A 131,569-nucleotide genomic window follows, 5' to 3' on the forward strand; every position below is an offset into this window, starting at 1 on the left:
TGAGTCCCACTAATGTGCACCATGGGGAAACTAAGGAGTGGGTGACACATGCTCCCTCATGCCGCGCCACTCCCCTGGAGGAGCCACTGGGCTTCAGTTGTCCCATGACCTGGCCTGCCCAGGGCACAGTCAGGGGAATGGGGCCCTGGACAGGCTGTGTCCTGGGGCCATGGGAGCCTGGCAGCTCCTCCAGAGGTGGAGGTAGGTGGCTCCCACTGCTGCACACACTGGGAGGAGCCGGGGGAGGGGAGCACATTCCTGCCCTGAACTTCCTCGCACCATGCCCCTGCACAAGCCACCAGGCTCTGATTGCCCCCTGGCCCAGCTGTTCACAGTGAATGGGGCACCTGGCCATACCAGGTATGTGCAGTGTGTGGCATGTGGCTAGGTGTGTGTGGCTGGGTGCATGTGGCATGTGGCTGGGAGCATGCATGTGTCTGGTGTGTGGCGTGTAGCTGGGTGTGTGAGGCAGGTGGCTGTGTGGGTGGGTGTGGTATGTGGCTGGGTGGATGTGGTGTGTGTGGCAGGTGTGTCGTGGGTGATGTGTGGCCTGGTGAGGGTCCGAGGTGTTGGGGGGCATACGGAGCCGAACACAGAGCGGGTTGGGGGAGGTTGCACACAGCCAGACACAGAGCAGCGGCGGCACAGGGTGGTGGGTGGTGGTGCTCTGTCCCTGCCTCCCACCCGTCATTCATAATGGACACTTGGCTAGTAAATAAATGGCTTCCTGCAAATGCCAGGGATTGCATTGAGTGTCTCAGGTGGTCTGTTTTGATACTACATTCCTATATTCCTATTTTTAAGCTACCACACTAAATTCTTACGTGAACATACGAGGCCAATATCATTTGCATGTGAGCCTGTCTGATTCATGGGTGGTGCTCGGGGGCAGTACGCAAGATGAGACTCATTTCCCACACACTGAAACTTTTCAGTCCAGATTGGCCCTTGTCCTTCTCCAAAGTGAGCTCCTCCTGTGATGGATACAACTGCTCCACATTGTAGCTCATTACAAATCACACTGGCAGCTTTAGGATCAAGGTGGGAATCACTGACAGTAGCCCAAGTGTGTCCAAGGCTTATCACCAGACGTCCTGAGCAGGCATTGTCACCTTCAATCAGCTGGGGCTGTGTGTCACCTAGAGTCAATCAATCCATCAGTGAATATAACACTGAAACCCCTTGCCCTCCATTTCAGCTTTTAGTAAATGCAGATAATTTTTTCAAAACTTTTGCATTCAAAAGTGTTTTAAAAATAGGGAATTAACTGTCCATACACACATTAATTAATTTTCTACTTCTCAATTATTTAATTTTTAACCAATCACGAGGGATAGGGCACATGACTATTTTATTACTTTGTTTTCTGATTAATTATTCTGATATTGCGTATTACACTGTTACTAATTGTTAACAAGAAGTTTTGTGGTTTCCACTTTCAGTTGAACAGGCAACAGCTTTAAATAATCCTACCACTTAAAATCAAGAAAGAATGCAGTAATTAAGGCAGAAGCAGGAATTAGAAAAGCAAAGAGAGGAAGAAAGACAAGTTGTACTAGCTACAAACTAAAAGCTAAGGATCTACTCTTTCACTCTCTTGCAACGTGAATGATTTGTACTTGTGAAAAGTTATGCACACCCTCATTGCCAATTCTAATAGCAATGTGAGCAAAAGAGTTATGGTTTGGAAACACTTCACATTCATTTTGCACAGCTGAAAAAAACTGCATAAGGCTCCAAGGAAAGAAAAATTCAGTCTTGGTATTGGGAGAAATATTCTAACAGCCAGAGTGATTGTGGAAATGAATACCCAGATTGGGAGGTAACCGTAACACCATTAGATGAGTTATTTGAGTTCAGATAAAGCTCTTGGGAGAAAACGAACATCAGGATGTTGTAGTTGCACCAAGGAACTCTCTACTACTACTGCTTTGCTTAGTAACCTGCTTGCTCAAGTTCCCCAGGACAGCAATGAGGAAAGCATGCATCAGATTCATGCATTATCAATGTAACAGAATTATACAGAATTCCAGTACAGATTCTCTGAAACTAAATACTGGGAGCATCTACATGTCATGCTACATCACCACAGTGATGCACTATGTCACCGTAGTGACATGCTACACCAATATAACGACAGCGTACATCTACATGTCACTGGCAACTACTTAGCCATAGCTACACACTCCCTAATTTTAGTGCATCACAAAGACAAAGTACCTGCTAAACCTCACCATGCAGCATGCTCATGGCACAGTGCAGGTGTTCACTGTGCCATAAGGCAACATGTAGACGTGTCCATGATACAATTTAGTTGCTCAGATACAATAGCTTTTGAAATGTAAACAATGTTTCTGATTTGAAATGGAGTAAAAACCTATAAATGGTAAATAGTAAATATGGCATCGGGAGAAGTGGGCTTAGGTTAGTCAAGGGATTCTAAAGACTTGGATGTCCTCATTCTCAGTGAGCATAACAGTTATAGGAGTTGAGGATATTTACCCACTTTCCTGTTGTTTCAGAAGGATGAGACACGTTCTTTTTTCATTCCCTTTTCTTCCATGGCAATTTCCTGACAGGTGGAAGGATGGCTAATTCCTTACCTGAGCATGTGACTCCAGTATAGAAAGAAGGAGGGCATGCTGACTCCAGAGTGTAGGAAGTTATCTTGCATTCCGCTCCTGTTGTCTCATTACCATGACAAAGTATTCCTGTAATTATGTACGGTCTGGAATCCTCCACAAAATGGCTGGCGTTGTGGATACTCACTGCTGATCCACACCCAAGTTCTCTGCAAATTACTAGAAATGCTTTTATAGATGCAACAGGATAACATATTTTCATCAAGTAATCGCCAAGTTTTGCTTCCACTCTGCCGGCACATGGACTGCTACCATTGATAAGCTTCACTCCACCATATACACCTTCAATTAGAGAAGCAGAACAGAATTACAGAAGAGCACATTGAGTCATATCCCCTAGCTATTCTTATCCAAGCTCATTAAACGCTGGTTGCCAAACAGAGTTTTAGACAAATATCAGTGGCGTATGGCTTTTGTCATTCATTTCTAAATCAGTTTCCTGGATTTTTTAGTGTATTCACTATGTCTAATTTAGTTCTGCTAATTTACTCAGTTACTTCTGCCTGCTTCCTGTGGCACATATGAAGTAAGCACAGTATATGGAAACAGCGGTTTCTAATGCTTTGCACAGCTCAACACTGAAGTTGCAAGAAGGGACCATGGAGGGGCCGATGTCAGCCCCCATCCCCTGCCTGCTCCCCCAGCCCCTTCAACCTCCCCCCACCCTTTCAGCCCCCGCATGGCTGCCCCACCTGCCCCAGTTCCCAGTACTTAAAAAAAAAAAGCCTCACTCACTAGGTGCTGCCAGGCAGGAGGGCAATCCCTGCTGTCCCCGACTGCCCCACACGGCATAGGGGGCTCTGTAGTAGCCCCCTGATCCCCCTCTCAGTCCCCCAGTACCCCCACAGGTGTCCTGCCCAGATCCAGATCCAGCCCTTTAAAGGAAAAAAAAACAAGAAAAGCTCAGGGATGGACCGCTTCTGCAGCAGCCTCAGGGCTTCGGGAGGCAGGAGCGGTGAGTCAGGCATGGGTCTGTTTTTTTTTTTTAAACAGCCAGAACCATGATGGGCATGGCAGCTGTGTGGGGGGCTGGGGAAGCAGCAGGGGGTCAAGGGCTCATGCAGAGCCCCCCATGCATCATGAGGCATTGGGGTCAGCAGGGATTGTCCCCCCACCTGGCAGCATCCACTGAGTTGGGCCTTTTTTTTTTCCCCAGGAGCCAGGAGCTGGGGAGGCCAGGGCAGCCATTGCCAGGCCAGGGAGGATGGGCCTGGCTGATTCGGCCGAATTGATTTGGGACAGTGATTGGAATCACTGAATCGAATCACTGTTCCCTGAATCGGCTGAATATGAATCCAAAGTGAATACTAGCCACTTTGCACAGGCCTGAAATCATCCTCCCAATTTACTCAGCTCTGGTGTGACCACAACAGGAGTACTGCATCCAGTATTGGGTCCCCTCACTTCAGGAAGGATGTGGAGAAGCTTGAGAGAATCCAGAGGAGAGCCATTGATATGATCCAAGGCCCAGAGGGAAGGCCGTATGAGGAGTGGCTGAAGGACTTGGGACTCTTTAGTCTGGAGAAGAGAAGGCTTAGAGGGAACTTGGTGGCAGCCTACAATTACATAAGATGGGTACGTCAGGACCTGGGAGAATACCTGTTCACCGGAGCTGCCCAAGGGATAACAAGGCATAATGGCCATAAATTCCAGGAAGGCCAATTTAGACTAGACATAAGAAAAAAGTTCTTTACAGTGCATGTGTCCAGGGTCGGGAACAAACTCTCCCAAGAGTGGTGCAACCACCTACTCTGGACTCCTTCAACAAACAGGTGAATTTATTTCTTGCCGGGGTCACTTGATCCCAGCTGACTTCCAGCCCATGGTGTGGGCTGGACCTGATGATCTCATTAGGTCCCTTCCAGCCCCGAATGTCTATGAAATCTATGAAACGACTAATAGTTTGTCCCACGCTATCATGGGATTCTCTGGTGTGGGACCTCCAAGTATCCCACAGTGCATTTTTTGGCCCCAAACCTGGCCCCTCTTTAACTCTGTCTGGTCACACTGGTCCTGATCACAGCATTTGAGTACCCAAAGATAGCCACTCCCATTGCCATCTGGGTCAACAAGAAGAATCAGTGGGTACTCTAGTCAAGCCACTGAACAAGATGGTAAGTGGGACTGCCCCGTGGCCTCTGGGCACACATGTCACGGCCCCTGGGCAGACATGTTCCTTGTCATGGGACTACAATGTCTAAGAGGGCCCATACAGATGCTGCAAAAATCATGCACCAGCAGGTCTCAAGCATGGATCTATCTCAACTTACAGGTGACCCATCTCCATTTACAAAGTCACAAAGTCACAACTATGGTTCTTGCAGGAGCTGGGAGGCCACTCCACTTCCCAGGGCAAGGGCAGGACCTTCAACTAAGATTCCTCCTTGCCCATGCTTTTACTTGGCCCACACTAAAGAAGAGCTACTTACCGTTACCCAACTGTCATATACTAAGGAACAAAAGGCTGGGAGAGAGTGACACCAGTCCCTAGCAAGGCTGAGAAGGCTGCACTCCCTTGCAGCCTCAAGCTACCCCTCCAAAATCCTTTTTGTCATTTTGGCCCAATCAGGTACTGTTTTATCCATTTTATCCTGTCTTTCTTACATATAATGTATCAGACTATTGATGTGCAAATCAAACTGCAACTTTATCTTTATTTCTATCTTTCCTGAACAAACGGGTTGTATCCTCCAATCTCTGCTTTCCAGTCATGATGATTATTTTATGACAAGTCTATTAACTCTACACTTATCATTTTATATCCTGTATCACAGTGTATCCAGTTTCCCAGGTTCCGAGTATTTGTATACTAAGATTTCCATTCTTTCTTTCTTTCTTAGTTTAGCTACAGATTAGCTACTTTCAGCTCCAGAGGGAACAGAATTAGCCTCATATAGGTGTTCCTGTTAATCCAATATATTCCAGTTTTCAGAGAATTGAGTATAAACATTTTAAACTCCCTATTTCTAGCTTACAAAATTTGAATGTGTTGATCTCAACAATCTGGATTTCCAACACACACATACATACCCTTGTTAATGTTATTTAATACTTAACTAATTCACAGCAATGGCAAACAATCTTTTCTTGTAGTGGTGCTTTTCCTGCATGCGGTTGCTGAATTCTTACCTGAACAGTTTATTCCAGCAAAAAAAGAAGAGGAACATGTTGATTCTGGATACAGATCTGATATTTTGCACTCTGCAAGTGATGTCTCATTACCATGACAAACATCTCCTACCAGCAAGTATGGTTTGGAATCTTCTTTGAAGTGGGAACCATTACAGACACTCACTGGAGGTCCACAGCCCACCTGGTTGCAGATTACTGTAGCATGGCTCCATTGAGAAGCTGTAAAACACAGCTTCATCCACTGACCATTATACTTCACTTCCACTAGCCCAGAACAGCGGTTTATTCCATGGCTCAGCTTCAGCTCATTAATTGCACCTTCAAATAGAGAATCAGGACAGAAGAATTAATACAGAGGCATCCCATGCAGATCCAGGGAGGTGATCCTTCCCCTCTATGCAGCACTGGTCAAACCACAGTTGGAGTACTGCATCCAGTTCTTGGCGCTGCACTTCAAGAGGGATGTGGCTAACCTTGAGAGGGGCCAGAGGAGGGCCACTCGCATGGTCGGGGGGCAGCAGGCCAGGCCTACGAAGATAGACTAAAGGGCCTGAATCTATTCCGTCTCCACAAGAGAAGACTGAGAGAGATTCTGGCGGCTATCTCTAAACTCACCAGGAGGGACCATCGGAAAATAGGTGAGGCTCTGTTTCCCCAGGCACCTCCTAGGATAACAAGGAATAATGGCCACAAATTGATTGAGAGCAGGTTCAGGCTTGATATCAGGAGGTATTACTTTACCATTACGGCTGCCAGGCTCTGGAATAGGATCCCAAGGGAGGTGGTGCTCTCCAATACCTTGGGGGTCTTCCAGAGGAGTTTGGCTAGATATCTTGCTGGGGTATTATGATCCCAGCACTCATTCCTGCCCAGGGCAAGGGGTCGGACTTGATGATCTGGTCAGGTCCCTTCTGCTCCTAGAAACGGTTTAATTAAAGAGTAGACAGTGACATCCCTACAGCTATTGTTAACAGACCTGGTCAAATAGTTTGTCAGCTGTGGTACTAGGAAAATGTCAGTTGTTTATAGCTTTGTGACACATTTGCAAATGCAATTAATTGGAAAGCAAGTATTCTTGTTTTAAGGATATTTCATTTTAAAATGGACTTAAAGGATTTGTTTGTGGCACCACATACTGCACAGCCATGCTCGTCTGGACACGGCCATAGGGCATGCCCCCACATGCAAGGGCTTGTGCTTGCAGTGGCAGAAAAAGGAGCAGCACACATTTGTGCTGCTCCTTTTTGCCTCTGTGCACATGCTTGAATGTGTATTTTAGTATGGGGCCAAATGCCCCACTTTAACGTATCTGCTGTTTCCTTGCTTTTCCCGGCTTCTGGCATGCTGGAGGACACGAGCGGAACTAGAGGAGGAGAGATGCTCTGGCTGGCACCCAAAGCATCTCCCTGGAGGACTAAGCCTCCATGTCTGCCAGTTCACACTCCTGGGCTGTGCATCACAACACTTTGTTCTGCTATGCTTTTTTTTCACTATTGGGATTTTCTGGTAGCAAATTTTGCCCCCAGACTACAAATCTGAAGCTCAGGTTATGTTTTAGTGTACCAAGCATGCAGTTTCTTGTGCCACAAAGAGGTCTGTGGCACCACACACTGAACATGCCTGCATGTCTGGAGCCAGCCCTATGTTTTAGAAAGGGACAGCAATTCCGAAACAATCCTGTGCTCAGCGCTTCCTACTGGCTAGCTCTAGGTGCCCAGTGAGGAGGCATTCTTCAACAGTCTCCAAAGAAAATTAATTTCCTCTATCAACTCTAGAGGAAAGTTCGAGATCCAGCCCTGCTTCCTTGAATCCCATCCCTGGGGCCAGGACCATTCTGCAGCTATAAGCTGAAGGAACCTGAGGGTGCATATAAATATAACATTTCAAACATGCCGAAGTAGAATAGTGCTCTTAACATTTGAAATGGAGAGTTTCAGCTGCAGATGGGCACGCATCCCCCTACCACAGCTTCCAGAGGGCATGCTTTACAATTGTCACAGCTGCATGAGTAGCAATCAGATGTCCCAAAGGAACTGCGAGTATGCTTCTGTAGCCATCATCTCCCAGCGTGCATCTACATGTGCTATTTATTTGATGTCGGCTTACTGCACAATAAATTACTGCACAGTAAGCCTCCCTGAGAGGACATCTACACATGCTCCCTCTTGAGAGAATATTTGCTCAGCCCTGCTGTGACCCCCTGCAACAGCCAGGGGGAGTTCCAGGCTCCCCTCAGTACTAGCATGGGGGCTGGCAAGAGGCATGGGCCAATCCCAGCAGCCATAGGGACCAAGAGAGCTTTGCTGTCTTCTAGCAGTAGCTGTGTCCTGGCCCCATGCATATTTGGAGGGGGCCTGATCTGCATGGCATTGGGAACAAGCTGCCCATGAAGTGGGCAAGGCTCTCCTGGCCCCAAGCTCATCTGGACACACAGCTGAGTGCAAGGCCCCTGCTGGGCAGGGCTTACCTGCCTGGCAGGGGGTTGCTGAGAGCTGTCCTGGGTATGAAAGCCAAGCCCCGCCCACTCCCTGGGGAAGCCAGATCCCCTTGGCATGCAGCTGCTCCAGGGGACTGATGAGGGCTAGATTTCTAGATCCTGCCCAATCCCTGATCAGCCAACCCCAGGCCACACAGAGCTGCTCCAGAGGATAGCCGGGGGATGGGCTCCTAGGCCCTGATCACCCTCCAGAGCCACCAGCTTGATGCTGGGAGCTGGAACTGATAGCAGAGAACTCCCCAGTCCTGGTGCAGACTGGCTCCCAGCTCCTGGGGTGAACCAGGGATCTGTGCAGCACCAGAACCAGGGACAAAAACCTCCCTTTTTCCCTGCACCCTTGCTGGCTAGGGTAACCAGGAGCAAATTTGCTCCTGATCAGGGTCTCCACACATGTTACTGCAAAATATCGACTGCACAGTTATTATTTATTTATTTAAAGGTAGTAACACAGTAGTCTAATTCACTGTGCAATAAATATGTAGACAGTCATGCTTTACTGAGCAGTAGACTAATCTACTATGCAGTAAAACATCTTGTGTAGATATACCTCCAGGGTCTTAAACTGAAAATAGGGGAATTTAGGTTGGTTATTAGAAAAAAAAATCACACTATGAGGACAGTTGAGCATTGGAAGAGACAACCTGGACAGGCTGTGGATGCTTCATCCTCGGAAATTATTAAAAATGCAATAGACAAACACTTGTCTGGAATGGTTTAGACAGGGATGTTTAGGAGGGATGGCTTAGGCAGGGGTTTGGACTGGGTGACTTCCTAAGGTTCCTCCAGTCCTACTTTGCTATGATTCTATGATTGTACCTGCCTAATACAATTCCAGTCCCACAGTGCCACAAGCTATACCAAGTGACCAGGATGTAAAGAGCCCAATGCCTGAAGCACTGGGAGTGCCAGAAGCCAGCAGAAGGGGTTGGGAGGGGAGCAGCAGCAGCCTGGGTGCAGGGAGACCATCAGAAGCAGGGGGAAAGGGGATAGTGTGTTATTGTGGGATGCCTGGAAGATAAACCTACTGTCTAGATGTAAGGCAGAATGAAATATCAGGGTACACAATAGTATCTGCTCCTCACAGAACACTTTTGTCCCATGTGTATCTTTGTACACTAAACTTTTGAAACATTTGAACTGCACTTTTAGGCCATTTGACATTTTTTAATATTATACCTGTCAACAACATGGTTACTTAGAAGCTCAGCAGGGTTTATAGCCCTGCAGCACTTGGACACTTTAAGATTATTAATTCAGATTTATAACAATGGCACGTGGGACATAATGTGCACCAATCACCAGGAACATAAGAACACACGGCTGAGAGGGACTGCTTGGGCCACTGAGACCAGGCCTTTTGCACTGATGGGTACAATTATCCACCAGTTAACTACTCAGCCCATTCTTTCATATCATGAGCACAAGACCACAAAACAAAAAGGAACCTACTGCATGCCACCAACAGGAGAGAAAATGAAAGATCTGAATACTACCAGGGTCATAGCTGTTAAGTGAAATATGGTAGTTGACCCTAAAAAGAGGGCTATGTCCAGTGCTAAACAGGAGGACAAGGGGAAGATAAAAAAAAGTTCTTAATCTAACCTGGGAGAAAATTTAATCTTCACCCCAATTCAAACGATTGATTTGACATGAAAGTTTCAGGAAGAATTTGGGAGCATTAGTTGCCCTGCTTAGTCTCTCATTTCTGTCTGCAGGCAAAGTCTGATAGTTCAGAGGAAGGTAAAAAAAAAAAAAAGAAAGAAAGAAAAGGAGGTAAATACCATACTCAGTTGGGGAAAAAAAAATTCCTTCTTATGGCAGCAGGTGAATAGAACAGCCTTGAGCCATGGGATTACCAGATACTTCTCACATTCAGATACTCAATATGAAGGTTAAAGTGACACCCAGTGAATTATGATTTGCTAATTTAATATTCTTCCCCTAAGAAAACAAGCCTCCTATTCTGGGGTTGTGGCTTCAATATGTAAATCTATTTTAGATGGATCTTAAACTTCCTTCTAACTTTTGCTTTACTCCTTTAAAATCAGTGGATATTTTTTTTTTTCCCATGCAAGCAATTACTATAAATATATAAACCAAAAAACCCTCTCTGTTTGAACAGCTCATCATGCAGACTCCAAAACTGGGGAGACAGAGAAGTGAGAGAATAATTTCTTGTATTTTTACGTCTCTCTTTTCTCAGTGCCTTGATTCCTAGCTAAAAAGAATTCAAAATACATAAGAGAGAAATGTATACAATACTCACTGTTGGTTAGCTGAAGAATAAGTAGGACAAGAAACCAAAGCAGCTGAGTGGAGAGGTGCCCCTTCACTGGCATCATGCCCCTCATCCCTGCTGGCACTGCCCTGCATGCACCTCACACTCTGCCAGGGCTTCTCTGTGTCTGACAAAGAATACAAAGCAGGGGGAGGAAATATATAGATTCACATGCTGGTATCACTGCAGGGAGGAGCCAATAGAAACAACCTTCACCTTTTTAGACATTATCGAGGGTTTATCTCCAATGTTTCATGGCTAAAACCTCCAATAAAATAGTAAAACACTGCCTGTGACCATATATGAGAGACAGCTCCGCTTCTGATGTCACATTCGCTACAGTCCCGGATCATCATGAAACCGCTCTTTCTGGTTTGGGGTAGGCACTTTGCATTTGCAGTCATGCTTTTTCTAAACATCTCTAGAATATATCAAATATTTAAGCAAAGAAAGGTGGAAATCATACATCCAAATCAGTTTTATCTATGTCAAAAAATAAACCCTTCATAATACTGAGTTAAAGACTGAGTTTAGAAAACTACAACTTCTGAAAATCAGGAAATGAAATTTTAAAGTGTTTCATATTTTAAAACTTTGAAAATTAGGAAATACAGGTAGGTATCAGAACATACCTAATGGATGATCAAGTGTGGTTTCCACCAACTCTGAATTAGTGTATTAAAATTCAGGAGCAATTCTCTAAATCTGTGTGGGGTATCTGCACTTAGCTGGAAGAGAAGTGAAGGCTGAGACTTTAATGCTGCATAAGGGAAAGCACAGTCTTATATGTGCTTCAGGATGAAAGATTTATAAAAGGGAGTAAATGACTTTAGAAAATGTAATAGCTATGGTGTTCCTTCTGTGGAGCACGTTAAGTGTTGGATCTTAGTATGGTTGGAAGCAGGTCCTATCCAGTGCAGGTCAAAGGCAGAGGGAGAATATACATACTTTGGACATACTTGGCTATCTGTCAAAAAAGAGAAACTAATGCTGTATTGGCATATGTCTAGACATTTTAGATCCTAATTTTCACAAGTTTGGTTTGCTTTTTTTCTGAACACAGCATTCAGTATGCACATCAAATACCACCAGACACATTTAATTCTGTGACAACAACACTTTCCGTTTCCTATGTGTTTTCCTTTTCATTTCTTTGTTTTCTTCTCTTACAGGAGCACTCTTATCTACACAAGTTAGGGGCCATGTAGGCAGATGCATATATCACACAGATCTGCAGTTCTGTTGTATAGCAGATCCTTAATAGCATCAGGATACAATGTTATTCCTAGGGGCTTCTTCCCTCTCCTAGATATTTAATAATAGTGGATTAAGATGGTGCAATGACATGTTTGCGATGAGGACAGGTGACAGGGCTGATAAGAATAGCCGCCTCATTTTTCCATGTCTCACACTGCTGACTGGTCTATTACTTAGAAAGCACAATAGTATTAAGTAGGTTGATGAACACTTTCTGGGACTATGTTTTCCTATCCCTCCAATCTTTTTCTCCCACAGTCCCCCAAAGAATACATCCCCTGAGACACTGTTTGCAGGTCACCTTCTCCTTGCTTTTTCATTAAACAATTATCACTGCAGGAGCCACTGAATTCTAAAATGTGTCTCTATGTTCTCAGAAATGCTGTATACCTACTTGACAGGAAATGGCTTTCTTGCATGTTACACACTTCCTTGGCCATGTAGCTCAAGCTTATATCAAACCACTTTCTCTATTACAAAACAGCCCCTACCTTTGTCTCCTTCATCTCAGCCTTCCTCAGCTTTGCATCTGCCTGGTCAAGTCAAGTCTCTCTATATTATCAACCTTCACCCCTACCCCTGACTAATTTCTCTTTCTGCCGAAAGTTACAAGGATGATGTCTACCATAAGCTTGTAGTTCCTGGTTTTCAGAGATTTAACTTAGCTTACTAGCTGGGCCCAAATTTAAATTATGGCCCATATAAGCAGGTGTAAGGAGCAGAAAGGAGGCTTAAAACACACTAAGCAAGTATGGGCCCCTCACCTCCAGGAACATGCACAGGGGTCATGGAGGAACTCAGACATGCCCAGAAGGGGAGAGATCCCGGGATCCTTAGCATTAAGTTCATATCCATCTGTAGGGCTTCTCTCTCACTGTGTTCATTATTTCTTCCCTGGAGGGGCAGGGGCCATAAGCTGTGGTTAGAGTTGCTTGATTGTCACATTTTGGGGCCCGAACAAAGCCAAGGTTGGAATCCCTCAATTAAACTGAAAAAAAAGTCAGTCTTAAGAAATGATTTCTTTCCCCAGAAACTGAATCTAAGGAAGCTCTGGATGAATTTGGGATCCTATTCTGACCTGGCTGTCTACATGGCACATCAAAGATTAAGAAGTCAAACATGTTTGTGGATATAAGACCACTTAAAAAAAGTAGACTGAGTATACCGCATAGAAAAGGGTATAGCTAAAGCATTAAGTGGGAGATAGATAAGCTGTTTCATATGGCCGAGCCCACAGCCTGGTGTTTAGAGCATATCAGAGAGCTTTTGATAAATGTGAATAAAACTTAATCAACAGCCCTGATGAAATGCACCTCCGGGTGCTGAAGGACCTGGCTGTAGAGTCCCAGAGCCATTGGCAACAGTATGTGCAAAGTCATGAATGACAGCCAAGGCTCCAGAGGCCTGGAACCAAGTCTAGCATAACGTTGTGGCAGATTATGATACTGTTTGTAAAACTTCTGAGTTAAATGTGTGAATCTTATACTGAGGTTAGATCCCTCCATTTCCCTGACCAGCCAGCAAGGGACATGTGGAAAGGCAGGGTGCCAGGGAGAAGGTGCTGGAGGGTGGAGCCTGCACACTGCCACTGCTGTCCACTGCCACCGCCATCCCCTGAGCATGGGACAGGGGACTGCTGTCCTCTTAGCAACAGGCACAGCTCACTGCTAGAGCAGGGCAGGAGCAGCCTTGGGGCTTCTCCTGCACCTGGATCAACCCGGAATGGTAGTGGGAGTCATGGAAGGGGGGAGTGTCCAAACCACTGGATCCCCTCTGTATCTGCCCCTGTCTCTTATTTCACCTGGGCATTGTGGCTCAAGGACTTTCTGCTGCAGTGCTGTGGGCTAGTACATGCTTTTATTTAAGAGTGAGATTACACTGAAACAGGGTGATAGCCAAACCTGTTCCTTGGTTCCTCTCCCAAGAAGTGGGGCAGCCAGTTCATGGAAAGTGCAGTGACTGGGACACAAGGTGCAGCTATGCCTCTTTCCACGCCGGATGAAAGAAATGGCAGATGAGGGTTCGGGATCTACAAAAGAGGGGACACGGGGTGAAGCAGATTGCCCCTGGGGGCACACAAAGAGATGCGAGAGAGCGTGGCTAGCATGATCAGAGATGGATCTGAATTGAGAGCCAACGCTGCGGAGTCTAACTCCTGGTGAAGAAAACCGCAGTGAGAGATTGATGAGAGAAAGGATGCTAAAACCATGAGCACTTACCTGAGCACTTACCCGGTTTTTCCAACAAGGGAAACTCCTTGTAGGGCTGAGGTAGGAAGTGGGGACCAGCAAAGAGAGGAACAGAAAAGGGAGAGGTTCCAACATAACCTCCCTGTTTATTGCAACAAAGAGAGAGAAAGGGAATTGAAGCCGCAGATTGGGGAAAAAAATGACCACGAACTGCGATTATAATGAGAAAACTTAATAAAACCAGTTTGTTTTCTTTAATAGCAGGGTGATTGATTGTGTGATATCTCAGGGATTAACATCTCTTTTTTTTCTTCCAACAACAAAGGCGTGGCAGAAGAGTCCCTGAGGGGAGAATTAGTTGATCTCCCCTACCCCGGCCTCACACACATTACACTTTGACCATATGAAATCTGTGGAATGGTAAGCAGTGTCAAAATTAAAACATGCTGTGAGCAGTCACACATCAAGGGTTAATAAGCAGATAAAGACCTTTAAGCATAAAAGCTGAAGCAGCATATATAAAGCAGTAGATCTAGAAACCTATCAAAGATGACTCCCTAATTGAAATAACTTCAGAAGAGGAGAGCAACTCATGGTAGCATGAAGCTATAAGAACAACCAAAAAAGCAGCCAGAAAATGGAGGTGGAAACAAACTAAGGAATCAGTTTAGTGTCTTCATAAATGAAGCGGGAAGCTTGACAAATTAAAGAATGGCAGGATTCTGCCACTGGTAGAGGAATAGGAGAAGGAAGAATCAAGCAAGATGGAAGATACAGTTAGAAGATGGAAGATACAGTTAGAAGATTGAAGAAACTAAAACAGAAAGATTAAACTGATCCAAATACCAGCAGTGATCCAAATACCTCCCACAGTCTGTACCAATCTCACACAAAAAAACTGAACTAATTTATTCAATTCATTTTAAATGTTAGGATGGACAATAATGGGTCTACAATAATAGTTTTGGACTCCAGAAGGGCTAACTTTGAAAAAATATTGCGGGGAAAAAAGCAGGTCAGGGCACAGTCCCTGACCATGCTCTGAGGCAACCAGAGGCTAGCCAGCCAGAACATTTCCCCAACTCCCCCTTCCTTCCCCCTGCCCTCTGTTCATTCCCCCAATTCTCTGTTGGTTCCCCCAACTCCATGTTCATTTCTCCCACCCCTGTTCATTCCCCAACCTGCCATTCGTTCCCCCCGATCCCATCTCACTCTCTCATCCAGCCCTAGCTCTCTGCAGTCACCAGCAGTAGCAGCAGGAGTTGGGGCCACTCAGGGCCTCATTGCACAGTCCTCCTGCATGGGGGGCAGCAGGCCTCAGCCCCAGCCACTTGGCACCATGCTGCTGCATCCCACGAGTGTGACCTTGCTCAGCAGGGCACTGTGCACTGTCCCGCAGCTCTGGGCCTCTTGGGCTCAGCGGCACTGAGCCCCAGGTAACAGCCGCAGCACCCACGAGCAACCGGCAGCTTTCCCCTCAGTTCAGAGAAGGTAGAACATGGGGAAGGAAAGCATCCAGCTTTCTTGCTGCAGGTACACGTGGGGGCAGACCCAGCAGAGGGAGGCAGTCCAGAAGCAGCTCAGACAGGAAGTGCCAGATCTGGAGAGGTGACTGGCCACCAACCCGTCCCTTTGTGGAGAGTGTCAGAAGAGGTGGTAAGAGCTTCATACTCTGGACAACCACCATGTCCATCATGTGCATGTCTGCTCACATGTACAGCTTCTTCGGGAGATGCACCGTCATTCCTGCTTCTTCTGTGCCCTGGAGAGGATGCAGGGAGCCAAAAAGTATATCACCTGCCTTCTAGTGGTAGATGGCACCCCCCTCACAGATCCAGGTGAGATGCAGTGGTGCGTGCAAGCCTTCTATGAAGAACTCTTTTCCCTGGATCTGACAAACATCAAAGCCTGTCAGACCCTGTGGGTGGGACTCCTGCAGATCAGCACAGGCGAATGGGACCGGCTGGAGGCTCCTCTTACCCTGGCCAAGTTTTCAGCTGCTTTCCACCTGATGGCTGGAAACAAGGCACCAGGCATTGACGGGCTGACCACGGAGTTCTACTGGGCCTTCTGGGACATCCTTGGCCCAGACTTTGCTGCGGTCTGGGCCAAATCCGAGGGAAGTGTGGAGCTCCTGCAATGCCAGAGGGCCATGCTGCAAAAGAAGGCAAATCCCCACGACCTGAGGAACTGGTGCCCTGTGTCCCTCCTCTGCATGGACTAAGAGGTGGTAGCTAAGGCCATCTCACTGCGCCTGCCGTCCATGCTGACACATGTACACAGTGCCCGGACGTTCCATCTTCAACAACCTGTACCTGGTTCAGGACCTTCTAGAGCTAGCGCGCTGGGAGGACCTGTCTTTCTCCCTCCTATCCATGGACCAGGAGAAGGCATTTGATAGAGTGGATCACAGGTACCTCAGAGGCACACTGAGGGCTTTTGGCTTTGGGCCCCACTTCATGTGGGCTCTCCAGGGCTGTATACCTCTGCAGAGTGTTTGGTCAAGCTCAACTGGACCCTGATGGAGTCCATCCCATTCAGGCGAGGGGTGATTCAAGGCTGCCCACTGTCAGGACAGCTGTATGCCTTGGTCCTGGAACCCTTTCTCATCCTTCTGCAGAGGCAGGTGGCAGAGCTGATACTCCAGGAACTGGTGGTGCAGCTGGTCCTTTCAATGTATGCTGATGACATACTCCTCACAGTCCAGGACTCAGGTGACCTGGTGCAGGTGGAGGCCTGCCAGGTGTTGAACTTGGCAGCTTCTTTTGCCTGGGTCAACTGGGTCAAGAGCTTTGTCCTGGCAGTGTGTGACAGGTGGCAGATGGGCTCACTCCTACCCACACTCCACAGAATCCGCTGAAGAACAGCCTCACTGCCCTACTTGGGGGTCTACCTGTCCCCCACAGACCCTTTCCTACTGGAGAACTGACACCAACTGGAGGAAAGGGTAGTGGAGTGTCTCCAGCAATGGTCAGAGCTCCTGAGGTGTCTTGCCCTGTGTGGGAGAGTGCTGGTGCTGAACCAGCTGGTCCTGTCCATGCTCTGGCACCACTTACACACCCTGCCTGTGTCCCTTGAGATCCCAGGAGGGCTCCAGAGATAGGCACTCGAGTTTTTTCTGGCCAGGACAGCACTGGTTCACTGCGAGGGTCCTGATTCTCCTTTTGCGGGATGGTGGCCAGGGACTGGTTTGCCTGCACAGCCAGGTCCTGATGTTCCATTTTCAGGCTCTGCAGCAACTGCTATACAGGCAGTCTTTGACTTACAACACTTCAAGTTACAACATTTTGCACTTACAACATTTATAAATTGACAGCCTGTTTCAACTTTATGATGTCAGTTTCAACTTACAATGCTTGATCCGACACACGGCATGCCAACACACAAGTTCGCTGTGTCGCTCATCTCCCTGGAGAACGTCTGTCCCAACTTGCTTGAACACTTTCTTTAAGAAAGCAGACATGACTCCAAAAAAACTTGCAGCCAAGACTTCTGAGAAGACTCCAGCCAAGAACCCTTCAAAAAGTCTAACCAACAGCCTTTCCAAAAGTCCAGCAAAGTCACCTCAAAGAAGTCCTTCCAAATCAATATGATTGCTATTTACAATTTAAATACATTAATGTAGCTATATTACTCATCTATAATTGATCGAGCACAAAATTCTGGGGTATTTTTGGTGAAAATAGGGTATCAGGCCTTGGTTCAGGAACAAATCCCCCACTTATAACATTGTTTCGTATGAGAAAATTCGTTCCGAGTTCCAACTTTATAACTTAAGATGCAGTTTTCAGGAACCAATTGTGTCGTAAGCCTGAGGACAGCCTGTACAATGACAGTAGACAGGTGGCATAGGGCCACCTGGGACGCAACTGCCTCCGCCACTTCCAGGGGCTCCAATATGAGTGGCAGCTTCTCGGCCTGTGGGGCTTTTCCTGCAGGACCTGCAGGGTTGCCAGAGTTCCACCACAACCTCCTCCAGGCCTGGTGCCATCCCACTCATCAAGCCCCTCCTCTGGAACCCCCAGCTGGAGGTGCCGACACCAGAGGCACCCCAGTTATGACAGAGATTCAACCTGGCTGGTGTCACCTGTATCAGAGACCTTCTGGACTATGATAGGCAGGAGTGGGTGGACCCCACTGCACTGGCCTGGCATATGGGTCTACCCATGACATGTGCGACCTGCCATCTGGTCCAGGAGGTGAAATCTGCCCTACCACCTGACGCCCTTGCCCTTGTTGACCAGGTCCTGCATGGTGGTGGTCCCCGCCTGTCCCGACCCCGTGTTCTCCAGCCCACCAGTGTTTGTCATGGGGCTGGTGCCTTACCCAGCCTTGTGGCATTCTCCACTCAACCACCTAAGCTGGGTGGAGGACACCAGACCGGTCCACTTTTCCACCATCCATCGCCATCACTTCTACACTCTCATGCACCACATGATCCACCATGCCACCCTCTTGTCCTGCCCAGACACCAAGTGTTGGGACCTGCTCAGTGAGGTCATGGTTAGGGGAACACAGTGGATGAGCCTGGACTCCACCTTCATCCCACAAGCCACTGGGGACCTCAGCTGGTGGCTCCTCCATCGAGCCACAGCCACAGGCATGTATGCGATGAGCTTCACACACACCCTGGTCTCCTGCCCCTTCTGTGTGTAGCGGGAGAACCTGGCACACATGACGCTCGAGTGTGCCAGGCTGCAGCCCCTCCCCCTTCACCTCCAGAACCTCTGCATTTCAACTGCACCTTTTTCTTTTTGGACACCCCATCTGTCGCCCCACCCTATCCTGGGACCTCCTAGTCAACCTTCTCCTGGCCCTGGCCCTGGCCCTGGCCCTAGCCCTGGCCCTGGCCCTGGCCCTGACCAAGTGGGCCCTGTACTTGACCAAGAAGGAGGCTCTGGCCAGGAAGGTACTCAGGGACTGTGACGCTGTATTCCTTTCCCTCCTCTGTGCACACTTCCGGGCAGAGCACCAATCATTATCACTGGATTATGCTGAGGGGAAACCAGCACGGGTTCATAGCAGGCAGATCGTGCCTGACTAATCTAGTCTCTTTTTATGACCAGGTTATGAAACGCCTGGACACAGGAGGAGGGGTGGATGTCATATACTTAGACTTCAGGAAGGCCTTCGATACTGTATCCCACCCCATACTGGTGAACAAGTTAAGAGGCTGTGACTTGGATGACTACACAGTCCGGTGGGTGGTGAATTGGCTAGAGGGTCGCACCCAGAGAGTCGTGGTGGACGGGTCGGTTTCGACCTGGAAGAGTGTGGGCAGTGGGGTCCCGCAGGGCTCGGTCCTTGGACCGATACTCTTCAATGTCTTCATCAGCGACTTGGACGAGGGAGTGAAATGTACTCTGTCTAAGTTTGCAGATGACACAAAGCTATGGGGAGAAGTGGACACGCCGGAGGGCAGGGAACAGCTGCAAGCAGACCTGGACAGGTTGGACAAGTGGGCAGAAAACAACAGAATGCAATTCAACAAGGAGAAATGCAAAGTGCTGCACCTAGGGAGGAAAAATGTCCAGCACACCTACAGCATAGGGAATGACCTGCTGGGTGGCACAGAAGTCGAAAGGGATCTTGGAGTCCTAGTGGACTCCAAGATGAACATGAGTTGGCAGTGTGACAAAGCCATCAGAAAAGCCAATGGCACTTTATCATGCATCAGTAGATGCATAACGAATAGATCCAAGGAGGTGATACTTCCCCTCTATCGGGAGCTGGTCAGACTGCAGTTGGAGTACTGCATGCAATTCTGGGCACTGAACTTCAAGAGGGATGCGGATAACCTGGAGAGAGTCCAGAGAAGGGCCACTCGCATGGTTAAGGGCTTGCAGACCAAGCCCTACGAGGAGAGACTAGAGAACATGGACCTTTTCAGCCTCCGCAAGAGAAGGCTGAGAGGCGACCTTGTGGCTGCCTATAAGTTCATCACGGGGGCACAGAAGGGAATTGGTGAGGTTTTATTCACCAAGGCGCCCCCGGGGGTTACAAGAAATAATGTCCACAAGCTAGCAGAGAGCAGATTTAGACTGAACATTAGGAAGAACTTCTTCACAGTTAGAGTGGCCAAGGTCTGGAATGGGCTCCCAAGGGAGGTGGTGCTCTCCCCTACCCTGGGGGTCTTCAGGAGGAGGTTAGATAGACATCTAGCTGGGGTCAGCTAGACCCAGCACTCTTTCCTGCCTATTCAGGGGGTCGGACTCGATGAACTATTGAGGTCTCTTCCAACCCTAACATCTATGAATCTATGAATCGGCAGCATCCACCAGGTACTTAAATGCCTCTGAAGACCAGTGGATACAGCCCAGGGGGCTCTACTCAGAGTCCCCCTCTGGAGTACTTATTTTCACATTTTGACCCCAGTGTCACCCCTAACCTGTTTTTTCCCCTTAGTGCCCCGGCCCCCCCCCCCCATCCACCACCAAAAGAAAAATTGTTAGCTGCATCTTTCAACCTTTGGCCCCACACAGTGGAGGCTATTAGTTAACCGGGTGGGCCTTAAGTCCCATGTGCACTGGAAGATACAAATAGACAGGAGCTTCTTGGGAGAAAATGGCCATGCCCCTTCCTGACTCTGTCTACTGCTGCTGCTGCTGTTGCTTGCTCTCAGGAGCTTTTGGGAGGAAGTTAGTTGTGCCCCTTCCTGCCTTGGGCTGTTTCTGCTGCTGTTGCCACCCTCCTGTGCTGCCCATGGGCTCCTCCCCCACCATCACTCACAGCACCTAAGGGTGCCTTCCCTGCCTCAGCTGCCTCTGCAGGTCACCCCCTGCCTTCACCTTCACTTTCACCTTTACCTGAACCATGCCTTGAGTGGCTGATCTCGACGGCTGCTACCACTGCTGCTGCTGTTGACTGCCTGTACTGCTGCTGCCCCCTCTCAGCAGAGGGGGGGAATCCCTGCTGCACCACATTGCACTTCCTGACAATGCGCCCACACTGGATTACTTCCTTAATTGACTGCTCCTGCACTCCCTCACACCTGTGTCACCATGTCTGATCCTGTGCTTTGTTTCCCTGCCTACTGCCCTGCTGCTAAATGCCTGGATGGAGGCCTGAGGGACTCCTGGACTGAGCTTCCACACACAACGCCCCTCCATCGTTCCAGCCATTTTTTCACCCCTGCGTCAGCCACCTCCATTGTGTATTTTGCCCTTGTGGGATAAGTCCTGTGGTCCATGCCCCCTGCCCTGGTGTTGTACGGCTGAGTAAGCCAGCTCAAGTCTACCCAGCCCTTGTGGGCATCCCCTACCCCACCTTCCCCAGGCATAGCTCTCCTGGTTTACCATGGGGCTGTAAACCAGTGAGTTTCAGCCCCCTTTCCCCTGCACTCCACTTCCCCACATCCCCAACCTGCCCCTATTGGATTCACTAGCCCCAATGTATTTTTTGGATTTTTTTTCTTTATTGGTTTCTCTCTCCCTTTTCTGGGGCAATGGTGGGGCAGGAGCCTTCCGGGTGGGCACAGATGCCCCCACAGCATTTCCTGCTGCCCCCACTATTGGTCAGATTCCAACCAGGCTCCCAAGGGGCTGCATGTCCCTACAATGCCGACCCTGGAGGCAGAGTCTAACTGACCCCCTCTGGATGTAGACAAGCCTCTTTATTGTTATCTTACGTTGTGATGCATTTTCATTCTCACTCCATTACCATCCCCTTGTACTGACCCAATACATCAGGTTGAGAGAAATATCATTTCTGGAACAAGCTTTCAAAAAGGGTTTAATAAGAAAATGCATTAATTTTAGGATGAAGAATGTTTTAGGAATACAAAAGCAGGAGCTATTGGCAACTTAAAAAATTGTCACTTAAACTAATACACTTGCAGCTACATCAGCCTCTAGAAAAAGCTGGTCAGGCTACCTGCTATGCAGGGAACATCTCTAGTGACTCTTTGGCCCAGTCAGCATTCCTGAGAGGAGTCATCTAATCATACAGCATTTATGTCCTCACAAGGCATTTGTGCTAAACACAGACATTCTTACATCAATGTTCCAGCAAAACCATCTTCAACATCATCATATTCTATGTCCCCAGGAGGCAGGGATGGGTCTTTTCTGTCAGCTCCACTTCTTCGGGAGTACAGACTGGAACCTGAAAATATCAAAGGAAGCACATGATACTGACTTAGCTCTGAACCTGTCTTGTCATTCAGGTGAGTCACTGCAACTATCTACTCTTTGGTGAACAAGGTCACCATGAAATACAGGTATATCCATTACTTCCAAGCTTATAATTACAGGAATCTTGAGCGAGGCCTCAAACTACTGTGGGAGTGACTTATATTTTTGAACTTTATAATAAATAAAATATTTTGAACTCTCTGTTATTTCTAAACCTTTAGATTAAGCATGCTTCATTTTTGGAAGCCTTTTTAACTTTATAGCTGGAAAACTTGCTACGCATCAGTAAGACTAGAGATTGAACAGCAAGATATGGTAACTTCACTCACCTATCTGTGAATCCTGTGTCCCATCACTTTCCTCCAGGGCTTCACTGACTTCCTCATCATTCTGGTGAAAGGCAGAACTGTGTTCTGGATCAGAAATTTCTCCAGCATCATCATAACCATCACTGGTGGCATCTCTGGGCAGTACAGAGGCCTCTGAAATGCAGATGGGAATTAATAGTGATGAGGACAGACCTGACAGTGAATAGAGAAATTACGTAAAGGTCAGGGACAAATGCAGAGATGCCCATAAAGCGCCCTGATATGCTCTCTCCATCAATTCCATTAATTCAGCCTGGGAAGCCTGTTACACAATGCTTTGCTTAGACCTAGATTCTCTATTTTTAAAATCAGGGAAAATACTTGTTTTTCACACAGTACTAACCAGAGTAGCAGCTGTAGGTAACAACTTCTTTGAAACTTTGACTAAGAAAATAGATGTTACATTTTAACTAGTTCATAGATAGCAGCTGCAGTAATACTGCTCCTAACCTGAAGTTGACATCCCAGGACAAATAAGTGTAAAATTCTGTTTTCTTTTCAACAGTAGGTTTAATTACAACAGCAAACAGGAAAAAGTTTGAATGAGGAAATAAACCCTTTCATCTCGTACTAATGGCACTAGCACATGTTTTAAGTCAGTTGACTCTAGGTAATAAAATAACAAATGCAATGTAATGACAAAATAAAATATGGAAAGGTAGGGGAGTTTGTCACACATAAAGGTAGATTTTCTGCCTGTCTGCAAGGTAGGCAGCCTGGGGAGCCAGGCAACTAGCTTCCCGTTTTCCTAGGATCCCTGACATCCAAGACATGTGATTTCCCTGGTGTTTCAACTCTCTGCAGAGCTGACCCCTGCGGGAGTTTGGCAGCCTGGGCAGTCTGCCACCTCAAGAGTCCCAATGGCTCTGGGAGCCAGGAGTCTGAAATCTCTGGGAGGTCTTTCTCTAAAACAACCTAGAAAGAGCCAGAGAGCTGTAGTTTCATTTCAGGGTTCCCAACAGAAAATCAAACTACCCCAGAACAATCCAGATTTGTGGAAACTGCAAAGCATCTCAACTGCCAAATACTTACTGCTTGGACAACATGCCTCTCTCCTGACATAAAGCACAGCATGAGTTTTCTGTTTCTTAGGATGGAAAATGCTTATGGAGGCATAAAAGCCAGGCAAACAGGAATTCATACTCCTTGTCACACCACAAATGCCCAAAATTTGTGGCTGCAATGAAGATGATAATAGTTTCTGCCATTTTATTGCAGCAGATATCTGATTGTTTTATGCACAGGAGCACAGACAACCCAGAACTACCCATGCTCTTCAGCTGCCCCAGGCTAGCACTCTTGGGACTTGAGAGGACTGATCCTGCAAGGCCTGGGAATTACTTTGCAGATTCAGGCCCCTCAAGCCTCCAGGAATATATGCCCAGTTTTAGCCTCTTACAGGAACTCATCCTGGGCAATCTCTGATGCACTTATTTGTAAATAGGGAACCTTGGCTTCCCCCTTTACATGGATGTGCCATGGGGAATCTCTAGGACACATCTTTGTAAGTGGGGAACACATCACCTGTTGTCCCACAAGATCAGGCCCTGATCAGTTCATGACAACGGGCAACATGTGTTTTACCCATTGAAGCAGATCAGCTGTAGCAAGACATACTGCCACTACTGGTCTACTTCACTTGGTGATGTCTGTTTATAACTTTTTGTCGCTGCCCTCTGCCATACAACTAAATTAGTGCCACACTCCGTGGGAGAAAGGAAGAGGATGGAAAAAACAACAAAAGAAAGTGAACCCACACAGTAGATCACTGACCACTGCAGCAAAGGGAAGGAGCTGGAGAATAGTTCTTATTCAAACATTCCAAAGCCATTTTCAAATTATTTAACCCTAAAAATAGATGCTTTCCGGGCCCATATTTAGTTATACTCCAAAAGTGCAATATTAGCAATGTTGCAGAAATTGTCCCTAGAGATGGGACTAGCAAAGTCTGATTCGTAAGCAGGGTAGGGCGCTCATTGACCGAAGTCCAGTTACTGGCCGGTCTCATCACAGCACTAGTGCTTGCAGCATTTCAGTCCTCTGGGGTTGAAAACTACAGGAAATTAGGACTAGTTCATGATCTCAGGATGACAAGTGAATTAGACAGTGACTCTGTTAGGAATGCAATGCACAGACCTGAATGAACAAATGATTGCCCCTTCTCCTTCATTGAGCTGTAGTCAATCTCTTCATACACAGCCTCAGAGAAGGGCTGTATGAATTTTCTGGATGCTGAGAGCAAAGAGTATATGGTTAGTAGAACACAAGGTGGGAAATACTATTAAACCCTTCTGCCACAGGTCAGTGAGGGACTATTAGCAGTTTGTTTTTTTTATCCCAGAAAATATCCCAGTCCAGAAAACAAATGTGTCCCCTTTCAAAACTTCTCTTTGGAGATGTTTCCTTTAGCTGTTGCACCATCACAAAATCTCTCCTCTTAAACTATCTGTTTATTTTCATTTCATTACTGCATATTATTGCCCATGCAGCAGCTTCAGTAATCCCTGTCCCAACATGAAGTTTACATTCCAGGAATAACAACACTTATTTCTCTGCTTTTCAAAGTTATTGTACCTGCAGATGTATTTGTCTGTAGGACTGAATCCTACAGGTGAAACTGGTGAGCATAATGCACTGTCCAATATAGCTCAAAGCTGTTCTTCACTCACCTATATTCTCACACATTTCCACAGGATTTCCAATTGTTCTAGGTCATTGGTGCTCACATTTTTTGTTCCATTGGCCAGATGACTGGTACAAGGCCAGTTTGCAGTCTGGATCAAGCGCTGTGCCAGCCCTGTACACCAATTTCTAGCCCTGGAGCTCTGTACTCTCTCCACCAAGCAAAAGCCTCATCCTAGCCAGGCAGGGGCAGTGGGAGGAGCACCAGAGCCCAAACCTGGCAGAATGGAGATGTCGCAGGGCTCTGTGCCATGCTGTCCATCTAGAATCAGGATCTGGAGCTCCCCGTTCCCCACACCTAGGCCCCACACACTGGAATTAGGCCCCGTGCTGCTCTGCATGTTCAATCTAGCACTCAGGGCCACAGTTGGCACAGTTCCCACAGGATCCATTGGGACACCATGTGTTGACTTGCATGGCGCTGTAGGAGGGATCTGGCCCACAGGCTGGAGGTTGAGCACCCCAGTCTAGGTTCTTTTCCGCTATCTCCCTCTTCCTTTTGATACCCTAAAAGTCTCCCTGCAACTTCAAAGAGGTATTTTTATGTCATTTAGACCAGGGGCAGGCAATAATTTTGGGCAAAGGGCTGCTTACTAAGTTTCGGGAAGCCATCAAGGGCCGCATGACAGGCAGCCCAGGGCAGATTAATATTAATTTTCTAAATTTTTAGGGGGCCTGCGGGCCAGATAGAATGACCTGGTGGGCTGCATCTGGTCCCTGGGCCGAATTTTGCCCATCCCTGATTTAGACCCACTAGGACACAACTTTCTGCTGTGCTCTGGCATTTCGCAACAGCCCAGCCACAATGATTAGGACCAAGCAGAGAAGGACCCCCAGAATAATGCAGATGACAATGGGCACCATGTCTCCCACACTGTCTGTTGGAGGTTGATCTGAAAGGAAACAAACATAGGAGCACTATACACTATTCTCTGAAAGACAAATGAATCTCAAGGGAACATCCCCAGTTACTAATTGTACTGTATGTGGCCAAAAGGTCAAATACTGAGAAACAGGAGAGCAACTCACATGCTAGAGCGAGAGTCAGAAGCCCAGGCACATCACCGGAAAGGCACTGAGCAACAATGCGTATCGGTCAGCGTGCCCTGCAGGATCCACCCCAGGTGCCATTGCCGAATTAATTTCAGTCTTTTGGTCAAGAAGCTCCTTCTCCCAGAGCACAGGTTACAGCTCCTCTCTCAGGAAAATGCAGCACTTATTGGAAGGGGGTTCTTTACCTGTTCCCTTCGGGGAAGTTGTCATTCCTGTTGCATCTGCAAAGGAAAAAAGAAGGAGGGTTGGAGTCTGAAAGAAGGGAGAGGTAAAGCATTATCTACCAAAGGGATGGTCCCCCTGTGTGGCTGCAGGTGGAACTGGCACATCACATATACATTCTCCCTTAAGCAGTGCAGGGACATTTCCAGACTAACTGAGGAAATAAGTCTCCCTGTGCTTTAGGAGCAGTGGGGACAATAGTAATAAACTAGAACACCAGAGCCTCAGATGAGAGCAGGGGCTCCATGGGCTGACACATGAGCACATCTGGGCCCTCCAAGGTTACACCCCTCACCACCAGTTCTTATGGCCAAGGAACAGGGGTCTGATACATGGCTGGGCAGGGGGATCCAGCACTGCTCCACAGAACGTTGCATACTTTATCAAAAACCTGTCACTCACTGCTAGTGCTAACAAGGGGCTGCCAGCTCTTACTGCATAATGGATTGAACAGAGATCCACAGTGCCAATAACCAGATTAGCTTTATTCATTATGGCCAGGTGATAAGGCTGCCTGACAGAGGGATGGGTGCAAGGACAACAGATTCAAAGTTTTCCACCATTATGCATCTTATATATAAATACATATACGCTATTAGGTCAATCATTAGCTAACACAGTTAGTTACATAGGTGCATTTCCTGAACAGGTAATATCTGCCACCTAAATTATTTTTGCTCTGTAGGCCCCAGTGTACTATAATTTTGTTTGTTATAATTCTGCTATCCCAGCTAATGGCTAGTCCACTCCTACCTGATCCTTCCCAGCCATATATGGAGCTTCTTTATGTTGTTATAGCAGATGCCCATCCTCTGCTGATACAGGCCACCATCAAGCAAGCAATCTCAGCATGGAAATAGCTGTCACCTTTCTGCAACTATCTAAATTTTCATGGCAGAAAAAAGTGAAAGCAAACAGATGCCCATACCCTCTGTCACACCACAAATGCTCAAGTTTGTGGCCCCAACAGAATGTAACAATAATTGGGTGGCTCTATAAGAGCCCCGGTATGTTTGCATATGGCAGAACAGCTCAGACAGCATGAAGCTGCCCAGGCAATCCAGCTGCCCCTGAGACAGGGGCTCCTCAGGATGAAGGGGCATGATTCTTCACACCGTAGGAATACCCTAGCAGGATTAGCCCCCACAAGCCTTAGAAACACCTGCCTTGCTTTCCCAGCTTACCCAGATGCATCCCTCCAGGGACATCACTGCATGAGTGGAAAAAATCAGGGCTTCAGGGTGCATGCCTGAAAGCAAGCACTCCTCACCTGCAAACATGGAGTCCTGGGGGAAGGAGATTCCTGAGGGGGTGCACCTTCTACATTGTCAGCGCTCCCATTCCTGACAGCAGTGTGATGCACAGGCTGCAACATGGAGTAGGGACCCCGGTTGGGAGCTCCCCCTCACCATTGCACTTGCAGACCCAGGTGCACAAGTGCCCTGCATAAGGGTTTCCCCATGCAAGCATACTGGTGCAGAGGGAGAACTCCCACAGGGGTCCCCTTCCCAACCCAGGGATATGTCTGCAAGCTGGTTTTCCCCTCATGCAGATACACCCCAAGTTAGGGCTCAGCAACCAGGCATGTCTGTAGATGTCCATGGAGTGTGATCAGTTGTGCCACAACCTATCACAGCACAGCCAATCACACTCCACTGATAATATTTGTTTCTAGCCTCACATACCATCTCTGCAGGAAGCTTTCCTAACTGAATCTTTCCAACCTGTCCAATGAGGCTTACACTCACCAGAGCAATTCACAGCAGTATCTTCTTTATGGTGGCAGTTACAGTGCCACAGAGATGACTCTGTCCCTCAACAGTCCAACTTCTCCAGCCAGATGGGGCCAGTCCCCTCCCCGAATGCTGCTTTGCCCAGGGCAGACACAGCAGGTACCTGATATCTTATCTATGTCCTTCCCAAATAAACATTTGATCCAGTAAAAGGTATCACCCACAAAAATGGGTGCCTAATAAATATGCACCTCAAAAGCACCTTGCCTAAAAATGCAATATTTTTCTACCTCAATGCTTCAGCGAATGTGGGCACATGTGTGCAGGTGCAGGTTTACATCAGAGGCTGGTGGTGTATCACCTGGGTGTGTATGTGTATGTGTGTTTAAAGCTGGTTTTAAAATTACCACTGCAAGAAATGTGGGTCGCTTCTATCTGGGTATCACATGACTGAAGATCCCACGGCTCTGATGGGCACTGCCAAAGGGCACTGTGATGCTCACAATGACACTCAATGTGGTCCAGCCATGTGGGACCAGAACCTTCTCCATATGCAAACTCTCTTACAAGTGCCCCTCCAACTCCACAGCTCAGCTGTTTGCATATAATTTCAACAGTGGCTTGAGTCATTCAGTTGGAGCAAATACTCCCCCAGGTCCCATTGTAGATAACCTCCACCTGTCCAGCCCAGTCTTCATCATTCACCAGCCTCAGATCCATGAACTCTAGAAGGAAATGCCAAAAATCAATTGTACTGGCCTGCTTTTGACAAAACCTGTAGTATGCAGACTGGAATCCCAGAGATCACTGATAACTCTGAATAGGAGCAAATGCAGAAACAATTTCTAGCAAGAATCACTGAAAGATTCAGAAAGCCTTCCAAATCTCCTACGGTCATTAGACACAAAATGGGAACCTGTAGAATGTCATCATTTACCAAGAATTATGAAATGTGAACAGTGTGAACAGGGACATACACTGCAGTATCTCAGGCATTTCATAATTCTTGGTAAATGATGACATTCTACAGGTTCCCATTTTGTGTCTAATGACCGTAGGAGATTTGGAAGGCTTTCTGAGTCTTTCAGTGATTCTTGCTAGAAATTGTTTCTGCATTTGCTCCTATTCAGAGTTATCAGTGATCTCTGGGATTCCAGTCTGCATACTACAGGTTTTGTCAAAAGCAGGGACAATGATGGGAAACTGCAGCATTCTAATAATGACTGTCATAAATGGGGAGGCAAGAAAGAGAAGTAAACAGGATCATTCTTATCTCTTCCCTCAAACATTTGCCCCCTCTAGTATACCACTGCTTACCAGGTTCGTGAGAGCAGTTATACAACAGACCTGAACAAAGTACTCCTGCATCCTCTTTGTGTTGGCAGTTGTGCTGGTTGTGCTGGCCCCAGCCCCTGGAAGGACATGCCCAGAGCTCAGACTCATTCCCAGAGCATTTCATGTCATCCAGCCAGATCTTCCCTGAGCCTTCTCCATACTGAGCAGAGGCAGGTGCCCCAACAGTATGTCCTCATCTCAACTGTTTGCAACCCACGTTGGCATCAGAGAGGTCCCAGGAAACATCACAGATGGTCCCCCAGGTGCCCTGGTAGATCTCCAGTCTCCCGGCACAGCAACCTGCCCCATTCACCAGTTTGATCCTCCTACTTCCTGTAAGGAAAAACCCCAGCAATTAATGTGCAAATTAATGATAACTGAATAGCTTCCATGCAAATCATTCTAATATTTAAAAGGCTCATATATTGAAATGACTTAACAAACTGTATTTGCAAGTAAAATAAAGGAAAACATCTTCAAAGTTAGACTACAAAAAGATACTGGATAGGAAATGACTCTGCCAACTCTTGCCCCCATCTGAGGCACAAGGGGCAGAATTGCAGCCATGCTTTGGAACTTGCTATATTGTTATCCTGTTTACCAAAAATGTACTGATTTGACAGTTGTATAAAAATCTACTTGCAATCTAATGAGAACACTTTATATGGGAGGCTGGTGGCAAGTGGGGTGGTCATATTTCTGCTCAATGGGAAATGTCAGGAGTTAAGTCAGCAAGCAGATCAACAGCCCCCAGCTGGACAGCAGTAAAGGTTTGGCTGCTTACTTATTAGCAGCAGTTCTTTCACAGCATATGACACTGGTCAAGTTGCCTCCCTATTTGTCCTGGGCCTCTGACTGCTCAGGTAGCAGTGGCCTTTGTCTGCTGGGCCTTCTGGTAGGATGGCAGGTAGGGAATGACCCTGACACCCAGAGAGGTAACAGGGCAGTGCCACAAATGGTGTTCAGTCCCATTACAGTAGAATGTGTCTCCCTAGACAGGGCCAGTTCCTTTCCCAAAATGCCCTCCTCCTGGAGCTGGCACAGCAAATCCACAATTGAGCTGATGACAGAGAACGTGGGCATCGGATAAATCCCAGCGCAAGTCACAAATAGTGCCCCAGGCACCGAGCACCTGGACCTCCACACTCCCCGAGCGCTGTGTGCTGCCATTCACCAGCCTGAAACCAGTGAATCCTGGGGAGAAGAGAAAGGAGAAAGTGATTAGAGAGGAACACAACAGCCCATGTCCTATTTTATACCAAATATACAAAGAATGGGAAGTCAGGAAGAGGCAATCCCTTTCTGATTATCTTAGCTTTTAGGGGTTTTACCAAAAATGGATTCCAGTGCTCTGTCCTTGCTCCCAACAAGGTAATATCAGCCCAAAATTCATATCAATGCTTCTTGGTGTTGTATGTGAAGGTTTGAAAGGGTGGTCTGGGGAATTCCTGAGCCTTTGTTGGGAAGGGCAGCATATAAATAAAATAGATGGCTTCCTGCAATTGCAGGGTATTGGATTTAGTGGTTCAGGTGGTCCCTTTTGGTCCTATGTTTTTATATTCCTATTTTTAAGATTTCACACTAAGTTCTTACGTGAACATATGAGGCCAATATCATTTGCGTGTGAGCCTGTCTGATTCATGGGTGGTGCTCGGGGGCAGTACGCAAGATGAGACTCATTTCCCACACACTGAAACTCTTCAGTCCAGATTGGTCCTTGTCCTTCTCCAAAGTGAGCACCTTCTGTGATTGTTACAACTGCTCCACATTGTAACTCCTTACAAATCACACTGGCAGCTTTAGGATCAAGGTGGGAATCACTGACAGTAGCCCAAGTGTGTCCATGTCTTATCTCCAGATGTCCTGAGCAGGCATTGTCACCTTCAATCAGCTGGGGCTGTGTGTCACCTAGAGTCAATCAATCCATCAATTAATGTAATGCTGAAACTCTTAGCCCTCCATTACAGCCCTGATTCCTATTTTAACACATGCAGATGACACTGTTATAGTGTCAAGAACTCCTATTGGATTACAGAAAGCAATTACAACTTTTGAACATCTTTGTGGACAAAATAACTTAAAGATAAATTCTGATAAATCCAATATAATGTACTGGGGAAGCCATGTACTGAAATATCCCTGGAATATGGGAGGAACCAAACTTGAAGTTGGCAAAACTTATAGATATTTGGGTGTCTTATTCACAGCTTCTCCATCATGGAACCATCATATTCAGTCAGTTAACATTAAGGCAGCCCAATCACCTGTGGCTATAAAGAAATATTATGAAACCACAGCAGGGTGATCAGACCAAGCTCCTATATCAGCATACAAAGCCAAAGTTACCTCTCAGATCTTATATGGTACTGAAGTATGAGGTTATGCCGCTAGTAATGATGGAGACATACCTCAGAACTAGTTTCTTAGGGCTCTTTTGGCTTTTCCTCTTTCAACTCCTGCATCTTTTCAGAGTTTAGAGATGGGAATGGTTTCTATTTTAACTAATATTATTTTTAGAATGGTGGGATTTTGGTTTAAAATCCTGCCCCTTTTACCATCTTGTCTGCTTAAATTATGCTACATAGAAAACATTAATAATCCTCCTTCTCTCCAATCACCCTGGTTAGCTTCCTGGTATCCCAATAAGCCCAAATTTTCTGTCATTCCCAAACTTGTTCAAGAAGATTACTATGCCATCATCAAAATAATTAATAAGCATGTTAGAACAGCACTAGGCCCAGGACAGACCCCAGTGTGTAGGTCACTGAGTCCTCCTCTTGGACTTTATTCAAAAAAGGGGCACTACGTTGGCCCTTTCCAGGCTGGTAAGTCTGTCTCCCACAACTTCATGAAGATCATTGCCAAGGGCTCCAAGATCTCCTCTGCCAGTTCCTTCAGTATCCTGGGATGAAGTTCACCCAGCCCTGCTCCACACTATGGGACTTGGTGGGTGTGGAGCAGTGTTTGGGAGTGGGACAGCCATGATATGCTCCTTGTAACACTCTGCCCTGTGGCGGAGGTAGGGTGGCGAGTGGTATATGGGAGTGTGTGGGAGGCAGGCGGCTGCCTGGGAGCCAGCTGGGGGTGAGGGGAGGGAGGAGGAGGTAGAGATGTATGCAACAAAGCATGCCCGTTTGGCAGCTTCCTCCTCAGCTCTCCATATGGGGCCAAGCCCCACTCAGTCCACACCATGCTCTTGCTCACACCCGCTGGCCCCAGCCCCAGCTCTGGCCACTGTGCAGCTTTTGTCATGGCTGCCAGTCAGATGCTCCTCTGCTCCCCTCACCTCCAGTGGGATCCACTCAGTTGAAGCTTCCCGCCTGCCCACCCAGAGTGGTGCAGCAGGGTCAGGGGCAGGGGCAGGGGCAGGGGCAGGATTAGGAGCAGCTGCTGGAAGTGAAGGGAGGACAGCAGCACCTGACCAGCTGCAGCCACACCAGGAACAGCCCTACCAGAACCTGCATGCTGCCCAGGGCCTGGGTGAGCTGTGTTGTTCTGCTCTCCTTCCCTCTAGCCATGGCTCCTGCTCCTGCTCCTGCTTCTGCTCCTGCCATGCCGCGCCGGGCGGGAAGGAATACAGGCAACTTCAACCAGGTGGCTCCTGCTCAGTGCATGGAGCTCAGGCTCCAGCTCCCAGCCACCTTCCACTCACTTTTCCCACCCATACATGGCTGCTCATCATGCTGGGCAGTCAGAGAGGGCAGAAGGCAGCTGGGAGCTGGAGCCATAGCTCCATATGCTGAGCAGGAGCCACCTGGCTGAGGCTGCCTGGGGAATATAAGAGCATTTGGCCAGCTGCAGCCAGGCTGGGAACAGTCATGCCAGAAGCTACAAGCTGGCTGGGGCCCAGGCCAGTGGGAGCACTGTACAGGCTGCCCCAGTGGGAGTGGGTGAGGCTTGGCCCTATGTGGAGCACCAGAGGGGCAGCCTCGGACTGGATCCAGCCAGTTGGCAGGCCAGATCCACCCTGCAGACTATATTCTGCCCACCCCTGTGTTAAAGGCAACCGCTTAAATTACCACCTCCTTCAGATAATGGTTCTCTTTCCATTAAAAGAAAATGAAAGTCACAACAAGACCTAGGAAATCCAATGATAAAAATCTTTGTTAACAAAGAGATAACATTACGTATGGTGGTACCAGGTGAGTATTCAGCCTACTGAGTTAACCAAAACTCAGACTTCTAAAATCTGGGGCATTTAAGTCAAGATAGATGCCTCTAAACCTTTAGATCTTTGATTTTTGCCTGATAGCCCAATAAATCCAAATGATGCATAGTCATTCTGCCTTTCAACTGCACTGGACTATACCTGCTTACAACTACCTTACATTACAGTCCAACAACTTAAGGCTGTGAACAGATATTGCCTTTTTCACAGCAAAAAATGTTTGAATACAGGACAAAAAAAATCAGTGTATAGATACCCACATCATTTGTCACAGAACAAATCCCCAAAGATATTTGTGCAACAAGACCTATTAATAGTTTATCCCACATTATCATGAGATTCTCCAGTGAATTCAGGGCTAGTGGACCAGTTGGTCCTCCAGGTATCCCACAATGTACTGCTTTGTCCCCAATCCTGGCTCCTCTCTAACTCTGTCTGGGCACTCTGGTCCTGACCACAGAATTTAACTACCAAAAGGTAGCTGATCTCATTGTCATCTGGGTCAAGATGAATCAGTGGGCACTCTAGTCAAGCCACCAAAACAAGATGATATATCACTTGATTGCCAAGGAAATGGCAGCCCGGATTCATGACCATGTTACGTCTCAGCTGTGAGCTCTTGGGCAACCCTGGCACAGGATGCAGTCTGTCTGACTCACAAGGACTCACCCCCCTCCCTCCCCTCCTCTACATAAATGAAACTGATTCAGATGCAGTGAGAGACACACCTAAGACCCTCCAGATAAGGGTGACAAGAGTGAAACAACTGCCCTAGGTCTCATTTGCATCCGAGATGGAACCAGATGACCATTCATTTACATGAGAGATGGAGAACAGAAATCCTGAAGCAGAGACTGCAGTGAATTCTGGGACCAGAGAAGCAGGGGAGCACTGCATGATGGGGAATCTGTGCTCCAAATGCTAATCAACCCATGTTCACACTCACCCAGCTCAGCATTTATCAGACCAGTTCTAATCTGGATTTATATGGACTTCCCCCCCCCCAGATACACACACACCTCTAAGTTTAATAGGCATCTTGGGCCGTACATTCCCCAGTCCCACTATGGGAGGCCTATTTAAACTTGATTGACTAAAACTCGGTTGCCAGGTTAGGAAATGCTGAGGCAAGAGACCGAGTCAGAAGGGGCATGGGCAATATTTGAACAATGGTTAAGGGTTCATCACAGCGTCCAGCCCGTTGGAGCCCTAACCACAGGTGTTGCCATACCTTTCCTGAGACGACTGGTGGAAGTCCTCTCCATAAAAGGTTATGAACACCCCAATAATTGTCTTAAGTCTGTTAAAAGACTATAGTAAGATCTGGAAAAGTCATGCTAAGCTGAGGCTTGTTCACAACAAGTAAAAATCCAAAATCCTGATGCTGCAGCTATCTATTGTTTCTGAAGAAACCATGAGATATCCCATCAATATATCTGCCATCCATAGGAATTTCAAGCTGGCTCCCAAGTATTTGGTTACTCCCTAATCTTAAGTGTTTCCTGATTATCAATCAGTTTCTTGAGATGTTCCAAACCAGATAACCCCTTGTCAATAGAAAAGACAATGATTTACACTATTGAGGATGCTTCGAGAAAGCTGAACTGAGGGTATAAAAATCTGTAAAAAGAGAGAGGTGCTAGAAGAAGAAGAAAACTCCTGTGCTGACACCATCCCCTGTTGTTCTTGGGATGCTGGAAGAACAGATCATCTCCCTTCAAGGACTGTGCCTGTCAGCTTTGTAGCCCGAGTACCTTGGACTGGTGAGATCCCAGCGCTCTCTCTCTCTTTTCTCTCTAGGCATAAATTTCTGAACCTGAACTGTAGTAGTTAAGCTTGAGTTAAGTTTCCCCAAATACTTAGTAAAACCAGGGTAGTATTGTAATTGTTTGTATTTGTTTTTCTTTTGCATGTCTATTACTACTAGTACCAATATATATTTCATATGCTTAGCAATAAATAACTTTTATAGTCAAACTGGTAGTAACTGGGTATATTTTTCTTTCTCTGCTTCTCTTTCCTCCCATGTTCTGCAGCAACGCTTCTTTTACCTAAGCTAAAGATCCCTGTGAAGCCCAAAAATACTGTGGGGTCTGCTCATCAAGAGGCCAAAGTTGGGACGTGCTGAGTTTGAAACACATAAGGGGATCAGCTTGTACAGGCTGATTGACCCAGTTTGACTCAGACGTGCCCTTATGAACTGAATGCTGTCCCATGAGGGTGTCAGCTGGACACCCAGCCAGATTCAGAGGGATTCTGTTTACCTGTGTGCTTGTGTCTGACTGCAGTTTATTGTTGCTCTGATGAACTGATTCTTGGCATATGAGGGTGTCAGCCTGTCCATGCTGATCAACCCGGCTGGGCCAGGCATGTCACGTTAATTAGTGTGTGTTTGTGTGTATGACTGATTTGGTGACTGGAGGAACCCAGCCCCATTGAGACCGAGTCCTGCAAGATAGCTCCATTGGGGGTGAGGGCTTGCAGAAGGGAGAGATACAGCTCCGTATAGTAACACAAGCAACACATTGACAGAGTTACCAAGACCCTAGAAACTATCCCTAATAAATGAGCACACCCCAAAGTAATGGGCAAATCTGGTAACAACCATGACTGAACCCAGCCGTGCTCCAAGTGCAAGGTGCTGAGACAGCACTTCATGGAGGCATGGGACTGCATCTGTGTCTTGAGCACATGCAAGGTCACATGCACCCTCTATAAGACACTCTCCCACATCTTTGCAGTAAATTACACTGTCAAGTCTGAAAACATGTTGGGTCCAGCAGCCCCTGGCACCATCGAAGAGCATAGCAAGGGCTCCAAACCAGCTGTGGTTGAGACATGCAGCCCTCCCCAGCCAGCACAGCAACCTTGGCAATGAGCCAAATCAGGGACTCCCACCCCATCTTGCCATGGCTGGCCGGCCACAGAAGCTGCACAGACTCTGAAGTGAACCTGTCCCCAATTTCCAGAAGATCAGCTTAACTTAACTTCTTGATCTGTCCCCCAACCTAAGAAAGTAGTAGGATTGGTCTAGACAATCCTGGTGAACAACAAATTAGGGATAGAAAAACGTGCTTTATAGCAGACATAGTGAATGAGTGAGTGAGACAACAAGGGAATGAGAAACAAAGCAGCTTTTAACCCATCAGGTCTGCCACTTGGACAATCAGAACAGACTACCATGGCAGCTCAGGATCCCCTGTAAGCAGCCAAAGCTCAGGATTGTAATGTCCCAGACTCCTTTAAATGCTTCTTAGTCATATTGCCCCAGGCTCTAAATGCTGAAATTGGCCCTGAAAGGCCGTCCATACTCCCTCTGGTTCCCCATCCTGGCAAATTAAATTCATGAAGTAATAGGTTGGTTCTCAATGAGGAAATAATGAGGCAAAAATAGGCTGGGGGCCCTGAATCTGTGCAGGGGGTGGGAGGAAGGTTGCAGTGGTGGCAACTGTTGTGGTCCTGATCTCTTCACAGCAGCAGTCTGCCCACTCCCTCAAGGTAAAACAAAGCAGGGGGAGGGGATTTTTGCTCCGTCTGCATTCTCAAGCCATGCCTTTTCAGTAGTTATTTAGCAGTATAGCAACTGCTATCCAAACTGTACTTTTCAAATCCATAAGCTAGCCACTTAGTAAAACTACCATCAACCCTGGCACAACAAAGACAGAACACCCTAATGTGCTATAGGCAAGGGGACCATGGCAGCCAACATCCTGCTCCTGTAAAAGGTGGTTAATATGCTCAGGCGATCCCAGGTCGAGGGCCTTCCCAGTTTTCTGTCATCCCCAGACTTGCTCAAGAAGATTTTTATGCCAACAGCAAAATAATTAATAAACATGTTGAACAGCACTAGGCCCAGGATAGACCCCTGTGGGAGTCCACACAAAACTGCCTGTCCTTCTGACATGGAGCTGTTAATAACTATACTTTTACTTGAAGCTATTGAGCCAGTTGGCTCTCCACCTTCTAGTAGTTTTGTCTAGACCACATTTCTCCAATTAGCTTATGAGACGGTCATGTGGGACCTTGTCAAAAGGCTTGCTGAAGACCAGATGTACTTTACCCACAGCATTCCCTTCATCCACCCAAGTAAGTACTTTGCTAGCTGTTTTTGATCAGCCTTTCCTACTTCAGATGCTTGCAAATGGCCTTCCTTCAAATATGTTTCAGCAACTTCCCAGGTACTGAGGCGAGACTAACCAGTGTGTGGTTCCCTAGATCCTCCTTTTGGCCTTTTTTCAAAAAAGGGGCACTATGTTGCCCCTTTACACTCCTCTGGTACCTAGCCTGATGACTTCATGACAATCATTGCAAAGGGCTCTGAGATCTCTTTTGCCAGTTCTTTCAATACCCTGAGATGAAGTTCATCTAGCCCTGCTGACTTGAATTTATTCAAACCTATCCAAAGTTCTGTGACTGTCTCTCTTGTTTTCTCCTCCCCCAGCTTGTCCTCTTTCTTATCCAAATTATCCTGAAGTCTCTGGCTGCAGCTTTTTTTTTTTTTTTTTTTTTTTTGAAAAATAAGACAAAGTAGCTGTCAAGTGGCTCTGCCTTCTTTGCATCTTCCATTAAAAGATCTCCCAGCTAGTTAAAAATGGACTTACCACTTCCTTGATCCTTCTTCTCTGGCCAACACACTTATAGAATCTCTTCTTTTTGTCTTTAACATCCATCACCAGGTGCAGCACATTCTTTTTCTTTGCATTCCAGCTTTTGTCCCATAAAGCTCTTGCTATTTCCTGGTACACTTCTTTGGTGACCTGCCTGTTTATCCATTGCCTGTATGCTCAGTTATCTATTTGAGGAAGCCACATTGATCTTCTGCCATTCTTCTTGTGCTCCCAATAAGATCATAGTTCTTTTCACATGCTGCATCTTCCCAATAATCTTATTTATTCCCAATACTTTATACATTTGTATAAATACATTGAATGCATCTTGACCTACTTGCTTCCTTTTTGTACCACTTGTTGGGGTTGTGGGGCTCTTTGGCCCTTTCCTGGAATTGAACTGCTTCACTGGTCCAATCCCATCTGGACTGTTTACAACACTGAACCAGTGACACCTCCACTCTGGGGTCAAGTGAACCAGGGTGACATTGGCCAGGCTTCTAGCATAACTGTGGTTATAGGCAAGGGGCACCAGGGGTCCCAACACAACATACTACACATAGCAGATCTCCCCTACCACCTTCAATTGGGCCCCTGTGTTTCATAGGCTCCCACAGGACATAGGGATATTGTCTATACTCCATGGCTATACAACATGTCTGTTTCCTTAATGGCTGTCCAAGCATGATCCCCACTTCCCCAGGTCCCTAGAGAGCACAGGACAGAGTGAACTAACCATGTTGAAAGTCTGCAGAGTGAATGAGCTTGCTCACTAGCTGGACAGCCTTGCAAGCTGCAGCTTTGCTGGGGAGTTCTTCATTCTTATCAAGGCAACAGCAAGAAGAATAATGAACTCCTTTACATCCTCCTATACTTTCAGGCCAAACTCATGAAAAAGGTGGCAGTGGTACCTCAGGACAAGATAACAGGTCAAGAATACAGTCAGAGACTGGTGTCCAGAAAGCCTCCGAGCAAAGGAAGATGCCATGCCAGCACAAAGATGGATTTTCTGGTTTCTATGGTGTAATGAATCTTCTCCTGGGTCATGGAGACCAGGCAATGGAGGAAGGAAGTGAGAGTATACCACCACCATTGCTTGGCCATGAGAAAGCATGGGATCAAGGACTTTCAGTGCACCATTATATAGCTTACCAAGCAGCATGAAGAGGCTGAAGAGTGGCCATTGCTGAACATATTGCTCAGCCAGGAGGATGAACTAGACCTGGAATTCTCAAGGCAGCTCTCTCAGAGGCACTACGCTCAAGGGGTATGGTTGTCATGGGTGACCTTAACTACTCTGACATCTGCTGGGAGGAGCAGTCAGCTAGATCCAACCAGTCACGTAGGTTCTTAACCTGCATACAGGACTTTCACCTAATGCAGGAAGTGTATGGTCCCACTAGGGGAAATGCCTTATTGGATTTGGTGTTTGCTACAGAGAGTGACCTGGTGGGGGATCTGCAGATACAGGGTAATCTAGGAGATAGTGACCACCAACTGTTGGAATTCACTATCTGTCATAAGGTGGGAAAGATAACCAGTAGGGTAGAAGTGCTAGACTTCAAAAAGGCTAACTTCAATGAGTTCATTAGGTTAGTAAGTGAGGCGCTCAACAACAAAAGCCTTGGTGAGTTGGGAGTCCAGGAAGGGTGGTCATAAGGAGACAATCCCATTGCACATAAAAGGGGGCAAAGGGGCCAAAAAACCCTCTTGGCTGAACAGGGAAATCCAGGAAAGCCTAGGGATAAAAAAAAAAAAAGAAGCATACAGACTGTGGAAGCAGGGGATAGCCAACAAAGAGAAATATACCTACTTGACTTGCACTTGCAGGGAGTCAGAAGGGCCAGGACAGCAATGGAACTTAGGTTACCAACAAGAATTAAGAACAACAAAAAGTTCTTTTTCAGGTATATAGGAAGCAAAAAGAGGATGCAGGGTAACATAGGACCCCTACAGGACAATAAGTGACAGCTAGGGCAATTAGTGACAAATAGAAGGGACAAAGCTGAGCTCTTCAATGAGTTTTTTGCATCAGTATTCCTGAACACGGGCTAAGACAATCTCCAAATTGGAAAGGCACAGGAGGGATATCGGCCCACCGACGGTTAGCACCAACCTAGTGAAGGGACACTTGGAGGAGCTTGACATTTTTAAGTCAGCAGGCCCAGATGATCTTCATCCCAGGGTGGTGAGAGAATTAGCCAGTGTCGTAGAAGAACCACTGGCAAGACTGTTTGAGAACTCATGGCACTCAGGACAGGTCCCAGAGGACTAGAAAAAGGCCAGTGTGGTCCCTATTTTCAAAAAGGAAAGGAAGGAGGATCCAGGTAACTATAGACCAGTAAGTATCACCTGTATCCTTGGGAAAACCTTTGAAAAAAATATTAATAGCTACATTAGTGGGAGTCCAGCAGGAAAAATAATGCTGAAGGGCAAACCAGCATGGATTCATAGCAAATAGATCCTTGTTTCTTTTTACAACCAGGTCACAAACCGTTTAGATGCAGGAGATAAGGTGGATCTCATATACTTGAATTTTTAAAAAGTTTTTGACATGGTGTCACATCCCATTCTCATAAAAAAAAATAAGCAGCTGTGACTTAGATGATTACACGGTCAGGTGGGTGCAGTGGAGTACTGACAACAGGGTGGTAGGGGACCATGGCCCCAAGGCGCAGGGCTGTGGGGAAGTGCTGGCCTGCTGTGAAACCAAAAGCAATGGCAGTGATGCAGAAAAGTGCTTCTGGTTTCCCCAGGTACCAGAGACCCTCGGTATAATACTGGGTGGGTGGTGAATTGGCTAACGGGACACACCCAGAGAGTGGTGGTGGACAGGTCGGTCTTGGCCTGGAAATGATGTGGGCAGTGGTGATCCCCAAGCCTCGGTCCTCAGGCCAGTGCTGTTCAGTATCTTCATCAGTGATTTGGGCAAGGGTGTAATGAGCACACTCTCCAAATTCACAGATGACACCAAATTATGGCACAAAGTAGACACACTGGAGGGCAGGGAATGGATTCAGACAGATTTGGACAGACTGGAAAAGTGGGCGGAACAAAATAGGATGCAATTTAACAAGGATAAGTGCACCCTCCGGGGACGTGCGGCATTCATGCAAAGGAGGGCCTCTTGCATGGCTAGGGGCCTGCAGGAAAGGTCCTATGAGGAGAGATTAAGGTGTCCCTTGGAATAACTAGGAACGGCAGATTTAGACTAGACATTAGGAGAAACTTCTTTATGGTAAGGGTTACCAGGGTCTGGAATGGGGTTCCAAGCAGTGACAACACATAGGGGGGTGCACGGGGGTGCTCATGCACCCCCTGAGAGTGCTGGTGTAGCCCCTGACAGGCTGCACTCCCCATTTAGGTGATGGGCAGGGGGGCAGGTGGGAGCACCTGTGCCCCCTCTGCAAGCACCGGCCGCAGAGTGGGAGCGCTGAATGAAACGCCGTGGCCGCTTCTCAGTTGACACGATCAGCTGCAGGGGACCTTCCCCCTGGCTGCAGGTAACTGACTGGTTGCTAAAGGGGTATGTGCTAAGGTGACACCAGTCACCGATGCTTCCAAGGGAGGTGCTGCTCTCCCCTACCTTGGAGATCTTTAAGAGGAGACTCAAGAAACATCTGGCTGGGGTCATCTGACCCCAGCACTCTTTCCTGAGCAGGGCAGGGGGTCCCTTCCGACCCTAAAAATCTATAAAATCTATGAAATCTATATACAGAAAACACTCAGGATTGTCCATGAGAACCAAGAAAGGGTCTTTGGATAGCCTCATATATGCCTTAAACCTGTAAACAGAGTATATCCTTGATGCTGTCTGCGTTACCCAGCAATTCAGTCTGCAAGTGGGACTGTCCTGTGGCCCCTGGGTGCACATTCTGTCATGGGGCTACAATGTCCCACAGAGTCCACCATAGTAAGAGCTAGAATAAACACCTCCAAGCTGTCAGGCAGGTGACCTGTGGCATGCCTCAGGCCATCACCACCTGGGGACATGCTACACATTGCACATTGCATGTCGCATGTGCAAACTGAGGCCACACAGAGCCTGTGGCACTCTCACATTCACAGAACAGTAACAGGTTTCCAAGTTAATATCTTGCAGGAGCTGGGGGCCACTCCACCTCCTGTAGCAGGGGCCAAACCTTGGACAAAGGTTCTCTCTTGGCTTTGCAGATGCTGTGCAGTGTTCATGCAGACCACGAACTGGGCCACTCTGGAGCAGCTCAGCTTGTATTTGAGCAGGTCCTTCCAGGCATCCAGGCATCAAATGAATGGCTTCACCAACTGCAGGTCAGTGGGTAGTCAGGGTTCCCAGTTATTAGAAGGGTACAGTCAGTCCCTCAACCTGGATATCAGTCAGGCCAGGGGCAAACTCTTTCCATACCATCAGCTGAGGGAGGAGGGAACTCCTAAATATTCTGACATCGGGCACCCTGCCTGACCAGCCAGCATTTACATGCACGAAATGGCCACAGTGGCCCTCAACTGACTGAAGCATGATCAAGAAATAGCCCATCCAGTTGGTGAGTCCTCAGCCACAGTCTACAAGGGAGAGGATGGTGATGTGTGTGCCATCAATGGTCCTTATGCAGCTGGGGAACCCCAGGCTAGCAAACCTATCCACAACCCCCTGTGCATCTTGAAGGGGAATGATATGCAGGGACATCACCTGTTGAATCATCTGGCACATCTCCTACACTAGCTCTCCAGATGTAAACTTGCCCATACCTAAATAGTTTTCCAAGGACCAGAGGGTGTCAGATTGCAAGTTTCCATACAGTGATGACAACACACTTCCACAAAAAAGGACCACTACTGTCCCTTGCTGCATATGTGGGTCAAGCTTGGTGCAGATCTCCATGAATGTGCACCTGGACATGTAGGTGCACTAACCTTGTCATTGTCTCAGATGGCCATAATGATCCATTTTGCCCAGTCACTGCTCATCTCCCAGACCCAGAAACACTATTTCACAGTTTAGAGCTGGGGCAGGCAAAATACGGCCCATGGGCCAGATGCAGCCCACCAGGCCATTCTATCCAGCCTGCAGGGCCCCTAAACATTTTAGTAAATTAATATTTATTTGTTCCTGGCTGCCTGTCAAAGATGACAGGAGCTGGGGCAGTAGGACCCAGGGGGAGCCAGCAGCAGGAGGCAGGCCTACCCACCCCCAGCCATATCTGCGCTTCCTGCCTCTGCCCTGGTCCAGCACCATGTGGCTCCCAACTGCATTACCAGACCAGGAGCACAGGGCCGCACCAGTATGGGGGAGTGGTGTTTGTAGGCATGGGCAGTGTTTGGGTGTGTGTGTGTAAGCAGAGGCAGTGTGTGTGTGTGTGTGTGTGTGTGTGTGCGCGCGCGCGTGCGTGCATGCAGGCAGGGTCAGTATGTGTGTGTGTGTGTGTGTGTGTGTGTGTGTGTGTGTGTGTGTGTGTGTTCATAGGGTGAGTCCCGCATGCACACCCCACCATACACATGCACACACACAACCCTTGCACTGCCATACACACAGACCCCCACACCCACACCCCCCTCACACACCCCAGCCACCCTCCCTCCATACACAGCCCTCGCAAACCCCATACCTACCCATACCCCATGTATCCACACACCCACCCACATGGTCCCTCACCCCACATACCCATGCACCTGGTCCACTTACCCACTTCTGGGTCCACTGCTGAGTGCACTGGGGGGGCTCCTGTGCCTCTCTGGCTCAGTGATCATCCACAGGGAGTCCCCAGGTGCCCCTCCAGACCCAGGAGGCACCAGTTGCCAAGCCAGGGAGACAAGGGGGGGGAGGCAGCGTGCTCCCCAGCAGACCCGGAAGTGGATAGGAAGTGCTTCTGGACCACTTCTGGGTCTGCTGCCAAGCATGCTGGGAACCCCAGCATGCTCCTGTGGGATGGTCCATCCACCCCACCATCTCAGTATTCACGTGCTACCTGGTAACTTGAGATGTGTTGAAAAACACATTTAAAGCTGTGTCTATGTCTGAATTGTTGAATCTTTCTGAATCTCTCTGAATTGATTTGGAGGGCTCCGATTTGATTCAGAGAGATTAAAGGGTCGTCTGATTCAATTTGGAGATTCAGCCACCAAATCAAGCCAAATCTCCACTGAATCGAATCAGCGACCGAATCTTCGCACAGCCCTAATGATGAGCCCAAGCTGCTCAGTGATTCACACCAAAAACTTCTATCACACAAATTTTATCTGCCACTCACCCACACTTTGAACAACCAAAGAGCATTTTACCTCAGCTCTCTCAGAGAGAGGGGAATCTGCAGACACTTGACCAGTGCCAGGCTTGTTGGTATGTATGTTCACTCAGGTCACCTGCTGGTAGAAAACTGGTGATGCATTCAGCACTCCTTAAATCCACTTTTAAGGGAATTGTGTGGACATGCCAATCCTTCAAACTCTCCATTGAAAGACAAGTCATATGGCAACCAGTCCCGGGACAAATGCGATGTCTGTTTATAGCCTTGGTTTTACAGATTTATGCCCTCTTCATACTTATGCATATATCATCTAACAGTCTGCTTTTACTTATCCTGCACTAAGAAAGATTACTTACCTCTGCCCATCTGTCTTATACTTAGGCTCAAAAGACTGGTAGAGAGACCTCTTGAGTCAGTGACACCAGTCCCTAGCAAGGCCTAGCAAGCTGCACTCCCTTGATCAGCCCAACATCTTATGTCTATACCTCAGACTACCCCTCAGAAAATCTCTTTTGTCATTTTAATCCAATCAGATTTTGTTTTATCCATTTTATTCTTCCTTTTTTTACATGCCATCTACCAGATTATTGATGTGCAAAGCAAGCCTCAGCCTTTCTCTTTAATTCTATCTTTCCTGAGTAGGGCATATCCTCCAGTCTCTATTTTCCAGTCATGAGAATTATTTCATGACAGGTCTATTAATTCTATGGTTACCTGGTTTTATATCCTGTATCATAGGGTATGCTGTTTCCCAGGTTCCTAGTATTTGTATACTAATATTTCCATTCTTTCTTTCTTACTTAGTATGCTATACACTCTACAGATTAGCTACTGTCAGTTCCAAAGGGAACAGAATTAACATCAGATAGTGAATATCAGATCTCTATTCAGAATCAACGTGCTCCTCTTCTTTTTCTGCTGGAGTAGCCTGCTCAGGTAAGAATTCAGCAATTTTGTAAGTCAGAAATAAATAGTTTAAAAATGTTATACCCACCCTCTGAAAACTGGAATATACTGAATTAATATGTACACCACCTGAGGAAGTAAATATGATATTCAATTGGGAGAAAATTATTTTTTTCTGGGTCCTGAAGGTGACAAGAACAGCCTTAAATCATGGGATTACCAGACACTCTGAAATTCAAACAATAAATATGAAGGTTAAAGTGGCACCCAGTGAATGATGAGTTTCACGTTCCCCATGCTAAAGAGGGGAACAAGGGGGGAAAGGTTGGAAACCTTTGTTAATCTAACCTGGGAGAAAATTTCTTCTTAACCCCAATCAAAAGATTAATTTGATCTGAGAATTTGAGGAAGCCGTTTGGGAACATTAGTTGCCCTACTCAGTCTCCCGCCTGTGTCTGCAGGTGAAGTCCAATATTTCAGAAGAAGGCAAAAAATTAATTAAAAAAATAAGGAAGTAAATATCATATTCAATTGGGAGAAAAAAATTCTTTCTGGCTCCTGCAAATGACCAGTACAGACTTGAACCATGGGATTAAGAGATACCTCTCACACTCAAATGGCAAATATGAAGATTACAGTAACATCCAGTGAATGATGAGTTGCACATCCTAATTTAATATTCTTCCCTTAAGAAAACAAGCCGCCTATTCTGGGGTTGTGGCTCAATGATAAAAACCTATTTTTGGATAAACCTTAAACTCCCTTCTAACTTTTATTTTACTCTTTTTAGATCTGTGAATATTTCATTAATGCTTTATTTGATGGGAGCAATTACTATAAACATAAAGAACAAAACAACCCTCTCTATTTGAACATTTCAACATGCAGACTCCATAACTTGGTAGAAGGAGAAGTGAAAGAATAACTTCTTGAATTTTTGTGTGTTTCTATTTTCTCAGTGCTTTGATTCCTAGCTAAAAAGGATTCAAAATACATAAGAGAAATGTATAACATACTCACTGTTAGTTGTCTGAAGAACAAGTAGGAGAAGAAACCAAAGCAGCTGAGTGGAGCTGTGCCCCTTCACTGCCATTATGCCCCTCACCCTTGCTGGCACTGTCCTGCATGCACCTCACACTCTGCCAGGGCTTCTCCGTGTCTGACAAGAAACTAAGCTGGGGGACAAAATATATAGATTCAGGTGCTGGCATCAGCTACAAGGAGGAACCAATACAAACAATCTTCACCTTTTTAGACATTATCAAGGGGTTTATCTACCATGTTTCATGGCCAAAACTTCCAATGAAATAGTAAAACACTGTGTGTAACCATATATGAGAGACAGCTCCACTTCTGATGTCACATTCGCTACAGTCCCGGATGATAATGCAACCGCTTTCTGGTTCGGGGCAGGAACATCAAATTTACAATCATGCTTTTTCTAAACTTTTCTAAAATATGTGTTATTAAGCAAATAAAATCATATATCCACATTAATTTTATCAATGTCAAAAAATTCTTTTATAACACTGAGTTAAAGTTTGAGTTTAGAAAACTCAAACTTCTGAAAATCAGGAAATGAAATTGTAAAGTGTTTCATATTTTAAAACTTTGAAAATCAAGATATACAGGTAGGTATCAGGGCCTACCTAACGGATGACGGAAGTATAGTTTGTAGCCACCTCTGAGTTACTGTACTAAAACCTAAGAGCAATTCTCTAACACTATATGTGTATAGGTGCCCCATTACAGGAATAAGGAGATATCTGTGCATGTCTGGAAGTTACAGATAATTCAGAGCATTCAGAGTTGGTCCCAAACTGCCATTTCTTTGTTCACAAGGTGAAACAGATTTCTTCCAACGGTGTTAAGATATATGTCCACACAACCTTAACTCTGCTCTAGCTTGAATCTGGCAATAGACAATCAGAAGTATTTGCAAACTCTGCAACTGTGATCACTCTGTTAGTATAGCTGCATTAGACATTGGAGCAATTAGCTAGAGCACACAGTGGACACGTCTACATGAGATACTTAACTGCTCATTAGCATAGTTTACTGCACAGTAAACACATGTATCTACACATGTACATGCTTACTGCGCAATAAAATCCCTTAATCGTGAGTAAATTTGAAACCTGCAAATGCAAGTATCAAATTTACTCATGATTAGTTACTGCATGTTTATACACATGTAGACACAATCCAGGAGTAAATTTGCTCCCAGGTCAGTCCTGCCACTAGGTGGCTGACCTCAGGCTCTGGGCCAGTAGCACTGGGCTGGGAGCTTCTGGGCCAGGAAGACTCTGGGCCGGGAGCCTCTCCTGCCCCAGCACAAGCAAGGAGTCTAAGGGCGCTCTGGATGAGCAGAAGTGGCCACTCTGTACTGGGGCTGGCAGGCTGGAGTTCCAGAACCATGGGCATTGTGGGTGCTGCTTGCCCAGCCAGCACTCACATGTGTGAAGACCCTTAGTGGTCCATGATGGCCTGCAGCCCTATGGAGTGAAAGTCCCTCTGGCTGTAGTAGGGCTGGTCTCCATGGGGCAGGCAGGTGACAGGGATGTGGGTCCCGTCCAGGGCCCCAATGCACTGGGAGATTCCCAAGCCATGGAACCCCACCAACCACCAGGATGTCATGCACGCAAAACAGTGTGTCCCACAGGACATCCGGGAGGGTGCCTCACAATTCCAGGATAGCATCCCTAGTGGTGGCCCTGCCCAAGCCAAACAGGTGGCTGATGTACCACAGACTGCTGGGTGTGTCTGTGGGAAGGAGTGGCCACATGCCAGTGTCCTGCTGCTCCAGGTATATCCAGAGCTGCTCCAGGAGATACCAGGAGGTGGCCTGGGTCATTTGGAACACTTTCAACCACTGCTCATTGTCCCAGGTGTGCTAAGCAATATGCAGCCACCAGTCCTGGCTGGCCCATCGGGCCCATAGGCAGCAGGGCTGGAGGCCCAGGAGGGCAATGGCAGCCCTGGTGGTGGCATTCTGGAGCTCGTCATAGGTGTTCCTACCAGGATCCAGCCAGGCAGGCAGATAGGGTTGAGGTGGCACCTGTGTGGTGGTGGCCCTGGGCCAGTGCACAGCGGGCAGGCAGGTGGTTGCGGCATGTAGAAGAGTTGGGAGCGGTAAGACAGCCAAGGGCCAGGTGGTAGTCAGCCCAGCAAACCAGCAGGGCCAGTACAGAAGCCAGCAGAACCAGCACGATGGCCAGCAGGAGCACAGGGCACTGGTCATTGCCGCCAGGGCCAGGGTCTGGAGCAGCCATGGTGCAGGGAGGCACAGGTGGAAAGAAGACCACTGCTGCCTGCTGTCCCTGCACTGTGCATGCTGCTCCTGATCAAGCAAGTGGCTGGACAGGAAGCAACAAGCAGGGCTGGCTTTAAAGAGGATGCTGCAGCCAAAACCTGGAGCTCCACCCAGTAGCAGCAGGGGCCCATTGCAGGGCCCCAGAAAATGGTAGCAGTTTTCTGCCATTGCCAGAAAATCTGCTCCTGCTTCCTTGCACATGTAGACGCATGTCCCCCTACCCCAGCAGCAAGAAGATCTCAGCCCCAGCTCACAGATCAGACAGAGCAGGGGACTTGGAAAGAGGTTCAGGGGAGAAGCAGGTCCCAGGCCCCTCCCCCAATCTGCCAGTGGAGCAGATAGAAGTGAGCCACCAGCTGGACAGGTATTCACTGCATATCCATAGATTCATAGATTCATAGATGCTAGGGTCAGAAGGGACCTCAACAGATCATTGAGTCTGACCCCCTGCCTAGGCAGGAATGAGTGCTGGGACCAGATGCCTATCCAGCCTTCTCTTAAATACCCACAGGGTAGGGGAGAGCACCACCTCCCTTGGAAGCCCATTCCAAATTTTGGCCAACCTTACTGTGAAGAAGTTTTTCCTCATATATTGACTAAATCTGCTGGGGGGCTCACTAATAGCTGCCCCAGTGAGAGATCAGGGCAGGGGGCTGGGACCTGCCCCACCTCTGCAGCTTTCCAAGCCCAGCACTTCAATTGCCTGATTTGGGGGCAGGTTGGGACCTGTTCCTGACCAGGACAGTTCCCAGCCCCTGGTCCACAATTGTGGGGCAGAGACTGAAGAGCCTGTTTCCTGCTCAGCTCCATGATTGCAGAGCTGGGTGGGGAACAGTCTCCCCAGGCCCCACCATCAGGGAACTCCCAGAACCAGCTCCATGGTCAAGGGGCCAGCACTAGGAGATCTTTATCTCCCAGGCCGTCCCCACAACTGCAGAGCCAGCACTGGGAGATAAGGATCTCCCAGCCTCCCTCAGTCCCCGCTTCCTGATCACAATGGTGAAGTGGGGCCTGGGAGATAAGTATCTCCCAGCCCCCACTCCCCAATCAAAATCTTGGAGTGAGGGGCTCAGAGCTCCCTACTGTCAGGGCAGGAGGATATGGTCCCCTCCTGGGCTCCAGTGGTGGAGCCCAACCCAGCAGCAGGCAGGTCCCAGGAGCAGGAAGCTAGCTTCCACTCCCTGGTGGCGGGCTGACTGGGAGCAGATTTGCTCCTGGTCCAGTGCCTACAAAAGCTCTACTGCACAGTTAGTAATTGCAAGTAAATTTGCAAGTAAATTTGCTACTTGCATTTGCAGGAAGTACAATACTATTAAGCATGTTAAAGAATACCTGCTGGTACTTTTTTGTCCTATGTCCTCCATTCTCTTTCCCCCAACAGTCCTCCACACAATATATACCCCTGTATACTGTTTCAAGGTCACCCTTTCCTTGCTATCTCATTAAATAATAATCACTGCAGGAGTCACCAGCTTCTAAAATGTTTCTCTATGTTCTCAGGAGTTCTGTATACCTAATTGACATGCAACTGCTTTCTTGCCTATTACACACTTCCTCAGTTATGTAGCTCAAGCTTATATCAGACCAAATTCTCTATTACAAAACAGTGCCTACTTTTGTCTCTTTTATCTCAGCTTCCCCAGCCATGTCTCTGTCTTGTCAAGTCAACTCGCTCTATGTTATTCCCCCTTCACCTCTATACCTGACTGTAGCAGGGCACTTGATATGCCTGCCATTTTAAGAGGTCAGACAACCTGTTGAGCCTATTGAGGGATCCAGATGAGCTCAGAGAAGGAAGGGGCTGCATTGGGAAAGACCTAGGGAGGGGTGGACAGAGACAGAGAAAGAGTGATCTATGGAGGGGCCCAAGAGGATGGACCCACAGAGCCAAGGGGGCTGACAGCTGGAGGACTGACCCTGAGAATCTCAACTGGCCTGGAGGGGGCCAGGACCCAGAAGGAGCCAAAGGGTGAAATGGACCAGGGCAGAGACAGCCAGAGCCAGGAGGGCCAGGAACAGAGCCTAAGAAAAGCCAAAGGTCCTTGTATGGCCACAGCACAAAAGGAAAGGGTCAAGGGGTGTGCTGCCCCTAAGGAAGAAAAATCAAGGAAAGGGATCCAAGAGTGAGCTGGGGGCCAGAGATGGAGGACTCACAGGGGAGATGGAACCAGAGCCAGGGGCCCTAGTGGTTAGCAGACCAGAAGGGAGATAAGACATCTAGGGGGGAACCCAGAGAGGGATGAGCAAAATCAGGTAGGCCTGAAGCCCAGTTCTGGATAAGGCCTGAAACTGCACCCTACTGGAGCTAGTTAGCATGGTGGGGCTTCCTATGGCAGGGCAGCCTCCATGAAATGTCATGCAGCCTCCAAGGAAAAGTGAAGATGGGGCACCAGAAACCTCAGCGCTGCCTTGTGGGTTTCCCTGTGGAGAGGAAAGTCTAAGGAAGCACACCCCAACAGAAAAGCACTTGGCAGGAAGACAGAGGTCACATGGGTCCAGAGGCCCAGCAAGGGACCCGAAAAGACTGAGGCCATGTGGGTCCTGAATCCCAGTGAGGGGCTGAGGCATCAAGGGTAGGACCAGATGGGCCCAACACGTGGTGTAGTGAGGCCCAGTGAGGATCCTGAGGCTGATAGTGAGACCCAGTGTGGGGTCTGTGGTATATAGTGGCCCTGAGAGTGGCCAGAAGAGTGGAGAACTAAATGGTAAAGGACAAGCGACCAAAAAGGGGCTGGCAGCCTAGAGAGGGGCTGGGAGACAAACCGAGGAGACTGGTACCCAGGAAATGTTTGTGCAAGACCAAGGGGTCTGAGGACTCAGAGAGGGGCCAGAGGAGAGACCAAGGGGTCTGGCAACCCAGGAAGGGGCTGTGTAAAGGCCAACAGGTCCAAGGTCCCAGAGTGGGGCTGAGAGAGGCCAAGAGGTCAGAAGGCCCAGAGAGGGGCTGCATCAGCAACGGGTACAACATCTGTAAGGATGCCATTTGTGAGGCATGGGGCATGGTGTAGGGGAGGTACAGAGCCATGCAATTGCTTCATATGGCCAGGACCACAGTTTGGGTGGTCTTTATAGTAAGACCAGGGCAGCCTCCCATACTCTGTATATCAAATAACATCAAGGTGTGGCAGGAGAGAGCTGGGCAGATTGCCCAGAAAGCAGGTTCAATTGGAGGTTTTTTGGGTACCCTGTAACACCAACTAATTCCTCTTTCCACCAAACACATACAAAGATGATGTCTAACTTCATCTTGTAGTTTCTGGTTTTCAAAGGTTTGATTTGGCTTACTAGCTGAGCCCAATTTAAATTATGGCCCCTATGAGCAGGAGTAGGGAGTAGAGAGAGGGCTTAAATCACACTAGAGCAAGCATGGGTTCCTCACCTCCAAGTACATGTACAGGGGTCAGGAAAAGACTCAAACATGTCCAGAGGGACAGAGATTTCCAGATCCTCAGCATTAAGTTCATATCCATCTGTAGAATTAATCTCTCACTGTGTTCAGTATTTCTTCCCCAAAGTGGAAGGGACCATAAACTGTGGACAGAGTTGATTGATTGTGACACGTTGGGACCCAATCAGAGCCAAGGTTTGAATCCCTACATGAAACCGAAAAAAATATGTGATGAAGGGGATGGGAGTGGTGCATCCTGGAATGCTGGAAAACCGTATATTTCATGTTTCATCCCTTTGGAGCAGACTAAAGTTATCATGACATGAGCTAGGTAGCGTGGCCCAGAGTTAACCCTCAGTTAAAGTGACATAACTTTGAGCTGCTCAGAAAGCACTTAGCATGAGTTAATGAGCTTTAATATGCAGATGCTTGTGTTCTAAGTGCCCTTAGTATGATTTAAGTGTAAAGTGTAACTTTACCCTAAAAAGAGCTATAGGCTTTACTACCTGTGACTTTGGAGCACCTACCCCCTCAAAGGTGTAAATTCCCTGCCAGAAGCTAAGCCAGAAAACAGCTTGAAGATGGTGGGCTTCAGGTAACCAAGGGGGTCAGAGACCAAAACGTTGGGTCTTGGAGTCCAAGGAACAAAGGGCTCACCCACACTAGAAGCTAACTTCAGGAGGTACTCAGAGAGCCTATACAAGCCTGGGAGTCCCAAGCAAGTGTTCCTCTGGGGAATCGTGGCAATTACTTGCCTTTCAAAAGTGGGGAAAGGAGGATCCGGGGGATTATAGACTGGTCAGTCTGACTTCAGTATCTGGAAAGTTACCTGAGCAAGTAGAAAGGGGTGAGCAGTAACAGCCATATGGACTTATATGGACTTAACAAACCACACTAAACAAACTTGATATCCCCGCTTGACAGGGTTACATAGTTTGATCAATGAAGAGAATCCAGTTGACTCAACATACCTGGACTTTAATAATGCTTTTAGTACAGTTTTACATAATGTTCTCATAAGCAAACTGGAGACATGTGGGCCAGATAAAATTATTGTTAGGTAAAGACCTATTGGCTGAAAGACCACTGTGTCAGAACCACAAATTGGCCAAGGCCATGAGGGTGCAAACTCCCTGCAAGGTGAGATACCCAATTAAAGGACAGCTAAACTTAGGCATTAAAAAAGCAACTTTAATAACTAGGGGGAAAACCCTAGAATGGAACAGTGGGATACAGGACATAAAATAAAGGTTTAAAACAAACTGGCTCCTAAAACTTTTCACTCTTCCACCTGGCCATTGCTTACTTCTCAGTCCCCACCTGGTTCTAGTGGCTGGCAGGAATTGTCAGTGTCTCTGAAGCAAAACTCTGCCGCATCCCCTGAGGTATTGGTGTCTCCATTGTCTCTCATCTGGTTGTCTCTGCCCCACCAATTCAGCCTTTCCAGAGGCAGTCCCCACTTGGAAGACTCCCTTGTCTCCACTCCTGGGCCTTCAGACCAGCAGGCTAACTTTGATTTCAGGAAGCTGCAGGCTGGCAGGCATTCACACAGGCACCTCCATTCGCACATACCCTCCAGCTCCCCTGCTTATATCTCCTGTCCCCCATGCTGCCCCTAGCTTTTAGGAAGAGACACACTTTTCAGGAAAGGGGCCCTTCCAGCACGTTCCAGAGGGTGGAGTGCATTTAGTCAGGCCACATCCAGACCCTCTGCAATCCAGCCACTAACCTTTTCCCCACCAGAGCAAAAACCATCCAAAAATACACTTTTAACAGGGAGCATCTAAGCAAACAATACAACCACATAACCGTCACAACCACAAAGAGTAATTATAAATTGATCAGAGAAAATGTATGAAACATGAGAGATGATGATGGTACCACTCTACTCAGTGCTGGTTAGGCCTTTAATGGAGTAGTGTGTTCAGGTCTGGACTCAACAATCTAAGAGGGGCAAGGACAGAAGTGGGAATTGTCACCCTATCTGGCCACAAAAACTAGCTTATAGCTGTGACCAAACAGAAGTGCACAGCTGCAGACCACTTCAAAAATGGCCCATCAGGCAAAAATCTGAACCCTCATTGCATAAGGGGTCAGATGAAGAAGTTTCAAGTCAAATTGCAGCAGGGGAAGTTTAGGTTGGATATTCAGAAAAACTTTCCCGCTAGGAGAGTGGTGAAGCACTGGAACAGGTTACTCAAACAGGTGGTGGAATATCCATCCTTGGAGGTTTTAAAGGCCTAGTTCTACAAAACCCTGGCTGGAATGATCTAGTTGGGGCTGGTCCTGTTTTGAGCAGGGGGCTTCATAGATTTCATAGGCCGTTTGTAGACAACACAGGGGTTTATTTCGCCCTAAATTGAAGCGGCGTTTTTTTAAAAACTCTGTTTCAATTTAGGGTGAGTAAACCCCCATGTCATGTACACCTGTGTCGGAGCCCGATCCTTACCTGCCTCTCCAGTGGTGGAGAGGGGAGAGCAAGCTTCTGGTGGGCAGAGTGGTCCCTGACCTGCGGGGGGGAGCCGGTGCTTCCTTCCACAGAACCAACAGCACCCCCCCAGGTGGCACACACCCATATGCACCCAGCTTAGGCAGTGCCGGGGGTCATCACGGCCATAGAGGGAAGCACCAGGCCCCCACACAGCTCAGGCAGGCAGGGAAGCAGGCAGGCTCGGGGGGGGGGGGGGGGGAGAAGTCAGGCTTGCTGCTTTTTTTTTTCCTTCTGTGGAGCCTGTCTTCCCAGGCTGCTGCCAGGCTACCTGCACTGTCTACCTGCAGACCCCGTGAGCTGCTTGGACCCTGGTGCTTCCCTCTGCAGCTGTAGGGTAGGAAACCAAAACTCCTCGGAGGTGTTTTACTTTGTAGCACCCCGAAGTCATTTGCTACGTCCCGAAGTCATTTAAGGCGCATTACAGCATCGAATGTGCTACAGCAGCTGGAATTAATGAGCAATACGCCACCAAATTTGCAAACTCGTGCAAACAGCAACACCATTAAAGTGATGCAAAAGGCATTTAATTGCAGTGTCCTCTTTAGAGTGTCGTCTACAAATGGCCCCTGCCCCACCCCACCCCACAGCCTTAGCTCCACTCCCTCCCCACTGTCAGTTTAAGTAAGGCAAAATAACTGGTCCAGTCCTGTTATTATATACAGTAGGCTATATACAGGGCTACGGCCCAGTCAGTAGCATACAATGGCTATCACTAGCAGCAACAGAGACAAATGGACAAAATATAGCTCAGATGCAGAAAAAAGGCAGAAAAAAAAAATAAGAGAAGAAATGGATAAAGCACTGAAAGATTCACTGGAAAAGTTTATGGTTTCTAAAAGTGTTTTGGCTAGTGAGGAAAATGCCGAGTTAATGGACTCCAGCGATTGTATCCAGGCTGAAGAAGAGGACAATAGTGCAAAGTGTTCACAGGCTGTTAACATAGAAAAATCTGACAACACTATTTCTCCTGAAGAAGATATGTATGATCCAGCAAATTGGCCAGATTTACTCAACAACAAGACAATAGACATTTTAGTGGAGAGAGGCCCTGTGAATATAACTGGTAATGACTATGTTTTTCCGAAGAATGATGTCAATCGACACTTTTCAGAAGACTTATACACATGGAGTTTGCCAAATGAAGAAAGAGATAAAAGAAATTGGCTGGTATACTGGAAGAAAGCTGATGCAGCTTTTTGCCTCTGCTGCAAATTGTACAGCTCAAAAACATCATGCAAATTGGTAAAGGGAGGCTGCATATTGTGAACTCAACAAAATGGATTAAAATAATGAGAAGATTGTCTGCAATGAAGATAAAAAGTGACTGTACACTATGAGAAATACATGAGAAGAAACATTGGCAAACAGTGTTGACACGTTATAGCAGTTGTGCAGTACCTAGCTGAGCATAACTTAGCATTTCATGGAACAAATGCAAGGCTTTATTAACATATCATTGGTAACTTCCTGAGATTAACTGAAACAATAGCTAAATTCAATCCTGCAATGCAAGAACATGTCAGATGCATTAAAAACAAAGAAATCCATGACTATTATCTTGGGCCTCATATTCAGAATGAGTTAATCTCGATGACGGCGTTGTAGGTGAAGAAAAAAATTCTTGAAAAGGTGAAGACTGCAAAATAACTTCCAGTTATTCTTGACTGTACCCCTGATCTGCAGTCACCAAGAGCAGATGTCCCTTGTGCTTCATTATGCTGATGTGACTTCTGAAGAAGTGAAGGTATGGGAGAATTTTAATGACTTTCTTCTGGTTCAAGACAAAAGTGGACAAGGACTGTCAGATTCTCTCATAGCTGCGGTGGATAGATTTGGTCTTCATATTAGTGGTTGTAGGGGTTAGAGATATGACAATAGGGCAAATATGAAGGGCCAGAAACAAGGCATACAGGTGCGCATCCTTCAACTCAACCACCGAGCCTTTTTTACTCCATGTAGCTGCCACAACTTAAACCTGGTGTTGGGAGATATGGTGAAATGTAGTTCAAAAGACATGACATTTTTTGGAGCTGTACAGTGAATTTACAATATATTTGCATATTCAACCAACAGATGACAAATATTGAGAGTGCATACTCCCTCTCTAATGCCAAAGGCGTTGTCAGACATTGGGTGGAAGTGTCGACTAGAGAGTTTAAAAGCAATTCGCTACCAGACAAGTGGTATCAGGAATGTCTTGCTTCAAGTTGCTGAAGAATGTGACCACTCAAAAGTTAAAAGTGAGGCTGAGTCCTTGGCCAACTACAAACTTGAAAATTTTGAATTTCTGTTTGCAGTGGTTGTGTAGTATGGCATCATGTTCTCTGCAAACACTGTGAGTAAGACACTTCAATCCAGGGAAATACAGCTTGATGTGGCTATCACACAAATCAAAGCACTAATTGGCTTTTTGTGAAAATATAGGAACACTGGATTTGCCTCAGCCAAGAACACAGCAACAGAAATAGCATCTGAAATGGTCATTGAACCTAAATTCAGAGAACGATGCGTGAAACGAAAGGAGCTGGAGAATTGGCCCTAGAAAGTGTTTGAAACCAGTTACTTTCTGGTCATTGTGGATCAGGCTCTCGTGTCACTGATCACACAGTTCAAACAAATGCAAGGATACACTGACAATTTCGAGTTTCTGTATGAAACTCAGAGAAATGACAGAAGATGACATGAGAAAGCACTGCATGGATCTGGGCACTTCATTGTCTGACAGATAATCTTATGATATCAACAGCACGGACCTTTTCTCAGAGCTTCAGGTGCTATGAGAATTCATCCCTGAAGGAACAAGTACTGCACTTGAAGCCATTCAGTTTCTTAAATCACTTGATAGTACCTTCCCAAACACAGCAATTGCATACAGGATTTTGCTGACAATCCCAGTCACAGCATTACACTTTTTGCCAAGCGCTCAAATCACGAGTGAGACCTTATAAGGGAGGATACGGCAAGATGCCTCATTTATTGGCTAGGTGCTTAATACACACACACACACACACACACACACACACACCCACCCTACATTCATACCCCAATGTCTGTTCTGCGCTGCTATACATTACCAGTCTTATCAGTACTCAGATCAACTTAGTGGCCAGTCAAGTTGATCACGAGTAGGGAGCCAAGCTCCTGCTGGTCCATCTCGTCAGACGAACCGATGTTCCAGGATGAAATGCAGAACAGGACCCAAAATCAATATGTCTCACCCCATCTTTTATAGCCTTGTAAATTCACCCAGACCTCAGGGCTTTTGCTGTGTTATCACTGTGCTCTTCCTTGAAGTTCGACTGCCGTTGTTCTCTCACTGTTCCGGGGCAGTTTCTTCTTGTTTTGGTCTTTTATCTGTCTGCATTCTTCAGCCAGTCGCCAGCTGTTGTTTTTCTTTTTCACAGACACACTCTCACCCATTCTTTCACACATACAGCATACAAAGGTCAAACACTTATGTCAAGCTACAGAGCAATACAAAATGGAGTTTCTTCAGGCAATGCAAAACTAAAAAAAATACATAAGATTAAAAGCAATAGGCAAAAAGTCTATGTGTATAACAACAGTGGCTTCAGAGAAGCAAGGTTTTTTCCAAATTAAAAATGATTAAGAACTACCTAAGGACAGCTATGTCTCAAGAGAGGCTAGGTGGACTTGCCATTCTGTCCATTAAGAAGGAAGTAGCATCAAACCTGGATTACCACAGTCTGATAGCAGAGTTTGCTGCAAGGAAGTCCAGGAAGGTGAATTTCAGAATGTAGGCGGCATGATATTGATCATGATAGATTAGTTTTTTGGGTTTTTTAATTATGCCCCTGCCCATGCCCTGCCTTTGTTGGTGTCCCATGGGCCCTGCATGGTGTTAAGGGGGCCCTGCACAAGCTGATTTGCCCTGGGCCCTGCACCCCCATAGGGACAGCTCAGACCACAAGGATTAGCAATATCAGGAAGGATTAGCAACATCAGGAAGGAACAGGACTATCCCATATTCTTTATGGCAGCATTAGAGCATCCAACATGTACTATGATGACTAACTACCAGGGCTGGTCCATCCATTAGGTGAACTAGGTGGTCATCTAGGGTGCCAAAATTTGGAGGGCCACAAAATTATATGCAGAACAAAATAACACGATATCATTCTAAATAGCAGCCCTGGCCAGCTGTTATAATTCTGTTAGGGTTAATAAAAAGGGTGAAACTATCAATATTTTTTTTGTTTTATTGTTCATTTAAAATATTAAATAAGTACATGTCAAAGTTCATTCTAGACTTCTTATTTTCCTCTGTATTGGAAGTGGTGGGGGAGCTAAGGCACACAGTTTGCCTAGGGTGCCAATTACCCTTGGACTAGCCCTGCTAGCTACAGTGATGGTAATTTATAATCTTCTTATCTAGGCTCTTTCTAGTAGCAGTGTCACTTGTGCTTAGCATGATCAGTATGTTGTTCTATTCTGGCCCTAAGGCCCCACTGTACTCAGCACTATACCTGTACACCAGGCTGTACTCAGTCTCTGTATTCCTGAAGAAGGGTGTTCGTGCCCAAAAGTTTGCAGATAACAAATTTTTCAACTATTTAGTTGGTCTAATAAAAGATAGCACATCTGCCTGGAGTGGTAGAAGTATCTTTCACTCTGTAGGCCATAACCATTAGGGACAGAGATGGGTCTTAGTGCTCTCTTCATAATGTGACCTTTATCACAACAAGTACAAGGCTTCTAGGAACAGAATATCATGGGTTCCAGCTTTAAGCAAAAAATATTACTGAAAGGAATGGGAAGGGGATAAAAATATTGATCAGAGAATAATAGCTTCTCCAGGGATGCTTTTTTTCCTTTAAACACAAATCTATTACAAAGAGTATACCTAATTAGCCACAAGTTCATTCTTTACATTACTTAAAAGACCCAAAGCACTTTACCTAAGATTCATGGCTCTTGCAGAGTTTGAGAGAAAGTGACAGTCTTGGGGTAATGAGCAGAGGGAGAGAAACCACTTTCTTCCTAGAGCCAGTCTTGCTGGAGGGAGTTCATATCTCATGGTGGCAAAGTACCATGCTGTGTGGTTCCTGCAGCTGTAGCTTACCCAACCAGGGGTTTGCTCTCCAGTTTATAACTGAAGGAGGAACATCAAGGCTTTATTTTTAATGCCTAAACCACTATCACTGGATCTGTGTCTTTGATTCTATCTATGACACTTCATAGCTTCCTGTGTGTAAACGCAAGCCACTGTACAAGTATCACTAATGACAGGCAGAGGCAGCTTTGAACTTTATTAACTAACTTATTTCAAAGATATGAAATCCACCAGCTGTCTGACCTGGTGCAAGGTGGGAGCACAGAATTAAGAGACTACATATCATTATGTAACAAATCAGAATGCACTGAATGCCTTGCAGCAGCATACAGCTTTTTTCAAGCCCAGCTAGCAATGCTGCAGACAAATCCTTGAGAAAATAACTCCCTTAATTCTGCCTGATGAGTTAGCACACCTGATTTTGCCCCAGAAATTTGAGGAAAGAGTCCTGGGTCCTCACTGTCTTCACTGAAGTGTGCTTCCCCTTACATTTCAGGGAAAAAGAATAGGGGCTTCTCAGATATCCTGAAGAGAAAAGAGAGGGTCCTTTGTTCATCCAGGACCCAAATTGTATTAGGGATTTACAAGCCAACACCTTAAATCATACCCAGGTATGAATAAGAAGCCAATACAGAAAACAGAGAACTGAGTGTCTTAAGCTCCCACCCTCCCTGTGATATGAGATACCGAATTAAAGGACAGCTAAGTATAGGCATATAATAAACAAGTTTAATAACTAGGGGAAAACACTACAACAGAACTAGAGAAGACAGAACCTAAACCAAGTTTAAAACAAACTTTTTAAAAAAAATTTAAAAATAGCAACAAGAGAGTCTGGATACTTAAAATTCATATAGTAAAGTTAAATAAAAAAAAAACAACAACACATGCACTTTTAATTAATTCGGCTTCCTTTCTAGTCTCTTACTTATCAACAGCACCCTCTTTTGCCAGTATGTGGGGATACAAAGCATCCCTTACATTGGGTTGCCTACCTTGAACCAGGACCCCTGTGGCCAAGATAAGGTTTCATGAGCCCTGGTAGGAGGGGTGGCAAAATCCCACAGAAGAACAAGTGGACATAGACACCCCATGAACAGTAATGTCATTTGGAGGGATTAAGGCCCTAGCTAGTCCCAGCAAGTAACTATTCCCTTATCTTACTGACAACATTTTTTTTTCAAAAATTCCTTGTTCTTCAGTTTCTATTGCCAGTGCAGCTTCTTCCCGTTGTACTTACAGGCTAGAAGTTGTAGTCAACTATCAATCCTCTGGGTGATGGTGTACACAGAAGAGGTCCTAATGATTCTGCTTTGTGGCTGACAGGCCCAATTTGAAAGTGACACCGCTTGTTACAAGTTTAGTCTGAACATTCCAGCATGCGGATGTCATTTATCATTCGCTTTATCATTTGGCTAGTACAGATCACACCAAGACCTTCAGTGCATATTCCTAGGCAAGATTATGGAGGATTGAAGGCTGTGCTAGATCTACCACCCCCAACATTACGCCACTGAGACAGTCCAAAGGCCATACCGAGTCTAGATGTTCAGTGCCTCGATGGTTGTAGCTCCTGCCAGAAAGCAACAAATTAAAGCTCTTGCTGTTTGCCCAGTTCGCCAGCAAGAGCACATTTCCGTCAGGACGATGTCCCTTAGCCTTTTTCCAGCCAAGGAGTACCCACAAGGCAGTGGGGGCTAGGGTTTTGAGGTGCCCTAAATTTGCCTTACTCTAGAGGCTGCATTACTGTGGCATTTAATAAGAGCTACCCTGCCACAAGTAGCCCCACCATGTTGCCACATGTCTTCCAGTCAGATGCAGTTTACTGTCATAAGGGCTGGAAATAATCCTGCAGTGAAAGATAGCCATTAGGTGTTTAGTGTGCACCTTTCATAAGTGTTACTCAATATTTGTCTGTTAATCTCAGGCTATCTGCATTTTTTGTGTATGCATGTGAATCTGACATAAATTTGTTCTCATGGGCAGGGCAAGTAGATCATGATGGTTTACCCCACAACATATTCATAGATTTTAAGAGGAGATACAGTCATTTTGATCATCTAGGCTGACCTCCTAAATGACACAAGCCCCAGATTTTGTACTATAGTCTTAGCCTGGATCCATCTAGCTTGTGTTTCTAGCCACTGTACCTTTTTTCAGAATGAGCAATGAAGGAGGTCACCCCACAAATTTTGCAGGTTCTTCAATTTTATGAGGCCACTGATGTTTTCACTTTTATAGTATTCTCCATTTGCATCTGCATAACTGATGGCATGCACATCCTGAACTTTTGTGCCTGTGACTCTTCCTCAATATCTTCAAATAAATAAAGAGTAATGGTTAGACAGAACCGTTTTCTTATCGCGCAGTGGATTGCCATAAATCACTATGGAAGGCTTACTTTAATGTCGCTGGTGGATATCTACAAGGTATGTAACACCAGGACCTTCCATAGCTCTGGCCGTGTCTCCCTGCAGAGGCACAGGACATTTTCTGAATCACTGGGATCAGTAAAGTGATCATCCTGTCACTGATTATCCCCTCACCCTCTTGGTGACCTTTCTCCTCATGTGATTCATGAAGCCAACTGAAGGGTGCCTGGGCCTCAGGAAAGGACTTCTCAATTATTGGGTAAGCAGCACTGCAGCTGAATGTGCCTTTAGGCAGCACAGGGACAGGTGGAGAGTGCTCAGGCCTAAATCCTATTTAGTTGCTTAAATGCCTGCAACATAGTTGACCTACTGCACAAGGCCTCAGCTTACCACACTTCTAAAACATCTAAATTTATGGTTATATCATGGAAGACTACTGAAGTTATACACCTCAATCCTCCTGTACCCTGAGGGGTAGCCACTAGGGTAGTGCGAACTTCGACCCTTGAGTCTATTCGGCAGAGATTCAGCCTGATTTGGTGGCCAAATCTCCAAATCCAAATCAAATCAGAAGACCCTTTAATCTCTCCTAATCGAATTGGAACCCTCCGAATCAATTTGGAAAGATTCGGTGATTCGGACATAGGCACAGCTTTAAATGCTTTTTCTACATACCTCTAGGTAGCAGGCAGCTTGTGAATGCTGCAATGCTGGGGTACATGTAGTGTCCCACAGGAGCACTAAGGACTCCCCAGCGTGCTCTGCAGCAGACCCAGAAGTGGACCAGAAGCACTTCCAGTCCACTTCCGGGTCCACCAGGGAGCATGCTGGGGGGCTCTCCCGGGCTCCCTGGGCTCAGCAACTGGTGCCTCCTGGGTCTGGGGAGGCATTTGGGGTCCCCCCCTCCACAGCCAGTCACTGAGCTTGGGGTCATGGGGAGGAGCCCCCTGGCGAGCTCCATGGCAGACCCAGAAGTAGACTGAAAGTACTTCTGGTCCCCTTCTGAGTTCGCCACCAAGCACATGGAGGGCCTCCCCGCACTCCGGTGGGATGCTTGACCCGCCCCAGCATTGCAGCAGTCACAAACCACGCTGGTACCTTGAGGTATGTAAAAAAAACATTTAAAGCTGTGTCTGTGTCCAAATTGCTGATTCTCTGAATCAGCAAAATCCAAATCGAATAAGGCACACTTTGCACACCCCTACTAGCCACAGCCTCCCATTTCAGAGTCAGAAAGGAAAAAGCCTGGGTACCTTCAGAAGGTGTTCCTGTTCTGAATGCTGCTCCTATTCTGCTCAGGGGAAACACAAATCTTAGCATGCATAGTCATCTCCCAATATAACAATAGGAGCACTTCTGAACTGTTCAATATTCCTCCCTCAGGAAACAATTCATGCTAACTAGTCTCATTAAGTGGGAAGGAGAGCAAGCCACTGGAAACCTGGACACTATTTCAGAATGGAGGGTACCCTGGAATTTGTCTCCTGCCTCTGATGCCACTGCAATCTCTCTAGTTTACCTAATGAGCACCATTCTTGCAAAATACAGAAATGCCATTGGGGCAGGAGCAGAAAACAAACTGCATAGCCTGCTCTCCCTCTCACCCCATCACACAGACCAAGGCCTCCTATGGTTTGTTCCCCCTCTGTTCCCACATAACTTCCTTTCTTAGCTGCCTTGAAGGAGAGAGATCCTGCCTACCTAGTGATAAGATGGTCAGGGCATTTAAGAGGAAGATGTGTTTTTAAAGCCTTTGAAAGTTGCTAGGGGCTAGAACAAAGATCTACTTCTGGGGCAGATGCTGTAACCACTGGAGTGTTGTGCTAAAAGGCTGAAGATCCCACCTTTGAATGTTCTGACATCCAACCATTGCTAATCATGGGTTTCTTGTGCATAAAACTTCATGGACTTACTCTTATTTACTTGCCTACCCAATGGAATGTAGTCACCACAATGCAAATACGGCCAGAGTGAGTTCTTCTGAGAGTGCTCAACTGAATAAATATACACCAGGCAGGTGGAAATCAGATCCAAAAGCTATTCAGGTTGCAAGAATTCCTCTTATAGTTATAGTTAAATGTGTCAGTAGTGTTTCAGTGAAATAGATTTGGGCTATCATGTCTAATTCAAGGTGTCGGTGTTCATCTTCAGGGCTCTTAATGGTTTAGCCTTGAGATATGTAAACACTACCTCACGTTTTAGGCCTGTGCTCCTCAACATTTTCCCTCAGGTGGAATAGAGTTGTTTCCTGCCTGCTCATGACTCACTATTGAAGAGACAGAGCTTTCATGGTCTGATGAAATTCCTTGAAAATCATAGGCACCAAATGACAGTTTCCATTGTATGTGCATGTGGGCTACTTCAGCCTGCCTTCAATTATTAGAATCTGTGCCATGTCATAAGATCAAAGAACTAGGAACCCTCATCCTTTTATATTAAAAAAAAAATTCATATGTATCTTTGCTTTTGAGAGAGGGATGGAATAAAAATAACTCATGAGAAAATATTTCACAGTACAGAGTATTGTACAATGCTCAGATGTTACCAAGATGGGTGCGGAATAAGAATTTTAAAAGAAGGAAAGACAAGTCTTTTTATTATTTTCTAACCATGTGAGTGTATGTTAAAACACCTGAAAACGACATGCCATTAATCACCTGAACAGCTAGATGCTGAAGCATGGGTTAGGATCACATCCATTCCTAGGAATTGGTCACTATTCCTGTACACAAAATTTCACTTCTGATATCCTGCCTAAAAGTTTTCTGTACTTGAGAAGGGAAGCTCTACCATCATTAACTTCATGTGGTTCAATCTCCATTTCTCTCCCAGACCATCCCTAGGGAGCCACCCAATACATCTAGAGAAAGAAGTACCCTCTCTGGAAGAGTATGTCAAAAAGTTTTAATAAGAAAAAGCATAAATTCATAATACAGAAATTTTAGGAATAAAGTAGGAAACATCCAGAAAATCTAATCATGGAAAATTACAGGGGATATTAGAGAACCTTTATGAGTCGAACTCCAATAAAAGCTGGTCCAACTAGTTCTGCAGCAGAGATTATTTCTGATGCTGCAACACTCAGTGAGCATTTCAGAGAGAATCTAAATTTACACATTACAGTCTCTGCAGACTATTTACTTTAAACTCAGTCATTTTTATATTGATGCTCCAGAGATGACATCTTCAACATCATCGTAACCTGCATCCAAAGGAGGTAGGGATGGGTCATCTCTTTCAGCAACAAAGGACCCTTCATTTCTTAAGGTGTGCAAACTCCATCCTGAAAATATCAAAATAGGTACATGACAGTTAAGGCATCCATTGAGTACCCGTATATGTTCATGTAACACAAGTGTACAGCCTCTTAATTGTCCCAATTCTGGTCTTCTATCTGGGTCTCTCATAAGTGTTCATTACCACTCTATATGTATTTGAGATGGTTACAGAGTGACTGGCATTTTAGACATGATTGCATAACAGCTGAAAAATAAAGTCTTACTCTTCTATATTCTGGGGGGGTAGTGTGTGGGGCATGACTGGGGGGTGTATGGTGGGGTGTGGGATGTGTATGAGGGTGTGTCAGGGGGAGGATGTGGCAGGGTGTGGCTGTGGGGGGGATGTAGGGTATGTTAGGGAGCATAGCTGTGTGTGTATGTGGGAGGGTTGTGGGGGAATGTCAGTGAGTGTGGGGTTTGTGGGGTGTGAGGTAGGGTGGGGGCATGTGGGGCCCCCCCACACTCTCCATCCCCCCCCTTGGTGCACAGCCCCTGCCATCAGGGGCAGCAACAGCAGGTGGCAGGCCCTTGGGGGATTCAAGGCCCATACAGGTGCAGCCATGTGACAGCGTGCAGCTCCAGCCAGTTCTGAGAGCTGCACATGGCAGCAAGAAGCGGCATCAAGCCGGCCGCCTCTTATTGCGTGGAGCTCCCCATGGCTCATGGAGATATCCTGCACCCTGTGGGGAAAGCCCTATGCAATGAAGCAAGCTGCTTTCCCCACTCCCTGCTGCTATGTGCAGCTCACAGGACTCTGCCAGGAAGCAGGGGGCAGGGCTCCCTGCCACTTCCAGCAGAGTCCCATGAGCTGCACATGGCATCAGGGATCAGGAAAGGCAGCCAGATCCATACCACAAGAATTCTCCCGCATATGGATCAAGTCCTAGGAGCTTCACAAGCCCTGCATGATAGAGGCAGTTGGACCTGGCTCTGCTCCTTGCTGCGCCGTGCAGCTCCTGGAACTGGCTGGAGCCATGTGCCGCTAGGTGGCTGAGCCCAAGCTGGTCATAAGCACCCTGAGAGCCCACCACCTGCTGCTGCTGCCACCAGGGCCAGAGGCTGTGTGCCAAGGGGGGGCATGCGGGGAGGTGCCCAGACTCCCCACCCTCCCTGACACCCCACAAACCCCACACATCCACACCTGCACCCTGCCCACCTCCAGACTCTGGCTGCCTGGGTGAGGGCCCTGGCCTCCTGCTAGCCCCACCCCATGTTCTGTGCTCCTGCCTATCTGCAGCTTCCCTACCTTATGCCCAGAGTATGTATTGCATCAAGGATATGAGGAGGAGCTCCTGGAAGCTGGGAAAGCTGAGCAGGTCCCCCAACCACTGCAGCAGCGGCCCCACTCAGAAGCTGTGCGTGCTGGCTGAGACCCTTCCATACAGGAGGGTGGGAGCAAAGCACACAGGCTGGGCAGGGTACAATTAATTGGTGGGTGCCTGTGAACCAGTTGAAATTGCCTAGAAGGTCAGACCTGGCCTGCAGGCCATAGTTTGCCTGCTCCATCCTAGACTTAGCCTCAGAAGGAGTATCCCACCTTAGCCTGGATGTAACTGAGCAGGTAGCTTTTTTTCACCTGATGGTCCAGACATTACCTCTGTGAAGCTATCCTCCCCAGGTGTCTTAGAATCATAGACTCATAGAAGATAATTAGAGTCAAAAGGGACCTCAGGAGGTCATCTAGCCAAGCCCCCAGCTTAAAGCAAGACCATTTCCAGCTATATCAGTCCAGCCAATGATTTGTCCACCCAGGTCTTAAAACTTCTAAGGATAGAGATTCCACAAACTCTCTGGGTAGCTTGTTCCAGTGCTTTACTCCCCTCCTCATGAGAATGTTTTTACTCAGATCTAACCTAAATTTTCCTTGCTGCAACTTGAGACCATTGCTCCTTGCTCTGAGCTCGTTGCTCTGAGGACAGTCTAGCTTCATTGTCTTTGTAACCACCCTTCAGGTATTTGAAGGCTGTAATTAAATCCACTACAGTCTCTTTTCCAGACTAAATAAGCCCAGTGCCCTCAACCTCTCCTCACAAGTCATGTGTCCTAGTCCCCCGACCATTTTCATTGACCTCTGCTGGACTCACTCCAATTTGTACACAACCTTCTGTAGTGGGGGACCCAAAACTGGACACAGGACTCCAGGTGTAACCCCACCAGTACCAAACAGAGGGGAAGAATTACTTCCCTCAATCTTCTAGCAACATTCCTACAAATTCAGCCCAGCATGCTGTTAGCCTTCTTCACAGTAATGGCACACTGTTGGCTCATATTCAACTTATTGTCCACTGCACCCCCCAGGTCCTTTTCAGCAGAGCTGCTGCTTAGCCAGTAAGTCCTCAGTCTCTGCTGATGCATGGGATTATTCTGTCCTAAGTGCAGGACTTTGCACTTGTCCTAACTGAACCTCCAATTTGTCTAGTTCTCTCTGAATCCAGCACTACCCTCAAGCATATCTACTACTCCCCACAGCTTGATGTCATTGGCAACCTTGCTGAGGGTGCACTTCATCCCATCTTCCAGATAGCTGATGAAAACATTGAACAAAACCACCCCAAGGACTGACACCTGGGGCACTTCACTCATTGCCAGCTGCCAACTAGACAGCAAGCCATTGATTATAACCCTGTGAACCCAATGATCCAGCCATTTTTCTGTCCACCTTACAGTCCATTCATCCAAACCATACTTAGCTTGCTTGAGAGAATGTTGTGGGAGTGTGGCAGGGCACTGTTTGTGCCTGCCACTTTAAGACCTGGGGCCAATCAGCCAGCAGGTGCTTAATTGCGACGGCCATTTTAGAGCTCTTGCCACCCATATAAACAGAGCAGTTTGCTACTGGCAGCAGAGGTAGCAACATTGCTTGGCTGTGAGTCTTCATAACAACCTGGAGGTAAGGGAAAAGCTGTAGGGGATGGTTTGGAAGCTCCTGGTCCTGGGCATAACCTAAAACTGCACCTTGCTGGGAGTGGGTGGCCTGATGGGGCTGTCAGTGGTGTGGGAGCATCCAGGAAATGCCAGGCCAGTGATCATCCCAATGAAAGGCGGGTTGGGGTGCTTTAACCCCAGCCCCCACAACTGGGTGGGTTAACCCCTAGTAGGGGCTAGAAGGTGGACCCATGAGAGAGAGAGTTGGGCTAGAGGCTCAGAGGCCCGATTGTAGAGTACCCTTGATGGTCCTGGGCTGGGGCCAGGACCAGAACGGTCAAAAGGCCCAGGGGCCCACAGTGAGGGATGCCCAGAACTAGGAGGTCCTGGAGTTTCCAACTGGCCTTGGAGGCGAGGCCAGGGCCTATGTGGCCAAAGGTCCCAGAGGGGAACCATGCCTGAGAGGGGAAATGGTTCAGGGAGCTAAGCAGCCCTGAATGAGGGTGGGGTAGGCTGCCTGAGTGGAGGGATCCAGTTGGGGTCTGAACTGGATGATTCTGGGACCCAGTGTGGGGCCGGTGAGAGTAACATCTAAGGATGCCATCTGTGAGGCATGGGCTGTGGTGCAGATAGTGCCCCCTGGCATCAGGGCAAGAAATAGGCAGCCTCCTTCTTAATTAACAGCAATTAATAACCAGGCATGGCAGGAGAGAAGGCAGGTGGTTGTCCCAGAAACAGGTGGGCAGGCCAAAGGCAAATCAGCCCAGAGAAGGCCCGCTGTTACAGGGAGACAGTATCACAAGTTTTGCTTAAGTATAGTATATCATGTCCACTGCTCTCCCCGCATCCACAAAACCAGTCCTCTCATCCTAAAATGCAATCAGGTTAGTCGGGCATGAATCCATGATGGCTTTCATCTTAATGAATCCACGGTGACTCTTCCTTATCACTTTCTTCTCTTCCATGTGCTTAGAAATGGATTCCTCAAGGACCTACTCCATGACTTTCCGAAGGACTGAGATGAGGCTGACTGGTCTATCATTCCCTGGATCCTCCTTCTTCCCTTTCTTAAAGATGGGAACTATATTTGCCCTTTTCTGATAGCCTGGGAACTCTCCTGATTGTCATGAGTTTTCAAAGATGATGGCCAGTGGCTCTGCAATGACATTAGCCAACTCCCTCAGCACCCTCAGGTGTATCCCATCTGGCCCCATGGACTTGTACATGTTCAGCTCTTCTAAATAGTCCCTGTTGGCTGCTCACCTCATCCCCAAACTGTGCTTCCAGCTGCAGTAGTCCAGTAGCTTTCCTTGCCTCTCAAGGCTGAGGTAAAAAAGGCATTGCGTTATTCAGTCTTTTCCTCATCATATGACACTAGGTTGCCTCCCCGATTCAGTACAGGACCCACACTTTCCCTGATCTTCCTCTTGCTGACATACTCTTAGAAATCCTTCTTGTTAATCTTCAAGTCCCTTGCTAGCTGCAATTCTAATTGGCCTTCCTGATTTCGTCTTTGCATGCCAGAGCAATACTCTTGTATTCCTCCCTAGTTGTCTGTCCAAGTTTCCACCTCTTGTAAGCTTCCTTTTTGTGTTTTGGATCCTTGAAGAGTTCCCTGCTAAGCCAAGCTGTTCTTCTACCATACTTGTTAGTCTTCCTGCACATTGAGATGGCTCATTCCTGCACTCTCAGTAAGGTTTATTTAAAATACAGCCAGCTCTCCTGGGGCCTTTGTACATGCCACAAAATTGGCCTTTAAAGTGGCTTAAATACCCTTTTACACCACTTTAATGGCAATGCTGTTTGCACTCTCAGCAGTGTATAGTGCTTTAAATGATTTTGGTACGTAGCAAGATAAAACGGCTCCAAGGAGCTCAGGGGCTGTGCAACCCAGTGGCACCCTGTGCAGGCAGGCTTCACTGAAGAAAAAATAAACAAAACAGCAAGCCTGATCTTTTTTTTTTTCTCCCCACAGCCTGCCTGAGCTATGCAGGGGCCTAGTGCTTCCCTCCGCAGCTGCGGGGGGGACTGGTGCTTCCCTCTGCAGCTGCAGTGCCCCCCGGGGCTGCCTGGGCCAAGTGCCAGCAGGCGGGTGCCACCTGGGGAGCACTGCTGCCATCACAGAGGGAAGCACCATCCCCCTCTAGCAGCTCCCCACACCTTTGCCACCAGAGAGGCAGCTAAAGACAAAGCTCCCACCTTCGTGTACATGCCAGAGTTTAGTTTGGTTTAATTCTCCCTAAAGTGAAATGGTATTTTTAAAAACCCACCATTTCAATTTGGGAAGAACTAAACTGAATGAAACCCCCATGGCATGTACAAACACTCCTGGACTCCTTTATCCCTCAAATTAGCCTCCCAAGGGATCTGCCCATCAGTTCTCAGAGTGAATCAAGACACTCAAGAAGAGCATGGCCCCTAGTTGCACTGTCCAACACTTGTACCAGGAATTTGTCCCCAACACTTTTCAAGAACTTCCTGGATTGCTTGTGCACTACTGTATTGCCCTCCCAGCAGATGTCAGGATGACTGAAGTCCCCTGTGAGAACCAGGGCCTGTGATATGGAAACTTCTGGATCCTATATTTGCCAGGGTTTCCTTTCTTTCCCTAACTACTTCCTTTGCTTAAATGCTGTACAATCTAAAAGGACAATGTCACACAGATAAATTGAGCTTCATACAAGAATGATAAAAATAATATACCTTCCTCTGGCATTGTTCACAAAAAAGCCTTTATGCCAAAATTTACTCAGTAAAACAAACGTGGAAAGGCCAATGAGCTGGTTACCACCCTCTGGTTCTTAAGTGGAGATTCTTCTTATTGGCCTTGCTTAAGTCAAAGTCAGTGGATATAGTCCCTAAGTGACCTTACTCTAGGCGATACTGACTGGAGTGTGGTAGTTCAGTGTACATCAGTCTACAGTATATGCCAAGGGCAAAGAGCTATATAGTGGACAATGTCATAAACCTCAGCCCACCAAGGCAAGCTATGTTTATGCATTATTGTCACTGGGCATGTCTACATATGCACCAGACTGAGCAGTTGATACTGCAGAGTCATTTAGTACTTACAAGTACTAAATGAATCCGCAGTAACCTCTGTTACTGAACAGTTCTGGTGCCACACAGGTTGTTTCCGATGCTACTGCACAATAGCATTGACATCACATTTCATGCCCACTGATGCTACATCACCATAGCAATGAGCTGCATCACCATGGTTCATCACTATGGTGGCATAGTGCCTCATGTAGACATGCCCACTGAGTACAAAAAAGAGGATATTTTGTCCCATTCCATTTCCTAAAGAAAGGGAAAGTACGATCTCACATTTTGGTAAAAAGACTGTAAGGTAGTGCAATACTATGTTTATATGTTTAATATTAAAAGTACTCAAAATATTTACTTTTAAATTGTGTTTTCTGTTCTCTGAAATTTTAGTTTCCACCCAGTTGACATTTTGCAGCTACTTTCTGCAGCCAAGAGCTCAGAACAATTTTTGTTTTAAATTAAAGTTGAAATGTTTATATTCATAAAAGCTCCTTCTCCTGGAGTTCTACACCAAAATACTACATATCATGAGATTAATTATGAAGTAGTGCAAAATGGTAACATTGCATTTCTTCTCACCTGACTGTGAGTTCCTGTTCCTGTCGCTTTCTTCTATGACTCCACAGACTTCCAAGTCACTTTGCCCAGAAACATGATCATTTCCAAGGTCATAAACTTCTGCAGTATCATAATCCTCTCCAGGCAGGGCAGAGGCCCCTGAAAGAGACAGGAATGAATGAGAATGAAAAAGAATTGTCCACTGATGGAGCTTCCATGCCAAAGACAAAGGGCTGAGGTGCTTTCACAACCTGGGTAGCAAGACACCACAATTTTCCATTCTTCTACCAACCCTTGTAGCAGAAGAATGTTTTACATGACAGATATACATGATGCAATTCAGAGTAGGCTTATCACATTTCCAGTTCCAAACAAAAGGACACCTATCTGTGGGGTGGGCAGGGCAAAGGTATATGATACAGGTGTGACTGGTGAACTCAGACTGGTGAGGCAGTGGAGTGTGCCCCACAGGAGCCCGGGGGGGATGGGGACAGTTGCAGCCAGCTAGGAGCAGGGTGGGGTTTGCAGCTGGCCAGGGAGGGGAGGGGAGAGGGGGGGAGGTTTGCAGCTGGCTGGGTACTCGGGCAAGTAGTAAAGAAGCTGCAAACCCCGCTGCTCCTGTCCTGGCCTATGGGCAGAAGCAATTGGTGACGGACAGGGGGGACAAGGCTGAACTCCTCAATGAGTTCTTTGCCTCAGTGTTCCTAAGAGAGGGGCACGACAAGTCTCTCACTGGGGTTGTAGAGAGGCAGCAGCAAGGTGCCAGACTACCATGCGTAGACCCTGAGATGGTGCAGAGTCACTTGGAAGAACTGGATGCCTTTAAGTCGGCAGGCCCGGATGAGCTCCATCTAAGGGTACTGAAGGCACTGGCTGACGTCATTGCACAGCCACTGGCAGGAATATTTGAATGCTCGTGGCACACGGGGCAAGTCCCGGAAGACTGGAAAAGGGCCAATGTGGTCCCCATTTTCAAGAAGGGGAGGAAGGAGGACACGGGCAACTATAGGCCAGTCAGTCTCACCTCCATCCTTGGCAAAGTCTTTGAAAAAATGATCAAGGCTCACATTTGTGAGAGCCCGGCAGGACAAATTATGCTGAGGGGAAACCAGCACGGGTTCATAGCAGGCAGATCGTGCCTGACTAATCTAGTCTCTTTTTATGACCAGGTTACGAAACACCTGAACACAGGAGGAGGGGTGGATGTTGTATACTTAGACTTCAGGAAGGCCTTTGATACGGTATCCCACCCCATACTGGTGAACAAGTTAAGAGGCTGTGACTTGGATGACTACACAGTCTGGTGGGTGGCGAATTGGCTGGAGGGTCGTACCCAGAGAGTCGTGGTGGATGGGTCGGTTTCGACCTGGAAGGGTGTGGGCAGTGGGGTCCCGCAGGGCTCGGTCCTTGGACCGATACTCTTTAATGTCTTCATCAGCGACTTGGACGAGGGAGTGAAGTGTACTCTGTCCAAGCTTGTGGATGACACAAAGCTATGGGGAGAAGTGGACATGCCAGAGGGCAGGGAACAGCTGCAAGCAGATCTGGACAGGTTGGACAAGTGGGCAGAAAACAACAGAATGCAATTCAACAAGGAGCAATGCAAAGTGCTGCACCTAGGGAGGAAAAATGTCCAGCACACCTACAGCCTAGGAAATGACCTGCTGGGTGGCATGGAAGTCGAAAGGGATCTTGGAGTCCTAGTGGACTCCAAGATGAACATGAGTCGGCAGTGTGACGAAGCCATCAGAAAAGCTAATGGCACTTTATCGTGCATCAGCAGATGCATGACGAATAGATCCAAAGAGGTGATACTTCTCTATCGAGCGCTGGTCAGACCGCAGTTGGAGTACTGCATGCAATTCTGGGCACCGCACTTCAAGAGGGATGCGGATAACCTGGAGAGGGTCCAGAGAAGGGCCACTCGTATGGTTAAGGGCTTGCAGACCAAGCTCTACGAGGAGAGACTAGAGAGCCTGGACCTTTTCAGCCTCCGCAAGAGAAGTTTGAGAGGCGTCCTTGTGGCTGCCTATAAGTTCATCATGGGGGCACAGAAGGGAATTGGTGAGGATTTATTCACCAAGGCGTCCCCGGGGGTTACAAGAAATAATGGCCACAAGCTAGCAGAGAGCAGATTTAGACTGGACATTAGGAAGAACTTCTTCACAGTTCGAGTGGCCAAGGTCTGGAACGGGCTCCCAAGGGAGGTGGTGCTCTCCCCTACCCTGGGGGTCTTCAAGAGGAGGTTAGATAAGCATCTAGCTGGGGTCATCTAGACCCAGCACTCTTTCCTGCCTATGCAGGGGGTCAGACTCGATGATCTATTGAGGTCCCTTCCAACCCTAACATCTATGAATCTATGAATCTATGGCCGGCTGCAACACACACCACCACCCAGCCCCCACTACTGGCCAGCTGCAAATGCTGCACCCTGCCCCAACCCAGAACTCCCATGGGGTGCTTCACCGCCCCACCAATCTGAGTTCACCAGCCACACCTGATATGATTGGGGGGGCAGTTTCTAACTGTTACAGTAAATAACAAGAGTTACTGCCCCAGAAATTAAATGTAAAAGGTAAAGCCACAGCCTCCTAGCCCTGCCAGTGCCCCTCACTTCCAGCCCATCCCCACCAGGCCTGTTGGTGCCCCTCACTCCCAACCCTCAGCCCCCTGGTGCTGCTAGTGCCCCACACTCCTGACCCACAGTTCCTCTTCTTCCTCCATCCCTGCCAGTGCCCTGACTTCCAACCTACATTCCCAGGGCTGAAATGTGATGGCTGTGGCAGCTCTGACTCGTGCAGGCAGTAGCAGAGCAATTTTGGCCCTGGTGCAGGCTAGAGGGAGAAGGAGGGTGGGCTCCAGCACTGGGGCTCCTGCTCTGTGCCAGGCAGCCCGGCCATGGTCCCTGCCCCCAGGCAGCTTCTCCTGGCCGCCCCACACATGGGCATGGGACCTGGTGCTGCCAGTCTAGCCATGCATCTCCCCAATGCCCCCAAATGCCCCCCGCAACCGCTTCCCCACTGGAGGGGCAAGCACCTCCCCTTTGCTGCCCCTGCCCTGCCACAGACTCAATGCCCAGACACCTTACCCCAGCTCCAGCAGGCATCTGCCCTCCCATACACCCATCCCTTCCACACACCTGTGCCACACACACACACACACACACACACACACACACAGAGTCCCCCAGACAGTCCCCCAAGCCCTGGCCTTTCAATCCCCACTACCCATCAACTTACCTGCATCCAGTTGCCATGTCTGGTCCCAGCACCCTGCTTGGCTGTATGCCAGCCAGGTGTATGTGTATGCACAGATGCACATGGCACCCCCTGCCTCCAACTGCCCAAAGCAGCTCCTTGCAGGCTGGAAGGCTGCCAGCCTGCAAGGGGAAACCCATGGTTTCCTCCTTTAAAGAGGTCAATGGACAATCCGTTTTTCCACAGCAAATGGAAAATCCAGGTCTCTGGTAAACACTCCCACCACTAGGGCAAGCCAGGAAATGCAGTTCTACCAGCATCAATGTTGAAAAAGGACTAGCAGAGCAAAATCCCAGACATTTGTTCATATTTCAAAAAACAGCCTGGACAGAGATCAGAAGACCCAAAAAGAAAACATGTTCAAGAAAACCCAGACTTATGGTAACCCTAGTTAAGAGAATGTCTATGTCTTTTTCTATAGAGATACAGTAGAAACCCAGATGAAGGTGTGGGACATCTGGAGAAAGGTGTCTATGTGATTTTTCCTCAGTTCACATTCTTGCACTGCTGGGTACAAAGAAAAGTGACCCTTAATTTGCTGTATTTATCATGTACTTTCCAGAATTTTTTAAACATCTCACTTTGTTAGGATAGCTTTCCCTAGAATTGTCTGGCCATTGCCCATCCCAGTCTGCAGTCATTGGCAGTTGCACCAGCAATTCAGGCCAAGATAAGGGCTTTTGGATGTACAGTCTACCCATTCTCCACCCCGTCACACTACATCCGAGACAGATGCCTGAATCTACCTAGAGCAATTTCCTTCCACAAGTGAGAGTAACACTAGCATTCATACAAAAGTGGGTCAGGGAGCAAGGCCAGGTGAAGTGTGGGCAGGAATTGAACAGCTTTTTCTAAAACCAGGGTAGCCAGCCTGCAGCACTCATACCACAAGTAACATGAGCAGCTGCTGAGTGTCCCATGTAAATCTTGGATGCACAGTAAAGGAAGGTGCCAGAATGGAAGACAGGAGAAGCACAGTGTTCCATGGATAGGCTTGGCAGGATTTGATTTTATCCATAAACATCAATTGCACCTCACATTCACAGACTGATAGAAAAATATTTCCATTGATAATAATCCAACTTTATAGAATGAGGACTGTAACAGAGGACCCTTACCCTGTTACTGGACAGTGGAGAAAGAGAGATACTCATCTATTAAGCAATTAGCTGCTCATTTATAGGTGTGGGAAGCAGGCTGGAGGGATATAAGAGACTGCTTAAACAAGGCCCTCCCCAAAGCCCAGAGCAAGGAAAGGGGAAGGTATTAGGTATTTGAGGCTCCAGCCCAGAGGCAGCCCAGGCCTGCCAGCTCAGCACAGGGTGCCGAGGACAGCCACTGCTGCCTCTCCCAATGTTTCCAGAACTCTGGGAATGTTGCTGCACTCCTCTTCTGGTCCCTGCCAGCCCAGTACTTTTCTGATGAATGAATAGAATGATTTAAAGCGGGTATGATTTATTGATTTATAGATATTTACTTTTTATACTTTGACATGTGATTTTTATAAAGCTTTTACAGTATACTGTCATCACTAAATTGCCTACCCACAAGCCCCTAATTCCAGGAAATCCTGAAAATGTAAATTTATTAAAATCAAAATAAGTGCTTAAAAATAAACCTTGGTTTTAGCTGGTGAAAGTATTAAAAAAAAATAAAAATCAAGTTCTGCCAACCCTATCCATGAAGCAGAGCAAGGGCAGTGTGTGTGAAGAAATCCCCCTCTCTCCATCCCTGGATGGGGACATTCCAGCCACCCCTCTATTTTAACTCTGGCAGCCTGGTTCAACCTGGTCACCCAGGCAACAGGGCTGTAAAAATAAATTCCTGAGTGGAGGGGAACTGCCTCTTTCTTGCTTCTTGTGCCAGTCATTTTGGGGACACTTGAGCATGGACCTCCAGAGTGAGTCTCTCTCTGAATAAATCTGTAAGTAGAAATCTGGAATCTAGCTACTAGATTAGAACTAAGTATTTCAGACACCTATAAAAAGGGCCACTGAGCCCATGTTTGTATGACCCAATTTATTAGAACTTGCTCAAGGTGTTTTTCTCTCTTTCTGTTCTCTCCCCCAAATCAGTAAAAAGCTATCTGGATACAGCATGCCTGGCTGTGAATTCCTTAAGGGAGAGACAGGCCTTTTTGCTCCCTTTGCTTGTCAGGCTAAGGTGGGCTTGGCTTTTTACTTTCCTCTGGTGCAGGAGGCTACCTTTGGATGCTTCAGGCTAAAAGAAGCTCCCTGAAATACCACTGTGGGCAAAGCACCCCCAAGGCTTGTAGGGTCTGTGTACCCTAGGCTGCACAGAGCCCTTACAGAGACCTTACCCCAGGCTTGTGGTTGTTCTCCAGGAAGGGGGATGGCTCCCCAGGGGAGACTCCCAAAGCGTGGTTTTGGGCCTGGCACAGTGAGGTGGGTGGCTCTGCATAGTAGCGCCCCCTACTGTGTCACCACAGTGTGCTACTGCAAGACGAGGTGTCAGGTGTCACTGCCCATATCTAGGCTAACATTTTCCTACCATATCAAACTGTGGCAGTTGTGGAGCCAGAGAAGTGTTTCTCTTGGTGGGCAAATCTCTCTTGCAGCAGCCTGCCTGCACTATACTCTAGCTGGATTCCAGAACCCCCAAGGTACAAAATCTATCAGGTATGCCTCTGGAGGAGTAGGAATCAGAGCAGAACTCAAGGTGGGTGCAGGGGTTAATTTGTGGCACAGCTGCCACAAGGGCAGGCCACTACTGTTCTAGAGCTGCATGACTCAATAGGATTGCTTGAAGCTTGGCATCTCCTAGGGAGCAGGGAAAAAAAATATTCCAATCTTTCAACTTTGAAAAAAATTGAAATGTTGGTATGTTTTTGGAATAAAATGAAAGGTTTCATTTTGAAAGCAAACTGGAACAGGTAAATCCTCATGTTGGCTGACTTGCCTAGCCAGGGGGAATCCCTGAATGGGCAGCCAGCACCCCAAACACCTTGCCAAACATCTCTCTCATTCCCAAAATAGTTACCTCCCAGATTGCCTGATTTCCTGGGCAGCTGCCTGTTAGCAACTGTTTATTATTATTATTGTTATATTACATTTCTTTTTCTTCAAAAAAAAAAAAACTTGTGAGCTGGTGCTTCACTTAGTACTAAGAAGGTAAAGGGTATTTTGAATAGTTATGTTAAATAAGAAGATAGCTGGGATTTCCCTCCATTCTAATGGAAGAGCAGGAATGATCTTGTTTAGAATTTCAAAATTTAACAGAATTTAATAGAATTCTGAACAAAATTAAAATAAATTTAAAAATAAAAAATTCAGTTGATGTGTAAAAATTATATAAAAGGCTCACAGGCAGATCAGGTCAGGAAACTGCATAGCTGGTTCCCAAGCTGGCTGACTGCCCTGGCAGGTGGCCATTTTGAAAGTCAAGACATAAAGACTCTGTGGACTTTTTATTTTATCCTTCACAAATTGTCCATCCCACTGAAACATCATTTTTTATCAGTACATCATTCTGATGGAAAACTCCAAGCAACAACTTTGCTCAGCCAATGTGCCTCTGTCCTGACCTAGAACACCATAGGGTTTTCTGTTACTGGGTCTACTCCATATAGGTCTGGAACTTAACCAAAGTTTCTTTGACTTCACAGTAAGAATAGCTATAATTGACCTCAGAGAGACACCTGTACCTTCCAAGACCAAACTCACAGAGGAAAATCCTCATGTTTATGCCAACGATATTTCTGCTTTTTAAGAGACTAACATTATTTTCCATGGATGGTGTCATTCCTCGCCTTGGCTGTTCCAAGTCAGGAGCTTATCACTCAACCTCCATGTTATTATAATCATACTAAGGAACCCTAGGAAAGGCTCCCTAACCACACACCTTGCTTTGAATTTGCCTGTTCACCAGGAGGTTTCTAGTTCTCCCAAAATGCCCATTACCTGGTAGGTGGGGCTGTTTATCATGGCACGTATATGTAGCATCACAGAATGATCAAGGGGAAAGGGAAGTCATAGCCATTTGTAAAACAGGATCAGGGCTATATTTATTTTTTCATGAACAGCTATAGGCCCAGTCCTGCCCCACTGAACTCAAAAGCAGCTGTGCCATCCAGGATCCATGCTGGTGCTAAGCTAACACTGGATAAAATGGAAGACAGTAGCTGCTGCCTTTAGAGCTTCCTTTCATGAACTCAACCAGACACTATGCATGTGGTTTAAAGTCTTTTCTAAAATATGGCTACATTATAACTTTGGCTCTTTGCTTGTGTCAGGGAAGTAGAGGATGAGATCATGGGAACAGATCAGTATTTGGTACATCCAGGTTTTTCTGTGACAAACATTTTTATGTTCTCCTTCTTCAGCTATGGGAGGCACCATGGCTCTAAACAACGAAAATGTCAGGAGCCGATCACAGGAAGTTTTTATATAAATCTTTGAACATGTTGTGAAATATGATCTGATCCAATCTTTTTGTCTATATTAGTACTGGAACATGACATGGAGTGAAAGGAAATGACTGTATTCGCAGAAAATACTGAGAAAACTAAATTCTCCAGCTGGGATTGGGTCTTTACCCCTGCATCTTCCTCTGTTACCTTGCATTGATCCAAAGTCACTTTCCTTCTTGCTCTCCCTGGAGTAATACTGCCGCTTCATCGGTGGATCCTCTGAATAAGAGACTGGAGAGAGAAAATACAGTATGCAACCATTTGAACTCAACTGGATAAATTAATGGCCAACACATGCTGGCAGCAACTGGCAAGCAAGTAGCCAGAGGAGTTGAAGCTAGGATTACAGAAACCAGTGGACAGCAGGGAGAGCCTCAATGAAGGGAAACCACAGTTTTGAGTTAAGAATATATTTATGTCTGCTTTGAGGCATGGGAGTGACAAGAAAAGGGAAGGCGGAGGCTGGGAAAGCTCTCAGCAGAGGAGCACTGTGTTGATTACAGAGTTTAGGGCAGCTGATGGTGGGTGCTTAAGCTGAGAGCTATGCTAAAGGCAGGTCCAACAAGCTGGCCCAGAGGAGTGAACTGCAGGGTGAGCAGATCCAGAGAAGTGATTTGAAGGGCCACAAGTCAGAGTCGCATTAGGACTAAACAGGTCTCAAACTAGTTCCAGAGTAGAATGAGCCTGGGAAACCAGCAGGCAGCTGCTGGTGGGGTTTATTTAGAGAAGCATGGATTTGGACAGACTGGTGGTCCTATGGGGACAAGCATGTAAGGAGCTACTCCAGGGGCAGCCTCCAAGATTTGGAGGGCAGCCTCCAAGATTTGTAATAATATGCATCATCAAGGATGTGGCAGCTGGCAGAAAAAAGGAGGTGGCAGAAGGGTGGGAGAGCACAAGCAGATAGAACTAACTGCTAAGGTGTGTCAGATTCATGCTAGAAGCCCCAAACCTGCTGCAGTCAGGATGGGGTACACTTTGCATATTTGCTTCCTTTTAGGAATGGGACATACAGACCAGAGCGCCCAAACATTTCAAGGTTTCCCCTCATCATGTTATAATCAATCTCCTCATACAATGCCTCAGAGAAGGGACCCGATGATCTTCTGGAGCCTGAAAGGGGAGGGCAGGATATTCACAATGTCATGGACACAGAAAACATGAAGAAAGCTGTATTATCTCATCATTCAGCCCACCCCTGTGGGGCCAGTGAGGACCTGCTTTGTCTAGTGTAGGTTTAAATGGCCTAGGTGACAAGGGTTATTTTCCACCACACCCCATAGAATCATCTTGAAAGCAAGTTTCACTATCTTGATTTCTCTCCACATATTCAGCGCCAAATTTCCTTCTTAATCTCACCTCATTATTCCTGATTATCTCCCATTGTAGAAACTGAAATACTTGCTCTTCCACACTGAAGTTCATAGAGCATTATTAAAAGATGAAAAAAACTTTTCTGCTTTCCAAAGTGCTTGTAGTTAATGTGTGTTCAATTGTTTTGCCACATATACATATAATAATCTATTCTACTATACTCTTTTCCAGCTCACTTTCTGCTCAGAATTATCCCTTCTATTGAATATCTCAGTACAAAACTGTTCTTCTTAGATTTTACACACTTAAAACAAGAGAACTCACCTCTTTGCAGCGCCCTGGCACTCAGAATGATGAAGACCAAGCAGAGAAGGGCCCCTAAGGTAATACAGATGACAATGGGTACCATGTCTTTTCCATCATCTATTGGAACTTGGCGGTGGGGCAGACCTGGAAGGGAAAATGCATGCAGTGGAACTGGTAGAGAGTGTTGCATTCAAGTAAACTGATCTCTAAAGTAAACTCCCCCAGTCTCTAAAACACACTGCCCAGGACAGCCAGGTTACATGCTGGCATACATATCATAGATACACAGACGTTGCATGATTCATGGGCCCTGCCTCATCAACCAGAAGTCATTGGCAAGGAATGGTTCCAGCTCAGCACTCTCTGATGCTCCCATCCCAAGTGTCATTCTCTAGTACAGGGGTGCTCAACCTCTAGCCTACAGGCCAAATTAGGCCTGCAGAGCCATAGGTATCTGGCCCATGGAGTTTCCCATGGATTGGGAAATTTGGCAGCAGGGATCAGTGACAATAAATATGGCCACCCTCCCCTGTTGCCAAATTTCCAAACCCTGATCCCCACGCATCAGGTTGGGGTCAGGCTATGCCCATTCATACCCCTGTGGATGAATGAGGCTGGGGCATGCTTCCTTTCCCTCATGGGACTGGCTAAAGACCTCTTCCTCCCTCACCCTGGCAGGGCCAAGACAAGCCCCCTTCCTCCTGTGAGGCTGCATTGGGGCTGGGCTACACTCCCTTTCACCCACAGGGCTGGGCCACATCCCTCCTCCACTCAAGGCCAGGTTAGAGCCAGGATGTCCTCTGCCTGCTTCCACTCACCTGGATGGGAACCTGCCTTAACTGTGATGTGCCAGAATGGGAGCAACAGCCAGAACCAGCCCACAGACAGCCTGGGCACTGCCCACCTGGCCCACTGTCCAAAAAGGTTGAGCACCACTACTAGATCCTTCACTATGTGGAAGAGCTTATTTTCTCAGGCTGAAACTTACAGCTCCTCCCCCTGTGACCCTGGCACCAGGGAAATTTAACCATCCATGGGAGTAGGATATTTTACCTGTTCTTGTCGGTATGGATGTCACCTGTGCCACACCTGTGAAAGGGAAAAGAAAGAGAGCTGAGCCCTGCAATAAGGAAGAGGCAATGTGTTTGCTACATCCCCCTTGATAGTCCTGTTGTGTCTTCAAAGTCTGGCTGCATATCATGCCTTTCCCAAAATTGCAGAGTCTGTATAGCATTCACTTCTGTCACTCACCAGAGCAAATCACAGCAGCATCTTCCTTATGGAGGCACTTACTATCACCCCAGGGCTCAGCACAACAGCCCCATAAAGATGACTCTGTCCCTCGGCAGTTCAACTTCTCCAGCCAGATGGGGCCAGTCCCCTCCCCGAATGCAGCCCCGGTCAGAGCAGACACGGCAGGTCCACAGCCCAGCTGTTTACACACAACATCTGCATCCGCCATGTCCCAGGAGTCATCACATACTGTTCCCCAGGAGCCGTGATGCCAAACCTCCACTCTCCCTGAGCATCCGTCCTCTCCTCCCACAACACGGAGCTTTTCCTTATCTGGTAAAGGCAAAAACCTCACATGTTACTGGGAGAGCTGGTGAAACTTCAGGAACTAGGAAAGAGACACAGAGAAAAGCAGAGGTACCTGTGCAGTGTGTAGAGTTTGGGCACTCAGTAAATGCAGTCTGAGTTGAGTTTGCTTTTTGTCCTGAAAAAATAAAATGCTGAGGTGAACAGATTGATTAGTGTGTGGGATGCATGAGAGACTAAAGATGCTGTCTATTTTAAATCCCTAATTTCAGGCTTTTATAAATTAAAAACCGGTGGGGGGGGAAGACCCACTGTTCAGTGGAGGAGGTGGAGATGGGCAGGGGGAGAAGGAGGGCGCATGCACACCCAACAGCTGGCAGGAAAGGGGAGGCAGTGGGGAGTTAAGATGGTGGGGAGGGGAAGGAGGGAAGGGAGACAGGGGGAAGCTCTGCTGCTCAGGGAAGGAGGTGGAAAAGGGCAGGGGGAGGGAGCCTCCGCACCGGTGGCTGGAAAAGGAGACAGTAGCAGTGGAGGGAGTGTTTATATGGCCAGCTCCAAAGGGTGAGTGGTGGCGGGGGGCGGCCATGTAAACACTCCTTCGTTATTTTAAATCTGTCATTCATGATGAACAATTGGCTAGTAGAATAGAAAAGTAGAGTTGGAAGGACAAAGCTGTGGGACAATGTCATCCAATGTCCTGCTGCTACTTGGGTTGTTAAAATACACTTGAGAAATCCAAGGATGAGAGGCATGTCTCCACTATAGAGGAAGGACAAAACCCCATAGTCCCTACCAATCTGATCATGGAGTAAAATTCCTTCCTGACTCCACATACAGAGATCAGTCTGACCCTGAGGGGATGGGCAAGACCCACTAGCCAGGAACCTCTGGGTATAAGTCTCAGCGGGAACATGGGTACACTTCAGTCAAAATCCCCAGCCATAACTGCAGCCAGTTCTCCTGAGGAAGGTAAACCACTCCCATCCTCACCTGCACCCCCACCCTACCCCAACATACACATGGCAGCAGAAGGGGGAAAAAATTCCTTTCAAGCCCCATGTGGCAACCAACAAAACACAGAAGCATCAGAAATTCCCATAGAAGAGTATAGACATAGCTACTACTAAAGTGATCATCTCTGACCAATACTTGTCCAACCTCTTCTTGAACAGCTCCAGTGACAGAGATTCTACAACTTCCATAGGCAGTCTAGTTGCATTGCTCTGACAGTGAAAAGTTTTTCCTAATATCCAATTTAAAGCAACCTTGCTGCAGCTTCAAGCAATTTGGTCTGTTCCACTTTCTGCAGTAAGAGACTAAAGGTATTTCCAATCTCTTGAAGAAAGCACATAAATAGATTTGCCACCTAAAGCATATCCCAGATATGTCTGGGAAGGCAAAGAAAAGAACTATTGTCTGTAGATAACTTATTAGCAACAACATTTAAATCTAGTTCTAGCAGGTTATAAGCATGTGCTCACAACACACACGTACACCCACTTCCAAGGACTTCAGAATCTGACACAAACTTCAAATCACTAGTTCCACTTGGGCTAGTTACCCCAAAAAGATTTATGTCAAAGACCTGCACTGCTGATGCTCCTTAACAAGGGACTTTTTTGGGTATCAGTAGGTGATTTCATTGTATAAATCCTTTTCCATTTACAATAAATTAACTGCCAGCTTTGTTTTGTTTGCTTACCAGGCCAAGTTCTCATTCTCATAACAATGAAACCAATTTTGTGTTTATACTGAGAATGGGAAACTGGCTATATTGAAAAGTATGCATTAAATACAAAATTTCATCCCCAGCGTGTGTGCATGTACAAGTGCATATTTGTATGTATGTATGTATTAAGGCACTTTAAAAATTACCAGTGCAAGTAATATGAGTCTCTTCTGCTTTGGTACCACATGACTTTGGGTCCCATGGCTCTGACAGGCACTGCCAAAGGGATCTGTGATGCTTATGGCACTCAATGCGGTCCAGCCACATGGGGCCAGAACCCTGTCCATATGCAAAGTCTGGTGCAATTTCCCCGTCATCTCCGCAGTTGAGCTGTTTGCATACAATTCTTGCAGTGACTGGAGTCATCTGATTAGAACAAACGCTCCCCCATGTTCCATTATAGAAAACCTCCAAACGCCCAGCACAGGCACTGCCATTCACCAGTCTCAGATCCATAGACTCTAGAAGGAAATGCACAAAATGGTATTAAACTTTTCTGATTCTGATGCAACCTGGGATATGCAGAGCAGATATACAGAGACAGTTAACAATCCTGTGCATTTGTTGTGAAGAAGCAAGTGCCAGTAAGAATTACTACAGGGGTCAGAGACTCTCCTAGTCACCAGAGCCCCACTAGAAATACAATGGTCACCTCTGGAAAGTCACCATTTGTTCACATCGACATACAGAAACAGCTGAGACACAGCAGTGACTGGCCCTTCTAATAGCAAAGAAGTGCTGTAATTATCCTACCAACATATAAGGAACTGACAACAAAAAATGACTTTCCTTGGATTATCCTCATAGCCAAATAGATGAGAGCAACCTATGGACACTGGAGCCACTGAAGCTGGGACATTCAGCAGCATTGGGCAGCAGGGGCTTCAGCTGACCCGCACTGCAGCACACCACACCAGGACTGGATGGTGGGCAGCTTTCACGTGCTGCACCACAGCAGGGGTGTGGGGAGAAGCAGCAGTGGTAGCAGAGGCCTGGTCCCAGTACTGGCCCACATTGGACCAGAGCTGAGCCACTCCAGCTCGCAGCCAGAAAATATTGCTTACTGCTGGATAAGAAAAAAGCAGAGATAATCAGGGAGAGCTCAATTAACATCCTCCCCCTCTATTTAATCCCTGGAAACCAGGCTCAGAAGAAGTGTAGAACAGACCTGAACAGAGCACTCCTGCATCCTCTTTGTGTCTGCAGTTGTGCTCACCCCAGCCCCTGGAAGGGCACTCCCAGAGCTCGGATTCACTCCCAGAGCAGTTCACATCATCCAGCCAGATCTGTCCTGAGCCTTTCCCATATCGAGCAGAGGCAGCTGCCTTGATGGCGTGTCCACATTCCAGCTGTTTACAAACCACGTTGGCATCTGATAGGTCCCAAGAATCATCACAGACAGTTCCCCAAAAGCCTTGGTAATAAATCTCCACTCTCCCAGCACAGCGATCTGTCCCATTCACCAGTCTGATTTGCTTGCTTCCTGCAGGGAAAAAGCCCAGCTGTGAATAAGGTTTGATATAATACAAATCACTGATCATGCTATATTGACTAAAATATTGAAATACTCAAAACAGCTGTATTTAACAAGAATTATAGAAAAAAGAGAAATGATTTAAGGCAGTGGGGGCTAACCATTTTGCCAGGTGTGCCACAGATTCACACTGCACTCTCCCGAAATGCCACCCCAAATCTCTTTCCCTTATCCAGCTCAGCCTTCTGCTCACTGCCCTTTGCTCCCTGCTGGATCTGCTGCTCTGATGTTCTTCTTTCTGATCCCTACCTTATCTGCCATGGTGCTGCCTCTCCTCTCCCAAATCTGCTGCATGCCATGCAAAAACTGTCCATGCCACTTGTGGCACCTATGCTACAGGTTGGCCAAACCTGGATTAAGGAATGATGGCAATTTTTCCAAGAGATTCATAGATAAAAAGCATGTAATATGAGAGCCTCAAACTAAATTCTTTATTCATCTGTGCAATCTTATTCAGGCATTACAAGTAAGTAAGAACTCATGGTCACACTACGGGCTTGCAAAATCATTCCTTGATTGGAATACTCGACTTTTTTTAAGTAGGTCATAAATAGTAAGTATCAAGGATGTTACGGATCTGTTCTATTAATTAACATATTTTTAAAGCCACCAGTTTTCTTTTCAATTGCTGCAGACTTGTCAAGGAACCAGAGAAGTAGAGAAAAAGAACTGTGGTACATATTAATTTAAAATGTAATTAAGAATGGCAGTGTGCTCAAGGGGTTAAAAACCCATTTCTTGTATATGCCTTGTATACCTAAACATAGCTGGAACTTTTGCCCCTGTGTGCAATTTGGGGCTTTGTTTTACCACGTTATAGAACAGAATTACCCCCTCCTTTTTACCTATTGCAAGTCGTAAGGTGAAGCCCATCAACTTTTACCTCAGTAGCCTTGTACATAGAGCATTCAGCCCGCAAGTGGAGGCCCAGGGCTCTAAGCTGCCCTCACCTAGAAACAGTTTGAGCTGCTTCTTTTGCTTCCTGGAAAAGCACCCTAATGACCAGGCCACAGGTGAGGAAGTGTGAAAAAAGCTCAAGGTAGTGACTAGCCTTTTGCCTAATTGTACATGCAATGTGTTGGGACACAGAAGGTACAGGTTCAAAAGTTTGTCTGGTCAGTGAGAACTAGCTGAATTGCAAACTATGTGAAAATGCCACAAACTGAAATTAGGTGCATAAAATAAAACTGTACTTAGCCCAGTAAGTTCATGTTTAAATGCCATGTGTTTGGGATTCCCTTCTATTTCCACTGAAGACAAAGCAAAGCTTCAAGTGCAAGCAGGAAAAGGCCCTTGCACCAATGGAATAATGCAGAAAAGTATGTGCATGTGTGCCTGCTTGGATATGCATACTATGTATACAACCTGTTTGGGAGAGGATATTAATGTTATTATCCTATGGTATTTTTACTGTGGAGTAGTAAAGGAAATTCATCCACAGAGAGAACATTCAAATGACTTTTTTCCATTATTTATATAGAATATTTCCCAGCTGTATGACTAGGATTTAACAATATCACACTATAAAAAGGCATTTTACTTAATTCCTGTTAGAGCTGCAATCTGTGGCACTCCTGAATAAAATGGATTAAATATGGTTTCCTAGTTATATTCTTCTTTTCTGACTCTAGACAGCACATTATTCAAAACTTTCATATTAGAAAGATATAACATATTTGAGAATTGTGGGGAATTTTTTTTTTTTCTGGAAGAAATGAGACAAACTTGCAAGGTTGTCGGTTGTATTTAGTTGGTCTGCGTGGCCGTGCATAGGTTGTGCCTGCCACTTTTAGAAGATCAGGCAGGTTGTGGAGTAGCCAGCAGGTGGGTTCAGGTCCTATCAGGCAGTCATCTGACTGCAGGAAGATGCCTGATTGGAGGACAGCTGGGCAAGCAGAATATAAGCCCAGACCCTGGGAGCCAGGCGGGCAGTTGCACTTGGGGAGCCAAAGGAATAACACCACACAGCCTGAAGCTCCTATAACACCTGGAGGTTAGGGTAGGAACTATGGGGATGGAGGAGGTTCCTTCTGGCCCTAGGTAAGACCTGAAACTGCACCCTGCTGGGGCTGGATGGTGCAGTGGGACTGTCTGTGGTAGGGCAACCCCCAGGAAATGACACACCTGTGCCCCCCCAGTGCAAGGTAAGGATGAGGTGCCATGAAGCCTCAGCCCCTACTGCTTTGTGGGTCACCCCATAGAAGAGGAAAGGCTAGGTGCCAAGGTCCACCAAGTGGGACCTGAGTCCCAAGGGGCAAAAGGCCCAGAGTGTGAGTGTGTGGCCCAGTAAGGGGGTGAAATGAGTGTATGGCCCAGTAAGGGGGCAGAGTGTAGCCCAGAGACAAGTCAAGGGAGTGGTCTAGTGAGGGGCCAAGATCTACCAACAAGGACCTGAGTCATGTGTCAGTCAGAGGCCAAGTGTGGCCTAGTAAGGGGCCAGGGGAGTAGTAAGGAGAACTGGATGCCATCTGCGAGGTATGGGACATGGTGTAGTGGTGGTTTGGAGCTGTGTATTTGGCCCACTACACCAGGGCTGCAATTAGGGCAGCCTCCCATATTTTTATCTATTTACATCAAGGTGTGACAGGAGAGTGAGGGCAGACTGCCCTAAATGGGGTGGGGGGGAGAGCACTGATCTCATTGGGTGCCCAGGGAGCTCCTCCCCCCCTCCTCCCCTCCCCAGCATTTCTAATGAAAACAGACTTCTAAGTGAAAAGCTATTTCATTGGGAAAGTTTCTGATGACCAAATAAATAAATAAAATTCCAGTGCAAAGCTACAAGAGAGAAAGATGACTGCAGTGCATTAACGTAATAATGATGCTATGTTTGTTTCTGCATATAACAGGTATACTTTTATATAAATAGGTTTATATAAATATTTTTATAAATACATTTATATAAATATTTTTATATAAATGAAGTGTTACATTAGGAGCCACAGATATTCATTCTGGTGGGATCACAGCTTGCAGTGGGCTGGAAGCAGGCCCTAGGAGGGGTTACATTTTTCCTGCACAGGGAGAGCATGTTATTAGGATTTTCAGAGGAAGTCACCTGAGCAGATGACACCAACATCCTCAGCAATTCCTGCTTGCACTGTCCCAGACAAGGAGATGTTGCAGAGCGTCAGATGAGGCTCATGTCCCACACACTGAACACTTCTCAGCCCCACGAGGCCTGTCTCTTGCTCAGACTTCAGGATGCTATAGGCTTTCTCAGCATCTCCGCACTGGAGCTCCCTGCACACTACACTGGCCTCGTTCATGTCCCACTGATTATCCAGGACTCTGCCCCATACATCTCCAAGGGAAATCTCAACTCGCCCATTGCACTGGCTTTCTCCTTCCAACAGTCTGAGGGATCCTGAGCGACCTGGGCACAGCAGAGATGAGGAATGAAGTGGATAATTTTAGTTGCTCTTATTTAATTAGAAATAATGCATAGATGCACACTGATTTATAGGTTTGTTTGCTGAAGTAACGTAACATAGGAATACAAGAGGCAGGGATTGCACAGTTTTTTACCCAAGTCTCCTACAGTTGCAAGCAACCATATGATAACTGTTAAGTACAAGATTGCCCACATTTTCTCCTACCCCCACTGCTGCATGCTATTACTGGATTATTTTCCATCTGTGCTTTAGATTTTTGTTTGTTTGTTCAAGTCTGTGTTTGTTGGTCATTTTTGCCTATCTCTTACTATACCTCCCCATAAATGTATCCAATTCAGACTTACAAAGATATAGGTTTCTTGCCCTCACCTGTTTGCTGGGAAGATAATTCCAAAATTTCACTTCTCTGATAACTAACAATCATTTTCTAATTACCAATCTAAATAGTTCCAGAGCCATTTTTTAGCCATCTGACCTTATAGAAATTTTGTTTTACAGGCAAAAAAACTTCATTTTCCCTAATATTCATTCTATTCATGAACTTGTAGAGAATTACAATATCACACCTCAGTCACGGTTTTACTAAACTAAACAATTAAACAAACTAAACTCCATTAATCTTCTGTCATAAGAAAAGGTCTCCAATACTTTAAACTTATTAGTGGCCCTTCTTTCATTCCAGTTTCAGTTTGTCTTTTGTTTTAACATTGGTGACCAGACCTGCACACTGTACCCTAAAACAGGATCTCACTAATGCTTTATATAACAGTATTAGTACCTGTTTATATTTTGCCTTCCCTGTCTGATGCACCCTAGAATTACATTGGCCTTAATTCACAGCTATATCACACAGGCTGCTCGTGACACCAGTATAAAGGGAGAAAAATCAGGAAAGCCAAAGAAGGATTTCAGATGCAAATGGCAAGGGATACTTCTGATTTGTAGAATCCCATTTTAAGAGGAAGAACAAAGAAAGAGTAGATCCCTAATGGCATAAGGTCTCATTACTGATAATGCAAAAAGAACTGAAGTATTGAAAGACCTTTTTTTACTTTAGTCTTCACAAATAAGGGGTCAACTCTGGTAGCAGTGGACCAACTCTGTTGGAGACCATGGGTGATCCATGGAGTCTATCCAAAAGAAGTGGACAGAGCTGAGACGATGGGCAAAATCACACCTCTTTAAGGAGAGGCGGGTTACTATAGGTAGCTACCAGATGATGAGTGCAGTTGGCAGCAAAAACCAGTGGAGCGGGGCAGGAGACAAACTCCCTGGAATTGTGGAAGAATGAGCTAGGGATTACTTAAAGAAGCTAGTTGCTTTCAGGTTGGTAAATCTACATGGGATGCACCCAATTGTACTGAAGTAACTGGCTAAGGTAATTTCAGAGCCATTGGCTATCACCTTTGAAAAGTTGTGGAGGTCAGGTGAGGTGCTGGATTGGAAAAGAGCAACTATAGTGCCCATCTTCAAGAAAGGAAAAAAGGATAATCTGGAGAATTACAGAAAATATCAGGAGACAGGTCCTCAAAGAATCTGTTTCAAAGCATCTAGAGGAGAACAAAGTGATCAGGAGCAGTCCGCATGGATTCACCAAGAGCAAGTCATGCCTGACCAACCTGATATCCTTCTTTAATAAGGTGACACGATGTGTGGATGCAAGGAGAGCAGTGGATGTGAAATACCTTAATTTTAGCAAAGCTTCTGACACTGTCTCCTATGATAATCTCTTTAGTAAGATGAGGACATATAAATTAGATGAAAGTGCTGAAAGGTGTTTCAAAAGGAGGGGATAATTATATGCAGACTGGGGAAAGTTTAGCTGAGGAATGTTTGGCTAGCATACAGTACTACAGAGAAAGACCGGGGGGGTTACGGTGTATCATATGCTGAATATGAGCCAGTAGTGCCCTGGTTGCAACAAAAGAAAAGAAAGAAAGAAAAAACAACAACATACTGGGTTGTATAAAAAGGAGTGTTACTTGCAAATCAAGGAAAGTGATTCTTCCAATCTGTTTGGCACAAGTGAGACCTCACTTGGAGTACAGCGCTAAATTTTGGGCCCCACACTTCAAGAAAGATATCAACAGATTAGAAAGAGTTTGGCAGAGATAGACAAAAATACTTAAGAGACTTGGAAAACATGAGTTCTGAGGAAAGACTGAAAGGATTCTTTATTCTGAAGAAGAGACGAGTGAGGGGAGGTTAGATAACAGTCTTCAAATACCTGAAGGCAATTATAAAGAGGATGGAGACAGACTTCTTCTGTGGATATAAGGGACAAGACTAGAAGCAATGGCTTCAAACTGGAACAAAATAAATTTAGGATGGAAATTAGGAAGACCTTTCCACCTCTGAAGGAGGTCAAGCATTAAAAAAGGATACCTAGAGAAGTTGCGGACTCTCCGGCATCTCTAGAAATTTTCAAGAGCAGTTTAGATAGACACATGGCTTGGATGGTTTATTCAGGATGATCCTACTTTGAGCAGGGAACAGAATTAGATGGCCCCATGAGATCCCTTTCAGCCCTACATTCCTATGATTTCAGGGTGTCACCAGTGCTGTGGTCAGGCAGATCCTCCTACTACACTGGAGTTAATGGCAGAAATGACCCTATGCTGTAAGCTGGACATGTGTACATCACAGATTCCCTGCTGTCCCAGCAGGGTTGACTCAGCCCTCCTTCAGTTTGAAGGGAGCGTTTCACAGATGAACTGAGCAGGTCATAATTCGGCTCAGTTCCTGAGTCCTACAAACACTGCTGGCCCATGGCACAGTGACTGTGGTGGCCACTAGGTGCAATAGGGTCTCATGCATCAACCGGCAGCTTCCCAGAAAAGCTCCCTATAACAACCTGCCTCTCTTTAAGGATGTGCAATTTTGCCCATCACTCAGGTCTGTCCACTTCTTTTGGATGGACTCCACAAATCATCCATGGTCTCCCACAGAGTTGACCCACTGCCACAATTCTCCCCACAGATGGCCATAGTTAAAAGCAGGGAGAGTCTCCAAGAATCCCTCTCTGGTTAGCTCCCATAGGTTATGGTCCTTAAATTCTGTTTTGTTTTGCAACTCCCTAGGGAAAAACTGAGGCAGCAAATAGAAGCAGCACAGTGTATCCTGACCCTCCCCTAACCTAGCTCAGCGTCCTCTTTTGTGGACTTTGCCTTACCAGCAGCAACAAGCCTGAGAGTGAGACTGAGCTGCAGGTCCATGGACATCTTGCTGGTTGTGGCATGCCATAAACAATGCATCTATAAAGCGGGAGGAGGTGAACTGGCCACCCAGAGATGTTGATTCCCATGTGGTAATAGAATGCCAATATCGTTTGGTCATCCACATAACCATTTTCAGCCACTGCTCATTTGGACACCTACACCAATGTTCTTGTGTGCATTTGTGCGGCTACTGAGAGTTGTCTAGCTCTGTGCAGTCTCCTATGTGCTAACTGCTGCTGTATGTGCTGGGCAGGGGTAAGAGTGGAGGCATGGGGTCCCAGGGGCCATGTCAGTGACAGTGCCCCAATGACACGTCTGGGTGGCCAGATACACAAACCAGTCTGGACCCTTGGATGCCTACCTGTAAATACACAGGCTTTCTGCCCTGTTGACAGCTAGGTAGGCATCTAACGTTAGTACTTATGTGGCCATGGAGAGCAACAGAAAGCCACATACCCTTTGGATGTCCAAACAGCCTTTTTTGGCCCCTAGATTTTTTGGCCTTTATGGGGAAAAGGAGAATGCCATCCCTACTTACTCTGCATCAAGGTCAATGAACCTGCTCAGAAAGATCTACATCTGGCGCAGAGTTGAACTGTATTTAATATCTCTGTACATACAACTTACCTGAACAGATAACCCCAGCTGTTTCTCTGGAGGAGCAAGGCCGCTTACCCAGTGCAGTAAGCACACAGTCCCACAGGCAGGATTCTGTCCCTTCACAATGAAAAGCATGTCTCCATACAATTCCATCACCTTCGCCAAAAAGGCCTCCTCTCATTATAGACTTGGCATAGCCACAGTTTAGCTGATGGCACAGGACATGAGCAGCTTGCAGATTCCAGTGGGACTCACAGAGAGCTCCCCAGGTGTCTCCATGTTGGATCTCCACTCTTCCAGAGCATTCGGTACCATTCACTAACCGGCTGCCGGGGCATCCTGAAATGTAAGAGTCAAGCCAGCATTCTGAAAACCACTAATCATGGTTTCATCTACACTTCCCTGGTACTTCCTGAGGGTTCCCCTCTCACCCTGCCACTTCTGCTCCATATGCACCAAACTTGAAAATAAGGTGGTTAAGCTTCGTCAAGGAAATCCTCCGCCACTGCTCTTGAGATATCTAACCGGTGTGCTCTAGAGTTGTGGCACATCTTAAGTAAGAGTGCGTGAGAGGGTCATCCTTGAGGGGGACACCCCTGGAAGCACCAAGGAAGCAGTGTAGTTATCCCCAGTAATAGCATGAGAGGAACTGGGAAATGAGACATTTCTCACACTATGTTCTCAGTGAGAAGGCAAGGGAAGGAACCTATTTCTAAGCTCTGACAGTCTGGCCCCATCTCTCTGCAAAGTGCAGATTCTCTTCCTTCCTGCTGCTGCTCACCTGAACACACCACGCTGGCTGCACTCGCACGAGGACACTCCGCAGCATCCAGTGCAGTTACACTACAGTCCCTCCAGTGGTATTCATTCCTTTCACAGCCAAAGATGCCATTCCAGATGGGCCCATTTCCAAAGAGCTCCACTCCTGGGATTGATAGGGCAATTCCACAATCCAACTGTTGGCAGAGGATATTGGCAGCCTGGAAATCCCACTGGAAGTCACAGAAGGCTCCCCAGGTGCCCCCATGATGAAGCTCCACTCTCCCTGAACACCTTGTACTGCTGTTTGCCAACCGGTATCCTCCGTACCCTGAGAAGAAGGGAACTTAGCTATGGTATTTCTCTGATATAATTGTCTCTTGAGGAATGTAAAAGGAGTCCCAGTGACCTGGGATCAGAAATCATTATTTTCCAAGAAATCAAGGGGCTTTAACTCTGAGTACTGAGAGCCTATATGGAGGCACTGCCCTCGTGTGCACTGCAGGAGAGTGACCCCAGCACTCACCAACTGTGCCATGCAGGAACTGGCTCTGGGCTCAGCATCACACCTGGTACAGATTCTCTGAGCTGAGGCCTGATGCTGGGTGTTGCAAAGATGGGATGCTGGAGGGGATCTCTGAGGTCAGTATGCAAACACTATGTGAGGCAACTTGGCTAGGTTATTCCTCCTATTATCCACATAAAGGGGCTTAGAAGCCAAATGCAATTTTATTCCACCCTGATAAAATCCCTGAAAAACAGTTAGTACAAAAGATGGGAGGATACTCCTCATTCTTGCTGCTTTTTTTGTGATGCAGACCTAAGGGTAAGATGATGGTGTGTTACCAAAGTAGATGAATTAACAGATTTTCAAGACTCAAACAGGACAGAATGGAATTGGTTCCCATTGTTAGAAACCTCTTCCTTAATAATGCCTTGTATTTTCATCAAGATACCTGCTCCAGCCCACTGTTCTAGCAATAGGAAACAAGAGGGGGGTTCAGCCTCATTGTACTGGATGGGGACAGCAGAGGGAGGAAGAAGGCATTAAGTCTTTGGCAAAGGCCACTGGATCCAGGCTGTCTGTAAACCTGTTTCTCTGAAGATGGCTGCTTGGTAATAGGCAACAGTGAAAGATATCACCTTTATATAAGCATGTAGATGTCAGTTTTAAACCACAATTTTATTCTGCTTGTGACCCGCATGACACCTACATGACTGGCACTGAGGAGTCTTAAAAAAAGGAAGAGTTCTATGGGTTTTTTTGCATCTAAATGCCACCTGCCTGACCTTGTGGGGTTTTTGGCAGTTACATACAGACTGTGATTTTATTTCCCCTGAATTGTAGATGTTTAAGTATCCATGTGGATATGAAGCATATGAAGTAGGCTACACATCGGTCAGAAAAGTTTCAGCTACGTACACATGTGTATATTGGATCCACTTGTTCACCTAACGTGAAAATACGAGTCCCGCAGAAGCCTATACCTAATGGGTGCTGGATGGAGGAAGGCCCTGCTATATTGTAGCCTAAACTGTATGGTTAATGCACTTGCCTAAGAATTCAAAGGTCTAAGTTTTAACCTGTGCCTGCCAAGTGAGGATTTGAATCTGTAGCTTTCAGATTTCCCAGCACAGTTGTCTAACCACCAAACCAGAGGCACACCTCCTTGTTATGTTACTGTACCACACTACAGGGTAGGCATTAACCAGAGCTACCCCCAGCCTTCTTTTGAACCTGGCCCTGTGGGCAGAAAAGAGAATAAGGTATGTAGAGCCAGAAAGAAAAGAATAATCTCACTCTAGCACAGTGAGATGTAAGGTACTCAAGCGGAGGTGACCATAGCATAGGCCCTTGCTCCAACGGAAACAGAAACTCACTGTTCTCCATCCATGTTATTCAATGCGTAGTGAATCCAAGTTTCATAGTTGGTAGGGTCGGAAGGGACCTGAGGAGATCATCAAGTGCAACCCCCTGCCATAGCAGGAAAAACTATTGGGGTCAAACGACCCCAGCAAGGTGTTCATCTAACCTCCTCTTAAAGACCCCCAGGATAGGAGCCAGCACCACTTCGCTTGGAAGTTGGCTCCAGATCCTAGCCACCCTGACAGTGAAGTAGCGCCTCCTGATGTCTAGTCTGAATCTACCCTCTGCCAGCTTGTGACTGTTATTTCTAGTCACTCCTTGGAGTGCTTGGGGGAACAGGACAGGTGGTTCAACTTAAACAGGAGAAAAGAATATGGCACTAGATAATGCCTAAATGGTGGTAAGGTGATTAGAGACCCATGTAGGAAAGTCAGAGAGATGCAGGTACAGACACCCTCTGGGCTAGGTGAACACAGGACCTTAATTTTTCCCTTCCTGAACAAGTACCCTACAAATTCAGCTGCTAGGCCTAAAACATGTGAGGCTCCTCTTCCCACATCCCTCTTCCATGGGCTAGATGCTCAGGTACACATATATTTGTGTAGCCTACTAAGCATGCTCAGTCTATGCTTGCATGCTTACATGTTCTCAGTGCAGAGGTAGAGTACTAAAAACTTTGGTACACAGCTAGAAAACTGTCTTTTAGGCACAAAACTATAAGTTAGTTTGCTTTCCAGTCACATCCATAACCAGATGGAGCTAGATCATATCTAATGAGGAAATAATGAGATGCAGGTGGTGTTCAAGCCAGGATTTTTGTCTTGCCAGGAAAGACTTGCTTATTCTTGGTCCCAAACAAGTAGCTGTCCCTATCCTTTCCTCCAGGCCCTATCATCTTCCATCCTGGTGAAGAGCAGCTTGAAAACCTATCTAGCGGGTACTGTGGCAATACTTTGAACCACACAAGGGTGTAGGCTCCCAAGTTGAGGCATTCTGGAAAATGAAAAGAGAGAGTTACAAGCATGAAGAGTCCTCATACTCCGGTGTCCCAGTCCAGCCTTCTCTTGGGCACTTTCTCAAATTGCTGCCAGGTGTGCCTGAGTGGCACCCCTCCCAGAGTACGGAAAGTGCATGTGCCCAGCCCTGAAAAAGTTCCAGCAAACTTCCTACAGCATTTGAAGCCACAGAAGGACAAGATTTACTGTCCCCATGGTCTCCCAAGGATAGGAGGAGGCTGTAGTTATAGAAGCACAGAAACTTCCTGGAAGCAGAGGATAAGGATGGAAAAATGACCCCTTTTTACATTTCTCTCCTTCCAGGGCAGCACTTTCAGCTCCTAGAGATTTGAGGCTGCAAGTAATGACAACAAATTGTAACCATAAACAGAGGGGTTCAAGAGCAAGAGGACAGTGTCCGGGGTTTCATGGACTCCTCTAAAATAAACATTAGCCAGAAAAGCCTTGAGAGAAAGCATGGAGTACTACAAAGCATGGTTCAGGTAAGGAAGGTGGCACAGAGCCTGGCCATGAGGAGCAGAGAACCTATGGTGATGGCCAGAGAGATACTGGAACATCTCTGGGCTACGATCAATTTGAGCAGAAAACACAGCACAGGATGAACTGGCAACAGCCTACTGTCTACATGTGGTGGCAGGCCAAGAGCGCTTTGATCCCAAGCAGAATTTTCTCATCTGAGAGCTTGCAAGGTTCAGGAAAAAAACATGTCACATAAATTTATTTAATGGGCTATACAATAGCAACTCACTTGAACCTAGTCCCAGCACACCATTTTATTCATCTCCTTGTTCATATTAATAGGAATAAGGAGGTAATTGTGGAGCTGGTGAGCAGAGTCCCTGCACAGTACAGGGACTGGGCAGCACTGGGTTAGGAGCACACTGATCATCTTACACTGGGGAGAGTACAGACTGCTGCTCTGTGCAACTTGAAATGGTGCCATCTCTTCTTGGAAGTTTAACATGACCTGCCAGCAGAAGTTAAAATCAGAGATATTCAGCTGCCCTAGCCCAAAACTGGGATGAGCCAGGTCACAAATGGACACTGGGGTATATATCCACCCCATCCCTCCCCTCTCCATAACAAACCTGTTCTAACTTTACATGTGACTATATAAAAAATGCAATCTATTTGTCTGTTAGCTTTCGTAATGATAATATTTCATTCTAATCTACATATTTTAGCAGTTACCCCTTACGTGTATCTGTACACTAGCTTATAATTCTCTCAAAATCCTCCTCAAAACTCTCAATGCCTCGCTATCTGTCAGAAGCTTAAGAACACAGACTGCTGGTACAATGAGATTACTGTCTATTGTGCTGATCAATGCTGCTCTGTTGTTTCTTTGCACTTTCCCACCACTCCCTGGTAAATCCCTTTCTGCCTATATTCATTCTTCTGTTGGCTTTTGTCTTGTACTTAGTTTGTAACCTCTTTGGAAGAGTCACCATCTTCTATTCTGTCTGCATGGGACCTAACAGAATTGAAACCACAGCTCCCAGTCACTGTGATCATACAAATAAATAATAATAAACTGCAGATCAGCCTCAACTACCACTGATGGACTGGACCAAAGGTGAATCAAATACACTGTGAAGAGAGAAAAGAAGAGCAGGGTAAGGGGTGATAAAAGATGTATTATCACAATAATTTCACAATAAGTAGTGAGGGTTACAATAATAAGATGTGTGTGTGAATAAATCACATAAAGCCAATCACATATCATGGCTAAATCACATTGAAGTGCCCATAGCTACACTAAGTTTGTATGGCAAGCCTTTACCTAACAATATCGGGTACTTATATAGCACAACATATTCAGCCATCTGAAAGCTCTATATAGACACTAGGGGTATGCGAAGCAGGCAGTATTCATTTTGGATTCGGATTTGGCCTGATTCAGGGGATGGTGATTTGATTAGCTGATTCAGATCATTGTCCCGATTCGATTCAGCCAAATCTGAATCTGAAGATTCGATTCTGATTCAGAGAATCAGTGATTCGGCCATAGACACAGCTTTATATGTTTTTTCTACGTACCTCGAGGTACCCAGGTGCAGCTCGTGAATGCTGAGATGGTGGGCAGATGGAGTGTCCCAAGGGAGCACAGGGTGGTCCACCACAGAGTGCGTGGGGGACCCCCCCCATGCCCCCCCAGCTTAGCAATCAGCCACAGGAAAACACTAGGTGCCCACCCAGACCCAAGAAGCACCAGTCACCAAGCCGGGGGGTGGGGCCCCCCATGCACTCCGCAGCAGACCCAGAAGTGGACCAGAAGTATCTCTGTTCCACTTCTGGGTCCACCGCTGAGAACACAGGGGACAGCCCCACACCCCCCTCATGGCACCACTGCTCTCTGCTGGGATCCTTGTGATGGCCAGAATCAAAGGGGTTAATGAGCAAATTATAGGAAAAAGATTTTCTTCTTGAGAGCATCTAGCAATGGCATAATAGTTAATATTAGCTAAGGCAAAGCTTGCAAGATTGTTTTCCACAGACGTATCCTGTCTGTCATAAGTATAACTGTAATGTTAAAATTAACTGTCTGTACCAATCATAAGACTAACATGGGCCCCAAGAAGCGGAACTAAAAAACAAAACTGCAAACTTTAGCTGACCTAATGGTTTTTGCTTAAAGGTCAGTAAAAATGACAAACCTGACCACAAGGTATAATTAACATATTTCAAAAAATTCCAAAAGGAAGTAACCAAGTGGGTTGAACTTAGGCGAAAATGCTAATCTCAAACCCCAAAGTGATGTGGTGTGATATGCTTATTGGGTAAACCCAAGTTTAGGCAGTAACCTGTTATAATAATTTCTAACACCTTTTAATCCCATAGGGTAACAGCTGTAGGGTAAGATTGTGAGTGGCTCTAAAGATAACAGATTAGCATAGGACAAGATATAAAGGAACGCACACATCTGGTGACCAGTAGGAAGGACAGAACAGAATGGTCATTGTTGTTCCAAGCCTGGACTCCAGACTCCCAGTGTGAGAAAGAACCAGATCCTGACTGAAGGATCTTCCCCAGTGCTCCCTCTGACAGAGTTGATCGGGGACGCCTGACTTCGCTGGATCAACTTGACGTGTACCTGGTACTGAGGGACTATCAATAAGTTGCCAACCAAGTGGGAACTCTTTGTCAATTTATCTGTCTGTTCTTATTATCACTGCCAACTTATAACTTTTACTGTTGTATTGTTTATTAGCTTAACCTTTTTGCTAACTGTTATACGTGTAAACCATATTTTGCTGCTAAAACATATTTTTTGTTGCTATTTTGTTGCTATAAGTAAAATTTATCTTTACTGTTATAAGTAAAACTTGTCTTTGCTTCACTCCCAACTCCTCCTCCTCGATTCCAAACCAAACTGCCCAGTGGCTGATACATTTGCAGAGCCCAGTTGGCCTGCAACCAAACTGATACACTCACAGTGCCCAGTTGGCCAGTGACAGATCCCATACCAACCTATGGCTTATCCAGAGGGATGGGTTAGCATGAGTCCTCCTGTAGGCCGGTGTAAGGTGATGGGTGGTGCAGGAGCTGGGAATCCCCAGTGCCCTGTGTGTCCATGCTGGGACCCATGCTGACCCATTCTTCCACATGAAGCATGGGTTGGTGTGAGTCCTGGCAACAAAGCATGTGGTGGCAAGGGAGCCAGGGAACTCCTGGTGTGTTGTGTTTCCATGCTAGGACCCAAACTGAGTTCTGCGCCAATCTCTGCTTCATAAGGAGGTACATGGTTACCAGCACAGGGTGGCACAGAGGCACAGGAGCCAGGGAATTCCTGGCACCCAAGCCTTCATTCTGTGACCTGTGCCAGATCCTGTGCTGACCCATGCTTCACACAGAGTATTGAGGTTGCACAGATCCTGGCATGGAGCTATAAGATGACAGGGATTCCCCAGATCCCATACCTCCACTCCAGGGCCCATATGGGCTTTCACCGCTTACAGAGACACACCAATAGAGATCCCAGGCTCAGTCTCCATAAGCAGGGAACCTTGTCTTTCCCCACTTACAGAAGGGTGGTGCCTCAACATGCCCTAGGGCACATCTTTGTATGTGGGGAAAGTCAGGCAGGTGCTCTGGACAGTTTAAGGGGCCTGAGCCTACCTGGGCTGCTCAGGGTCAAAACCTTCAAGTCTCTGGAGCACCTGCTGGGGTAGCTGGACAGTATGAGCAGTTCTGGGCTGCCCTGACTCTCTTGCCACAGAGCAAATAGACACCCACTACAATAAAGCAGCACAATTTATTACTAACTTTTGCCATAGCCACTGATAAGGTAGGGATATCTATTTGCTCACCATTTGTGCCCTCATAAAATTTGTAATGGCTGCACAAAAATGACATTAGGCAACATTTGTTTCTACCCTCAGGCGCAGGGGATTAATGGACATACCTGCAGTACTGAGAATAAAGTTTATACCTCCTGGTTTCTGGTTCTGTGCTTTAGCCACCAAAACACATGCCTCACTTCACAAATTAATTACACAGAGCAAAAAGGACTTTTTTGCCTTTTAAGACCATATACTCCCACTGGAGAATAAATTAAATGATAGCACTGCTACAGCACCCAGTCCCTCTACTGGAAGAAAAAGGACTAAGTACCTGAGCATATAACACTGACGTCATCAGCATGAGAGCACATCGTATTAGAAAAAGACACCCTGGGACAGTGCGTGAGCTGAGATTCATCCCCCACGCACTGGAATTCCTCACTGAAGATCAGATCATGTCCTTCTCCAAAGTGAGCTCCTCCCAGGATGGCGACAGCGTCTCCACACTCTAATTCATTACAGATAACAGTGGCAGCTTTGTGATTGAAGTATGTCTTGCAGATGGTCCCCCAGGTTTCTCCAAGTTCCACTTCAACACGTCCTGAGCAGGCTGTGCCCCCTCCAACCAGCTGAAGCCCAGTAAAACCTAGGAGTCAATAAGCCCAAAAGTGACTGTTAGTTATGAAGGCAGCTCATAATCTATCTCAAAATTTCTTGAGAACAACAGACTCTTTTCTCTCAAGAGAAAAGAAATTTTAAATAGACCACAACCCATTCCCAATTACAGCAATTCATATATTCCAGAAATAAGGATTAGTAGGAAGAGATGCAGAATAAAGAGGCACAGTTTAACAGTATTATTGCAAAATCAGCGCCCTAATCCTTGCATGTATACAGGTAGGCACAAGTGTGCGTTTGTGTGTTTGTAAACACACACCAGGTTTTCCATGTACCTAAATAGATCTGGCAGAAACATTGCATTTTTCATAGTCTTAATCCATCCTCAGTTGAAATATTCTAAACATTTCTATTCCCTCATAATCACAAGGATTTTGAAAAAAAAAAATCAAAGCAAGCTCAGCAAAAGAAACTAGAAGATTATGAGAAAAGGAGACTGTGAAAATGAGAAATAAAGGAAAATAAGTGGCAGGTGAGTGAAAAAGTAGGTGTCTTTATGGGAGATAACAATGAAAGCAGTCCTTTTTCCATTGCTTGAAAGGACTGAAATACTGTTTGAGACTTTAGAAAGATAAAAAGAAATGACAGAGACAAGGAATGTTTCACTGGGGTTAGAAGGAGTTGGGAGCAGGATAGACATGAAGGGAAGTGACTGAGTCACCATTGGGGGGGCAAACAAGGGTGTGTGGTTGCATTCCCCCTTCAGATGTACAGTGCATTTGCCACGACCACTCTCAGCTCACTGGCTTGTTTGCACAGCCCCTAGGTAGAACCATCACTTTGGTGGGACATTCTTCTCCCACCCTTTCCCCTGCTACCAAAATCAGCAAAGGACAAGGAAGAGGGGATGAGCAGTGATAGTGTCTAGCCCCTGCTCTCTGGAGCCATGACAACAATGAGCTTAAAGAGCTCACTGCACATGTACCACACAGCTGAAATGGGGTGCAATCGTGCCTCTTCGTACCCTTCCTGGATCTGCCTCTGTCAAAACACCAGGGTTAAGATTATGGAGTTGGAGGAGCAAGGGCAAAATCCTAACTGGTTTGAAGATGGACCTTCATCGGTTCATGAACTTGATTTTCTGACATGGTTGTTGCAATGGCAAGCACTGCACTCAGTGCAATGACACAGGAGGTACTTTCCAGTTCTGCGTTCCATGGTGCCGACGGCAGGGCTGGGCAAGCTACTTGGAACAAGTAAAATTCTAGCCTGTAGGTTAGTCTTAATACAGTCTGCCAAATGGAACAGAGGTTTCACTGTGCACATAATTTTCATCTACCCTCTGTCACTTGCATTGAGAGGGAACCACTATAGACCCTGGAGGACAGTGCTAGGGTAAAAAATTTCTGTTAGGTGGCTAACTCACCGAAGAACTGCAAATACTTAACTGCTCTTTGCATTTTCAAAAATCTCCTCCCTTGTTCCTGTGGTTTGTGAGTGAACATGATATCAGGTAGTTAATGAGGGCAAGGTGGGAAGGAAAGGCACAGAGTCCCAGTTCCTAAGATATCTATGGTAAGTGGCATTTATGCAACTTTTAGGCAGCTTACTCAGAAAGCATGATCCTATTCCACCTCAATGGTAGTCACACAATGGGCGCTTCTACATATGCATTTAAATGCAACTAAATTTAATGCACATTAAAATAGTGGGAACTACGCACACTAAGCATCACTGGGATGCGGACTAAGCTAGTCCCAGGTACCTGGACTTGGTACTAAAGTTAGTCCCAAGTCCCTGAAGCCCCGCCATGTGCCCCTGTGGCCAGTAGAAGGAGCTCCAGCCTCTGGCCACATGGCTGCTGGCACTTGGCAGCCATATGAAGCCAGAGACAGCTGGCAGCACCTGGCAGCCATCTGGGAAACTTTGACCCCTGGCCTGCCCCTTCCCTGCCCAGAAGCCATGTGCCTAGGGCAGGAGTAGCACATGGCAGTTCCCTCCTTTTTCACCCTTCCTCCACACAGCAGGGCTGCTGCTGCCCCTGCCCCGAATCCTTCCCTTCCCAGGGATGCCCAGCATGCTGTTGCTCCAGCCTGGCCCCTGCCAGTGACCACCAGTGCCCCATGCTCCTGCTGGCCATGGTGCTGGCCCTGCTGGCTCCAGCAGACCCCCCCACCCCCACCCTAAGCCCAGGCCCCAGAACAGCCACATACCCACCAGTGGGGGCCAGGGCACTGGCTGTGGGAGGTCCTGCCCAACCCCTTCCTCCTGCACTCCCCACTTCAGCCTGCCTCCTCCTACCCCCTGCCCACTCCCAGAACCACTCTTAGGACACACACATGGGTGAAAGAAAAAAACTTTATTACCCTCACAACACCCTCCTGTCCCTCCCCACTCAACAAACAGAACCCCCTACCCCTTCCGCTCAACCAACAGAGCCCCTCCACCAGCCTCCCCACCTACCAAAAATAAAAAACCTGTTTACATGTAGGAAACTATACACAAGGGGAAAACTATTTACAACATTTTGGGTCTTGGCTCAAGCCCAGAGTGGAGAGCCATGGAGGAACATAGGGGGCAGGGCCGCCGGGCAGGTGCCCAGCACCCCAGCCCCTGGAAGTTCCCTGGCCTGGACTCAGGCTGGTTCCCTAAAGGCTGGGTAGACCCAGCAATGAAGTTAGTGCCAGGTCATGTCTACACATGTATTAATCTGCATTAGCTAATCATGCCTAAATTTGATACCTGCATTAAGGGCATGCATGTGTAGATGTATGCGTGTAACATGCATTAAATTAGGCTAATGCGCATTAACGCATCTCATGTAGACATGCCCAATCACTAAAACTTAATACAGCCTGAAAACATCTCTGGGCACTCTGCTTGTGCTACTGCACAGGCTCAAAAGCAAGTCGGAATGGTCTAAGGAGAGAACACTACTAATTTTTAGGCACAAAATGGCAATATCCTACCTCTTAAATGCTATCTTTGGCATTTAGGCACTTTCCAGTTCTATCACTTGTGCAAATCCACACAGCACAAGTAGTAAAACCACAAATTGTGCAAAAGTGCTAATAATGCCACTTGCACAATTGAAGAATTGTCACGTGGTTGTATAAATAGTAATGAGATTCTGCCCCAGCTGAATAAACTTAGCTGTCTATCTCCAGCCAAGTTCTGTTGAGATCCAATTACAGCCAGGAGGAATCAAAACACCTCATAAGCCCCTGATTCCTTAGGTCAGTGGTTCTCAAACTTCTTAGACTCAAGGCACCCCTCTGAAAATGCCAGCTCTTTGCTTTCACTAGGTTTTTGGAAATGGAAAAATAACAGACCAATCCTTCCACTGCAAAGAACTCAGAAAAACCACGTGTCAGAAGGTTTGTGACTATGGATTTCCATTTTAAATCTCTTAGTTTATCGTGTGAACTATGTGTAGTTTATCATGTGAACTATATTCAGGTGTTTGCATACATATTTAGGCATCTGGCCATTGCCTCTGTGATTAATCTGTGCTGCTGCAGAAGAACAGACCTTTCACCTGCACCACAGCTGTACCTCTACCGGCCCTGAAGGCTGGTGCCACCTGCTCACACCTAATTTTCCCTGTAGAGTTCAAGTAGAAACTGGACAGCTCCACAATGACCCCAGTGGAACATGACCTGGGATGTGACAGCTTCTGGGCCCATTCTCTTCCCTCTCATGGAGTTTCACATAAAAGGCACAAAATGGCTGAGTTCTCACCTGAACAGATCACTCCAGTGTCATAGTAGTGAGAGCAGTTAAATATATTCCATCCTTTGTGTCTGCATTCCCAGAGAGTTGACTCATTGCCATAGCAATCAACTAGAACCAACCAAGTTGGTCCACTTCCTAGTCCAAAATGAGCAAAACCAGGGGCACTGATAGCTGATCCACATCCCAGCTGCTTACAAACAACCTCAGCATCCTCCATGTCCCAGTTATTATCGCACACAGTTCCCCATTGATCTGCATATTTAACTTCCACTCTTCCAGCACAGGACCTGTTTCCATTCACCAGCCTCATCCCATAAGCACCTGAAAACAGAGACACAGAGCAATGTTACAGAGAATGCGGATGTTCATCCCTCCTTCCTTGCCTGGCCAGTGCCACACAGGGACTCTGACTCTTGCTTCCCACTCACACTTGGCAATTGGGAGGCAGGACCATGTGTCTCCTCCCTTCATAGCTATCAGAGTGGATGAATGCATTCCACCATCCCTGCTGTGGGACTCAAAACTCCCATGTCTTTAAGCATCCCTGCCCTCCATTACCAGCACCTTCTATAAATGTCTTTGATGTCTACATTTTCAAGATATCTGTCTAGGTTTGCACTACTGAGAAGGCACAGAGCCCATTCACTTTGGCCATAGAGACTCCACTGTGATTCACTTTCACTGAAGAAGCACAGAGAGGTGGTTAGCCATGTTAGGATGAAGTAGGTTGTTGTTTATGAAAGCTCATGCTTCTTAGAACCAGTTAATCTCTGAGGTGCCACCCTGTCCTACCTTCTGCCAGTGGAAGCACAGAAATAGTGTACAAATTCCTGAAACTATAGCTCATGAAAAATTATGAACAGCACTCTTTGATATGGTGCACCCATAGCACACTCATAGTGCCTACGTTTTGCCCCACTAGATAAAGTATCTGCATCAGGCACAGGACAGGAGATCATAGAATTATAGAATCATAGAAAATGAGGGTTGGAAGGACCTCAGGAAGTTATATAGTCCAACCCAATCCTCAAAGCAGGACTATCCTCAACTAGAGATGCAATCTCTATGTTCCACCTCCTATGCAGGCATTTGAAGCCTTTTATACCGTATTACAAGATAGTGCTGTAACTTCCAAGCAGGACTAAAAGCACCTGGCAGTTGAAGTTAGGGTGCACAACATCCAAGAGTGAAAGAGTTAATGGGGGCCAGATAGCACTCGAATACAAGGTGGACACTACCCTGACAGAATGTCTTTTTCTTCCAGGTTTGCGCAGGCATATTTCATTAGTCAGAAAGCTTTCTAATGGCAGTCCTCATTACGTTCCTTATTCATGCAGGAAAGGTTTGTTTGAAAACATAACTCAGAATCCCTAACAGGAAGGAGTATGTGCTTGTGTTCAGAAGAAACAAAACAAAACAAAACAAAAGAGAGATGTAGTGCATTAGTAGGGGAAACCTTCAAATTATCTGACCTTCCTTCCAGAAAACAAGAGAGCCACGCCTGCAAAATATTCCCCGCCTTATGGAACATGGGGGTAGTGTCTCCAGTGTCCAATCTCTTCTGAAATCACACTTCTGTGACATTTCTCAGTAGTCACTCTGAAGCATAGTGGTACTTAGTTTTGGTGATCCATTTATTTTCAAATCACCCTATGCACTGCAGGCCCAAGTCCCCTGTCACTTGTAGAGATGGAACTCCATTGGCCCACATCCTACTCCTTGCTACTAAAATGTAAATCAAAATCATGCCATGACTTACAATGGCATTACTTCAGGTTTATATTGGGCACGTCTACACAAGATGCGGACTGCACAGTAGCTCATTACTACTATGGCAGAAAGCAGCACACAATGTGATGCTATTGAGCAAAAGTAACGAGGTACTGCACAGTCAGTGTTACCTAAAAGCCATTCAGCAACACTACCATGCAGTAACACTAGGTACTGCACAGTCATTTAGTATTTGTTTATACAAATACTAAATGACTGTGCAGTAATGACTGTCCAGTCAGCATCTCAGATGCGGCCACTGAGTGGTTAGGACACTCCCATAGAACATAAGAGACAAGGGTTCGTACCCACTGTGTTGAGACAGGGTAGGCAGGGAATAGGTAAAAGATACATGCACATCCCTGGGAGCAAAATCTACAAGTTAGGACTTCCTGTGTGCACAAGAGGTCACCCCACAGTCAGACAGACCCATGGCAGCTAGCAGCCTTTAATTGAGAACAGAACAGTTACCATATAACCTGCCCCAGGTTCAGTCCAGGAATAAACTGATTGCATAGGGGGGCACCATGGACTGCTTTCATTTCCCTTTCAGTCAGACACAGCCAAATGTCGCACACCTTGTCAAGGCATGCAGTCTGTAGCCGCTCCCCCCCCCCACCACCACACACACACACACACACACACACACACACACACACACACACTTTTTTTGCAGTGGCTGCCATACCATTCATGAGTGCACAACATTACCCAGCCCCCCATTTAGACTCATGACAACACGTGAGGTAGCAGCTGGCACCTGCCCACTCCTAGCACTGACGGTACCTTGTGCTGCCATGCTGGCCACGATTGCACAGTCTCACCCCATCCTGCTGGCCCTAACTTGTGACAGCACCCCTGGCCTTGGCAGTGCCCTTCACTCGCAAACCACAGTCAGTGCCCCACACCCTCCGCCATACGCGGATTAACGCACTGGCCAGTTGGCCCCTGGCCTGGGGGGCAGCGCATCCTGCTCCAGCCGCTGCTCCTGTGGCACTAGCTGGGGACAGAGCCCGCAGCTGCAGAGCAGGCCATGGGGCAAGCTGTAGGAGGGGGGCCCAAGGCCCCAAGGAATCTTAATCCGCACCCCCACCATGTGCTATACTGTTGCCACTTGGAGATTCACCTGGTTTTCCAGTATTGGTTAAATGACTTTCCCAGAAGTTTCAAACAACTGTTTATTTGCAAGTGAGGATAGCAGACACAGTGAAAGAAAAAGAGACAGATAATCCTTTTTTACATAATTAACCTTTAATGATTTATTCACCCTAACTTACATAAATAACAAATCAACCATTACAAAATTTTCAAGGTAAACAATCTGCAAAAAGTAGTAAGCACTCTTCAGTTCAGTAAACCCATGGAACCAAGTGATACAGTTACATGTAGAGAAAAGCGAGCAAAGAAAAGGGACCCAAAGCCATTGGGGCAGACAGCAAAGGGAGCAAGCAGACAGACCTAAACCCACCCCACCCCCAACCATGCACCCAACTGACACCATTCCATGCAAGGAAAAGCAATGAGGAGCCAACCACTTTGAGCTCTGCCCCACTGGCCATGGGGTGCCCTCTGTACTTGCAGATAACAGCTGTTAAATACAGGCAGCAGGCATGCAAAAACTCATAGAACCGCCACCCCACCCCACATCATGCTTGCAATTCCAGGTTATAAAAGACTATTTTGTTCAATGTGAAAGGCAGCTACTTCGGAAAATTCAGTCTATAACTCTCCACTCTTGTGAAGTAGCAGATCTTAGTAAATGGCAACAAAGACATCCTGAGTTTTAAATGAAAGCTACACAAGAAAAACTCAAAAACCTTTGGGAAAAAGACAGTAGAATAACTACAGTGGCTTCATCCAGTGACTGATAATTAATTCATATATGTATTATTAATGAGCTCTTGGTATTTTTCCATAAGAAGGAATAAGGCTGGAGTAGGATTGCTCTTGGATGCACACAGTTACATGTGGGGAAAAGCAATCAGGATCCAACCACTTCTCTGGCCATGAGGCAGACAGCAGTGAAAAAGCTATGCAAGTAAATAGTGGGATCCTGGGGTACCCACTAACCAGTAGCCCTGCCCAGCCCCCCTGGGAAGCTGCTGCAGAGTCCCCAAGCGGAGAGCCTCCCCTTACAATCAAGCACCCTCGCAGAGTCATAAAACTATTTACAAGATTTAATTATTTACAAAATAACAAGTAACAAATAAATAAACACATGGATATACCAACTAATAAACCCTCAAGAATGTATTTACACAGTCTCTCACTTGCACACAGTGTACTGGGGATCCTGTGTGCACTGCCCCTGGCGGGGTGTCTCAGGGAGCTGGACTGTCTGTGTCCCTGCGCAGGGTCTGGGGGCGCTCCCTGGCGCTGGTGTCCCTCTCCGTGCTCCAGAGGTCTCTGGGCAGCAGGCAGCCCCTCCTCCTCTGCAGCCCCTGCAAGACAGCCTCCCCCTGCCTCTGACCCCCCTTCCCTGACTCAGCAGGGAGCAGTGTCTGGGCTGCATGTTGTAGCAGCTCTCCTAACCCTCACAGCCCTGGCAAACGCAGCCCCTCCTTGGGCCTTGCCTGTCCCGGGGCCCCTCACCCATCAGGGAAAACGGGGCAGTCTCCAACAGTCTCCCCCTGGCTCTGCTGTGCTCATCCAGCCACACCGTGCTGCAGGCTGGTCTTCCCAGGCTCGGAGGATCCACACAAGCAGCCCCTCTCTGGTCCTGCCACCCAGCCCTCCCCTGGCCCGGAGAAAGGAACTGGATACTGTATCACTCTGGGTGCAGCCTCTGCTGCTGCTTCTGCAGGGCTCTGCCAGGGGCACTCCGAGCAACCACTGTGTTGAGACTCTCTCCAGTCTCCAGCCTGTCCCTCAGCCCCTCTTTCTCTCTCTCGTCCCCCCCTCACGGGAAAACTGCCCCCCCTTTTATCCAAGCCTCTCAGCCAATCCCAGGCTTTTTCTAAAGGCTCTCTTTCAAAACTTTGCTGGGGTTACATCACCCCTCCCACTTCCAACAGGGCTGCTCCCAAACAGCTTCACTTGCCCTCAGAGCCTACAGTGTCCCCTCGGGGACAAATTCTTGTCTCTCTGCAGGGCAGCCCTTTCCATTTTTTCAGGTGGGTCCATTTTTTTAATGCTGCTACACAAGAAAAGCAGGGAGGGCACCCCATGGCCAGCGGGGCAGAGAGCAGAGGCAGCAGGCAGACAGACAGACCTAGAACTACCAACCCCCGACCCCCACCATGCAACCAACCCACTAACAGTAACAGTGATCAGGACCTAACCAAGAGATTTATGGCCATTACCATGCAGCCACTGTGTGTAGTTTTTATGGAAGGCAACTGTAAGACCGTTGCAAGTTAACACTAACATGCCTCAACCACACTGCGCAGGTAGTAATGCCATGTCCAGACATCATTCTCAGGCTTTGTACATGGCCTGCTTTTCTTCTTCGGCAGCAGCAGCAGTGGCAGTGTACCAACTGGAGCTGAAAACAGGAAGGAAGGAAGGGGGGGGGAAGGGAGGTATTGGACCCAAATTTTTGGGACTTCAGGCCCTGAATGCCTGAACAATATTCACCAGCAAGCAGAGCCTCCATGCTTTGCATTGCCCTTCACCTTCCAGTATGACAATCAAATCTCCCCCACCTGTCTAGTTAGTTGTCAGTTGAAGTAAACAACACCCCCCCACATATCGTGTCACTTGTCTGCAATCACCCAACCCCCCCCCCTTCCCCCTGCTCCCCCCACAGCAGAGCCCATTCTAATCTCAGGTGTCATTTCACATATCAGGATGTCAGTTCCTAATGGCTAGACATACCAGTTGTGGAGGATGATGTCCCCATCACTCCCCCATTGCGATGCCGTCTTGCAACTCCATGTCAGAAAGCAGCTTTCATATTGGACTTCAGCCTGCATTTGAGCGCTGTCCTGCTGTGCCCACACTGGGCAACTCTCCTTGGAGACATCTAAGGCATTCATAGGACCATGGTGCTCTAGTCTTATATGCCCTGATTGGCTGTCTTCTCCTCGGCCTCAGACATCTCAGATCAATACAGCGTACCCGTACCCCAACCACTGCTCCCTCAATTCACAGAGCTGCTGTTCAGCAGGTCAGGAAAAGCTCCCCCCCCCCCCCCACACACACACACACACCCATGTTCCAGCGCAAAAAAAAAAAAAAAATCAGCGCAGACTGTGGCAGGCCAGTAGGGGGCGCTCCTGCACTGAGCCACCCACCTCACTGTGCCCGACCACCTTCCAGGCTCCATGTGCCTCCCTGGGGGTGCCTTGCATCTGGCCAATCCCCTTCCTGGAGCACACCTGCAACCCTGGGGATAACGCTGCCATCACCCAGAGTCTGAACTGATCTGGGACCAGCGCCCTCTGGGAAACACAGGCCTATTAGTCCTTGAGGGTATTTGACCCACTGCAAGAACTTGAGGCGATTTCCTCAGACTGAAGCATAAATAGTGGTCTCCCTTAGTCAGCCAAACCAAGGGGACCCCAAGGCATAATCTAGACCCACTCCCAATATGTCTCCCACACTAGTTATAAAGGAGAGCTTTATTGGTTACAAGGAGTAGGTGTGGAATAGGGTACAGGGTAGAGAAATGTCAGAGAAACCCCTTAGAGCAAAGTGGCATGGTAGCCTTTGATCATGCATCTGAGTTACTGCAAGCTATATATCTAGTTAGATCTCAAGTAGCTTACTCATGAGTATCATCCAGAGGCAGGTGGAGATTCCCTCTGGAGGCAAATAGTTAATTGATCATGAGTTGAGAGAGAGAAAGAGAGAGTTTCAGATGGTCCAGCTTCTCTCTGAGTTTTCACCATGGCTACTGCCCCTCCTCCTGGGCAGTCCTTCCCTATATAGCCCTTATGACCTCATTTACCTGATCCAATGAAGGCCAGCAATTGTTGGTTGCCAGCCAACCAATTTGAAATGCATTACTGGTTGCCGGGTAGACTGGCAGGGTCTTTAGCCCCCTCCCAGCCAGGTTGGCATTGCTTAGAACAATAGGGAGCTTAAGCCCCCCACCCAGGTATGTGATGCCAGTCACGTAGGCGGAGGGAGCAGGTTTCCCCATTCCCTCAGGAATGTATCCAGCTTAGGTTACAACTCAGGGTTACCTGAAGAGATGGGGCAGATGAGTCTGCCCTTTTCAGTGACCATGGCAACCAAATTGTCAGATAGCAGAGTTTGGGGAGAGACAAAGATGGTATTCTGCCATACAGACATGTTGGTGCCATCCTGGCAATTGTTTTGCAAAAGAGTGCCAAAACTGTGTGTAAGAAAGAAATGGACCATGTGCTGCAGACATGCCAGGCAGGGTTGCCAGTCATAATTGCACAGTCTCAGCTCAGTCAGATGCACATCTTCATGCCCCCCACTCCCAACTGCCTACCCCTGCCCCTGCCCCTGCCTGAATGCAGCCATTGTGTAGCCACGGGGGGGAGGGTTTCCCCAAGGAAGGTCACTTCACAGTCATATTCATGGGACCAGGGCACCTGAAATCTGCATAGTGTCACAACCCCCCCCCCCCTCATTTCAGTTCAAAATATATCATTTGGTGCAGACAGGCTGGTGCCATCCTAGCAATTTTTTTGCAGAAGAGCACAAGAAGAGGGTGTAGGTAAAAAAGCGCCATGTATTGACAGGTATGCCAAGCAGCGTCACCTACAGGGTCCCAAAGGCTCCACACAAGCCACCCATGTGTCAAGGCACTATGTAAAAATTGCAGGTAGCCCATAGCTGCCATGCTTTCCTGTGCTGCCACCAGTCACGATTGCACAGTCTCAGCTCACAGTCAAACCCACATCCCCTGCTCGCCCCTGCCTTGCCTTGGCCAGGGGGACAACAGCACCTTCACCCCCTAATCTTCCCCTCCCTCTGACTGACTGCAGCACCATAGACACTTTTTTTTCTTTGTACTATCTGGGATTGCACAAAGAAGGTCACCCCACTTTCAGCATTGCAACTTTCAGAGCTACCCCTTTCCTTGGCATTGTGACATATAACATAGCTACTTCTCATTTCAAAGAAGGCAAGTAGCACCTTCTCAGGCCGAGCTCCCACTCTTTGTTCTCCCCGGAGCAAGAGAAGCTGAGAAAAGCTTGTTAACAGTTTATTTCAGGGTCTTCCACCTTCTCCCCCTTCAATCCCACCCACCCTTGCACTGAAGTCCCATTAGCACTCTGGGTCTGAGGCTAGCCAGGGAGTGCTTGGGCTTTTTTCGCTTCTCCCCCCCGCCCATTCCCCACCAGAGGCAGGTGTTTTCACTCCTTCCCAATAAAGACAGCAGACAGACAGGGGAAAATGTGGCTTTATTGCACCCAAGAAATTTGTAAGGAGCACACACAAAAGTAATGGAAACAGAAGTTAAAGGAACAGGAGCTAAAAATAGCAACACCTAGGAGCAGTGTGGTACTTTGTGCAGTGTATTACTTGTCCTTCTTTCCCTGCCATGCCCCACCCCCACGCTTCTTGGGTGTGCCTATTCACTGATCTGGTAAAAGCCAGTATTGTGAACCCAGGGTGCATGAACAGGTTCTAGGGGTCATCCTAAACCCACATTTGAGTTTGAAGGGGACAGGTAATACATCACTTTCCCCACAGCCACCCACCATGTTAAAGTGTGCTGAAAAGTGGCCCTGCTGCATACATGCAAACAACCTGGCTTTGTGGAATCCAGATGGGATGAGTGAGGAGGACCAAATGGAGATTCCAGACAAAATGCATGAGGACAGGGACATGGAGAATGGTGAGGAAATGAGTGGGGATGCTGAAATGGAGAATCTGGATGACATGGATGAGGAGGACGAGAAAGAGAAACTGTTGTTAAGTATCCTGCTGCTAGCCTTAGACTTACTGTATAAAATAGAGGCACAGCTAATGATGACAGCGTATGCAATGTTCCCGCTTCTAAATACTTGCGATGAGATGCCTGCACGTAGATGCACCTTATGAAAAAAGGCACTTAGATGTGCAGTGGAGTGGGATAGCTCAGAGGCAGGCTCAGAAGTGGATGCTGACAGGGCTCTGTGGATCACCCGCAGGAGCAGCAACCATGCAAGCAGGCTGGACTGGTGGGAGAGAATCATACAGACAACGTAGAACAATCAGCAGTGCTTCGAGATGTTCCAAACGACCAGGAAGACTTTTAATCATATTGTCTCGATGCTGGCACCCAGCAGGCACCAGTCACTGAGCCAAAGCGGGTACGGGGAGGGGAGGGGGGGATCCCTCCGCGCGCTCCCCAGCAGACCCAGAAGTGGACCGAAAGTGTTTCTGGTCCACTTCTGGGTCTGCTGCCAAACGCACTGGGGAGCCCCCTGCATTTCTGTGAGATCCTCCATGCACCCCCGCATCTCGGCATTCATGAGCTGCCTGCTACCGAGAGGTATGTAGAAAAAACATTTAAAGCCATGTCTATGTCTGAATCGCTGAATCTTTCTGAATCTCTCCGAAATGATTTGGAGGGTTCCAATTCGATTTGGAAAAGTTAAAGGGTCTCCTGATTCGATTGAGATTCGGAGAGTCAGTCACCAAATCGGGCCAAAACTCTGCTGCATGGAACCAAAGCTTCGCACAGTCCTAATAGATTGGTATGTGGTTCCCCCTGCTGGAATTTACAGGGAATTGCACACCGGACTTCATTCATTCAAAAACCTACTACATGCAAAAACTGACATGATGCTCTAAAATAAATCATTTTAAAATTTTATAAACCTATTAAATTGATTTAATTTAAATGTAAAGTCATGGAGCTAATACTGGAGGAAAGAAAAAGAAATAAGATTAAAGTAAACAGAAATCAGGAAAACATAGAATATGGTTTTAAATCCAAGGAAGATCATGTCAGACTAACTTAATACCTTTCCATGTGAATATAACCAAAGATATAACCTGATATAAGACCTAAGTGTCTTTGAACAGCACTATAAGCCCCATGCCAGGGGTCAACTATTATTTATGCCCTTTTCCCGTGTTCGGATTTAGGGGTTTAACACCAACTCTCCAAATCTGGCTCAAGTCCTCACCCAGAAACCTAGAAAACCAAATTTTATCTTGGGTTTGTAAAGTCAGCCAACTGCCCCACTTGCAAGCAATGTTACACTAAAACAAAGAAGGGAAAAGGGAACAAACACGCAGCCTTAAAGCACCCAGCCCTTTGACTCCCCAAGTGAGTGCCCTAACCTCTCTGCTATTTAAGGAAAAAGGACACATGCTGTATCTCTCTCTCTCTTATTAGTCTATATAACAGTGTAGTCATTCATATGCATCCAGAAATAGAATTGCTCTTGTTACACGCATTCCAAAAATGCCCTGAAGATGTTCTTATGTACCAGAGAGCTGGTTAGTTGTATTAGTCTGAAACCAAGCAAAAGGTAGGGCAGGTTTGCACTTGTAAGCTAAGTGGTAAGGAGCCCTCTAAAGGAGGGAGAGCTCGCTGGCAGATAAGCAGCAAGTGTGGAAGGCAACATAGCATACAGCACTGTGCTGTATTTGGAAAGCCCTGTTTTTCTTATAATGAGGGGAGGTATATTGCCAGGTTTTGCAGAACCCAAACACAAAAATCTCAGGTGCATAGAGTTGAGAACATACCATAAGAATTGCATATAGGTAGGGTAGAATCAGACACATTTAATGAGAGGGACTGGATGTTGCCAGTGGCAGTACAAGGAACAATGGCTTCATTTAAATTGTACTCTGATTAATACTTTACCAGAAATTGAATATAGAAAATTCAAATCGAAACAAAAAATGAGTCCAACAAACATCAAAATAACTACCCAGGTATGATGACTATACCAATGAAAGGGAGATGCGTTGCTAACACCCTACATAACACCCTACATCATGGTAGATGGGTCGGTCTCGACCTGGAAGGGTGTGGGCAGTGGGGTCCCGCAGGGCTCGGTCCTTGGACCGATACTCTTTAATGTCTTCATCAGCGACTTGGACTTGGGAGTGAAATGTACTCTGTCCAAGTTTGCAGATGACACAAAGCTATGGGGAGAAGTGGACACGCCGGAGGGCAGGGAACAGCTGCAGGCAGACCTGGATAGGTTGGACAAGTGGGCAGAAAACAACAGGATGCAGTTCAACAAGGAGAAATGCAAAGTGCTGCACCTAGGGAGGAAAAATGTCCAGCACACCTACAGCCTAGGAAATGACCTGCTGGGCGGCACAGAGGTGGAAAGGGATCTTGGAGTCCTAGTGGACTCCAAGATGAACATGAGTCGGCAGTGTGACGAAGCCATCAGAAAAGCCAATGGCACTTTATCGTGCATCAGCAGATGCATGACAAATAGGTCCAGGGAGGTGATACTTCCCCTCTATAGGGCGTTGGTCAGACCGCAGTTGGAGTACTGCGTGCAATTCTGGGCGCCACACTTCAAGAAGGATGCGAATAACCTGGAGAGGGTACAGCGAAGGGCACCTCGTATGGTCAAGGGCCTGCAGACCAAGCCCTACAAAGAGAGACTAGAGAAACTGGACCTTTTCAGCCTCCGCAAGAGAAGGTTAAGAGGCGACCTTGTGGCTGCCTATAAGTTCATCACGGGGGCACAGAAAGGAATTGGTGAGGATTTATTCACCAAGGCGCCCCCGGGGGTTACAAGAAACAATGGCCACAAGCTAGTAGAGAGCAGATTTAGACTGGACATAAGGAAGAACTTCTTCACAGTTCGAGTGGCCAAGGTCTGGACCAGGCTTCCAAGGGAGGTGGTGCTCTCCCCTACCCTGGGGGTCTTCAAGAGGAGGTTAGACGAGTATCTAGCTGGGGTCATCTAGACCCAGCACTCTTTCCTGCTTATGCAGGGGGTCGGACTCGATGATCTATTGAGGTCCCTTCCGACCCTAACATCTATGAATCTATGAATCTATGAATCTATAAAAATAAAGTATACAAACTCCCATTCATTGTGGTACCTAGGAAGGTGACACCAATTTTAGGTCTAGCAGCTTGCAAAAAAATGAATTTAGTTAAGTGTGGGCTTGCAATCAAGAGGACGCAACATTCTTGCATCCTTATGATCCTCCTGATTGTCACAGTTCAGATCTGGACAATTTTCTTATAGGAAGATGATAACTGTTTCAGGACATAAAGGCAACTATGTCATTCTGAGAATGAAATGTACCTATGGACACAAATGCACATACCATTATGCAGAAAGAGGAAATGAGCCTCAACAATCTGTAGCTACTGAATTTTGTGCTATGTGCTGAAGCACACTTGCCAAAAGTGCAAGTCAATCCAATCTCAATGGAAGGATTCAAATCTACTAAGACTTGTAGGAAAAGCTTCTCAATGAAGAACAATTCAGAAACTAGTTCCAATACTTTGTCAGTCAGAGAAGAAACCTCCTGAAATACCCATAGAGACTTGCTAAAATAATTGCAGGAACGGGGAATAGGAAAGTGGGTGGTAAAGATTAACTCCAGAGTGATATGCTAGTAATTTTTCTTCTGCAGATGACAATTAACAGAATTTTGTGTTAATTTATTTTTGTACTTTTTGTTAAGAGGGAAGATGTAGTGATAGAAGTTATAATTTATAGATGCACCCTATCATGAGATTGAATTGGAAATCGTGAGACATTTCCTCAGGGAATAGACCAAGGGTCTGCAGACATTATACACTAGTTCACATATGAAAGGCTGTTTTTCTTCTTATTCATGTATGGCTGTGTTTATTGAACCCAACAATCACTACTCAAATGACACCACCACCCCTGGATAGGAGGGTCTAGGTCTCCTACTCAGTGACCAAGTGCCCTAACCATTAGACCAGGAGTAGGCAACCTCCAGCATGGGTGTCAGAACGTGGCACATGAAGACATTTTGCTTGGCGCACCTACCTTGGGGTGGATGATGGGGAAAGGGCCAGGGCTACACTGCCACAACTAGGACTGGGCCCTTTGAGGCTGCCCCACCATCCACCCCTAGCATGGCAACTTCTTACAACTCGAGGTTCTGCATGTTTTGGCACTTTGCCCGAAAACATTGCCAACCCCTGCATTAGACATTTGAGCTAAAAAGTGGGAGTGGGGGGGCTCTTCCTTTACTTCTTGCTCCGTTCCAGGACAGAAAAGGATATTCTGTTTCTCTGGCTAATGGTGGATTTGCATTTTGGCCCTAGTATATAACTGATGCCAACATCCTGAGTTCAATACAAAATATAGAACCCATGGGCTCTGGTGGAAATGGTGCAACTCACCTTTTCTACAATAATCAAGTGGTTAGAGCTTTAACCTACAAAGTGGAGACCTGGTTTTAGTCCTTCCTTAGCCAAAGGAGACTCATATCTATATCATCTACCTCCTGAGAGAATGACTTTACCTAGGGCTATAGGGACAACTTGATGAAAAACTGTGATTTAACACTGCTAAACAATGCTAATGTTCTGTCTCCACAGATAACTCATGCTTTACTGGCACTCTTCTGTATTTTAACCATATCTTATTCTGTATTTTTTTTAAATGTGTGATATCTTATTTTCATACACTTTTGCCATCTGGTTGTTAGAACTAGGGCAACGGGTCACAGGAGTTACATTTCACTGCAAACTGTTTTAAATCCTCCCCACTGAATTCTCACCATGGTCAGATATTGGTATCAGATATATATGTCTAGTGAAAATAGACTTCATTCTCACAATCATCTTTCAAGTTTGAAGTAGTATATTCTAATATGGTTTTCTCAGGGGAGTTTGAATAATAAATTAATTTGTAAATAGTTTTTTTCCTGAAAGGCCCCAGCTGTGGCCTCTCTTTGCTGCCTTTTGCACTCTCTTTGGCATGTTGGACATGGGCTTCTCCAAGATGGTGTACAGTTTCTCCATCTTGTACTGAGAGGCTGGGGAGAGCATGATTTGCCCAGTCAGTTTCCTCCTGGGCCAGGTCAAGATAGCAACCTTTAAGAGCTGCAGAAACTGGTCCACAGAGGCCATCTCTGAGTATGTCCTCCATCTGTTCCAGTTTCTGGTTAGGGCATATATCTCCTTTGAGTTTGGATATGTCACATAGCAACAAAATACAGAACAGTTTGTATTGTGCTGGGCCATCAAGGGAGACCTCTAAAAGGTGGAAAATGGATGGCTAGATCTAAATGTGTAACCCTATGAAGGGTACTGGGGGTGGAGTATCTAGTGATATATGTATTTTCTTACTGACAGATGTTTCATGCCGTGCCTCTGACAGGGCCATTCACTTCTGCACTTTCACCTTCAAAAAATCAAAAAGCCTTTCTGTCTGTTGCCTTCATCAAGAATTGTATCGACCTCCAGCTGCATATGGCCAGTGTTATACTCTACGTTCAATTAATCTACACAGACATGGCACTAGAACAGAGGGTCTCAACACATTTGGCCCTATGAGCCAGATGAGCAATGTGGGACTTGTCTGCAAGCTGGATCCCATGAACAAGTTGGTCCGCAGGCCTGATCCAGTGTGGGGTCAGCACGCAGGTTTGGTCTGCAGGTGCAGCCTGGCATGCCAGCTCAGCTCCACACACTGGATCCAGATGTGCACTGACCCCACATGCTGGCCTGATCCCATGCACCCGATCCAGCCATGAGCTGGCTAGACCTTATGTGCCAATGCGATCCAGAGTATGCGGCTACATCATCCATGGGTCCAGAAATTTGGCAGCATAAAAACAGTAGCAGAATTAATTACCGTGGCTCTCAGACCTGTGGCAATTAACACTGCTACTGTTCCTCCACCACTGCAAGGGTGCCACCACGCCCTTGCCAACAAATTTCAAGACCCATGGGGAGACCCACCAGCCAGATGACAGAGCTCCATGGGCCTGATCCAGCCTGCAGGCTTGAGATTGAGCACCACTACACTAGAGGATCAATGAATGATATGCCCCTTGGCAGAGGTAAAGATCTTATATCTGTGCTCATATCACTGACTTCCCCAGAACTTTTGTTTATGGGCCTGATTCAAAGCCACTGGTGACTGCAAAAGTGAATATTTCTGTGATAAGTTCTTACATGAACCGCTTAAATGGTCTCATTCGGTTGTGAATTTCTGCAGTCAGTACTGTAATCAGCGATGGGACTTTAAAAACTATAATTTTCCTTTCTAGTCATTACAAGATATGACCCCAAAACCAAAAAAGGCATCAATTCTATTAAATTGGGAGGAATCTTAAAAAAGTATCAATCTGGCAAAAGACAAATCATAAAAGAAAACTGCTGTTGAAAAAAAACAAGCAAAACAAAACAAGAAAATGAAAAAGGAAACTAAAAAAACCCAAAATATAGCACATGTCTAATGTTGGATTAGACATCAGCTTCAAAACATATGTAACATTTCTGAACATCTTTAATCAATAACAGAGCACTTTCCAGATTTATGATCTGGCTCAAATGAATGGGCCAGAGTCTGAAACCCTCACCCATCTGAAATAACACTGCACTCCCTGAACACTCCTGTTGAGTTCAGTGACAGCACTCGGCATGAACAAGGTTATCAGAACGTGGCCAAGACTGAATAGGACAGATTGGAGCAAAGCGAAATTTCCAGTTAAAATTTCATTGTGAAGATTCACCCTGTTTGCAGGGAGTATCCCCCATAAAACCCTGATGAAAGGAATTCCATGAAATTCATGAACCAGCTATATTTTCTTTTTTCCTCCAAGACATTGAGGGATAAAGAGTAAAGACCGTCTCATTAAATCTTGGGCATTAAACCAAGTGATGTAAGAAGATAGACCCTAACATCACAAGAGAAGGCTGAGGGGAGACCTGGTGACCGTCTATAAACTCACTGGGGGGACCAGAAGGGTTTGGAGGAGACTTTGTTTCCCCTAGCACCCCCTGGGATAACAAGGAATAACGGCCACATGTTGTTGGAAAGTAGGTTTAGATTAGACATCCGTAAGAACTACTTCACAGTTAGGGCGGCTAGGATCTGGAACCAACTTCCAAGGGAAGTGGTGCTGGCTCCTACCCTGGGGGTCTTTAAGAAGTGGCTTGATGCCTACCTGACTGGGGTCATTTGAGCCCAGTTTTCTTCCTGCCCAGGCAGGGGGTCGGACCTGAAGATCTGCAAGGTCCCTTCCGACCCTACTTCTATGATCATTACTGGCAATAGAGGTAAAAGAGATGATGAAAATGATCTGCTCCATCAACTGTTAACTGAAGGCTAGAATAAATGGGGGCCTACGAGGCTTAAAGATCATAAACTTTTTATACATTGAAGCCCACAAGGTCCTAGAAAAGACTGAGGATGTTGAACCAAACCCATGGGCAGCAATGGAGTGGGCCAACCACCAGGAAAGGTCAGACCTAGTCTTACAGTGCTTTATAACAACAACAAACAAGTCCCCCATTGAGCACAATCTTGACAAAGAAGCATGAGTCAAACTGAACAGACTGAGATCTGGATATGGGTGCTTCAAAACAACACTTCACAAAATGAACATCTTGGACAAGACCCTGTATGACTGCAATGTCCGACAAATAACACAGCACTTCATCAAAACCTGCAAAAAGATCAAAATCTTTTCAAATGCCCAGACAGGGTAGGTGGAATCTGTACATTGAGCGATAATACCAGACAGTGGCTCACAGATTTGGAAGCTGATATCTGATGACATTTGAAAGCAAAGGAGAGAACTGTGAATTTTGCGGTTTAACTTTATAACTTTGAATGACCAGGTACAGCCTTTCCTAGGTTTGTTATTGTGAGATTTCTTTGTCTCTTCCAGTTTTACATAGTTTTGTATTTTGGTTTGGGATCATAACACAGAAGAGGTAAAAAAAGGGGGAAGCAATTTGTATCCAGTGCCTATTATTGGATTGACCAGACTGTTTATAATTGGCTCTCGTATCTTTGAGTCTACAACTATGTCCACTGAAGCTACGCAGTCACTCTGACCTTATAACGAAGAATACAGGACCCTGTGATTTCCAATGAAGCATCACCCACTGTAATATCAGTCTGTTAACCAAGGGTGCCAGTGAACTGCAGAGTGCAGTTTTATCATGAAATGGAACATAAGAAAAAAATCTTTGTGGATCTTGGGATTTTCAGCACACATTAGGTACTCCAGAAAACAGTGTTGCTGTGGAATTCCAGGTCTTACCCTCCCAGTTACAGAGATTCGCAGAACTATTAACAATCTGTAAATAACAGGTGTGGTACCATGATTTCTTCCCAACAAAATAATTGGGGTTCCTAGTATCTGATTCTCATCTCTTCCAGATGGCATACTTAGAATCACAGAATCATAGAAAGTGAGGGTTGGAAGAGACCTTGGGGGATCATCCAATCCAACCCCCTGCTCAAAGCAAGACCAGCCCCAACTAGATCATCCCAGCCAAAGCTTTGTCTAGCTGGGTTTTGAAAACCTCCAAGGGTGAAGCTTCCACCACCTCTCTGGGTAACCTGTTCCAGTGTTTTACTACCCTCCTAGTGAGAAAATTCTTCCTAATGTCTAACCGAAACTTCCCTTGCTGCCACTTGAGACCACTGCTTCTTGGTCTGGCATCTGCCATCACTGAAAAGAACCTAGCTCCATCCTCTTTCAAACCCCACTTCTGCTCTAGAAGATCAGCATATCAAGCCACTGCAAGTTTGCAAACATGGGATACAACTGGACAGTACCAATAAAGGTTTCTTACAAAGGGCATAGTGCATTTGATAAGTACAGTACAGCAATATCATTTAAAATGAAATTGATTGTATACACGGAGTCCTTCACTCTGTCCATATGCAAGTAAAAAAGCCAAGCAGAGGGATGAGGCTGGAATAAACAGTATAAAAGCCCATTTGGGTCTTGTTTGTTTCTAAAAGACTTTGTAATTATTATTTTTACAATCTCTGCTAATATACTTTTATAATGTCTGCTCTCTCCTATGGTTGATGAAGGGTGAGTGTGCCTGCAAGCTTGCAAATAAATAAAATAATTTGTTTGCAAACATCTAGTTGGTCTAAAAAAAGATACCACCTCTTCCATAGGTTTCTAGTTATTGACACTCTTAAGTTTCACTATAAAAAACTCAGAGTGCTAAAAGAAGGGATAGCTTATAAAGAATGCAGACATAGTGACTGAGTTAAAATCTATGATTTTTACAAATATCTTAGCATCCTTCTCTGACAGGTTTATCTAGGAATAGTAATCTCAAATATAAATTTCTCTCAGATAAATTTATCAGCACAGTGACTTATGGATTAAACTCCAGTTCAAATGGATTCAGATTTATCTTCCCTACTCTAATTTTTCCAGTTCATTCAGTGAAAAAGAGAAGAGACTTACCCAAGCTGGTGTGAAGGAAAAGGAGAAGAAGCCAAAGAACTTGAGTAGAGAGAGGTCCTTTCACTGCCATCCTGACCCTCATCCCCTGCTGATACTGCCCTCCCTGTACCACACACCCTGCCAAGGCTCCTTTGTGTCTGGCAAAGACTACAAAGCAGAAGGAGGAAATACATAGATTCAGGTGCTAGTATCAGCTACAGAGAGGAGCCAATAGAAACAACCTTCACCTTTTCAGATGATATCAAAGCGTTTATCCCCAACGTTTCACAGCCAAAACCTCCAATCAAATTGTCAAACTCCACTTGTGACCATATATGAGAAACGACTGCGCTTCTGATATCACGTTCACTTCACAGACCAACATGTAACTACTTCTGCGGGGTACGGCAGGTTCTGGCATGCTGCATAAATCACTGTAGGGATAACACACATTGGACATTTTATAAATGAATATTTTAAAAAAATCATGGGGTGAGACCTCTAAAATTCAAATGCCCATAGACATGTGGGTCCATTATAGCCAGAGCATGAAAACCACAGAAATTATTTACCACTGGGATCAGGTACATTAGAGAGCAAAGAGAATGACCTCTACTTCTTCTGGGGAACCAGCACCGCTCCTTCTGGGGCATGCTGGTAGTGGTGCTGCTTGACTGACCTTCCTCATTATTATGTGACAGCATCTCACAGAAATTCCTATATAGGCTGTTAAAGGTTGTTCCTGCCACTTAGGTTATGAGTGACTGTCAGTGACCATATAGTGTGGTCAGTGACCCACTTTGGGACTCTTGTCTCCCAGACCAGTTCTGAGTTACAATATATGCAGGCAGATCTTGCTCTCCTAACCCCTGCCCCTCTGAATGCAAGGTTTGTCTTAGCATAGAGAAAGTATTCGATCATGTGCTATGGCTGCCATCTGCCTATTCTGACGTGCACATAATGCACATAAGCTGCTTTCAAAATGGCTGAAACCAGTTTAAGATAAACCTGGATGAATATAGCATCAGACTTAACTGCCATCTGCCTGTTCTGATGTGCAGTTTTAGCAATGGCAAAGGGCTGGTGTGTGTATTATAGTTTTATCAAGAAGCTTTCTGGTTTTCAGACCTTTAGGACTGAAAATAATCTAAATCTTTATCTCCTGGTTTCTAGCAAGTGATAGTCACAGAACTAGACCCAGAGCACTGGGTTAGAAGGACACAAGACACAACAGGAAAATCTCTATTCTGTGGAATGGAACATTTTGACAGTGAGTTTCCTACTGCTCTCTCTAGGGGTCTATCAGTCACCTTTCTCATACAGCCTGGCTCTGCTCTGTCTGCCAGCCACTCTGCCTACCAGCAGTGTGACAATATAGCCATGCCCAGCCATGCACCTATAAATTATACCTTCTATAAGTTATAGAAGTTCTATTGTTATATAATTTCTATTGTAAGCTGTGATTCACAGGGACAACAGCAATTTCCAGAGGCCTCCATAGAACTGGTGTTATCATGTCGCTGTGATGGCAGTGGTTTTCTTTCTACCTCCCACCCCAAAGTCGGCACCCAGGGAAGCTGCCCTACATATGCTACCGCAGCCATCAATGACCCTAAGTAAGCTGTGGTCAGAAGATGGGGTTCAGGACAATTCCATTCATATTTTGGGTTGGAGTCTCACCAATTATTGATTTATTTTTCAGGCAGTTAAGTTACTGTTTAGCTGAGGTTTTCTCTTCTACCCTTAATTAATTTCCATTGGTCTAATCCAAAGAGAGAGGTTGCTTGTCAGGCAGGGAAGTCCCAGCCCACCTAGAATCTTAGAAACCACTGCTCACACTTTAAGATGAGTCAACAAACCTAAAGACTCCAGGGAACGTCATGCAGTTTCCAGAGACCTATGCCACATGCTCTTGTGGTATCTTGCTGTAGTTTAGACTTGAAGGCTAGGGTCAGAAATTCCACATAAATAAGTATAAGTAATTGGAAACCGGTTCAAATCTGTAACACAAACTGAGGTTTAATGTACATAAGCTGCTTTCAAAATGGCTAAAACCAATTCAAGATAAACCTGGATGGATGTACCATCAGACTTAACTGATTTAGGTTACTTCAGGATGTTGAATTTCTGTCCCAGATCCCCTCCAGATTCAAGTTAACTCACAATCCCCCCAGCATCCCATGATGCTACACCTCCCTGCAACCCCCTCCCCCACATTCCCTCACAGGGTGGGTGGGATAGCCTTGGCCCAAACTGTCTGCTCCAGTCCAGCAGGGAGATGTGCTCTACCACCCCACAACTTCTGGCCTGGGCCACTGCAGGCATGTGGCAGCATTTCTGGAATCAAAAGTAAATGTCTGTTCATTTGCTTATTGGTTCAATCTAAGAAGCTTAAACTAACCTGCAAAGATTGAATTGATTCAGCCATGGGCTTTTTGACTATATGCACATAGCCAAAATGACAAAGGCCTATAGCATTGTACCAAGGCCCCCCAGAAGAAAGCCGTGATCTCCTGATTATGCTCCAGTTGTAAAATGTAGGGCCATCCAACAGCTTTCTGGGCTCCAGCCCTGCCTCCAGATAAACACAAGTCACAATCATGGCTATGTGCCTTTAATAGAAGAGGTGGTGAATCATCTCACACAAAGTCTTTCAAGAGTTTCCATCAAATTACCAGTATCCTATAGGTCTTGCCCTTTCTGATCTTTCTCCATGCATCCCTATCATTGTAACACTAGGTGGTGTTAGCTCTGGACTTAGAACCCAGAGGTCTTTCCGGGCCTTCTCCTAATTTGGTCTGTTCCCCCAAAACCGGAACTCAGGCCCCTTGCTCTGGGACCTTATTAGCTGCTGCCACCCTTATTTCATGTTATGGAACAATGTGGTACATCCCCATCTTTCCTAGGCTGTGTGCATCTGTTGGCCTTGTTGTGTTAGACAGGCTGTCTGCTTCGAAGGCTGTGTGAAACTCTGTATGCGAGACCCAGGCTTTTTAGAAATCAACTGACCCCAGCTGCCCATCCTGAACCATTTGTGTATATATATATATATATACACACATACACACATACATATACACACACACATACACATATGCACACACACGCACACACACACACACACACATATATATACACACACACACTTATACACACACACACATACACATATATATATAAACTAATTAACCTATAAGCCAATTTCCAGAAAGCAAACCTTTAAATACCATTTTCTAAGCCAATAGGTGGTTGCATCTACACATGCAATTAACATGCCTGAATTTTCTGCAAAGAAGATGCAGGTGCATTAAACTGTGCCCAAATGTGCATCTACACTGAGCCCAACAGGAGCAACTTACTCTAGGGCTGTTCCTGTCCTGCTCTGCCCTCCTGCAGCAGCCAGGGAAAGCTCCAGACTCCCTTGGGTACCAGCCCCAGTCTGGTATGGGGCACTGGGGGCAGCCCCAAGATGGCAGAGGTATGGGGGTCAGGCCTGGGCTCCAAGGCAAATCCTGAGCTCCAGGGGAGCAGAAGCCGGCTGTCCTTGGCTGTGGGGCCAGCTCTGAGCTGGAGCCAGCTGGTCCCAGCTCCAGGACCAGATCCAAGTTCCACAGGCTGGGAGCTAGCTGCCCCCAGCTCCGGGACCAGCCCCAAGTTGTGGCCCACTTCTGCCTAGGATGACAGGGAGCAATTTTCTCCTAGTTCAATGTCTACACCTGTGTTAAGGTGCATTATTTCAAAGTGCCATTTTTAGTACCTCTGTCATGTCAGTACTAGCTAATAGCACTTTAAATTAATCTACTGCACAGTAATTGCTGCACACATGTAGACAATGATGCTTTACTGTGCATTAGATTAGCGTAATGTACAGTAAAACACATATGTAGACGTGCCTAGCAAGTTATTTAACAGGATTGTCTGGATCAGGTGCATTAATCAGATAGAGTCTACCATCATCAGCACTGGAAGCGCTCCCCTGTATAACCCCATATACACACTGATCAAGAAGATAAATCCCTACACAGCTGTGTTACTGTTATGAAGCATGTGTGCTGGCAAAGCAGCCAGCCATTCCATTTCCTCTGTCTGCCCTACCCCCCGTAACCCCTCCTCCCTGCCTGCCAATTAGGGCTGGGCGAAATTTCAGCAGCTGTTTTATTTCAGCCCATTTTGGTGCCCAAAACACTGAATCCAAAACAAAATGGAAGGCTCTGAAACTAAATCAAACAATCCAAAACATTTAAAAAATGTTTCAGATGTTTCAGAGCTGGGCTTCCAGGGAAACAGAAACTAAGAAGAGGGACAGGTAAGAGGGTCAGAAGGACTGCTCTTATATTGACATCTGTAGCTGGCACTTTTGGTGCATCCAGCTGCTAGTATAGCTATTCCTAGAAAACCCCTGACCAATGCTTGTCCAGCCTCTTCCTGAACACCTCCAACGACGGAGATTGCACAGCTTCCCTATTTCATTATCTCTCTATTCTAACACTCAAGAAGTTTTGTTCTCATATCCAATTTAAGCTACTTTGCTGCAACCTCAGTCCAGTGATCTGTGTCTTGATCCCTGCAACAGTCAAGAAAAGGTGTCTTCCCTCTTCTTTATGGTAGCCCTTCAGATACTTGAAGACTGTCATCATGTCCCCTTTTAAGGTACAGCCATTAAACCTTAATGCAGCTTCATATTAGTGATTAGGCAATACAAAGAAGGGCTTGAGCCCCAGACCATGCTCCTCTACACTGAACCATCCTTTGGCAGTTGTCTCAATAATAGCACAGACAGCACTCATGGCCTTGGCTGATGAGCTTCACCTGGAGACTGACAGGAAATTGTATCAGTCTTTCAGTGGCCTGTGATACAGGTGACCATGAGGTATGGAGAGAGCATTTACATGAGCTGGTGAGTATGTATAGGACATCTCTAAATTAATACTGCTCTTTTCTAGCATAGATGTCTCAGAGGCTAGTGATGAAAGAGTGCTCATCATCCCTTCAGGGCCTTTCCTGTGGGTTCCCCCAGGTCTCCACCTTGTCACCCCTCCTGCTCAATGTAAATACAAGGCTGCTGGATGAGACTGGGACAGCAACCATGTCCTCCCCACCAGGGAGCCTGACCAACTCTAGAGGATGCTGGACATAGCTCTGAAACAGCTCAGCAGAAGGTGCTGCACTTCATTGCCTTCAAATATGCCTCCCTGCACAGCAGTAAGCAGAGAGCAGTGGCTCTGGGATATGTAGCTCAGGTGTGGGACTGCCTTGAAGGGGCTTTTCTCTGTACTAGTGACTTCGGGTGGTTGATTGATGTTAGAGAGTTTGCCTAGTGCTTGGTGCATGTGTTTAGCATTCCCTCCACCCCCAACCTGCTTTATGGTATGCAATTGCTGGCTTGCCTGCCTGCCTGCCTTTCTTCCTCCCTCTTGCTGTCTCTCTTTTTGTTCTTTTCTTTTCTTCCCCCTTCTAAAGTGCCTGAGTGACAGGGTTTGCTCTGGGTGGGCCTGAGTTTCGGTAATTGAGAGGAGGAGGTTTGGTCAGGACAAGATCCAAGATAGTTTTCAGGGTTTGCTCTGAGTTTAGTTAATTGAGAGGAGGAGCTAGGCTAGGCAGCCACATAAAAAGAAAGCCCCTAGTGAACCATTTGAGCAGTGAACAGAGGGCAGATAACAGAAAGGAAGTTTGCCTAGGGAGTGTACCTGAGAAAGGAGCCAAGGAGTAAGAGACTGTGTGTGTATGGGTGGGAGCATGAGCAAATGTATGTATATAAATGTGAGAAGTATAAAGAATAAACAAGATGAGCTGGAAACTAGTTTGTGAGAAGAATTATGATCTGATTGGCATTCACTGAAACCTGCTGGAACAGCTCTTATGACTAGAATGACAATATGGTGGGTTACACTGTTTTAGAAGGACAGGGTTGGGAGACAAGGTGGTGGAATTGCCTTGTATGCCAAAAACACATACACTTGTTCCCTGATTCAGGAGGAAGAAGATTGTAAAATTGAATGCCTTTGGGTGAAGATGAATGGTGAATGATGTGGCACAAATATAATGGTGGCCACCGAATCAGGAAGAGGAGGTGGATGAGGCACTCTTCAAGCAGGTACAAATCTATCCAAAAGCTATAGGATGGTACTGATGGGAGAATTCAGTTTTCCAGACATCTGCTGGAAGAACAATGCATCCACACATAAAATGACAAGCTGGTTTCCAGCTTGTGTGGAGGACAACTTTCTCTTCTAGAAAGTAGAGGATACAACTAGGGGATCATCTATCCTGGATCTTGTCCTGACCAACAAGGAAGAATTGGTGGAGGACGTGGAGGTGATGGGTAAGTTGGGAGGAAGCGATCACAATATGATAGAAGCCCAGAACCTGAAATGGGGGAAGCATGAGATCAGCAAAATTAGAATGCTAGATTTCAAAAATACAGTTTTCATCTGACTCAAGCAGTTAATAAGCATGGTGTCATGGTAGAATTAATAGAAGGATAAAGATGACCAGGAGAGATGGGAGCTTGTAAGAGGCACAGTTTGAAAGCCCAACAATCCTGATATGGTGGAAGCACAAGAAGAATGGCAAGAGACCAATGTGGATGCACAAGGAGCTTCTAAAATGCCTCAAATGAAAATTGTGACTATACAAACAATGGAAGAATGGGCAGGTTCCCAAGGAAGCATACCAGTAAATGGCAAGAATCTGCAGGAACAAAATCAGGAAGGCAAAAAGAAAAAATGAGCTGAGCTTCACCTGGCAAAGGAGGTTACAGACAACAAGAAGAGATTGTATAAACATGTTGGCTGGAAAAGAAGGACCAAGGAAATTGTGGGTCCTCTGTTAAGAAGCCTGGGGGACCTTATAACTGAGGATGCAAAGAAGGCAGAGCTACTCATCACCTGTTGCTTCAGTTTTTCACAAAAAAAAATTAGCTGAAGCCATACACCTAATAAAATTATCCAGATGAGAAAGGGGGCAAGCTGAGGAAGGAGATAACAAAAGAGACGATCAGAGAACTTTTGTTGGGTATGCATGAATTCAAATCAGTTGGGCTGGATGAGCTTCATCCCAGAGGCCTGAAGGAACTAGCAGAGGAGATCTCAGAGCCCTTGGCAATGTTCTTCATGACATCGTGGGAGATGGGCCAGGTACCAGAGGACTGGAAAAGGGCCATCATGTTTCCATCTTTAAAAATGGCAAAAAGGAGGACTGTGGGGGACCAGTTAGCTTCACTTCAATATCTGGGAAGTCACTGGAGCATACTGTAAGGAAGGCAATTTGCAAATCATCTGGAGGAGGAAACGCTGATCACAAGCAACCAGCATGGAATAATGAAAAACAAATCATGTCAAACAAACCTTTTCTCCTTCTTTGACAAAGCAACTACTTGGATGGATGAAGGGAATGCTGTGGATATTGTATTTGGATGTTAGCAAGCCTTTTGACAAGGTCCCTTATGACCTTCTGATAAACAAACCAGAGAAATGTTGGCTACATAAAACTACTACAATGTATATAGATACCTGGCTAAATAGCTACAAACAAAGGGTAATTATTAGCAGACCCATGCCAGACTGGCAGGAGATTTCGACAGGTGTCTGTCATGGGCCCAGCACTTTTCAATATGTTCACTAACAATTTGGATCCTGGAACAGAAAGCTTCTTGAGGAAGTTCACAGATAACATGAAACTGGGAAGGACTGTGAAAACATTGAAGGATGAGAACAGAAGTCAGAAGGATTTCAAGACTAGAAAGTTGGGTCAGAGCCAACAGGATTAAATTCAATGAGGACAAATCCTCAGGAGAAATAATCAAAAACACAAATACAAAATGGGGGGCATCTGCTTGGATGGCAGCTCTCTGGGAAAGGATTTTGAAGTCTTGGTAGACCACTGACTAAATATGAGCCTGCAGTGTTACAGCCACACAAAAGGTGAATGCAGTTTTGGGATGCATCAATAAGTATTAGGTGAAAGACATGGGAGGTGATAGTATCTCACTGCTCAGCACTTGTTAGGTCTCATCTGCAGTATAGGTTTGCCTCACTTTATGTGGGTTCTGTATGTGCAAATTCACTAGTATGCGATGACCCCTTTTAGACCAAAAATTCATTATATGCAAGGTAAATTCACTGTTATGCGATCA

General features: G+C 46.5%; 2 protein-coding genes across 2 annotated transcripts in view; both read right to left on the reverse strand.

Annotated features, from left to right (window-relative positions):
* Positions 1 to 2,250, reverse strand: part of LOC109286369 (scavenger receptor cysteine-rich type 1 protein M130) — a 15,920-nt gene extending 13,670 nt beyond the window's left edge. Inside the window, exons 1-2 of the mRNA XM_059726246.1 lie at positions 2,235 to 2,250; positions 825 to 1,139 (exon numbers count right to left, since the gene is read on the reverse strand). Of these exons, the coding sequence (XP_059582229.1) occupies positions 825 to 1,139; positions 2,235 to 2,250 (331 nt within the window). The remainder of the gene's footprint in view (positions 1 to 824; positions 1,140 to 2,234) is intronic.
* Positions 2,251 to 21,985: 19,735 nt separating this feature from the next.
* LOC102560977 (scavenger receptor cysteine-rich type 1 protein M130) lies at positions 21,986 to 92,536 on the reverse strand. Its single transcript, XM_059726247.1, has 12 exons — positions 92,488 to 92,536; positions 88,979 to 89,296; positions 85,558 to 85,872; positions 84,536 to 84,850; positions 82,373 to 82,687; positions 81,140 to 81,265; positions 80,519 to 80,614; positions 79,649 to 79,732; positions 71,837 to 71,974; positions 24,632 to 24,727; positions 22,457 to 22,609; positions 21,986 to 22,098 (listed from the first exon to the last, which is right to left on the reverse strand). The coding sequence occupies exons 1-12, from the start codon at positions 92,534 to 92,536 to the stop codon at positions 21,986 to 21,988; spliced, it is 2,118 nt and encodes a 705-aa protein (XP_059582230.1).
* Positions 92,537 to 131,569: the final 39,033 nt, after the last annotated feature.

The sequence above is a fragment of the Alligator mississippiensis genome, chromosome 4 (genome assembly GCF_030867095.1).
Source record: "Alligator mississippiensis isolate rAllMis1 chromosome 4, rAllMis1, whole genome shotgun sequence".
Classification (NCBI taxonomy): domain Eukaryota; kingdom Metazoa; phylum Chordata; order Crocodylia; family Alligatoridae; genus Alligator; species Alligator mississippiensis.

Excerpts from the sequence above, each read along its gene's own strand:
- LOC102560977 (XM_059726247.1), bottom strand. The coding sequence starts at position 92,536 with ATGTCCATGGACCTGCAGCTCAGTCTCACTCTCAGGCTTGTTGCTGCT. Across the intron at positions 89,297-92,487 it reads TCTCAGGCTTGTTGCTGCTG|GTCGCTCAGGATCCCTCAGA; the intron begins GTAAGGCAAAGT and ends TGCTGTGCCCAG. Across the intron at positions 82,688-84,535 it reads GACTCATATTACTTGCACTG|ATAAGGAAAAGCTCCGTGTT; the intron begins GTAATTTTTAAA and ends TGCCTTTACCAG.